The sequence below is a fragment of the Gorilla gorilla genome, chromosome 7, assembly GCF_029281585.2.
Source record: "Gorilla gorilla gorilla isolate KB3781 chromosome 7, NHGRI_mGorGor1-v2.1_pri, whole genome shotgun sequence".
In the NCBI taxonomy this organism is placed as follows: Eukaryota; Metazoa; Chordata; class Mammalia; order Primates; family Hominidae; genus Gorilla; species Gorilla gorilla.
In genome coordinates this window covers 15,984,254-16,115,858 of record NC_073231.2, presented here as the reverse complement: position 1 = coordinate 16,115,858, position 131,605 = coordinate 15,984,254, and the positions used below count along the sequence as shown (strand labels likewise).

The following is a 131,605-nucleotide window of genomic DNA, read 5'->3' as shown; positions in this document are numbered from 1 at the left end:
TGAATTCAGAGCTGAATAAGGATTCCAAAGAGGGGACACCGGCATGGGGGCCGTTAAGTGCTGGGAGAGTTCGGATACGATGTTCCCTCCCAAAGCCCATGTGACGGAGGAACTCTGAAAGGAAGGACTCAAGGTTCCAAGGGGCACGATGGTGAACCCGATGTCAACAACGCAGCCAAACGTGGCTACACAGGACTCTAAGTAGAAAGAGAGGTTGCCCCCAAGAGTTTCTCAAGGGACCTATCGGGCTGGGGAGAAGGTCCCAAGCCACGCCCACCTTGGATGGGAAAAGCAACCTGGGTGGTGGTGACAGAACTCTTTGGAATCCAACCCAGTCTCCGAGGACCGTGTGACACCCCCTCCCCCCGTCCCCACCCCCACCCCGATACCCAAGAGATCCAGGGCTAGACTTACCCTGGGATCTTCTTCATCGGGCGGGGGAGCCCTTGGCCCAACTGGGGCCCTCCGCTGCTTCTGGAGGGTCTGGGCTCTCACCAGTCTCTTGGCCCAAGATTTGGGGTCCCGACGTGCCATCATCTTCGTCTGCTGGGGGTTTTATGACCGCCTTTTTCAGGGGTTGACTGTTGGGTCACCTGAAACACACACAAACACACACATGTCGATGGTTAAGCACGTTGGATACTCACACACCCACAGGAAGCCACCTGCTAACGCCCTGCCTGTGTGGTCATGAGGAGACCTCACCACCAGTCTGTCAAATCTGTAGAACACAATGTGCTGTGTGCATCCTCGGATATTGTGTGTTCCTCTGCCATGACTACCTAGTCCAAGAGTAAACCTCACCTGCCACAGGGCCCGTGGCCTAGGTATGGGGAGTTGAGCTTTCAACCCCAAACAAACAACTGATTCTGGACACTGGACTTAGGTCTCTCACGATTCACTCCGGTAGAAGACACGGTGATTCTGTCTCCCTTGATGGACAGAATGATCGAAGACACAGGGCATGGCGTGTGCCACCCTTTGGCAGGTCTGTTTGAAGTCAGGGATAAGGGATGCTTCCTGTGACAAATTGAAACGCTACTCTTGCCATTTCATTAGGCCACTTCCAAACACAAATTCATAGAGAGAAGTTACCTTCCTCTCTACCACACTAGCAGGTGATGGTCTTTCCTGTTCTATCTTTTGGCTTTAGCTCCAGCCCCTCTTTATTTATTTTTTTGGTATTTTACGCATACCACACGAATTCATCTGAACTAACGGGGAAGAAGTGCCATATCGTATCGAGGTCTTACACGGCTGAAGGGCAAACCACCCTTTTTTCCAAAGTCCTTTTTCCATTTACCCAGCAATTCAGCATGCTGCAGTACATTTCTTTTCGCATTCCCATCTTGGTCTTATCCCACACGTGGAGACGGATATGTTTTGTCGTTTCCTGTTCCAAGAATTACTAGTAGCGAGAACACATCCTACCCCACCAGCAAGCCCCAGTGCGATCGGCATCTTTCGGCCTCCTTTGTCTCTTCCTCCCCCGCTCCACCATCCCTCAGGGATTGCGTGAAACAAACAATTGTTCAGTGAAACTAACCTGAAATTACACATCTACTTTCTTTCCCCGGCTGGCGCTGAGATGGGCAGGTGCTGGAGCAGCCCCGCTGGAAGCGATGCAGCATCCAGGACGACGGAGGAAGGGGCGGAGAGGGACCTCTGCTTTCCAGGCTGCCTTTTATACTGCCTCCGGTCACCTGACGTGGAACGCACCCTAACCTAATCAGTTACCTGTACCTTAATTGCAATTAACTTAATCCAATTACATGACCTGGAAAGGTCTATTTGCACAGCCCACTCTAAGATCATGTCCACTGCTGACAGACATTCTAAAACCTACTTGTACAGCTGCAAGCTTTGAAGAATAGATGTTCCTCATCAGACATGTAACACTGGTGCCTGTACCCCTGTCTTCTTTTCCATCTTTTTTGTTTTTTTGTTTTGTTTTGTTTTAAAAAAAATGTGGTAAAATAGACACCTTTTAATTGGACCACATTTTGTCTATCTCGACGTAGGCCTCAGTGTCATCAAGGAGACTCTCCTTGACATGCAGTCACGGCCATGATCCATCTTCAGAGCTTCTCTTTCTTCCCCAAGGTAAGTCTGTCAGCAGAGAACCGTGACCGCACCCTCATGTGTTTTCTCCCCCAGGAGGCGCTTGGAAACCACCGTGAATTGGACCGCACTGGGAAACACAGATGACGAAAGTCCACAACGCTTTGTCCTTCAGTGCCTGGCTCCTTTTTCAGCTCGTCTTGCGACTCCAGGCATTATGCCTGAAAAGTCTCCCGGACGCCTGTGAGGCTCTAACTCCCTGGGTCCCATTGCCATGTCTCTGGATTTGCGAAGATCCACCGCACCTTCTGTGGAACTCCCGTGTCGGTGAACTTTTGTGCCACGTCCCCTAATTCTGCCCATGGTCATCTGCACCTGCACGACTTAGGTTCCATGTTCCTTGGACGGGAAGAGACAGGCAGGAGTCGGAATGATGAACCAGCACACTGGGGCATTTTCTCATGTAGCCCAAGTGACCCCATGGTCTTCTCGAGCTTTGGAACCAGTCGCGTCCCCTTTGACACTGCACCCGGCTCCCAGTCTCTCAATCTTGCTGGCCCTCCGGCGATCTCCCGTTGGATGAATTGCTCCTGCTGAAACTCGAGTCCCCTTTGATTTGCGCTTCATTAATTATTCATGATTCAGGTTGGAAGGCCTGCTGACGACCCCCTGTGGCCGTTCTCTGAGCTTTCCTGTCACATCGTTTCCTTCCACGCTCTTTGGTTCCTTATGGTCCTGCTCCTTCTGCTGTCAGAGGAGCAGAGAGTTGATCTTATTGATTCTGGATACGGATACTTTCTAGGTGATCTGGATAATCAAGATAACGACCCTCAACAGCGGCGGAAAGGGAGCAGCTATTTGGTGTGTCTCAGAAAATCCCGCTCAGTTCCGAGGCCTCCTAGATGTGGAATCCTGCTCAGAGTTGTTCCCAGGTCAGAGAATGGAGAGAGCCTGTGCATGATGGGATATCCCTGCCTAGATCTTTTAGTGAGTCTCTACCTCAGCTACTCTTAGGATCAGGGGGAGAACCATGGTGTCAGACATCCGGAAAGAAGACGAGATGAATGTTTTACCTCTGAAGTACATCCCAAATGTGGGAGTTCACTTCAGCTGTGCTGGGGTCCATTTGGCCAGTGAAACTCTGCCTGGTTCATTCGCACATCCGGAAGCCACTTCACGGGGCGCCGTCGCAACTGGAACCACACACTTGGCATCGGCGGTTGAGCCAAATGGGGACTCGTGGTGCAAGCAACGCTCCCCACGTGTTAGCGTGCGTGAGATTCGGTTGGCGGAATTTTACTAGGTGCGTGTTGGTAGAGTGGGGCTGAGGTTTTCTTGCTCCTGTGGATGTATACGAAGTCAAAGGTCCTGCCCAGCACTGCGGTCCCCTCAGTCAACTCTGTTTCGGAGACGTAACGATTTGGATTGCCAACAAGTCAAGAAATGTTCAAGCCCTTGGATGTAGGGTAAAGAAAGAGAGATCAGACTCTCACTGTGTCTATGTAGAAGGGGAAGACATAAGAGACTCCATTTTGAAAAAGACCTGTATTTTAAACAATTGCTTTGCTGAGATGTTGATCATTTGTAGCTTTGCCGCAGCCCCTTTGACCCAACTTGGAGCTCACAAAAACCTGTGTTGTATAAAATCGAGGTTTAAGGGATCTAGGGCTGTGCAGGACGTGCCTTGTTAACCAAATGTTTACAAGCAGTGTACTTGGTAAAAGTCATTGCCATTCTCTAGTCTCAATAAACCAGGGGCGCAATGCACCGTGGAAAGCCACGGGGACCTCTGCCCTTAAAAGCAGGGTATTGTCCAAGGTTTCTCCCCATGTGACAGTCTGAAATATGGCCTCGTGGGATGGGAAAGACCTGACTGTCCCCCAGCCTGACACCCGTAATGGGTCTGTGCTGAGGTGGATTAGTCAAAGAGGAAAGCCTCTTGCAGTTCAGATGGAGGAAGGCCACTGTCTCATGCTTGCCCCTGGGAACTGAATGTCTCGGTGTAAAGCCCGATCTTACATTTGTTCAACTCTGAGCTCGGAGAAAAGCTGCCCTGTGGCGGGAGGCGAGACATGTTGGCAGTAATGCTGCCTTGTTATTCTTTACTCCGCTGAGATGTTTGGGTGGAGAGAAACATAAATCTGGCCTACGTGCACGTCCAGGCATAGTACCTTCCCTTGAACTTAATAATGATATAGATTCTTTTGCTCACGTGTTTTTTTTTGTTGTTGTTGTTGACCTTCTCCTTATTATCACCCTGCTTTCCTACTACATTCCTTTTGCTGAAATAATAAAAATCATAATCAATAAAAACTGAGGGAACTCAGAGGCCGGTGCCGGTGCAGGTCCTTGGTGTGCTGAGTGCCAGTCCCCTGGACCCACTGTTGTCTCCCTATACTTTGTCTCTGTGTCTTATTCCTTTTCTCCGTCTCTCATCCCACCCGACTAGAAACACCCACAGGGGTGGAGGGCCAGGCCACCCCTTCACTTGGAAAATCAGTTAAACACAGACACGGAATGAGAGTCAAAAGACAATATGTCATCTTTTTGAGAATTTTATTCACTTCAAAACAAATTAAACACACATATGTACAAAGGCATTCCAGAGCCCAGTTTTCGAGGCTGAGGAAAGACCCCGAGAGCGCTTTGCACAGCACGCTTCCCAGCGTCCGAAACACTGCTCTCAGGGCGGGGCACAGCGGAAGGGCTGCACCTCTCGGGGTTCCCTAACTTTTCCCTTATTCAGTCATCTAGAGAGCAAATACACAGTAATTCCCCAGTTTCCTGTTGACGTCCCAGCGGAAGTCTGTCTCTTGTGCGTCACGCAGTTTCTGAGGCAACGAATCTCTGGCACGGAAGCTTTCCCTGGCGCGTTTCCGGAGAACCACGCGAACTACAACGTCCCTCACCAGAATTCAATGAGGCAGAGTCCCTGCACCTGCTCCCTGCACCTGCTCCTTGCCTGGCCCGGGCTCCCACATCCACAGAAGCGCCACAGCCGGGGAGCATCGGAGTCACCGCACAGAGTCTGCTCTCTGCTCCGCACTCCTCAGTCCCACAGTCCCCTCCAAGTCACGGGAGCTGGAGGCCAAGGAGCCCCTGCCACCTGCAGTCTCACTCCAGGTCAGAATCGCTGTCCTCTGAGGAGGAGGAAACCTGAAGGTCCTCATAGAGGACGCTCGGTGGGACACGAACACAGGGACCCTCAGACTTCTCTGACACATGAGGGCTCTGAGCGAGGAAGCCTCCCGGCTTCTCAGGAGAGGGAAATGAGGGGGCCGCCAGGAGGCTGGAGCTCCAGCGTCCGTTTTCCAGTCTCTGGAAGAGAACTCTGAGAGGCTGGGCCCCATCATGGCTGGCCGCTGGGTGATGGGACATGGTGCAGGCCTGGGTAGTAGGCAGGCAAGGTCTGCTGTGCGGAGGCTGCCGGTCGACGCTGGGCACCTGGGCCGGTGTCCTCCTGTCCATCTGGGGCGACGTACTTGGTCCAAGTTCGGTTGCGGCTGGCGGAGGTTGGAGATTCTCCGGGGCCCCCAGCTCACCTCCCTGGATGGCGCTTTCGGGGATCTGGAAGGGACCCAGTCTTGGTTTCTTGGGGAAGTTCAGGCAAGCCTGAATCGGAGCCTGGGCAGGTCTCTTGGCTCCTGGCCCGAAGCTGAGATTGGAGCCTAGGCCCAAGCTGTGTGTGGCGGCTGGCGGGCAGGGCTGTGAGGTCACCGCAGGACGTTTGTCTTGCGCCTGGGGTCTGATGGCCTGGAGCGGGCCGTGGGTTCTGGAGGCAGCCTGGGGAACTTCTCGGCAGCCACCCTCAGGGCTGCAGTGTGTCGGCTTCACCACGAGGAGAGGCTCGGGGCCCTGGTGCCTGACGGCAGGCTGAGGGATGTCGGCCGCAGCCCCTGTCTGTCTTTCCTTTGGTCCGAGACTTGAGGAGGAGCTCAGACTGGCTTTTCTGAGGGGAGACAGTGAAGCCAAGACGGAGCCCCTGCCAGACATTTCGGTAGCTGAGCGATCAGCGGGGACAGGGTCCACGCGCGGCCTTTTACTGGTTGTGTGGACCGGCATTGGCCCGCTTGCAACCTGAAAGAGAGGAAACAACACAGGTTAGAAGTAGTTCCTCAGCATGGAGCCAACGTGAAAATCAAGCACATCTAAAGACAAGGTGCACACGCCATGAAATTCTTAGTACAGTATCGACAGGCGGTCCTTGGAAGTAGGACTCCAGCTGAGTGCTGATCAGGACAAGACACATGAAAGATGCGCTCTCGAGCTATGTGTAGCTGATCTAAGCACACCATTGTTCAAAAGATCGCGTCTTGGGCATTAACTGGATCCAAGCGCCTCCACTCAGCCTTCCATGAAGTGGAACGGACTAATGCCCTTCCGAAGGCAGGTTGGTGGCTCAAGGGTACTCGGGACGTCTTCTCTGAACACGTGCATGTTCCTGGGTTTAGCCTTCTCCACGTTTGGGGCCTCTGAGGGACTAATTTCCTCATGCCGCTAGGAACATGTTGTTGGCAGGCTTGCCATAATTGGACAGAAAGGAAGCAACAGGAAATACGGCATCTTCAGATGCCTTCGCCTGCAATCAAATCGACCTGGAAGGATCGTGGAGTCCCTGACCCCAAGAAGGCAAGAAAGAGGGGTTCCCCGATTTCCTCCCGCAGACGGGAAGCTGAAAGGAAATCAAGCAGGGTGACCTAGAGGAGAAAAGGACCAGGGGCCCGGGGTGACACTCACCCTCAGATAATCAGAAGATTCCGTGGATCCTTTTCGATTCGGCAGCGGCTTCTCTGGAGGTTTCCCGGAAAATATGTGGAGGAGAGCCTTCCTCTGCGGGTCTTGTTGCCTGCAGAACGGAAAAAGGTCAGGCCGTGCCCCCTGGTTTTCCGCAGGAGACAGGGAGAACCCCGTCTGGGGCCCAGTCCCACTCCGTGTTTTGTGATACAGAAATGGACATCTGGTGCCCTTTCCGCCTCTGCACCTTCCCTCACGTGCCAACCTTCCCATCCTCCAGGTGGCCCTCTAGGCTTCCCAACTAAGGACTGTGATTTGGATTCCATCGCTTTTCCCTCTGTCGCGGGGAACCTGCACGAAGCGCCCCCGCCTCTCCCCGTCCCTGAATCTCCCAGAGCCAAAGGAGCTCCTGGGTGCGGAACCCCGGAGGACACGGAGCTGCGGCCTATTTCTCTGCAGCGTTCCTTCCCTGGCCCGGAGACGGAAAGGCACACGGTGTGCAGGTGCAGAGACACCATGTCCTTAGGAGGCAGTACCCTAAGGGTGGTGAAAACCCCTCCCACTGCTCACCTTGGTCTCTCTTCCTTCTCTCCCTTATCCTTGTTCAAGGGCCCCGGGTTGGCTTCAACCTGGGGCTTCCATGGTTTCAGGTTTTCCTTCCCTTCCTTTTTCCCCAAGGTCGCTGGAACCAGGGCTGCCTTCCAGCACTTCATGGGGCACCTGGTACTTCTGGCCGTGTGGCCAAAGGCCCCGCAGTTTTTGCACTTGAGCTGTGGGTGGAAAGGAAGTGATGTCAGTGAGGGAGCTGAAGCCACAGGCAGCGATCCCACGTCAACATTGGGACGGATTGTGAATTCAGAGCTGAATAAGGATTCCAAAGAGGGGACACCGGCATGGGGGCCGTTAAGTGCTGGGAGAGTTCGGATACGATGTTCCCTCCCAAAGCCCATGTGACGGAGGAACTCTGAAAGGAAGGACTCAAGGTTCCAAGGGGCACGATGGTGAACCCGATGTCAACAACGCAGCCAAACGTGGCTACACAGGACTCTAAGTAGAAAGAGAGGTTGCCCCCAAGAGTTTCTCAAGGGACCTATCGGGCTGGGGAGAAGGTCCCAAGCCACGCCCACCTTGGATGGGAAAAGCAACCTGGGTGGTGGTGACAGAACTCTTTGGAATCCAACCCAGTCTCCGAGGACCGTGTGACACCCCCTCCCCCCGTCCCCACCCCCACCCCGATACCCAAGAGATCCAGGGCTAGACTTACCCTGGGATCTTCTTCATCGGGCGGGGGAGCCCTTGGCCCAACTGGGGCCCTCCGCTGCTTCTGGAGGGTCTGGGCTCTCACCAGTCTCTTGGCCCAAGATTTGGGGTCCCGACGTGCCATCATCTTCGTCTGCTGGGGGTTTTATGACCGCCTTTTTCAGGGGTTGACTGTTGGGTCACCTGAAACACACACAAACACACACATGTCGATGGTTAAGCACGTTGGATACTCACACACCCACAGGAAGCCACCTGCTAACGCCCTGCCTGTGTGGTCATGAGGAGACCTCACCACCAGTCTGTCAAATCTGTAGAACACAATGTGCTGTGTGCATCCTCGGATATTGTGTGTTCCTCTGCCATGACTACCTAGTCCAAGAGTAAACCTCACCTGCCACAGGGCCCGTGGCCTAGGTATGGGGAGTTGAGCTTTCAACCCCAAACAAACAACTGATTCTGGACACTGGACTTAGGTCTCTCACGATTCACTCCGGTAGAAGACACGGTGATTCTGTCTCCCTTGACGGACAGAATGATCGAAGACACAGGGCATGGCGTGTGCCACCCTTTGGCAGGTCTGTTTGAAGTCAGGGATAAGGGATGCTTCCTGTGACAAATTGAAACGCTACTCTTGCCATTTCATTAGGCCACTTCCAAACACAAATTCATAGAGAGAAGTTACCTTCCTCTCTACCACACTAGCAGGTGATGGTCTTTCCTGTTCTATCTTTTGGCTTTAGCTCCAGCCCCTCTTTATTTATTTTTTTGGTATTTTACGCATACCACACGAATTCATCTGAACTAACGGGGAAGAAGTGCCATATCGTATCGAGGTCTTACACGGCTGAAGGGCAAACCACCCTTTTTTCCAAAGTCCTTTTTCCATTTACCCAGCAATTCAGCATGCTGCAGTACATTTCTTTTCGCATTCCCATCTTGGTCTTATCCCACACGTGGAGACGGATATGTTTTGTCGTTTCCTGTTCCAAGAATTACTAGTAGCGAGAACACATCCTACCCCACCAGCAAGCCCCAGTGCGATCGGCATCTTTCGGCCTCCTTTGTCTCTTCCTCCCCCGCTCCACCATCCCTCAGGGATTGCGTGAAACAAACAATTGTTCAGTGAAACTAACCTGAAATTACACATCTACTTTCTTTCCCCGGCTGGCGCTGAGATGGGCAGGTGCTGGAGCAGCCCCGCTGGAAGCGATGCAGCATCCAGGACGACGGAGGAAGGGGCGGAGAGGGACCTCTGCTTTCCAGGCTGCCTTTTATACTGCCTCCGGTCACCTGACGTGGAACGCACCCTAACCTAATCAGTTACCTGTACCTTAATTGCAATTAACTTAATCCAATTACATGACCTGGAAAGGTCTATTTGCACAGCCCACTCTAAGATCATGTCCACTGCTGACAGACATTCTAAAACCTACTTGTACAGCTGCAAGCTTTGAAGAATAGATGTTCCTCATCAGACATGTAACACTGGTGCCTGTACCCCTGTCTTCTTTTCCATCTTTTTTGTTTTTTTGTTTTGTTTTGTTTTAAAAAAAATGTGGTAAAATAGACACCTTTTAATTGGACCACATTTTGTCTATCTCGACGTAGGCCTCAGTGTCATCAAGGAGACTCTCCTTGACATGCAGTCACGGCCATGATCCATCTTCAGAGCTTCTCTTTCTTCCCCAAGGTAAGTCTGTCAGCAGAGAACCGTGACCGCACCCTCATGTGTTTTCTCCCCCAGGAGGCGCTTGGAAACCACCGTGAATTGGACCGCACTGGGAAACACAGATGACGAAAGTCCACAACGCTTTGTCCTTCAGTGCCTGGCTCCTTTTTCAGCTCGTCTTGCGACTCCAGGCATTATGCCTGAAAAGTCTCCCGGACGCCTGTGAGGCTCTAATTCCCTGGGTCCCATTGCCATGTCTCTGGATTTGCGAAGATCCACCGCACCTTCTGTGGAACTCCCGTGTCGGTGAACTTTTGTGCCACGTCCCCTAATTCTGCCCATGGTCATCTGCACCTGCACGACTTAGGTTCCATGTTCCTTGGACGGGAAGAGACAGGCAGGAGTCGGAATGATGAACCAGCACACTGGGGCATTTTCTCATGTAGCCCAAGTGACCCCATGGTCTTCTCGAGCTTTGGAACCAGTCGCGTCCCCTTTGACACTGCACCCGGCTCCCAGTCTCTCAATCTTGCTGGCCCTCCGGCGATCTCCCGTTGGATGAATTGCTCCTGCTGAAACTCGAGTCCCCTTTGATTTGCGCTTCATTAATTATTCATGATTCAGGTTGGAAGGCCTGCTGACGACCCCCTGTGGCCGTTCTCTGAGCTTTCCTGTCACATCGTTTCCTTCCACGCTCTTTGGTTCCTTATGGTCCTGCTCCTTCTGCTGTCAGAGGAGCAGAGAGTTGATCTTATTGATTCTGGATACGGATACTTTCTAGGTGATCTGGATAATCAAGATAACGACCCTCAACAGCGGCGGAAAGGGAGCAGCCATTTGGTGTGTCTCAGAAAATCCCGCTCAGTTCCGAGGCCTCCTAGATGTGGAATCCTGCTCAGAGTTGTTCCCAGGTCAGAGAATGGAGAGAGCCTGTGCATGATGGGATATCCCTGCCTAGATCTTTTAGTGAGTCTCTACCTCAGCTACTCTTAGGATCAGGGGGAGAACCATGGTGTCAGACATCCGGAAAGAAGACGAGATGAATGTTTTACCTCTGAAGTACATCCCAAATGTGGGAGTTCACTTCAGCTGTGCTGGGGTCCATTTGGCCAGTGAAACTCTGCCTGGTTCATTCGCACATCCGGAAGCCACTTCACGGGGCGCCGTCGCAACTGGAACCACACACTTGGCATCGGCGGTTGAGCCAAATGGGGACTCGTGGTGCAAGCAACGCTCCCCACGTGTTAGCGTGCGTGAGATTCGGTTGGCGGAATTTTACTAGGTGCGTGTTGGTAGAGTGGGGCTGAGGTTTTCTTGCTCCTGTGGATGTATACGAAGTCAAAGGTCCTGCCCAGCACTGCGGTCCCCTCAGTCAACTCTGTTTCGGAGACGTAACGATTTGGATTGCCAACAAGTCAAGAAATGTTCAAGCCCTTGGATGTAGGGTAAAGAAAGAGAGATCAGACTCTCACTGTGTCTATGTAGAAGGGGAAGACATAAGAGACTCCATTTTGAAAAAGACCTGTATTTTAAACAATTGCTTTGCTGAGATGTTGATCATTTGTAGCTTTGCCGCAGCCCCTTTGACCCAACTTGGAGCTCACAAAAACCTGTGTTGTATAAAATCGAGGTTTAAGGGATCTAGGGCTGTGCAGGACGTGCCTTGTTAACCAAATGTTTACAAGCAGTGTACTTGGTAAAAGTCATTGCCATTCTCTAGTCTCAATAAACCAGGGGCGCAATGCACCGTGGAAAGCCACGGGGACCTCTGCCCTTAAAAGCAGGGTATTGTCCAAGGTTTCTCCCCATGTGACAGTCTGAAATATGGCCTCGTGGGATGGGAAAGACCTGACTGTCCCCCAGCCTGACACCCGTAATGGGTCTGTGCTGAGGTGGATTAGTCAAAGAGGAAAGCCTCTTGCAGTTCAGATGGAGGAAGGCCACTGTCTCATGCTTGCCCCTGGGAACTGAATGTCTCGGTGTAAAGCCCGATCTTACATTTGTTCAACTCTGAGCTCGGAGAAAAGCTGCCCTGTGGCGGGAGGCGAGACATGTTGGCAGTAATGCTGCCTTGTTATTCTTTACTCCGCTGAGATGTTTGGGTGGAGAGAAACATAAATCTGGCCTACGTGCACGTCCAGGCATAGTACCTTCCCTTGAACTTAATAATGATATAGATTCTTTTGCTCACGTGTTTTTTTTTGTTGTTGTTGTTGACCTTCTCCTTATTATCACCCTGCTTTCCTACTACATTCCTTTTGCTGAAATAATAAAAATCATAATCAATAAAAACTGAGGGAACTCAGAGGCCGGTGCCGGTGCAGGTCCTTGGTGTGCTGAGTGCCAGTCCCCTGGACCCACTGTTGTCTCCCTATACTTTGTCTCTGTGTCTTATTCCTTTTCTCCGTCTCTCATCCCACCCGACTAGAAACACCCACAGGGGTGGAGGGCCAGGCCACCCCTTCACTTGGAAAATCAGTTAAACACAGACACGGAATGAGAGTCAAAAGACAATATGTCATCTTTTTGAGAATTTTATTCACTTCAAAACAAATTAAACACACATATGTACAAAGGCATTCCAGAGCCCAGTTTTCGAGGCTGAGGAAAGACCCCGAGAGCGCTTTGCACAGCACGCTTCCCAGCGTCCGAAACACTGCTCTCAGGGCGGGGCACAGCGGAAGGGCTGCACCTCTCGGGGTTCCCTAACTTTTCCCTTATTCAGTCATCTAGAGAGCAAATACACAGTAATTCCCCAGTTTCCTGTTGACGTCCCAGCGGAAGTCTGTCTCTTGTGCGTCACGCAGTTTCTGAGGCAACGAATCTCTGGCACGGAAGCTTTCCCTGGCGCGTTTCCGGAGAACCACGCGAACTACAACGTCCCTCACCAGAATTCAATGAGGCAGAGTCCCTGCACCTGCTCCCTGCACCTGCTCCCTGCCTGGCCCGGGCTCCCACATCCACAGAAGCGCCACAGCCGGGGAGCATCGGAGTCACCGCACAGAGTCTGCTCTCTGCTCCGCACTCCTCAGTCCCACAGTCCCCTCCAAGTCACGGGAGCTGGAGGCCAAGGAGCCCCTGCCACCTGCAGTCTCACTCCAGGTCAGAATCGCTGTCCTCTGAGGAGGAGGAAACCTGAAGGTCCTCATAGAGGACGCTCGGTGGGACACGAACACAGGGACCCTCAGACTTCTCTGACACATGAGGGCTCTGAGCGAGGAAGCCTCCCGGCTTCTCAGGAGAGGGAAATGAGGGGGCCGCCAGGAGGCTGGAGCTCCAGCGTCCGTTTTCCAGTCTCTGGAAGAGCACTCTGAGAGGCTGGGCCCCATCATGGCTGGCCGCTGGGTGATGGGACATGGTGCAGGCCTGGGCAGTAGGCAGGCAAGGTCTGCTGTGCGGAGGCTGCCGGTCGACGCTGGGCACCTGGGCCGGTGTCCTCCTGCCCATCTGGGACGACGTACTTGGTCCAAGTTCGGTTGCGGCTGGCGGAGGTTGGAGATTCTCCGGGGCCCCCAGCTCACCTCCCTGGATGGCGCTTTCGGGGATCTGGAAGGGACCCAGTCTTGGTTTCTTGGGGAAGTTCAGGCAAGCCTGAATCGGAGCCTGGGCAGGTCTCTTGGCTCCTGGCCCGAAGCTGAGATTGGAGCCTAGGCCCAAGCTGTGTGTGGCGGCTGGCGGGCAGGGCTGTGAGGTCACCGCAGGACGTTTGTCTTGTGCCTGGGGTCTGATGGCCTGGAGCGGGCCGTGGGTTCTGGAGGCAGCCTGGGGAACTTCTCGGCAGCCACCCTCAGGGCTGCAGTGTGTCGGCTTCACCACGAGGAGAGGCTCGGGGCCCTGGTGCCTGACGGCAGGCTGAGGGATGTCGGCCGCAGCCCCTGTCTGTCTTTCCTTTGGTCCGAGACTTGAGGAGGAGCTCAGACTGGCTTTTCTGAGGGGAGACAGTGAAGCCAAGACGGAGCCCCTGCCAGACATTTCGGTAGCTGAGCGATCAGCGGGGACAGGGTCCACGCGCGGCCTTTTACTGGTTGTGTGGACCGGCATTGGCCCGCTTGCAACCTGAAAGAGAGGAAACAACACAGGTTAGAAGTAGTTCCTCAGCATGGAGCCAACGTGAAAATCAAGCACATCTAAAGACAAGGTGCACACGCCATGAAATTCTTAGTACAGTATCGACAGGCGGTCCTTGGAAGTAGGACTCCAGCTGAGTGCTGATCAGGACAAGACACATGAAAGATGCGCTCTCGAGCTATGTGTAGCTGATCTAAGCACACCATTGTTCAAAAGATCGCGTCTTGGGCATTAACTGGATCCAAGCGCCTCCACTCAGCCTTCCATGAAGTGGAACGGACTAATGCCCTTCCGAAGGCAGGTTGGTGGCTCAAGGGTACTCGGGACGTCTTCTCTGAACACGTGCATGTTCCTGGGTTTAGCCTTCTCCACGTTTGGGGCCTCTGAGGGACTAATTTCCTCATGCCGCTAGGAACATGTTGTTGGCAGGCTTGCCATAATTGGACAGAAAGGAAGCAACAGGAAATACGGCATCTTCAGATGCCTTCGCCTGCAATCAAATCGACCTGGAAGGATCGTGGAGTCCCTGACCCCAAGAAGGCAAGAAAGAGGGGTTCCCCGATTTCCTCCCGCAGACGGGAAGCTGAAAGGAAATCAAGCAGGGTGACCTAGAGGAGAAAAGGACCAGGGGCCCGGGGTGACACTCACCCTCAGATAATCAGAAGATTCCGTGGATCCTTTTCGATTCGGCAGCGGCTTCTCTGGAGCTTTCCCGGAAAATATGTGGAGGAGAGCCTTCCTCTGCGGGTCTTGTTGCCTGCAGAACGGAAAAAGGTCAGGCCGTGCCCCCTGGTTTTCCGCAGGAGACAGGGAGAACCCCGTCTGGGGCCCAGTCCCACTCCGTGTTTTGTGATACAGAAATGGACATCTGGTGCCCTTTCCGCCTCTGCACCTTCCCTCACGTGCCAACCTTCCCATCCTCCAGGTGGCCCTCTAGGCTTCCCAACTAAGGACTGTGATTTGGATTCCATCGCTTTTCCCTCTGTCGCGGGGAACCTGCACGAAGCGCCCCCGCCTCTCCCCGTCCCTGAATCTCCCAGAGCCAAAGGAGCTCCTGGGTGCGGAACCCCGGAGGACACGGAGCTGCGGCCTATTTCTCTGCAGCGTTCCTTCCCTGGCCCGGAGACGGAAAGGCACACGGTGTGCAGGTGCAGAGACACCATGTCCTTAGGAGGCAGTACCCTAAGGGTGGTGAAAACCCCTCCCACTGCTCACCTTGGTCTCTCTTCCTTCTCTCCCTTATCCTTGTTCAAGGGCCCCGGGTTGGCTTCAACCTGGGGCTTCCATGGTTTCAGGTTTTCCTTCCCTTCCTTTTTCCCCAAGGTCGCTGGAACCAGGGCTGCCTTCCAGCACTTCATGGGGCACCTGGTACTTCTGGCCGTGTGGCCAAAGGCCCCGCAGTTTTTGCACTTGAGCTGTGGGTGGAAAGGAAGTGATGTCAGTGAGGGAGCTGAAGCCACAGGCAGCGATCCCACGTCAACATTGGGACGGATTGTGAATTCAGAGCTGAATAAGGATTCCAAAGAGGGGACACCGGCATGGGGGCCGTTAAGTGCTGGGAGAGTTCGGATACGATGTTCCCTCCCAAAGCCCATGTGACGGAGGAACTCTGAAAGGAAGGACTCAAGGTTCCAAGGGGCACGATGGTGAACCCGATGTCAACAACGCAGCCAAACGTGGCTACACAGGACTCTAAGTAGAAAGAGAGGTTGCCCCCAAGAGTTTCTCAAGGGACCTATCGGGCTGGGGAGAAGGTCCCAAGCCACGCCCACCTTGGATGGGAAAAGCAACCTGGGTGGTGGTGACAGAACTCTTTGGAATCCAACCCAGTCTCCGAGGACCGTGTGACACCCCCTCCCCCCGTCCCCACCCCCACCCCGATACCCAAGAGATCCAGGGCTAGACTTACCCTGGGATCTTCTTCATCGGGCGGGGGAGCCCTTGGCCCAACTGGGGCCCTCCGCTGCTTCTGGAGGGTCTGGGCTCTCACCAGTCTCTTGGCCCAAGATTTGGGGTCCCGACGTGCCATCATCTTCGTCTGCTGGGGGTTTTATGACCGCCTTTTTCAGGGGTTGACTGTTGGGTCACCTGAAACACACACAAACACACACATGTCGATGGTTAAGCACGTTGGATACTCACACACCCACAGGAAGCCACCTGCTAACGCCCTGCCTGTGTGGTCATGAGGAGACCTCACCACCAGTCTGTCAAATCTGTAGAACACAATGTGCTGTGTGCATCCTCGGATATTGTGTGTTCCTCTGCCATGACTACCTAGTCCAAGAGTAAACCTCACCTGCCACAGGGCCCGTGGCCTAGGTATGGGGAGTTGAGCTTTCAACCCCAAACAAACAACTGATTCTGGACACTGGACTTAGGTCTCTCACGATTCACTCCGGTAGAAGACACGGTGATTCTGTCTCCCTTGACGGACAGAATGATCGAAGACACAGGGCATGGCGTGTGCCACCCTTTGGCAGGTCTGTTTGAAGTCAGGGATAAGGGATGCTTCCTGTGACAACTTGAAACGCTACTCTTGCCATTTCATTAGGCCACTTCCAAACACAAATTCATAGAGAGAAGTTACCTTCCTCTCTACCACACTAGCAGGTGATGGTCTTTCCTGTTCTATCTTTTGGCTTTAGCTCCAGCCCCTCTTTATTTATTTTTTTGGTATTTTACGCATACCACACGAATTCATCTGAACTAACGGGGAAGAAGTGCCATATCGTATCGAGGTCTTACACGGCTGAAGGGCAAACCACCCTTTTTTCCAAAGTCCTTTTTCCATTTACCCACCAATTCAGCATGCTGCAGTACATTTCTTTTCGCATTCCCATCTTGGTCTTATCCCACACGTGGAGACGGATATGTTTTGTCGTTTCCTGTTCCAAGAATTACTAGTAGCGAGAACACATCCTACCCCACCAGCAAGCCCCAGTGCGATCGGCATCTTTCGGCCTCCTTTGCCTCTTCCTCCCCCGCTCCACCATCCCTCAGGGATTGCGTGAAACAAACAATTGTTCAGTGAAACTAACCTGAAATTACACGTCTACTTTCTTTCCCCGGCTGGCGCTGAGATGGGCAGGTGCTGGAGCAGCCCCGCTGGAAGCGATGCAGCATCCAGGACGACGGAGGAAGGGGCGGAGAGGGACCTCTGCTTTCCAGGCTGCCTTTTATACTGCCTCCGGTCACCTGACGTGGAACGCACCCTAACCTAATCAGTTACCTGTACCTTAATTGCAATTAACTTAATCCAATTACATGACCTGGAAAGGTCTATTTGCACAGCCCACTCTAAGATCATGTCCACTGCTGACAGACATTCTAAAACCTACTTGTACAGCTGCAAGCTTTGAAGAATAGATGTTCCTCATCAGACATGTAACACTGGTGCCTGTACCCCTGTCTTCTTTTCCATCTTTTTTGTTTTTTTGTTTTGTTTTGTTTTAAAAAAAATGTGGTAAAATAGACACCTTTTAATTGGACCACATTTTGTCTATCTCGACGTAGGCCTCAGTGTCATCAAGGAGACTCTCCTTGACATGCAGTCACGGCCATGATCCATCTTCAGAGCTTCTCTTTCTTCCCCAAGGTAAGTCTGTCAGCAGAGAACCGTGACCGCACCCTCATGTGTTTTCTCCCCCAGGAGGCGCTTGGAAACCACCGTGAATTGGACCGCACTGGGAAACACAGATGACGAAAGTCCACAACGCTTTGTCCTTCAGTGCCTGGCTCCTTTTTCAGCTCGTCTTGCGACTCCAGGCATTATGCCTGAAAAGTCTCCCGGACGCCTGTGAGGCTCTAATTCCCTGGGTCCCATTGCCATGTCTCTGGATTTGCGAAGATCCACCGCACCTTCTGTGGAACTCCCGTGTCGGTGAACTTTTGTGCCACGTCCCCTAATTCTGCCCATGGTCATCTGCACCTGCACGACTTAGGTTCCATGTTCCTTGGACGGGAAGAGACAGGCAGGAGTCGGAATGATGAACCAGCACACTGGGGCATTTTCTCATGTAGCCCAAGTGACCCCATGGTCTTCTCGAGCTTTGGAACCAGTCGCGTCCCCTTTGACACTGCACCCGGCTCCCAGTCTCTCAATCTTGCTGGCCCTCCGGCGATCTCCCGTTGGATGAATTGCTCCTGCTGAAACTCGAGTCCCCTTTGATTTGCGCTTCATTAATTATTCATGATTCAGGTTGGAAGGCCTGCTGACGACCCCCTGTGGCCGTTCTCTGAGCTTTCCTGTCACATCGTTTCCTTCCACGCTCTTTGGTTCCTTATGGTCCTGCTCCTTCTGCTGTCAGAGGAGCAGAGAGTTGATCTTATTGATTCTGGATACGGATACTTTCTAGGTGATCTGGATAATCAAGATAACGACCCTCAACAGCGGCGGAAAGGGAGCAGCCATTTGGTGTGTCTCAGAAAATCCCGCTCAGTTCCGAGGCCTCCTAGATGTGGAATCCTGCTCAGAGTTGTTCCCAGGTCAGAGAATGGAGAGAGCCTGTGCATGATGGGATATCCCTGCCTAGATCTTTTAGTGAGTCTCTACCTCAGCTACTCTTAGGATCAGGGGGAGAACCATGGTGTCAGACATCCGGAAAGAAGACGAGATGAATGTTTTACCTCTGAAGTACATCCCAAATGTGGGAGTTCACTTCAGCTGTGCTGGGGTCCATTTGGCCAGTGAAACTCTGCCTGGTTCATTCGCACATCCGGAAGCCACTTCACGGGGCGCCGTCGCAACTGGAACCACACACTTGGCATCGGCGGTTGAGCCAAATGGGGACTCGTGGTGCAAGCAACGCTCCCCACGTGTTAGCGTGCGTGAGATTCGGTTGGCGGAATTTTACTAGGTGCGTGTTGGTAGAGTGGGGCTGAGGTTTTCTTGCTCCTGTGGATGTATACGAAGTCAAAGGTCCTGCCCAGCACTGCGGTCCCCTCAGTCAACTCTGTTTCGGAGACGTAACGATTTGGATTGCCAACAAGTCAAGAAATGTTCAAGCCCTTGGATGTAGGGTAAAGAAAGAGAGATCAGACTCTCACTGTGTCTATGTAGAAGGGGAAGACATAAGAGACTCCATTTTGAAAAAGACCTGTATTTTAAACAATTGCTTTGCTGAGATGTTGATCATTTGTAGCTTTGCCGCAGCCCCTTTGACCCAACTTGGAGCTCACAAAAACCTGTGTTGTATAAAATCGAGGTTTAAGGGATCTAGGGCTGTGCAGGACGTGCCTTGTTAACCAAATGTTTACAAGCAGTGTACTTGGTAAAAGTCATTGCCATTCTCTAGTCTCAATAAACCAGGGGCGCAATGCACCGTGGAAAGCCACGGGGACCTCTGCCCTTAAAAGCAGGGTATTGTCCAAGGTTTCTCCCCATGTGACAGTCTGAAATATGGCCTCGTGGGATGGGAAAGACCTGACTGTCCCCCAGCCTGACACCCGTAATGGGTCTGTGCTGAGGTGGATTAGTCAAAGAGGAAAGCCTCTTGCAGTTCAGATGGAGGAAGGCCACTGTCTCCTGCTTGCCCCTGGGAACTGAATGTCTCGGTGTAAAGCCCGATCTTACATTTGTTCAACTCTGAGCTCGGAGAAAAGCTGCCCTGTGGCGGGAGGCGAGACATGTTGGCAGTAATGCTGCCTTGTTATTCTTTACTCCGCTGAGATGTTTGGGTGGAGAGAAACATAAATCTGGCCTACGTGCACGTCCAGGCATAGTACCTTCCCTTGAACTTAATAATGATATAGATTCTTTTGCTCACGTGTTTTTTTTGTTGTTGTTGTTGACCTTCTCCTTATTATCACCCTGCTCTCCTACTACATTCCTTTTTGCTGAAATAATAAAAATCATAATCAATAAAAACTGAGGGAACTCAGAGGCCGGTGCCGGTGCAGGTCCTTGGTGTGCTGAGTGCCAGTCCCCTGGACCCACTGTTGTCTCCCTATACTTTGTCTCTGTGTCTTATTCCTTTTCTCCGTCTCTCATCCCACCCGACTAGAAACACCCACAGGGGTGGAGGGCCAGGCCACCCCTTCACTTGGAAAATCAGTTAAACACAGACACGGAATGAGAGTCAAAAGACAATATGTCATCTTTTTGAGAATTTTATTCACTTCAAAACAAATTAAACACACATATGTACAAAGGCATTCCAGAGCCCAGTTTTCGAGGCTGAGGAAAGACCCCGAGAGCGCTTTGCACAGCACGCTTCCCAGCGTCCGAAACACTGCTCTCAGGGCGGGGCACAGCGGAAGGGCTGCACCTCTCGGGGTTCCCTAACTTTTCCCTTATTCAGTCATCTAGAGAGCAAATACACAGTAATTCCCCAGTTTCCTGTTGACGTCCCAGCGGAAGTCTGTCTCTTGTGCGTCACGCAGTTTCTGAGGCAACGAATCTCTGGCACGGAAGCTTTCCCTGGCGCGTTTCCGGAGAACCACGCGAACTACAACGTCCCTCACCAGAATTCAATGAGGCAGAGTCCCTGCACCTGCTCCCTGCACCTGCTCCTTGCCTGGCCCGGGCTCCCACATCCACAGAAGCGCCACAGCCGGGGAGCATCGGAGTCACCGCACAGAGTCTGCTCTCTGCTCCGCACTCCTCAGTCCCACAGTCCCCTCCAAGTCACGGGAGCTGGAGGCCAAGGAGCCCCTGCCACCTGCAGTCTCACTCCAGGTCAGAATCGCTGTCCTCTGAGGAGGAGGAAACCTGAAGGTCCTCATAGAGGACGCTCGGTGGGACACGAACACAGGGACCCTCAGACTTCTCTGACACATGAGGGCTCTGAGCGAGGAAGCCTCCCGGCTTCTCAGGAGAGGGAAATGAGGGGGCCGCCAGGAGGCTGGAGCTCCAGCGTCCGTTTTCCAGTCTCTGGAAGAGAACTCTGAGAGGCTGGGCCCCATCATGGCTGGCCGCTGGGTGATGGGACATGGTGCAGGCCTGGGTAGTAGGCAGGCAAGGTCTGCTGTGCGGAGGCTGCCGGTCGACGCTGGGCACCTGGGCCGGTGTCCTCCTGTCCATCTGGGGCGACGTACTTGGTCCAAGTTCGGTTGCGGCTGGCGGAGGTTGGAGATTCTCCGGGGCCCCCAGCTCACCTCCCTGGATGGCGCTTTCGGGGATCTGGAAGGGACCCAGTCTTGGTTTCTTGGGGAAGTTCAGGCAAGCCTGAATCGGAGCCTGGGCAGGTCTCTTGGCTCCTGGCCCGAAGCTGAGATTGGAGCCTAGGCCCAAGCTGTGTGTGGCGGCTGGCGGGCAGGGCTGTGAGGTCACCGCAGGACGTTTGTCTTGCGCCTGGGGTCTGATGGCCTGGAGCGGGCCGTGGGTTCTGGAGGCAGCCTGGGGAACTTCTCGGCAGCCACCCTCAGGGCTGCAGTGTGTCGGCTTCACCACGAGGAGAGGCTCGGGGCCCTGGTGCCTGACGGCAGGCTGAGGGATGTCGGCCGCAGCCCCTGTCTGTCTTTCCTTTGGTCCGAGACTTGAGGAGGAGCTCAGACTGGCTTTTCTGAGGGGAGACAGTGAAGCCAAGACGGAGCCCCTGCCAGACATTTCGGTAGCTGAGCGATCAGCGGGGACAGGGTCCACGCGCGGCCTTTTACTGGTTGTGTGGACCGGCATTGGCCCGCTTGCAACCTGAAAGAGAGGAAACAACACAGGTTAGAAGTAGTTCCTCAGCATGGAGCCAACGTGAAAATCAAGCACATCTAAAGACAAGGTGCACACGCCATGAAATTCTTAGTACAGTATCGACAGGCGGTCCTTGGAAGTAGGACTCCAGCTGAGTGCTGATCAGGACAAGACACATGAAAGATGCGCTCTCGAGCTATGTGTAGCTGATCTAAGCACACCATTGTTCAAAAGATCGCGTCTTGGGCATTAACTGGATCCAAGCGCCTCCACTCAGCCTTCCATGAAGTGGAACGGACTAATGCCCTTCCGAAGGCAGGTTGGTGGCTCAAGGGTACTCGGGACGTCTTCTCTGAACACGTGCATGTTCCTGGGTTTAGCCTTCTCCACGTTTGGGGCCTCTGAGGGACTAATTTCCTCATGCCGCTAGGAACATGTTGTTGGCAGGCTTGCCATAATTGGACAGAAAGGAAGCAACAGGAAATACGGCATCTTCAGATGCCTTCGCCTGCAATCAAATCGACCTGGAAGGATCGTGGAGTCCCTGACCCCAAGAAGGCAAGAAAGAGGGGTTCCCCGATTTCCTCCCGCAGACGGGAAGCTGAAAGGAAATCAAGCAGGGTGACCTAGAGGAGAAAAGGACCAGGGGCCCGGGGTGACACTCACCCTCAGATAATCAGAAGATTCCGTGGATCCTTTTCGATTCGGCAGCGGCTTCTCTGGAGGTTTCCCGGAAAATATGTGGAGGAGAGCCTTCCTCTGCGGGTCTTGTTGCCTGCAGAACGGAAAAAGGTCAGGCCGTGCCCCCTGGTTTTCCGCAGGAGACAGGGAGAACCCCGTCTGGGGCCCAGTCCCACTCCGTGTTTTGTGATACAGAAATGGACATCTGGTGCCCTTTCCGCCTCTGCACCTTCCCTCACGTGCCAACCTTCCCATCCTCCAGGTGGCCCTCTAGGCTTCCCAACTAAGGACTGTGATTTGGATTCCATCGCTTTTCCCTCTGTCGCGGGGAACCTGCACGAAGCGCCCCCGCCTCTCCCCGTCCCTGAATCTCCCAGAGCCAAAGGAGCTCCTGGGTGCGGAACCCCGGAGGACACGGAGCTGCGGCCTATTTCTCTGCAGCGTTCCTTCCCTGGCCCGGAGACGGAAAGGCACACGGTGTGCAGGTGCAGAGACACCATGTCCTTAGGAGGCAGTACCCTAAGGGTGGTGAAAACCCCTCCCACTGCTCACCTTGGTCTCTCTTCCTTCTCTCCCTTATCCTTGTTCAAGGGCCCCGGGTTGGCTTCAACCTGGGGCTTCCATGGTTTCAGGTTTTCCTTCCCTTCCTTTTTCCCCAAGGTCGCTGGAACCAGGGCTGCCTTCCAGCACTTCATGGGGCACCTGGTACTTCTGGCCGTGTGGCCAAAGGCCCCGCAGTTTTTGCACTTGAGCTGTGGGTGGAAAGGAAGTGATGTCAGTGAGGGAGCTGAAGCCACAGGCAGCGATCCCACGTCAACATTGGGACGGATTGTGAATTCAGAGCTGAATAAGGATTCCAAAGAGGGGACACCGGCATGGGGGCCGTTAAGTGCTGGGAGAGTTCGGATACGATGTTCCCTCCCAAAGCCCATGTGACGGAGGAACTCTGAAAGGAAGGACTCAAGGTTCCAAGGGGCACGATGGTGAACCCGATGTCAACAACGCAGCCAAACGTGGCTACACAGGACTCTAAGTAGAAAGAGAGGTTGCCCCCAAGAGTTTCTCAAGGGACCTATCGGGCTGGGGAGAAGGTCCCAAGCCACGCCCACCTTGGATGGGAAAAGCAACCTGGGTGGTGGTGACAGAACTCTTTGGAATCCAACCCAGTCTCCGAGGACCGTGTGACACCCCCTCCCCCCGTCCCCACCCCCACCCCGATACCCAAGAGATCCAGGGCTAGACTTACCCTGGGATCTTCTTCATCGGGCGGGGGAGCCCTTGGCCCAACTGGGGCCCTCCGCTGCTTCTGGAGGGTCTGGGCTCTCACCAGTCTCTTGGCCCAAGATTTGGGGTCCCGACGTGCCATCATCTTCGTCTGCTGGGGGTTTTATGACCGCCTTTTTCAGGGGTTGACTGTTGGGTCACCTGAAACACACACAAACACACACATGTCGATGGTTAAGCACGTTGGATACTCACACACCCACAGGAAGCCACCTGCTAACGCCCTGCCTGTGTGGTCATGAGGAGACCTCACCACCAGTCTGTCAAATCTGTAGAACACAATGTGCTGTGTGCATCCTCGGATATTGTGTGTTCCTCTGCCATGACTACCTAGTCCAAGAGTAAACCTCACCTGCCACAGGGCCCGTGGCCTAGGTATGGGGAGTTGAGCTTTCAACCCCAAACAAACAACTGATTCTGGACACTGGACTTAGGTCTCTCACGATTCACTCCGGTAGAAGACACGGTGATTCTGTCTCCCTTGACGGACAGAATGATCGAAGACACAGGGCATGGCGTGTGCCACCCTTTGGCAGGTCTGTTTGAAGTCAGGGATAAGGGATGCTTCCTGTGACAACTTGAAACGCTACTCTTGCCATTTCATTAGGCCACTTCCAAACACAAATTCATAGAGAGAAGTTACCTTCCTCTCTACCACACTAGCAGGTGATGGTCTTTCCTGTTCTATCTTTTGGCTTTAGCTCCAGCCCCTCTTTATTTATTTTTTTGGTATTTTACGCATACCACACGAATTCATCTGAACTAACGGGGAAGAAGTGCCATATCGTATCGAGGTCTTACACGGCTGAAGGGCAAACCACCCTTTTTTCCAAAGTCCTTTTTCCATTTACCCACCAATTCAGCATGCTGCAGTACATTTCTTTTCGCATTCCCATCTTGGTCTTATCCCACACGTGGAGACGGATATGTTTTGTCGTTTCCTGTTCCAAGAATTACTAGTAGCGAGAACACATCCTACCCCACCAGCAAGCCCCAGTGCGATCGGCATCTTTCGGCCTCCTTTGCCTCTTCCTCCCCCGCTCCACCATCCCTCAGGGATTGCGTGAAACAAACAATTGTTCAGTGAAATTAACCTGAAATTACACGTCTACTTTCTTTCCCCGGCTGGCGCTGAGATGGGCAGGTGCTGGAGCAGCCCCGCTGGAAGCGATGCAGCATCCAGGACGACGGAGGAAGGGGCGGAGAGGGACCTCTGCTTTCCAGGCTGCCTTTTATACTGCCTCCGGTCACCTGACGTGGAACGCACCCTAACCTAATCAGTTACCTGTACCTTAATTGCAATTAACTTAATCCAATTACATGACCTGGAAAGGTCTATTTGCACAGCCCACTCTAAGATCATGTCCACTGCTGACAGACATTCTAAAACCTACTTGTACAGCTGCAAGCTTTGAAGAATAGATGTTCCTCATCAGACATGTAACACTGGTGCCTGTACCCCTGTCTTCTTTTCCATCTTTTTTGTTTTTTTGTTTTGTTTTGTTTTAAAAAAAATGTGGTAAAATAGACACCTTTTAATTGGACCACATTTTGTCTATCTCGACGTAGGCCTCAGTGTCATCAAGGAGACTCTCCTTGACATGCAGTCACGGCCATGATCCATCTTCAGAGCTTCTCTTTCTTCCCCAAGGTAAGTCTGTCAGCAGAGAACCGTGACCGCACCCTCATGTGTTTTCTCCCCCAGGAGGCGCTTGGAAACCACCGTGAATTGGACCGCACTGGGAAACACAGATGACGAAAGTCCACAACGCTTTGTCCTTCAGTGCCTGGCTCCTTTTTCAGCTCGTCTTGCGACTCCAGGCATTATGCCTGAAAAGTCTCCCGGACGCCTGTGAGGCTCTAATTCCCTGGGTCCCATTGCCATGTCTCTGGATTTGCGAAGATCCACCGCACCTTCTGTGGAACTCCCGTGTCGGTGAACTTTTGTGCCACGTCCCCTAATTCTGCCCATGGTCATCTGCACCTGCACGACTTAGGTTCCATGTTCCTTGGACGGGAAGAGACAGGCAGGAGTCGGAATGATGAACCAGCACACTGGGGCATTTTCTCATGTAGCCCAAGTGACCCCATGGTCTTCTCGAGCTTTGGAACCAGTCGCGTCCCCTTTGACACTGCACCCGGCTCCCAGTCTCTCAATCTTGCTGGCCCTCCGGCGATCTCCCGTTGGATGAATTGCTCCTGCTGAAACTCGAGTCCCCTTTGATTTGCGCTTCATTAATTATTCATGATTCAGGTTGGAAGGCCTGCTGACGACCCCCTGTGGCCGTTCTCTGAGCTTTCCTGTCACATCGTTTCCTTCCACGCTCTTTGGTTCCTTATGGTCCTGCTCCTTCTGCTGTCAGAGGAGCAGAGAGTTGATCTTATTGATTCTGGATACGGATACTTTCTAGGTGATCTGGATAATCAAGATAACGACCCTCAACAGCGGCGGAAAGGGAGCAGCCATTTGGTGTGTCTCAGAAAATCCCGCTCAGTTCCGAGGCCTCCTAGATGTGGAATCCTGCTCAGAGTTGTTCCCAGGTCAGAGAATGGAGAGAGCCTGTGCATGATGGGATATCCCTGCCTAGATCTTTTAGTGAGTCTCTACCTCAGCTACTCTTAGGATCAGGGGGAGAACCATGGTGTCAGACATCCGGAAAGAAGACGAGATGAATGTTTTACCTCTGAAGTACATCCCAAATGTGGGAGTTCACTTCAGCTGTGCTGGGGTCCATTTGGCCAGTGAAACTCTGCCTGGTTCATTCGCACATCCGGAAGCCACTTCACGGGGCGCCGTCGCAACTGGAACCACACACTTGGCATCGGCGGTTGAGCCAAATGGGGACTCGTGGTGCAAGCAACGCTCCCCACGTGTTAGCGTGCGTGAGATTCGGTTGGCGGAATTTTACTAGGTGCGTGTTGGTAGAGTGGGGCTGAGGTTTTCTTGCTCCTGTGGATGTATACGAAGTCAAAGGTCCTGCCCAGCACTGCGGTCCCCTCAGTCAACTCTGTTTCGGAGACGTAACGATTTGGATTGCCAACAAGTCAAGAAATGTTCAAGCCCTTGGATGTAGGGTAAAGAAAGAGAGATCAGACTCTCACTGTGTCTATGTAGAAGGGGAAGACATAAGAGACTCCATTTTGAAAAAGACCTGTATTTTAAACAATTGCTTTGCTGAGATGTTGATCATTTGTAGCTTTGCCGCAGCCCCTTTGACCCAACTTGGAGCTCACAAAAACCTGTGTTGTATAAAATCGAGGTTTAAGGGATCTAGGGCTGTGCAGGACGTGCCTTGTTAACCAAATGTTTACAAGCAGTGTACTTGGTAAAAGTCATTGCCATTCTCTAGTCTCAATAAACCAGGGGCGCAATGCACCGTGGAAAGCCACGGGGACCTCTGCCCTTAAAAGCAGGGTATTGTCCAAGGTTTCTCCCCATGTGACAGTCTGAAATATGGCCTCGTGGGATGGGAAAGACCTGACTGTCCCCCAGCCTGACACCCGTAATGGGTCTGTGCTGAGGTGGATTAGTCAAAGAGGAAAGCCTCTTGCAGTTCAGATGGAGGAAGGCCACTGTCTCCTGCTTGCCCCTGGGAACTGAATGTCTCGGTGTAAAGCCCGATCTTACATTTGTTCAACTCTGAGCTCGGAGAAAAGCTGCCCTGTGGCGGGAGGCGAGACATGTTGGCAGTAATGCTGCCTTGTTATTCTTTACTCCGCTGAGATGTTTGGGTGGAGAGAAACATAAATCTGGCCTACGTGCACGTCCAGGCATAGTACCTTCCCTTGAACTTAATAATGATATAGATTCTTTTGCTCACGTGTTTTTTTTTGTTGTTGTTGTTGACCTTCTCCTTATTATCACCCTGCTCTCCTACTACATTCCTTTTTGCTGAAATAATAAAAATCATAATCAATAAAAACTGAGGGAACTCAGAGGCCGGTGCCGGTGCAGGTCCTTGGTGTGCTGAGTGCCAGTCCCCTGGACCCACTGTTGTCTCCCTATACTTTGTCTCTGTGTCTTATTCCTTTTCTCCGTCTCTCATCCCACCCGACTAGAAACACCCACAGGGGTGGAGGGCCAGGCCACCCCTTCACTTGGAAAATCAGTTAAACACAGACACGGAATGAGAGTCAAAAGACAATATGTCATCTTTTTGAGAATTTTATTCACTTCAAAACAAATTAAACACACATATGTACAAAGGCATTCCAGAGCCCAGTTTTCGAGGCTGAGGAAAGACCCCGAGAGCGCTTTGCACAGCACGCTTCCCAGCGTCCGAAACACTGCTCTCAGGGCGGGGCACAGCGGAAGGGCTGCACCTCTCGGGGTTCCCTAACTTTTCCCTTATTCAGTCATCTAGAGAGCAAATACACAGTAATTCCCCAGTTTCCTGTTGACGTCCCAGCGGAAGTCTGTCTCTTGTGCGTCACGCAGTTTCTGAGGCAACGAATCTCTGGCACGGAAGCTTTCCCTGGCGCGTTTCCGGAGAACCACGCGAACTACAACGTCCCTCACCAGAATTCAATGAGGCAGAGTCCCTGCACCTGCTCCCTGCACCTGCTCCTTGCCTGGCCCGGGCTCCCACATCCACAGAAGCGCCACAGCCGGGGAGCATCGGAGTCACCGCACAGAGTCTGCTCTCTGCTCCGCACTCCTCAGTCCCACAGTCCCCTCCAAGTCACGGGAGCTGGAGGCCAAGGAGCCCCTGCCACCTGCAGTCTCACTCCAGGTCAGAATCGCTGTCCTCTGAGGAGGAGGAAACCTGAAGGTCCTCATAGAGGACGCTCGGTGGGACACGAACACAGGGACCCTCAGACTTCTCTGACACATGAGGGCTCTGAGCGAGGAAGCCTCCCGGCTTCTCAGGAGAGGGAAATGAGGGGGCCGCCAGGAGGCTGGAGCTCCAGCGTCCGTTTTCCAGTCTCTGGAAGAGAACTCTGAGAGGCTGGGCCCCATCATGGCTGGCCGCTGGGTGATGGGACATGGTGCAGGCCTGGGTAGTAGGCAGGCAAGGTCTGCTGTGCGGAGGCTGCCTGTCGACGCTGGGCACCTGGGCCGGTGTCCTCCTGTCCATCTGGGGCGACGTACTTGGTCCAAGTTCGGTTGCGGCTGGCGGAGGTTGGAGATTCTCCGGGGCCCCCAGCTCACCTCCCTGGATGGCGCTTTCGGGGATCTGGAAGGGACCCAGTCTTGGTTTCTTGGGGAAGTTCAGGCAAGCCTGAATCGGAGCCTGGGCAGGTCTCTTGGCTCCTGGCCCGAAGCTGAGATTGGAGCCTAGGCCCAAGCTGTGTGTGGCGGCTGGCGGGCAGGGCTGTGAGGTCACCGCAGGACGTTTGTCTTGCGCCTGGGGTCTGATGGCCTGGAGCGGGCCGTGGGTTCTGGAGGCAGCCTGGGGAACTTCTCGGCAGCCACCCTCAGGGCTGCAGTGTGTCGGCTTCACCACGAGGAGAGGCTCGGGGCCCTGGTGCCTGACGGCAGGCTGAGGGATGTCGGCCGCAGCCCCTGTCTGTCTTTCCTTTGGTCCGAGACTTGAGGAGGAGCTCAGACTGGCTTTTCTGAGGGGAGACAGTGAAGCCAAGACGGAGCCCCTGCCAGACATTTCGGTAGCTGAGCGATCAGCGGGGACAGGGTCCACGCGCGGCCTTTTACTGGTTGTGTGGACCGGCATTGGCCCGCTTGCAACCTGAAAGAGAGGAAACAACACAGGTTAGAAGTAGTTCCTCAGCATGGAGCCAACGTGAAAATCAAGCACATCTAAAGACAAGGTGCACACGCCATGAAATTCTTAGTACAGTATCGACAGGCGGTCCTTGGAAGTAGGACTCCAGCTGAGTGCTGATCAGGACAAGACACATGAAAGATGCGCTCTCGAGCTATGTGTAGCTGATCTAAGCACACCATTGTTCAAAAGATCGCGTCTTGGGCATTAACTGGATCCAAGCGCCTCCACTCAGCCTTCCATGAAGTGGAACGGACTAATGCCCTTCCGAAGGCAGGTTGGTGGCTCAAGGGTACTCGGGACGTCTTCTCTGAACACGTGCATGTTCCTGGGTTTAGCCTTCTCCACGTTTGGGGCCTCTGAGGGACTAATTTCCTCATGCCGCTAGGAACATGTTGTTGGCAGGCTTGCCATAATTGGACAGAAAGGAAGCAACAGGAAATACGGCATCTTCAGATGCCTTCGCCTGCAATCAAATCGACCTGGAAGGATCGTGGAGTCCCTGACCCCAAGAAGGCAAGAAAGAGGGGTTCCCCGATTTCCTCCCGCAGACGGGAAGCTGAAAGGAAATCAAGCAGGGTGACCTAGAGGAGAAAAGGACCAGGGGCCCGGGGTGACACTCACCCTCAGATAATCAGAAGATTCCGTGGATCCTTTTCGATTCGGCAGCGGCTTCTCTGGAGCTTTCCCGGAAAATATGTGGAGGAGAGCCTTCCTCTGCGGGTCTTGTTGCCTGCAGAACGGAAAAAGGTCAGGCCGTGCCCCCTGGTTTTCCGCAGGAGACAGGGAGAACCCCGTCTGGGGCCCAGTCCCACTCCGTGTTTTGTGATACAGAAATGGACATCTGGTGCCCTTTCCGCCTCTGCACCTTCCCTCACGTGCCAACCTTCCCATCCTCCAGGTGGCCCTCTAGGCTTCCCAACTAAGGACTGTGATTTGGATTCCATCGCTTTTCCCTCTGTCGCGGGGAACCTGCACGAAGCGCCCCCGCCTCTCCCCGTCCCTGAATCTCCCAGAGCCAAAGGAGCTCCTGGGTGCGGAACCCCGGAGGACACGGAGCTGCGGCCTATTTCTCTGCAGCGTTCCTTCCCTGGCCCGGAGACGGAAAGGCACACGGTGTGCAGGTGCAGAGACACCATGTCCTTAGGAGGCAGTACCCTAAGGGTGGTGAAAACCCCTCCCACTGCTCACCTTGGTCTCTCTTCCTTCTCTCCCTTATCCTTGTTCAAGGGCCCCGGGTTGGCTTCAACCTGGGGCTTCCATGGTTTCAGGTTTTCCTTCCCTTCCTTTTTCCCCAAGGTCGCTGGAACCAGGGCTGCCTTCCAGCACTTCATGGGGCACCTGGTACTTCTGGCCGTGTGGCCAAAGGCCCCGCAGTTTTTGCACTTGAGCTGTGGGTGGAAAGGAAGTGATGTCAGTGAGGGAGCTGAAGCCACAGGCAGCGATCCCACGTCAACATTGGGACGGATTGTGAATTCAGAGCTGAATAAGGATTCCAAAGAGGGGACACCGGCATGGGGGCCGTTAAGTGCTGGGAGAGTTCGGATACGATGTTCCCTCCCAAAGCCCATGTGACGGAGGAACTCTGAAAGGAAGGACTCAAGGTTCCAAGGGGCACGATGGTGAACCCGATGTCAACAACGCAGCCAAACGTGGCTACACAGGACTCTAAGTAGAAAGAGAGGTTGCCCCCAAGAGTTTCTCAAGGGACCTATCGGGCTGGGGAGAAGGTCCCAAGCCACGCCCACCTTGGATGGGAAAAGCAACCTGGGTGGTGGTGACAGAACTCTTTGGAATCCAACCCAGTCTCCGAGGACCGTGTGACACCCCCTCCCCCCGTCCCCACCCCCACCCCGATACCCAAGAGATCCAGGGCTAGACTTACCCTGGGATCTTCTTCATCGGGCGGGGGAGCCCTTGGCCCAACTGGGGCCCTCCGCTGCTTCTGGAGGGTCTGGGCTCTCACCAGTCTCTTGGCCCAAGATTTGGGGTCCCGACGTGCCATCATCTTCGTCTGCTGGGGGTTTTATGACCGCCTTTTTCAGGGGTTGACTGTTGGGTCACCTGAAACACACACAAACACACACATGTCGATGGTTAAGCACGTTGGATATTCACACACCCACAGGAAGCCACCTGCTAACGCCCTGCCTGTGTGGTCATGAGGAGACCTCACCACCAGTCTGTCAAATCTGTAGAACACAATGTGCTGTGTGCATCCTCGGATATTGTGTGTTCCTCTGCCATGACTACCTAGTCCAAGAGTAAACCTCACCTGCCACAGGGCCCGTGGCCTAGGTATGGGGAGTTGAGCTTTCAACCCCAAACAAACAACTGATTCTGGACACTGGACTTAGGTCTCTCACGATTCACTCCGGTAGAAGACACGGTGATTCTGTCTCCCTTGACGGACAGAATGATCGAAGACACAGGGCATGGCGTGTGCCACCCTTTGGCAGGTCTGTTTGAAGTCAGGGATAAGGGATGCTTCCTGTGACAACTTGAAACGCTACTCTTGCCATTTCATTAGGCCACTTCCAAACACAAATTCATAGAGAGAAGTTACCTTCCTCTCTACCACACTAGCAGGTGATGGTCTTTCCTGTTCTATCTTTTGGCTTTAGCTCCAGCCCCTCTTTATTTATTTTTTTGGTATTTTACGCATACCACACGAATTCATCTGAACTAACGGGGAAGAAGTGCCATATCGTATCGAGGTCTTACACGGCTGAAGGGCAAACCACCCTTTTTTCCAAAGTCCTTTTTCCATTTACCCACCAATTCAGCATGCTGCAGTACATTTCTTTTCGCATTCCCATCTTGGTCTTATCCCACACGTGGAGACGGATATGTTTTGTCGTTTCCTGTTCCAAGAATTACTAGTAGCGAGAACACATCCTACCCCACCAGCAAGCCCCAGTGCGATCGGCATCTTTCGGCCTCCTTTGCCTCTTCCTCCCCCGCTCCACCATCCCTCAGGGATTGCGTGAAACAAACAATTGTTCAGTGAAACTAACCTGAAATTACACGTCTACTTTCTTTCCCCGGCTGGCGCTGAGATGGGCAGGTGCTGGAGCAGCCCCGCTGGAAGCGATGCAGCATCCAGGACGACGGAGGAAGGGGCGGAGAGGGACCTCTGCTTTCCAGGCTGCCTTTTATACTGCCTCCGGTCACCTGACGTGGAACGCACCCTAACCTAATCAGTTACCTGTACCTTAATTGCAATTAACTTAATCCAATTACATGACCTGGAAAGGTCTATTTGCACAGCCCACTCTAAGATCATGTCCACTGCTGACAGACATTCTAAAACCTACTTGTACAGCTGCAAGCTTTGAAGAATAGATGTTCCTCATCAGACATGTAACACTGGTGCCTGTACCCCTGTCTTCTTTTCCATCTTTTTTGTTTTTTTGTTTTGTTTTGTTTTAAAAAAAATGTGGTAAAATAGACACCTTTTAATTGGACCACATTTTGTCTATCTCGACGTAGGCCTCAGTGTCATCAAGGAGACTCTCCTTGACATGCAGTCACGGCCATGATCCATCTTCAGAGCTTCTCTTTCTTCCCCAAGGTAAGTCTGTCAGCAGAGAACCGTGACCGCACCCTCATGTGTTTTCTCCCCCAGGAGGCGCTTGGAAACCACCGTGAATTGGACCGCACTGGGAAACACAGATGACGAAAGTCCACAACGCTTTGTCCTTCAGTGCCTGGCTCCTTTTTCAGCTCGTCTTGCGACTCCAGGCATTATGCCTGAAAAGTCTCCCGGACGCCTGTGAGGCTCTAATTCCCTGGGTCCCATTGCCATGTCTCTGGATTTGCGAAGATCCACCGCACCTTCTGTGGAACTCCCGTGTCGGTGAACTTTTGTGCCACGTCCCCTAATTCTGCCCATGGTCATCTGCACCTGCACGACTTAGGTTCCATGTTCCTTGGACGGGAAGAGACAGGCAGGAGTCGGAATGATGAACCAGCACACTGGGGCATTTTCTCATGTAGCCCAAGTGACCCCATGGTCTTCTCGAGCTTTGGAACCAGTCGCGTCCCCTTTGACACTGCACCCGGCTCCCAGTCTCTCAATCTTGCTGGCCCTCCGGCGATCTCCCGTTGGATGAATTGCTCCTGCTGAAACTCGAGTCCCCTTTGATTTGCGCTTCATTAATTATTCATGATTCAGGTTGGAAGGCCTGCTGACGACCCCCTGTGGCCGTTCTCTGAGCTTTCCTGTCACATCGTTTCCTTCCACGCTCTTTGGTTCCTTATGGTCCTGCTCCTTCTGCTGTCAGAGGAGCAGAGAGTTGATCTTATTGATTCTGGATACGGATACTTTCTAGGTGATCTGGATAATCAAGATAACGACCCTCAACAGCGGCGGAAAGGGAGCAGCCATTTGGTGTGTCTCAGAAAATCCCGCTCAGTTCCGAGGCCTCCTAGATGTGGAATCCTGCTCAGAGTTGTTCCCAGGTCAGAGAATGGAGAGAGCCTGTGCATGATGGGATATCCCTGCCTAGATCTTTTAGTGAGTCTCTACCTCAGCTACTCTTAGGATCAGGGGGAGAACCATGGTGTCAGACATCCGGAAAGAAGACGGGATGAATGTTTTACCTCTGAAGTACATCCCAAATGTGGGAGTTCACTTCAGCTGTGCTGGGGTCCATTTGGCCAGTGAAACTCTGCCTGGTTCATTCGCACATCCGGAAGCCACTTCACGGGGCGCCGTCGCAACTGGAACCACACACTTGGCATCGGCGGTTGAGCCAAATGGGGACTCGTGGTGCAAGCAACGCTCCCCACGTGTTAGCGTGCGTGAGATTCGGTTGGCGGAATTTTACTAGGTGCGTGTTGGTAGAGTGGGGCTGAGGTTTTCTTGCTCCTGTGGATGTATACGAAGTCAAAGGTCCTGCCCAGCACTGCGGTCCCCTCAGTCAACTCTGTTTCGGAGACGTAACGATTTGGATTGCCAACAAGTCAAGAAATGTTCAAGCCCTTGGATGTAGGGTAAAGAAAGAGAGATCAGACTCTCACTGTGTCTATGTAGAAGGGGAAGACATAAGAGACTCCATTTTGAAAAAGACCTGTATTTTAAACAATTGCTTTGCTGAGATGTTGATCATTTGTAGCTTTGCCGCAGCCCCTTTGACCCAACTTGGAGCTCACAAAAACCTGTGTTGTATAAAATCGAGGTTTAAGGGATCTAGGGCTGTGCAGGACGTGCCTTGTTAACCAAATGTTTACAAGCAGTGTACTTGGTAAAAGTCATTGCCATTCTCTAGTCTCAATAAACCAGGGGCGCAATGCACCGTGGAAAGCCACGGGGACCTCTGCCCTTAAAAGCAGGGTATTGTCCAAGGTTTCTCCCCATGTGACAGTCTGAAATATGGCCTCGTGGGATGGGAAAGACCTGACTGTCCCCCAGCCTGACACCCGTAATGGGTCTGTGCTGAGGTGGATTAGTCAAAGAGGAAAGCCTCTTGCAGTTCAGATGGAGGAAGGCCACTGTCTCCTGCTTGCCCCTGGGAACTGAATGTCTCGGTGTAAAGCCCGATCTTACATTTGTTCAACTCTGAGCTCGGAGAAAAGCTGCCCTGTGGCGGGAGGCGAGACATGTTGGCAGTAATGCTGCCTTGTTATTCTTTACTCCGCTGAGATGTTTGGGTGGAGAGAAACATAAATCTGGCCTACGTGCACGTCCAGGCATAGTACCTTCCCTTGAACTTAATAATGATATAGATTCTTTTGCTCACGTGTTTTTTTTTGTTGTTGTTGTTGACCTTCTCCTTATTATCACCCTGCTCTCCTACTACATTCCTTTTTGCTGAAATAATAAAAATCATAATCAATAAAAACTGAGGGAACTCAGAGGCCGGTGCCGGTGCAGGTCCTTGGTGTGCTGAGTGCCAGTCCCCTGGACCCACTGTTGTCTCCCTATACTTTGTCTCTGTGTCTTATTCCTTTTCTCCGTCTCTCATCCCACCCGACTAGAAACACCCACAGGGGTGGAGGGCCAGGCCACCCCTTCACTTGGAAAATCAGTTAAACACAGACACGGAATGAGAGTCAAAAGACAATATGTCATCTTTTTGAGAATTTTATTCACTTCAAAACAAATTAAACACACATATGTACAAAGGCATTCCAGAGCCCAGTTTTCGAGGCTGAGGAAAGACCCCGAGAGCGCTTTGCACAGCACGCTTCCCAGCGTCCGAAACACTGCTCTCAGGGCGGGGCACAGCGGAAGGGCTGCATCTCTCGGGGTTCCCTAACTTTTCCCTTATTCAGTCATCTAGAGAGCAAATACACAGTAATTCCCCAGTTTCCTGTTGACGTCCCAGCGGAAGTCTGTCTCTTGTGCGTCACGCAGTTTCTGAGGCAACGAATCTCTGGCACGGAAGCTTTCCCTGGCGCGTTTCCGGAGAACCACGCGAACTACAACGTCCCTCACCAGAATTCAATGAGGCAGAGTCCCTGCACCTGCTCCCTGCACCTGCTCCTTGCCTGGCCTGGGCTCCCACATCCACAGAAGCGCCACAGCCGGGGAGCATCGGAGTCACCGCACAGAGTCTGCTCTCTGCTCCGCACTCCTCAGTCCCACAGTCCCCTCCAAGTCACGGGAGCTGGAGGACAAGGAGCCCCTGCCACCTGCAGTCTCACTCCAGGTCAGAATCGCTGTCCTCTGAGGAGGAGGAAACCTGAAGGTCCTCATAGAGGACGCTCGGTGGGACACGAACACAGGGACCCTCAGACTTCTCTGACACATGAGGGCTCTGAGCGAGGAAGCCTCCCGGCTTCTCAGGAGAGGGAAATGAGGGGGCCGCCAGGAGGCTGGAGCTCCAGCGTCCGTTTTCCAGTCTCTGGAAGAGAACTCTGAGAGGCTGGGCCCCATCATGGCTGGCCGCTGGGTGATGGGACATGGTGCAGGCCTGGGTAGTAGGCAGGCAAGGTCTGCTGTGCGGAGGCTGCCGGTCGACGCTGGGCACCTGGGCCGGTGTCCTCCTGTCCATCTGGGGCGACGTACTTGGTCCAAGTTCGGTTGCGGCTGGCGGAGGTTGGAGATTCTCCGGGGCCCCCAGCTCACCTCCCTGGATGGCGCTTTCGGGGATCTGGAAGGGACCCAGTCTTGGTTTCTTGGGGAAGTTCAGGCAAGCCTGAATCGGAGCCTGGGCAGGTCTCTTGGCTCCTGGCCCGAAGCTGAGATTGGAGCCTAGGCCCAAGCTGTGTGTGGCGGCTGGCGGGCAGGGCTGTGAGGTCACCGCAGGACGTTTGTCTTGCGCCTGGGGTCTGATGGCCTGGAGCGGGCCGTGGGTTCTGGAGGCAGCCTGGGGAACTTCTCGGCAGCCACCCTCAGGGCTGCAGTGTGTCGGCTTCACCACGAGGAGAGGCTCGGGGCCCTGGTGCCTGACGGCAGTCTGAGGGATGTCGGCCGCAGCCCCTGTCTGTCTTTCCTTTGGTCCGAGACTTGAGGAGGAGCTCAGACTGGCTTTTCTGAGGGGAGACAGTGAAGCCAAGACGGAGCCCCTGCCAGACATTTCGGTAGCTGAGCGATCAGCGGGGACAGGGTCCACGCGCGGCCTTTTACTGGTTGTGTGGACCGGCATTGGCCCGCTTGCAACCTGAAAGAGAGGAAACAACACAGGTTAGAAGTAGTTCCTCAGCATGGAGCCAACGTGAAAATCAAGCACATCTAAAGACAAGGTGCACACGCCATGAAATTCTTAGTACAGTATCGACAGGCGGTCCTTGGAAGTAGGACTCCAGCTGAGTGCTGATCAGGACAAGACACATGAAAGATGCGCTCTCGAGCTATGTGTAGCTGATCTAAGCACACCATTGTTCAAAAGATCGCGTCTTGGGCATTAACTGGATCCAAGCGCCTCCACTCAGCCTTCCATGAAGTGGAACGGACTAATGCCCTTCCGAAGGCAGGTTGGTGGCTCAAGGGTACTCGGGACGTCTTCTCTGAACACGTGCATGTTCCTGGGTTTAGCCTTCTCCACGTTTGGGGCCTCTGAGGGACTAATTTCCTCATGCCGCTAGGAACATGTTGTTGGCAGGCTTGCCATAATTGGACAGAAAGGAAGCAACAGGAAATACGGCATCTTCAGATGCCTTCGCCTGCAATCAAATCGACCTGGAAGGATCGTGGAGTCCCTGACCCCAAGAAGGCAAGAAAGAGGGGTTCCCCGATTTCCTCCCGCAGACGGGAAGCTGAAAGGAAATCAAGCAGGGTGACCTAGAGGAGAAAAGGACCAGGGGCCCGGGGTGACACTCACCCTCAGATAATCAGAAGATTCCGTGGATCCTTTTCGATTCGGCAGCGGCTTCTCTGGAGCTTTCCCGGAAAATATGTGGAGGAGAGCCTTCCTCTGCGGGTCTTGTTGCCTGCAGAACGGAAAAAGGTCAGGCCGTGCCCCCTGGTTTTCCGCAGGAGACAGGGAGAACCCCGTCTGGGGCCCAGTCCCACTCCGTGTTTTGTGATACAGAAATGGACATCTGGTGCCCTTTCCGCCTCTGCACCTTCCCTCACGTGCCAACCTTCCCATCCTCCAGGTGGCCCTCTAGGCTTCCCAACTAAGGACTGTGATTTGGATTCCATCGCTTTTCCCTCTGTCGCGGGGAACCTGCACGAAGCGCCCCCGCCTCTCCCCGTCCCTGAATCTCCCAGAGCCAAAGGAGCTCCTGGGTGCGGAACCCCGGAGGACACGGAGCTGCGGCCTATTTCTCTGCAGCGTTCCTTCCCTGGCCCGGAGACGGAAAGGCACACGGTGTGCAGGTGCAGAGACACCATGTCCTTAGGAGGCAGTACCCTAAGGGTGGTGAAAACCCCTCCCACTGCTCACCTTGGTCTCTCTTCCTTCTCTCCCTTATCCTTGTTCAAGGGCCCCGGGTTGGCTTCAACCTGGGGCTTCCATGGTTTCAGGTTTTCCTTCCCTTCCTTTTTCCCCAAGGTCGCTGGAACCAGGGCTGCCTTCCAGCACTTCATGGGGCACCTGGTACTTCTGGCCGTGTGGCCAAAGGCCCCGCAGTTTTTGCACTTGAGCTGTGGGTGGAAAGGAAGTGATGTCAGTGAGGGAGCTGAAGCCACAGGCAGCGATCCCACGTCAACATTGGGACGGATTGTGAATTCAGAGCTGAATAAGGATTCCAAAGAGGGGACACCGGCATGGGGGCCGTTAAGTGCTGGGAGAGTTCGGATACGATGTTCCCTCCCAAAGCCCATGTGACGGAGGAACTCTGAAAGGAAGGACTCAAGGTTCCAAGGGGCACGATGGTGAACCCGATGTCAACAACGCAGCCAAACGTGGCTACACAGGACTCTAAGTAGAAAGAGAGGTTGCCCCCAAGAGTTTCTCAAGGGACCTATCGGGCTGGGGAGAAGGTCCCAAGCCACGCCCACCTTGGATGGGAAAAGCAACCTGGGTGGTGGTGACAGAACTCTTTGGAATCCAACCCAGTCTCCGAGGACCGTGTGACACCCCCTCCCCCCGTCCCCACCCCCACCCCGATACCCAAGAGATCCAGGGCTAGACTTACCCTGGGATCTTCTTCATCGGGCGGGGGAGCCCTTGGCCCAACTGGGGCCCTCCGCTGCTTCTGGAGGGTCTGGGCTCTCACCAGTCTCTTGGCCCAAGATTTGGGGTCCCGACGTGCCATCATCTTCGTCTGCTGGGGGTTTTATGACCGCCTTTTTCAGGGGTTGACTGTTGGGTCACCTGAAACACACACAAACACACACATGTCGATGGTTAAGCACGTTGGATACTCACACACCCACAGGAAGCCACCTGCTAACGCCCTGCCTGTGTGGTCATGAGGAGACCTCACCACCAGTCTGTCAAATCTGTAGAACACAATGTGCTGTGTGCATCCTCGGATATTGTGTGTTCCTCTGCCATGACTACCTAGTCCAAGAGTAAACCTCACCTGCCACAGGGCCCGTGGCCTAGGTATGGGGAGTTGAGCTTTCAACCCCAAACAAACAACTGATTCTGGACACTGGACTTAGGTCTCTCACGATTCACTCCGGTAGAAGACACGGTGATTCTGTCTCCCTTGACGGACAGAATGATCGAAGACACAGGGCATGGCGTGTGCCACCCTTTGGCAGGTCTGTTTGAAGTCAGGGATAAGGGATGCTTCCTGTGACAACTTGAAACGCTACTCTTGCCATTTCATTAGGCCACTTCCAAACACAAATTCATAGAGAGAAGTTACCTTCCTCTCTACCACACTAGCAGGTGATGGTCTTTCCTGTTCTATCTTTTGGCTTTAGCTCCAGCCCCTCTTTATTTATTTTTTTGGTATTTTACGCATACCACACGAATTCATCTGAACTAACGGGGAAGAAGTGCCATATCGTATCGAGGTCTTACACGGCTGAAGGGCAAACCACCCTTTTTTCCAAAGTCCTTTTTCCATTTACCCACCAATTCAGCATGCTGCAGTACATTTCTTTTCGCATTCCCATCTTGGTCTTATCCCACACGTGGAGACGGATATGTTTTCTCGTTTCCTGTTCCAAGAATTACTAGTAGCGAGAACACATCCTACCCCACCAGCAAGCCCCAGTGCGATCGGCATCTTTCGGCCTCCTTTGTCTCTTCCTCTCCCCCTCCACCATCCCTCAGGGATTGCGTGAAACAAACAATTGTTCAGTGAAACTAACCTGAAATTACACATCTACTTTCTTTCCCCGGCTGGCGCTGAGATGGGCAGGTGCTGGAGCAGCCCCGCTGGAAGCGATGCAGCATCCAGGACGACGGAGGAAGGGGCGGAGAGGGACCTCTGCTTTCCAGGCTGCCTTTTATACTGCCTCCGGTCACCTGACGTGGAACGCACCCTAACCTAATCAGTTACCTGTACCTTAATTGCAATTAACTTAATCCAATTACATGACCTGGAAAGGTCTATTTGCACAGCCCACTCTAAGATCATGTCCACTGCTGACAGACATTCTAAAACCTACTTGTACAGCTGCAAGCTTTGAAGAATAGATGTTCCTCATCAGACATGTAACACTGGTGCCTGTACCCCTGTCTTCTTTTCCATCTTTTTTGTTTTTTTGTTTTGTTTTGTTTTAAAAAAAATGTGGTAAAATAGACACCTTTTAATTGGACCACATTTTGTCTATCTCGACGTAGGCCTCAGTGTCATCAAGGAGACTCTCCTTGACATGCAGTCACGGCCATGATCCATCTTCAGAGCTTCTCTTTCTTCCCCAAGGTAAGTCTGTCAGCAGAGAACCGTGACCGCACCCTCATGTGTTTTCTCCCCCAGGAGGCGCTTGGAAACCACCGTGAATTGGACCGCACTGGGAAACACAGATGACGAAAGTCCACAACGCTTTGTCCTTCAGTGCCTGGCTCCTTTTTCAGCTCGTCTTGCGACTCCAGGCATTATGCCTGAAAAGTCTCCCGGACGCCTGTGAGGCTCTAATTCCCTGGGTCCCATTGCCATGTCTCTGGATTTGCGAAGATCCACCGCACCTTCTGTGGAACTCCCGTGTCGGTGAACTTTTGTGCCACGTCCCCTAATTCTGCCCATGGTCATCTGCACCTGCACGACTTAGGTTCCATGTTCCTTGGACGGGAAGAGACAGGCAGGAGTCGGAATGATGAACCAGCACACTGGGGCATTTTCTCATGTAGCCCAAGTGACCCCATGGTCTTCTCGAGCTTTGGAACCAGTCGCGTCCCCTTTGACACTGCACCCGGCTCCCAGTCTCTCAATCTTGCTGGCCCTCCGGCGATCTCCCGTTGGATGAATTGCTCCTGCTGAAACTCGAGTCCCCTTTGATTTGCGCTTCATTAATTATTCATGATTCAGGTTGGAAGGCCTGCTGACGACCCCCTGTGGCCGTTCTCTGAGCTTTCCTGTCACATCGTTTCCTTCCACGCTCTTTGGTTCCTTATGGTCCTGCTCCTTCTGCTGTCAGAGGAGCAGAGAGTTGATCTTATTGATTCTGGATACGGATACTTTCTAGGTGATCTGGATAATCAAGATAACGACCCTCAACAGCGGCGGAAAGGGAGCAGCCATTTGGTGTGTCTCAGAAAATCCCGCTCAGTTCCGAGGCCTCCTAGATGTGGAATCCTGCTCAGAGTTGTTCCCAGGTCAGAGAATGGAGAGAGCCTGTGCATGATGGGATATCCCTGCCTAGATCTTTTAGTGAGTCTCTACCTCAGCTACTCTTAGGATCAGGGGGAGAACCATGGTGTCAGACATCCGGAAAGAAGACGAGATGAATGTTTTACCTCTGAAGTACATCCCAAATGTGGGAGTTCACTTCAGCTGTGCTGGGGTCCATTTGGCCAGTGAAACTCTGCCTGGTTCATTCGCACATCCGGAAGCCACTTCACGGGGCGCCGTCGCAACTGGAACCACACACTTGGCATCGGCGGTTGAGCCAAATGGGGACTCGTGGTGCAAGCAACGCTCCCCACGTGTTAGCGTGCGTGAGATTCGGTTGGCGGAATTTTACTAGGTGCGTGTTGGTAGAGTGGGGCTGAGGTTTTCTTGCTCCTGTGGATGTATACGAAGTCAAAGGTCCTGCCCAGCACTGCGGTCCCCTCAGTCAACTCTGTTTCGGAGACGTAACGATTTGGATTGCCAACAAGTCAAGAAATGTTCAAGCCCTTGGATGTAGGGTAAAGAAAGAGAGATCAGACTCTCACTGTGTCTATGTAGAAGGGGAAGACATAAGAGACTCCATTTTGAAAAAGACCTGTATTTTAAACAATTGCTTTGCTGAGATGTTGATCATTTGTAGCTTTGCCGCAGCCCCTTTGACCCAACTTGGAGCTCACAAAAACCTGTGTTGTATAAAATCGAGGTTTAAGGGATCTAGGGCTGTGCAGGACGTGCCTTGTTAACCAAATGTTTACAAGCAGTGTACTTGGTAAAAGTCATTGCCATTCTCTAGTCTCAATAAACCAGGGGCGCAATGCACCGTGGAAAGCCACGGGGACCTCTGCCCTTAAAAGCAGGGTATTGTCCAAGGTTTCTCCCCATGTGACAGTCTGAAATATGGCCTCGTGGGATGGGAAAGACCTGACTGTCCCCCAGCCTGACACCCGTAATGGGTCTGTGCTGAGGTGGATTAGTCAAAGAGGAAAGCCTCTTGCAGTTCAGATGGAGGAAGGCCACTGTCTCCTGCTTGCCCCTGGGAACTGAATGTCTCGGTGTAAAGCCCGATCTTACATTTGTTCAACTCTGAGCTCGGAGAAAAGCTGCCCTGTGGCGGGAGGCGAGACATGTTGGCAGTAATGCTGCCTTGTTATTCTTTACTCCGCTGAGATGTTTGGGTGGAGAGAAACATAAATCTGGCCTACGTGCACGTCCAGGCATAGTACCTTCCCTTGAACTTAATAATGATATAGATTCTTTTGCTCACGTGTTTTTTTTTGTTGTTGTTGTTGACCTTCTCCTTATTATCACCCTGCTCTCCTACTACATTCCTTTTTGCTGAAATAATAAAAATCATAATCAATAAAAACTGAGGGAACTCAGAGGCCGGTGCCGGTGCAGGTCCTTGGTGTGCTGAGTGCCAGTCCCCTGGACCCACTGTTGTCTCCCTATACTTTGTCTCTGTGTCTTATTCCTTTTCTCCGTCTCTCATCCCACCCGACTAGAAACACCCACAGGGGTGGAGGGCCAGGCCACCCCTTCACTTGGAAAATCAGTTAAACACAGACACGGAATGAGAGTCAAAAGACAATATGTCATCTTTTTGAGAATTTTATTCACTTCAAAACAAATTAAACACACATATGTACAAAGGCATTCCAGAGCCCAGTTTTCGAGGCTGAGGAAAGACCCCGAGAGCGCTTTGCACAGCACGCTTCCCAGCGTCCGAAACACTGCTCTCAGGGCGGGGCACAGCGGAAGGGCTGCACCTCTCGGGGTTCCCTAACTTTTCCCTTATTCAGTCATCTAGAGAGCAAATACACAGTAATTCCCCAGTTTCCTGTTGACGTCCCAGCGGAAGTCTGTCTCTTGTGCGTCACGCAGTTTCTGAGGCAACGAATCTCTGGCACGGAAGCTTTCCCTGGCGCGTTTCCGGAGAACCACGCGAACTACAACGTCCCTCACCAGAATTCAATGAGGCAGAGTCCCTGCACCTGCTCCCTGCACCTGCTCCTTGCCTGGCCCGGGCTCCCACATCCACAGAAGCGCCACAGCCGGGGAGCATCGGAGTCACCGCACAGAGTCTGCTCTCTGCTCCGCACTCCTCAGTCCCACAGTCCCCTCCAAGTCACGGGAGCTGGAGGCCAAGGAGCCCCTGCCACCTGCAGTCTCACTCCAGGTCAGAATCGCTGTCCTCTGAGGAGGAGGAAACCTGAAGGTCCTCATAGAGGACGCTCGGTGGGACACGAACACAGGGACCCTCAGACTTCTCTGACACATGAGGGCTCTGAGCGAGGAAGCCTCCCGGCTTCTCAGGAGAGGGAAATGAGGGGGCCGCCAGGAGGCTGGAGCTCCAGCGTCCGTTTTCCAGTCTCTGGAAGAGAACTCTGAGAGGCTGGGCCCCATCATGGCTGGCCGCTGGGTGATGGGACATGGTGCAGGCCTGGGTAGTAGGCAGGCAAGGTCTGCTGTGCGGAGGCTGCCTGTCGACGCTGGGCACCTGGGCCGGTGTCCTCCTGTCCATCTGGGGCGACGTACTTGGTCCAAGTTCGGTTGCGGCTGGCGGAGGTTGGAGATTCTCCGGGGCCCCCAGCTCACCTCCCTGGATGGCGCTTTCGGGGATCTGGAAGGGACCCAGTCTTGGTTTCTTGGGGAAGTTCAGGCAAGCCTGAATCGGAGCCTGGGCAGGTCTCTTGGCTCCTGGCCCGAAGCTGAGATTGGAGCCTAGGCCCAAGCTGTGTGTGGCGGCTGGCGGGCAGGGCTGTGAGGTCACCGCAGGACGTTTGTCTTGCGCCTGGGGTCTGATGGCCTGGAGCGGGCCGTGGGTTCTGGAGGCAGCCTGGGGAACTTCTCGGCAGCCACCCTCAGGGCTGCAGTGTGTCGGCTTCACCACGAGGAGAGGCTCGGGGCCCTGGTGCCTGACGGCAGGCTGAGGGATGTCGGCCGCAGCCCCTGTCTGTCTTTCCTTTGGTCCGAGACTTGAGGAGGAGCTCAGACTGGCTTTTCTGAGGGGAGACAGTGAAGCCAAGACGGAGCCCCTGCCAGACATTTCGGTAGCTGAGCGATCAGCGGGGACAGGGTCCACGCGCGGCCTTTTACTGGTTGTGTGGACCGGCATTGGCCCGCTTGCAACCTGAAAGAGAGGAAACAACACAGGTTAGAAGTAGTTCCTCAGCATGGAGCCAACGTGAAAATCAAGCACATCTAAAGACAAGGTGCACACGCCATGAAATTCTTAGTACAGTATCGACAGGCGGTCCTTGGAAGTAGGACTCCAGCTGAGTGCTGATCAGGACAAGACACATGAAAGATGCGCTCTCGAGCTATGTGTAGCTGATCTAAGCACACCATTGTTCAAAAGATCGCGTCTTGGGCATTAACTGGATCCAAGCGCCTCCACTCAGCCTTCCATGAAGTGGAACGGACTAATGCCCTTCCGAAGGCAGGTTGGTGGCTCAAGGGTACTCGGGACGTCTTCTCTGAACACGTGCATGTTCCTGGGTTTAGCCTTCTCCACGTTTGGGGCCTCTGAGGGACTAATTTCCTCATGCCGCTAGGAACATGTTGTTGGCAGGCTTGCCATAATTGGACAGAAAGGAAGCAACAGGAAATACGGCATCTTCAGATGCCTTCGCCTGCAATCAAATCGACCTGGAAGGATCGTGGAGTCCCTGACCCCAAGAAGGCAAGAAAGAGGGGTTCCCCGATTTCCTCCCGCAGACGGGAAGCTGAAAGGAAATCAAGCAGGGTGACCTAGAGGAGAAAAGGACCAGGGGCCCGGGGTGACACTCACCCTCAGATAATCAGAAGATTCCGTGGATCCTTTTCGATTCGGCAGCGGCTTCTCTGGAGCTTTCCCGGAAAATATGTGGAGGAGAGCCTTCCTCTGCGGGTCTTGTTGCCTGCAGAACGGAAAAAGGTCAGGCCGTGCCCCCTGGTTTTCCGCAGGAGACAGGGAGAACCCCGTCTGGGGCCCAGTCCCACTCCGTGTTTTGTGATACAGAAATGGACATCTGGTGCCCTTTCCGCCTCTGCACCTTCCCTCACGTGCCAACCTTCCCATCCTCCAGGTGGCCCTCTAGGCTTCCCAACTAAGGACTGTGATTTGGATTCCATCGCTTTTCCCTCTGTCGCGGGGAACCTGCACGAAGCGCCCCCGCCTCTCCCCGTCCCTGAATCTCCCAGAGCCAAAGGAGCTCCTGGGTGCGGAACCCCGGAGGACACGGAGCTGCGGCCTATTTCTCTGCAGCGTTCCTTCCCTGGCCCGGAGACGGAAAGGCACACGGTGTGCAGGTGCAGAGACACCATGTCCTTAGGAGGCAGTACCTTAAGGGTGGTGAAAACCCCTCCCACTGCTCACCTTGGTCTCTCTTCCTTCTCTCCCTTATCCTTGTTCAAGGGCCCCGGGTTGGCTTCAACCTGGGGCTTCCATGGTTTCAGGTTTTCCTTCCCTTCCTTTTTCCCCAAGGTCGCTGGAACCAGGGCTGCCTTCCAGCACTTCATGGGGCACCTGGTACTTCTGGCCGTGTGGCCAAAGGCCCCGCAGTTTTTGCACTTGAGCTGTGGGTGGAAAGGAAGTGATGTCAGTGAGGGAGCTGAAGCCACAGGCAGCGATCCCACGTCAACATTGGGACGGATTGTGAATTCAGAGCTGAATAAGGATTCCAAAGAGGGGACACCGGCATGGGGGCCGTTAAGTGCTGGGAGAGTTCGGATACGATGTTCCCTCCCAAAGCCCATGTGACGGAGGAACTCTGAAAGGAAGGACTCAAGGTTCCAAGGGGCACGATGGTGAACCCGATGTCAACAACGCAGCCAAACGTGGCTACACAGGACTCTAAGTAGAAAGAGAGGTTGCCCCCAAGAGTTTCTCAAGGGACCTATCGGGCTGGGGAGAAGGTCCCAAGCCACGCCCACCTTGGATGGGAAAAGCAACCTGGGTGGTGGTGACAGAACTCTTTGGAATCCAACCCAGTCTCCGAGGACCGTGTGACACCCCCTCCCCCCGTCCCCACCCCCACCCCGATACCCAAGAGATCCAGGGCTAGACTTACCCTGGGATCTTCTTCATCGGGCGGGGGAGCCCTTGGCCCAACTGGGGCCCTCCGCTGCTTCTGGAGGGTCTGGGCTCTCACCAGTCTCTTGGCCCAAGATTTGGGGTCCCGACGTGCCATCATCTTCGTCTGCTGGGGGTTTTATGACCGCCTTTTTCAGGGGTTGACTGTTGGGTCACCTGAAACACACACAAACACACACATGTCGATGGTTAAGCACGTTGGATACTCACACACCCACAGGAAGCCACCTGCTAACGCCCTGCCTGTGTGGTCATGAGGAGACCTCACCACCAGTCTGTCAAATCTGTAGAACACAATGTGCTGTGTGCATCCTCGGATATTGTGTGTTCCTCTGCCATGACTACCTAGTCCAAGAGTAAACCTCACCTGCCACAGGGCCCGTGGCCTAGGTATGGGGAGTTGAGCTTTCAACCCCAAACAAACAACTGATTCTGGACACTGGACTTAGGTCTCTCACGATTCACTCCGGTAGAAGACACGGTGATTCTGTCTCCCTTGACGGACAGAATGATCGAAGACACAGGGCATGGCGTGTGCCACCCTTTGGCAGGTCTGTTTGAAGTCAGGGATAAGGGATGCTTCCTGTGACAACTTGAAACGCTACTCTTGCCATTTCATTAGGCCACTTCCAAACACAAATTCATAGAGAGAAGTTACCTTCCTCTCTACCACACTAGCAGGTGATGGTCTTTCCTGTTCTATCTTTTGGCTTTAGCTCCAGCCCTTCTTTATTTATTTTTTTGGTATTTTACGCATACCACACGAATTCATCTGAACTAACGGGGAAGAAGTGCCATATCGTATCGAGGTCTTACACGGCTGAAGGGCAAACCACCCTTTTTTCCAAAGTCCTTTTTCCATTTACCCAGCAATTCAGCATGCTGCAGTACATTTCTTTTCGCATTCCCATCTTGGTCTTATCCCACACGTGGAGACGGATATGTTTTCTCGTTTCCTGTTCCAAGAATTACTAGTAGCGAGAACACATCCTACCCCACCAGCAAGCCCCAGTGCGATCGGCATCTTTCGGCCTCCTTTGTCTCTTCCTCTCCCCCTCCACCATCCCTCAGGGATTGCGTGAAACAAACAATTGTTCAGTGAAACTAACCTGAAATTACACGTCTACTTTCTTTCCCCGGCTGGCGCTGAGATGGGCAGGTGCTGGAGCAGCCCCGCTGGAAGCGATGCAGCATCCAGGACGACGGAGGAAGGGGCGGAGAGGGACCTCTGCTTTCCAGGCTGCCTTTTATACTGCCTCCGGTCACCTGACGTGGAACGCACCCTAACCTAATCAGTTACCTGTACCTTAATTGCAATTAACTTAATCCAATTACATGACCTGGAAAGGTCTATTTGCACAGCCCACTCTAAGATCATGTCCACTGCTGACAGACATTCTAAAACCTACTTGTACAGCTGCAAGCTTTGAAGAATAGATGTTCCTCATCAGACATGTAACACTGGTGCCTGTACCCCTGTCTTCTTTTCCATCTTTTTTGTTTTTTTGTTTTGTTTTGTTTTAAAAAAAATGTGGTAAAATAGACACCTTTTAATTGGACCACATTTTGTCTATCTCGACGTAGGCCTCAGTGTCATCAAGGAGACTCTCCTTGACATGCAGTCACGGCCATGATCCATCTTCAGAGCTTCTCTTTCTTCCCCAAGGTAAGTCTGTCAGCAGAGAACCGTGACCGCACCCTCATGTGTTTTCTCCCCCAGGAGGCGCTTGGAAACCACCGTGAATTGGACCGCACTGGGAAACACAGATGACGAAAGTCCACAACGCTTTGTCCTTCAGTGCCTGGCTCCTTTTTCAGCTCGTCTTGCGACTCCAGGCATTATGCCTGAAAAGTCTCCCGGACGCCTGTGAGGCTCTAATTCCCTGGGTCCCATTGCCATGTCTCTGGATTTGCGAAGATCCACCGCACCTTCTGTGGAACTCCCGTGTCGGTGAACTTTTGTGCCACGTCCCCTAATTCTGCCCATGGTCGTCTGCACCTGCACGACTTAGGTTCCATGTTCCTTGGACGGGAAGAGACAGGCAGGAGTCGGAATGATGAACCAGCACACTGGGGCATTTTCTCATGTAGCCCAAGTGACCCCATGGTCTTCTCGAGCTTTGGAACCAGTCGCGTCCCCTTTGACACTGCACCCGGCTCCCAGTCTCTCAATCTTGCTGGCCCTCCGGCGATCTCCCGTTGGATGAATTGCTCCTGCTGAAACTCGAGTCCCCTTTGATTTGCGCTTCATTAATTATTCATGATTCAGGTTGGAAGGCCTGCTGACGACCCCCTGTGGCCGTTCTCTGAGCTTTCCTGTCACATCGTTTCCTTCCACGCTCTTTGGTTCCTTATGGTCCTGCTCCTTCTGCTGTCAGAGGAGCAGAGAGTTGATCTTATTGATTCTGGATACGGATACTTTCTAGGTGATCTGGATAATCAAGATAACGACCCTCAACAGCGGCGGAAAGGGAGCAGCCATTTGGTGTGTCTCAGAAAATCCCGCTCAGTTCCGAGGCCTCCTAGATGTGGAATCCTGCTCAGAGTTGTTCCCAGGTCAGAGAATGGAGAGAGCCTGTGCATGATGGGATATCCCTGCCTAGATCTTTTAGTGAGTCTCTACCTCAGCTACTCTTAGGATCAGGGGGAGAACCATGGTGTCAGACATCCGGAAAGAAGACGAGATGAATGTTTTACCTCTGAAGTACATCCCAAATGTGGGAGTTCACTTCAGCTGTGCTGGGGTCCATTTGGCCAGTGAAACTCTGCCTGGTTCATTCGCACATCCGGAAGCCACTTCACGGGGCGCCGTCGCAACTGGAACCACACACTTGGCATCGGCGGTTGAGCCAAATGGGGACTCGTGGTGCAAGCAACGCTCCCCACGTGTTAGCGTGCGTGAGATTCGGTTGGCGGAATTTTACTAGGTGCGTGTTGGTAGAGTGGGGCTGAGGTTTTCTTGCTCCTGTGGATGTATACGAAGTCAAAGGTCCTGCCCAGCACTGCGGTCCCCTCAGTCAACTCTGTTTCGGAGACGTAACGATTTGGATTGCCAACAAGTCAAGAAATGTTCAAGCCCTTGGATGTAGGGTAAAGAAAGAGAGATCAGACTCTCACTGTGTCTATGTAGAAGGGGAAGACATAAGAGACTCCATTTTGAAAAAGACCTGTATTTTAAACAATTGCTTTGCTGAGATGTTGATCATTTGTAGCTTTGCCGCAGCCCCTTTGACCCAACTTGGAGCTCACAAAAACCTGTGTTGTATAAAATCGAGGTTTAAGGGATCTAGGGCTGTGCAGGACGTGCCTTGTTAACCAAATGTTTACAAGCAGTGTACTTGGTAAAAGTCATTGCCATTCTCTAGTCTCAATAAACCAGGGGCGCAATGCACCGTGGAAAGCCACGGGGACCTCTGCCCTTAAAAGCAGGGTATTGTCCAAGGTTTCTCCCCATGTGACAGTCTGAAATATGGCCTCGTGGGATGGGAAAGACCTGACTGTCCCCCAGCCTGACACCCGTAATGGGTCTGTGCTGAGGTGGATTAGTCAAAGAGGAAAGCCTCTTGCAGTTCAGATGGAGGAAGGCCACTGTCTCCTGCTTGCCCCTGGGAACTGAATGTCTCGGTGTAAAGCCCGATCTTACATTTGTTCAACTCTGAGCTCGGAGAAAAGCTGCCCTGTGGCGGGAGGCGAGACATGTTGGCAGTAATGCTGCCTTGTTATTCTTTACTCCGCTGAGATGTTTGGGTGGAGAGAAACATAAATCTGGCCTACGTGCACGTCCAGGCATAGTACCTTCCCTTGAACTTAATAATGATATAGATTCTTTTGCTCACGTGTTTTTTTTTTGTTGTTGTTGTTGACCTTCTCCTTATTATCACCCTGCTCTCCTACTACATTCCTTTTTGCTGAAATAATAAAAATCATAATCAATAAAAACTGAGGGAACTCAGAGGCCGGTGCCGGTGCAGGTCCTTGGTGTGCTGAGTGCCAGTCCCCTGGACCCACTGTTGTCTCCCTATACTTTGTCTCTGTGTCTTATTCCTTTTCTCCGTCTCTCATCCCACCCGACTAGAAACACCCACAGGGGTGGAGGGCCAGGCCACCCCTTCACTTGGAAAATCAGTTAAACACAGACACGGAATGAGAGTCAAAAGACAATATGTCATCTTTTTGAGAATTTTATTCACTTCAAAACAAATTAAACACACATATGTACAAAGGCATTCCAGAGCCCAGTTTTCGAGGCTGAGGAAAGACCCCGAGAGCGCTTTGCACAGCACGCTTCCCAGCGTCCGAAACACTGCTCTCAGGGCGGGGCACAGCGGAAGGGCTGCACCTCTCGGGGTTCCCTAACTTTTCCCTTATTCAGTCATCTAGAGAGCAAATACACAGTAATTCCCCAGTTTCCTGTTGACGTCCCAGCGGAAGTCTGTCTCTTGTGCGTCACGCAGTTTCTGAGGCAACGAATCTCTGGCACGGAAGCTTTCCCTGGCGCGTTTCCGGAGAACCACGCGAACTACAACGTCCCTCACCAGAATTCAATGAGGCAGAGTCCCTGCACCTGCTCCCTGCACCTGCTCCTTGCCTGGCCTGGGCTCCCACATCCACAGAAGCGCCACAGCCGGGGAGCATCGGAGTCACCGCACAGAGTCTGCTCTCTGCTCCGCACTCCTCAGTCCCACAGTCCCCTCCAAGTCACGGGAGCTGGAGGCCAAGGAGCCCCTGCCACCTGCAGTCTCACTCCAGGTCAGAATCGCTGTCCTCTGAGGAGGAGGAAACCTGAAGGTCCTCATAGAGGACGCTCGGTGGGACACGAACACAGGGACCCTCAGACTTCTCTGACACATGAGGGCTCTGAGCGAGGAAGCCTCCCGGCTTCTCAGGAGAGGGAAATGAGGGGGCCGCCAGGAGGCTGGAGCTCCAGCGTCCGTTTTCCAGTCTCTGGAAGAGAACTCTGAGAGGCTGGGCCCCATCATGGCTGGCCGCTGGGTGATGGGACATGGTGCAGGCCTGGGTAGTAGGCAGGCAAGGTCTGCTGTGCGGAGGCTGCCGGTCGACGCTGGGCACCTGGGCCGGTGTCCTCCTGTCCATCTGGGGCGACGTACTTGGTCCAAGTTCGGTTGCGGCTGGCGGAGGTTGGAGATTCTCCGGGGCCCCCAGCTCACCTCCCTGGATGGCGCTTTCGGGGATCTGGAAGGGACCCAGTCTTGGTTTCTTGGGGAAGTTCAGGCAAGCCTGAATCGGAGCCTGGGCAGGTCTCTTGGCTCCTGGCCCGAAGCTGAGATTGGAGCCTAGGCCCAAGCTGTGTGTGGCGGCTGGCGGGCAGGGCTGTGAGGTCACCGCAGGACGTTTGTCTTGCGCCTGGGGTCTGATGGCCTGGAGCGGGCCGTGGGTTCTGGAGGCAGCCTGGGGAACTTCTCGGCAGCCACCCTCAGGGCTGCAGTGTGTCGGCTTCACCACGAGGAGAGGCTCGGGGCCCTGGTGCCTGACGGCAGGCTGAGGGATGTCGGCCGCAGCCCCTGTCTGTCTTTCCTTTGGTCCGAGACTTGAGGAGGAGCTCAGACTGGCTTTTCTGAGGGGAGACAGTGAAGCCAAGACGGAGCCCCTGCCAGACATTTCGGTAGCTGAGCGATCAGCGGGGACAGGGTCCACGCGCGGCCTTTTACTGGTTGTGTGGACCGGCATTGGCCCGCTTGCAACCTGAAAGAGAGGAAACAACACAGGTTAGAAGTAGTTCCTCAGCATGGAGCCAACGTGAAAATCAAGCACATCTAAAGACAAGGTGCACACGCCATGAAATTCTTAGTACAGTATCGACAGGCGGTCCTTGGAAGTAGGACTCCAGCTGAGTGCTGATCAGGACAAGACACATGAAAGATGCGCTCTCGAGCTATGTGTAGCTGATCTAAGCACACCATTGTTCAAAAGATCGCGTCTTGGGCATTAACTGGATCCAAGCGCCTCCACTCAGCCTTCCATGAAGTGGAACGGACTAATGCCCTTCCGAAGGCAGGTTGGTGGCTCAAGGGTACTCGGGACGTCTTCTCTGAACACGTGCATGTTCCTGGGTTTAGCCTTCTCCACGTTTGGGGCCTCTGAGGGACTAATTTCCTCATGCCGCTAGGAACATGTTGTTGGCAGGCTTGCCATAATTGGACAGAAAGGAAGCAACAGGAAATACGGCATCTTCAGATGCCTTCGCCTGCAATCAAATCGACCTGGAAGGATCGTGGAGTCCCTGACCCCAAGAAGGCAAGAAAGAGGGGTTCCCCGATTTCCTCCCGCAGACGGGAAGCTGAAAGGAAATCAAGCAGGGTGACCTAGAGGAGAAAAGGACCAGGGGCCCGGGGTGACACTCACCCTCAGATAATCAGAAGATTCCGTGGATCCTTTTCGATTCGGCAGCGGCTTCTCTGGAGCTTTCCCGGAAAATATGTGGAGGAGAGCCTTCCTCTGCGGGTCTTGTTGCCTGCAGAACGGAAAAAGGTCAGGCCGTGCCCCCTGGTTTTCCGCAGGAGACAGGGAGAACCCCGTCTGGGGCCCAGTCCCACTCCGTGTTTTGTGATACAGAAATGGACATCTGGTGCCCTTTCCGCCTCTGCACCTTCCCTCACGTGCCAACCTTCCCATCCTCCAGGTGGCCCTCTAGGCTTCCCAACTAAGGACTGTGATTTGGATTCCATCGCTTTTCCCTCTGTCGCGGGGAACCTGCACGAAGCGCCCCCGCCTCTCCCCGTCCCTGAATCTCCCAGAGCCAAAGGAGCTCCTGGGTGCGGAACCCCGGAGGACACGGAGCTGCGGCCTATTTCTCTGCAGCGTTCCTTCCCTGGCCCGGAGACGGAAAGGCACACGGTGTGCAGGTGCAGAGACACCATGTCCTTAGGAGGCAGTACCTTAAGGGTGGTGAAAACCCCTCCCACTGCTCACCTTGGTCTCTCTTCCTTCTCTCCCTTATCCTTGTTCAAGGGCCCCGGGTTGGCTTCAACCTGGGGCTTCCATGGTTTCAGGTTTTCCTTCCCTTCCTTTTTCCCCAAGGTCGCTGGAACCAGGGCTGCCTTCCAGCACTTCATGGGGCACCTGGTACTTCTGGCCGTGTGGCCAAAGGCCCCGCAGTTTTTGCACTTGAGCTGTGGGTGGAAAGGAAGTGATGTCAGTGAGGGAGCTGAAGCCACAGGCAGCGATCCCACGTCAACATTGGGACGGATTGTGAATTCAGAGCTGAATAAGGATTCCAAAGAGGGGACACCGGCATGGGGGCCGTTAAGTGCTGGGAGAGTTCGGATACGATGTTCCCTCCCAAAGCCCATGTGACGGAGGAACTCTGAAAGGAAGGACTCAAGGTTCCAAGGGGCACGATGGTGAACCCGATGTCAACAACGCAGCCAAACGTGGCTACACAGGACTCTAAGTAGAAAGAGAGGTTGCCCCCAAGAGTTTCTCAAGGGACCTATCGGGCTGGGGAGAAGGTCCCAAGCCACGCCCACCTTGGATGGGAAAAGCAACCTGGGTGGTGGTGACAGAACTCTTTGGAATCCAACCCAGTCTCCGAGGACCGTGTGACACCCCCTCCCCCCGTCCCCACCCCCACCCCGATACCCAAGAGATCCAGGGCTAGACTTACCCTGGGATCTTCTTCATCGGGCGGGGGAGCCCTTGGCCCAACTGGGGCCCTCCGCTGCTTCTGGAGGGTCTGGGCTCTCACCAGTCTCTTGGCCCAAGATTTGGGGTCCCGACGTGCCATCATCTTCGTCTGCTGGGGGTTTTATGACCGCCTTTTTCAGGGGTTGACTGTTGGGTCACCTGAAACACACACAAACACACACATGTCGATGGTTAAGCACGTTGGATACTCACACACCCACAGGAAGCCACCTGCTAACGCCCTGCCTGTGTGGTCATGAGGAGACCTCACCACCAGTCTGTCAAATCTGTAGAACACAATGTGCTGTGTGCATCCTCGGATATTGTGTGTTCCTCTGCCATGACTACCTAGTCCAAGAGTAAACCTCACCTGCCACAGGGCCCGTGGCCTAGGTATGGGGAGTTGAGCTTTCAACCCCAAACAAACAACTGATTCTGGACACTGGACTTAGGTCTCTCACGATTCACTCCGGTAGAAGACACGGTGATTCTGTCTCCCTTGACGGACAGAATGATCGAAGACACAGGGCATGGCGTGTGCCACCCTTTGGCAGGTCTGTTTGAAGTCAGGGATAAGGGATGCTTCCTGTGACAACTTGAAACGCTACTCTTGCCATTTCATTAGGCCACTTCCAAACACAAATTCATAGAGAGAAGTTACCTTCCTCTCTACCACACTAGCAGGTGATGGTCTTTCCTGTTCTATCTTTTGGCTTTAGCTCCAGCCCTTCTTTATTTATTTTTTTGGTATTTTACGCATACCACACGAATTCATCTGAACTAACGGGGAAGAAGTGCCATATCGTATCGAGGTCTTACACGGCTGAAGGGCAAACCACCCTTTTTTCCAAAGTCCTTTTTCCATTTACCCAGCAATTCAGCATGCTGCAGTACATTTCTTTTCGCATTCCCATCTTGGTCTTATCCCACACGTGGAGACGGATATGTTTTCTCGTTTCCTGTTCCAAGAATTACTAGTAGCGAGAACACATCCTACCCCACCAGCAAGCCCCAGTGCGATCGGCATCTTTCGGCCTCCTTTGTCTCTTCCTCTCCCCCTCCACCATCCCTCAGGGATTGCGTGAAACAAACAATTGTTCAGTGAAACTAACCTGAAATTACACGTCTACTTTCTTTCCCCGGCTGGCGCTGAGATGGGCAGGTGCTGGAGCAGCCCCGCTGGAAGCGATGCAGCATCCAGGACGACGGAGGAAGGGGCGGAGAGGGACCTCTGCTTTCCAGGCTGCCTTTTATACTGCCTCCGGTCACCTGACGTGGAACGCACCCTAACCTAATCAGTTACCTGTACCTTAATTGCAATTAACTTAATCCAATTACATGACCTGGAAAGGTCTATTTGCACAGCCCACTCTAAGATCATGTCCACTGCTGACAGACATTCTAAAACCTACTTGTACAGCTGCAAGCTTTGAAGAATAGATGTTCCTCATCAGACATGTAACACTGGTGCCTGTACCCCTGTCTTCTTTTCCATCTTTTTTGTTTTTTTGTTTTGTTTTGTTTTAAAAAAAATGTGGTAAAATAGACACCTTTTAATTGGACCACATTTTGTCTATCTCGACGTAGGCCTCAGTGTCATCAAGGAGACTCTCCTTGACATGCAGTCACGGCCATGATCCATCTTCAGAGCTTCTCTTTCTTCCCCAAGGTAAGTCTGTCAGCAGAGAACCGTGACCGCACCCTCATGTGTTTTCTCCCCCAGGAGGCGCTTGGAAACCACCGTGAATTGGACCGCACTGGGAAACACAGATGACGAAAGTCCACAACGCTTTGTCCTTCAGTGCCTGGCTCCTTTTTCAGCTCGTCTTGCGACTCCAGGCATTATGCCTGAAAAGTCTCCCGGACGCCTGTGAGGCTCTAATTCCCTGGGTCCCATTGCCATGTCTCTGGATTTGCGAAGATCCACCGCACCTTCTGTGGAACTCCCGTGTCGGTGAACTTTTGTGCCACGTCCCCTAATTCTGCCCATGGTCATCTGCACCTGCACGACTTAGGTTCCATGTTCCTTGGACGGGAAGAGACAGGCAGGAGTCGGAATGATGAACCAGCACACTGGGGCATTTTCTCATGTAGCCCAAGTGACCCCATGGTCTTCTCGAGCTTTGGAACCAGTCGCGTCCCCTTTGACACTGCACCCGGCTCCCAGTCTCTCAATCTTGCTGGCCCTCCGGCGATCTCCCGTTGGATGAATTGCTCCTGCTGAAACTCGAGTCCCCTTTGATTTGCGCTTCATTAATTATTCATGATTCAGGTTGGAAGGCCTGCTGACGACCCCCTGTGGCCGTTCTCTGAGCTTTCCTGTCACATCGTTTCCTTCCACGCTCTTTGGTTCCTTATGGTCCTGCTCCTTCTGCTGTCAGAGGAGCAGAGAGTTGATCTTATTGATTCTGGATACGGATACTTTCTAGGTGATCTGGATAATCAAGATAACGACCCTCAACAGCGGCGGAAAGGGAGCAGCCATTTGGTGTGTCTCAGAAAATCCCGCTCAGTTCCGAGGCCTCCTAGATGTGGAATCCTGCTCAGAGTTGTTCCCAGGTCAGAGAATGGAGAGAGCCTGTGCATGATGGGATATCCCTGCCTAGATCTTTTAGTGAGTCTCTACCTCAGCTACTCTTAGGATCAGGGGGAGAACCATGGTGTCAGACATCCGGAAAGAAGACGAGATGAATGTTTTACCTCTGAAGTACATCCCAAATGTGGGAGTTCACTTCAGCTGTGCTGGGGTCCATTTGGCCAGTGAAACTCTGCCTGGTTCATTCGCACATCCGGAAGCCACTTCACGGGGCGCCGTCGCAACTGGAACCACACACTTGGCATCGGCGGTTGAGCCAAATGGGGACTCGTGGTGCAAGCAACGCTCCCCACGTGTTAGCGTGCGTGAGATTCGGTTGGCGGAATTTTACTAGGTGCGTGTTGGTAGAGTGGGGCTGAGGTTTTCTTGCTCCTGTGGATGTATACGAAGTCAAAGGTCCTGCCCAGCACTGCGGTCCCCTCAGTCAACTCTGTTTCGGAGACGTAACGATTTGGATTGCCAACAAGTCAAGAAATGTTCAAGCCCTTGGATGTAGGGTAAAGAAAGAGAGATCAGACTCTCACTGTGTCTATGTAGAAGGGGAAGACATAAGAGACTCCATTTTGAAAAAGACCTGTATTTTAAACAATTGCTTTGCTGAGATGTTGATCATTTGTAGCTTTGCCGCAGCCCCTTTGACCCAACTTGGAGCTCACAAAAACCTGTGTTGTATAAAATCGAGGTTTAAGGGATCTAGGGCTGTGCAGGACGTGCCTTGTTAACCAAATGTTTACAAGCAGTGTACTTGGTAAAAGTCATTGCCATTCTCTAGTCTCAATAAACCAGGGGCGCAATGCACCGTGGAAAGCCACGGGGACCTCTGCCCTTAAAAGCAGGGTATTGTCCAAGGTTTCTCCCCATGTGACAGTCTGAAATATGGCCTCGTGGGATGGGAAAGACCTGACTGTCCCCCAGCCTGACACCCGTAATGGGTCTGTGCTGAGGTGGATTAGTCAAAGAGGAAAGCCTCTTGCAGTTCAGATGGAGGAAGGCCACTGTCTCCTGCTTGCCCCTGGGAACTGAATGTCTCGGTGTAAAGCCCGATCTTACATTTGTTCAACTCTGAGCTCGGAGAAAAGCTGCCCTGTGGCGGGAGGCGAGACATGTTGGCAGTAATGCTGCCTTGTTATTCTTTACTCCGCTGAGATGTTTGGGTGGAGAGAAACATAAATCTGGCCTACGTGCACGTCCAGGCATAGTACCTTCCCTTGAACTTAATAATGATATAGATTCTTTTGCTCACGTGTTTTTTTTTTGTTGTTGTTGTTGACCTTCTCCTTATTATCACCCTGCTCTCCTACTACATTCCTTTTTGCTGAAATAATAAAAATCATAATCAATAAAAACTGAGGGAACTCAGAGGCCGGTGCCGGTGCAGGTCCTTGGTGTGCTGAGTGCCAGTCCCCTGGACCCACTGTTGTCTCCCTATACTTTGTCTCTGTGTCTTATTCCTTTTCTCCGTCTCTCATCCCACCCGACTAGAAACACCCACAGGGGTGGAGGGCCAGGCCACCCCTTCACTTGGAAAATCAGTTAAACACAGACACGGAATGAGAGTCAAAAGACAATATGTCATCTTTTTGAGAATTTTATTCACTTCAAAACAAATTAAACACACATATGTACAAAGGCATTCCAGAGCCCAGTTTTCGAGGCTGAGGAAAGACCCCGAGAGCGCTTTGCACAGCACGCTTCCCAGCGTCCGAAACACTGCTCTCAGGGCGGGGCACAGCGGAAGGGCTGCACCTCTCGGGGTTCCCTAACTTTTCCCTTATTCAGTCATCTAGAGAGCAAATACACAGTAATTCCCCAGTTTCCTGTTGACGTCCCAGCGGAAGTCTGTCTCTTGTGCGTCACGCAGTTTCTGAGGCAACGAATCTCTGGCACGGAAGCTTTCCCTGGCGCGTTTCCGGAGAACCACGCGAACTACAACGTCCCTCACCAGAATTCAATGAGGCAGAGTCCCTGCACCTGCTCCCTGCACCTGCTCCTTGCCTGGCCTGGGCTCCCACATCCACAGAAGCGCCACAGCCGGGGAGCATCGGAGTCACCGCACAGAGTCTGCTCTCTGCTCCGCACTCCTCAGTCCCACAGTCCCCTCCAAGTCACGGGAGCTGGAGGCCAAGGAGCCCCTGCCACCTGCAGTCTCACTCCAGGTCAGAATCGCTGTCCTCTGAGGAGGAGGAAACCTGAAGGTCCTCATAGAGGACGCTCGGTGGGACACGAACACAGGGACCCTCAGACTTCTCTGACACATGAGGGCTCTGAGCGAGGAAGCCTCCCGGCTTCTCAGGAGAGGGAAATGAGGGGGCCGCCAGGAGGCTGGAGCTCCAGCGTCCGTTTTCCAGTCTCTGGAAGAGAACTCTGAGAGGCTGGGCCCCATCATGGCTGGCCGCTGGGTGATGGGACATGGTGCAGGCCTGGGTAGTAGGCAGGCAAGGTCTGCTGTGCGGAGGCTGCCGGTCGACGCTGGGCACCTGGGCCGGTGTCCTCCTGTCCATCTGGGGCGACGTACTTGGTCCAAGTTCGGTTGCGGCTGGCGGAGGTTGGAGATTCTCCGGGGCCCCCAGCTCACCTCCCTGGATGGCGCTTTCGGGGATCTGGAAGGGACCCAGTCTTGGTTTCTTGGGGAAGTTCAGGCAAGCCTGAATCGGAGCCTGGGCAGGTCTCTTGGCTCCTGGCCCGAAGCTGAGATTGGAGCCTAGGCCCAAGCTGTGTGTGGCGGCTGGCGGGCAGGGCTGTGAGGTCACCGCAGGACGTTTGTCTTGCGCCTGGGGTCTGATGGCCTGGAGCGGGCCGTGGGTTCTGGAGGCAGCCTGGGGAACTTCTCGGCAGCCACCCTCAGGGCTGCAGTGTGTCGGCTTCACCACGAGGAGAGGCTCGGGGCCCTGGTGCCTGACGGCAGGCTGAGGGATGTCGGCCGCAGCCCCTGTCTGTCTTTCCTTTGGTCCGAGACTTGAGGAGGAGCTCAGACTGGCTTTTCTGAGGGGAGACAGTGAAGCCAAGACGGAGCCCCTGCCAGACATTTCGGTAGCTGAGCGATCAGCGGGGACAGGGTCCACGCGCGGCCTTTTACTGGTTGTGTGGACCGGCATTGGCCCGCTTGCAACCTGAAAGAGAGGAAACAACACAGGTTAGAAGTAGTTCCTCAGCATGGAGCCAACGTGAAAATCAAGCACATCTAAAGACAAGGTGCACACGCCATGAAATTCTTAGTACAGTATCGACAGGCGGTCCTTGGAAGTAGGACTCCAGCTGAGTGCTGATCAGGACAAGACACATGAAAGATGCGCTCTCGAGCTATGTGTAGCTGATCTAAGCACACCATTGTTCAAAAGATCGCGTCTTGGGCATTAACTGGATCCAAGCGCCTCCACTCAGCCTTCCATGAAGTGGAACGGACTAATGCCCTTCCGAAGGCAGGTTGGTGGCTCAAGGGTACTCGGGACGTCTTCTCTGAACACGTGCATGTTCCTGGGTTTAGCCTTCTCCACGTTTGGGGCCTCTGAGGGACTAATTTCCTCATGCCGCTAGGAACATGTTGTTGGCAGGCTTGCCATAATTGGACAGAAAGGAAGCAACAGGAAATACGGCATCTTCAGATGCCTTCGCCTGCAATCAAATCGACCAGGAAGGATCGTGGAGTCCCTGACCCCAAGAAGGCAAGAAAGAGGGGTTCCCCGATTTCCTCCCGCAGACGGGAAGCTGAAAGGAAATCAAGCAGGGTGACCTAGAGGAGAAAAGGACCAGGGGCCCGGGGTGACACTCACCCTCAGATAATCAGAAGATTCCGTGGATCCTTTTCGATTCGGCAGCGGCTTCTCTGGAGGTTTCCCGGAAAATATGTGGAGGAGAGCCTTCCTCTGCGGGTCTTGTTGCCTGCAGAACGGAAAAAGGTCAGGCCGTGCCCCCTGGTTTTCCGCAGGAGACAGGGAGAACCCCGTCTGGGGCCCAGTCCCACTCCGTGTTTTGTGATACAGAAATGGACATCTGGTGCCCTTTCCGCCTCTGCACCTTCCCTCACGTGCCAACCTTCCCATCCTCCAGGTGGCCCTCTAGGCTTCCCAACTAAGGACTGTGATTTGGATTCCATCGCTTTTCCCTCTGTCGCGGGGAACCTGCACGAAGCGCCCCCGCCTCTCCCCGTCCCTGAATCTCCCAGAGCCAAAGGAGCTCCTGGGTGCGGAACCCCGGAGGACACGGAGCTGCGGCCTATTTCTCTGCAGCGTTCCTTCCCTGGCCCGGAGACGGAAAGGCACACGGTGTGCAGGTGCAGAGACACCATGTCCTTAGGAGGCAGTACCCTAAGGGTGGTGAAAACCCCTCCCACTGCTCACCTTGGTCTCTCTTCCTTCTCTCCCTTATCCTTGTTCAAGGGCCCCGGGTTGGCTTCAACCTGGGGCTTCCATGGTTTCAGGTTTTCCTTCCCTTCCTTTTTCCCCAAGGTCGCTGGAACCAGGGCTGCCTTCCAGCACTTCATGGGGCACCTGGTACTTCTGGCCGTGTGGCCAAAGGCCCCGCAGTTTTTGCACTTGAGCTGTGGGTGGAAAGGAAGTGATGTCAGTGAGGGAGCTGAAGCCACAGGCAGCGATCCCACGTCAACATTGGGACGGATTGTGAATTCAGAGCTGAATAAGGATTCCAAAGAGGGGACACCGGCATGGGGGCCGTTAAGTGCTGGGAGAGTTCGGATACGATGTTCCCTCCCAAAGCCCATGTGACGGAGGAACTCTGAAAGGAAGGACTCAAGGTTCCAAGGGGCACGATGGTGAACCCGATGTCAACAACGCAGCCAAACGTGGCTACACAGGACTCTAAGTAGAAAGAGAGGTTGCCCCCAAGAGTTTCTCAAGGGACCTATCGGGCTGGGGAGAAGGTCCCAAGCCACGCCCACCTTGGATGGGAAAAGCAACCTGGGTGGTGGTGACAGAACTCTTTGGAATCCAACCCAGTCTCCGAGGACCGTGTGACACCCCCTCCCCCCGTCCCCACCCCCACCCCGATACCCAAGAGATCCAGGGCTAGACTTACCCTGGGATCTTCTTCATCGGGCGGGGGAGCCCTTGGCCCAACTGGGGCCCTCCGCTGCTTCTGGAGGGTCTGGGCTCTCACCAGTCTCTTGGCCCAAGATTTGGGGTCCCGACGTGCCATCATCTTCGTCTGCTGGGGGTTTTATGACCGCCTTTTTCAGGGGTTGACTGTTGGGTCACCTGAAACACACACAAACACACACATGTCGATGGTTAAGCACGTTGGATACTCACACACCCACAGGAAGCCACCTGCTAACGCCCTGCCTGTGTGGTCATGAGGAGACCTCACCACCAGTCTGTCAAATCTGTAGAACACAATGTGCTGTGTGCATCCTCGGATATTGTGTGTTCCTCTGCCATGACTACCTAGTCCAAGAGTAAACCTCACCTGCCACAGGGCCCGTGGCCTAGGTATGGGGAGTTGAGCTTTCAACCCCAAACAAACAACTGATTCTGGACACTGGACTTAGGTCTCTCACGATTCACTCCGGTAGAAGACACGGTGATTCTGTCTCCCTTGACGGACAGAATGATCGAAGACACAGGGCATGGCGTGTGCCACCCTTTGGCAGGTCTGTTTGAAGTCAGGGATAAGGGATGCTTCCTGTGACAACTTGAAACGCTACTCTTGCCATTTCATTAGGCCACTTCCAAACACAAATTCATAGAGAGAAGTTACCTTCCTCTCTACCACACTAGCAGGTGATGGTCTTTCCTGTTCTATCTTTTGGCTTTAGCTCCAGCCCCTCTTTATTTATTTTTTTGGTATTTTACGCATACCACACGAATTCATCTGAACTAACGGGGAAGAAGTGCCATATCGTATCGAGGTCTTACACGGCTGAAGGGCAAACCACCCTTTTTTCCAAAGTCCTTTTTCCATTTACCCAGCAATTCAGCATGCTGCAGTACATTTCTTTTCGCATTCCCATCTTGGTCTTATCCCACACGTGGAGACGGATATGTTTTCTCGTTTCCTGTTCCAAGAATTACTAGTAGCGAGAACACATCCTACCCCACCAGCAAGCCCCAGTGCGATCGGCATCTTTCGGCCTCCTTTGTCTCTTCCTCCCCCGCTCCACCATCCCTCAGGGATTGCGTGAAACAAACAATTGTTCAGTGAAACTAACCTGAAATTACACGTCTACTTTCTTTCCCCGGCTGGCGCTGAGATGGGTAGGTGCTGGAGCAGCCCCGCTGGAAGCGATGCAGCATCCAGGACGACGGAGGAAGGGGCGGAGAGGGACCTCTGCTTTCCAGGCTGCCTTTTATACTGCCTCCGGTCACCTGACGTGGAACGCACCCTAACCTAATCAGTTACCTGTACCTTAATTGCAATTAACTTAATCCAATTACATGACCTGGAAAGGTCTATTTGCACAGCCCACTCTAAGATCATGTCCACTGCTGACAGACATTCTAAAACCTACTTGTACAGCTGCAAGCTTTGAAGAATAGATGTTCCTCATCAGACATGTAACACTGGTGCCTGTACCCCTGTCTTCTTTTCCATCTTTTTTGTTTTTTTGTTTTGTTTTGTTTTAAAAAAAATGTGGTAAAATAGACACCTTTTAATTGGACCACATTTTGTCTATCTCGACGTAGGCCTCAGTGTCATCAAGGAGACTCTCCTTGACATGCAGTCACGGCCATGATCCATCTTCAGAGCTTCTCTTTCTTCCCCAAGGTAAGTCTGTCAGCAGAGAACCGTGACCGCACCCTCATGTGTTTTCTCCCCCAGGAGGCGCTTGGAAACCACCGTGAATTGGACCGCACTGGGAAACACAGATGACGAAAGTCCACAACGCTTTGTCCTTCAGTGCCTGGCTCCTTTTTCAGCTCGTCTTGCGACTCCAGGCATTATTCCTGAAAAGTCTCCCGGACGCCTGTGAGGCTCTAATTCCCTGGGTCCCATTGCCATGTCTCTGGATTTGCGAAGATCCACCGCACCTTCTGTGGAACTCCCGTGTCGGTGAACTTTTGTGCCACGTCCCCTAATTCTGCCCATGGTCATCTGCACCTGCACGACTTAGGTTCCATGTTCCTTGGACGGGAAGAGACAGGCAGGAGTCGGAATGATGAACCAGCACACTGGGGCATTTTCTCATGTAGCCCAAGTGACCCCATGGTCTTCTCGAGCTTTGGAACCAGTCGCGTCCCCTTTGACACTGCACCCGGCTCCCAGTCTCTCAATCTTGCTGGCCCTCCGGCGATCTCCCGTTGGATGAATTGCTCCTGCTGAAACTCGAGTCCCCTTTGATTTGCGCTTCATTAATTATTCATGATTCAGGTTGGAAGGCCTGCTGACGACCCCCTGTGGCCGTTCTCTGAGCTTTCCTGTCACATCGTTTCCTTCCACGCTCTTTGGTTCCTTATGGTCCTGCTCCTTCTGCTGTCAGAGGAGCAGAGAGTTGATCTTATTGATTCTGGATACGGATACTTTCTAGGTGATCTGGATAATCAAGATAACGACCCTCAACAGCGGCGGAAAGGGAGCAGCCATTTGGTGTGTCTCAGAAAATCCCGCTCAGTTCCGAGGCCTCCTAGATGTGGAATCCTGCTCAGAGTTGTTCCCAGGTCAGAGAATGGAGAGAGCCTGTGCATGATGGGATATCCCTGCCTAGATCTTTTAGTGAGTCTCTACCTCAGCTACTCTTAGGATCAGGGGGAGAACCATGGTGTCAGACATCCGGAAAGAAGACGAGATGAATGTTTTACCTCTGAAGTACATCCCAAATGTGGGAGTTCACTTCAGCTGTGCTGGGGTCCATTTGGCCAGTGAAACTCTGCCTGGTTCATTCGCACATCCGGAAGCCACTTCACGGGGCGCCGTCGCAACTGGAACCACACACTTGGCATCGGCGGTTGAGCCAAATGGGGACTCGTGGTGCAAGCAACGCTCCCCACGTGTTAGCGTGCGTGAGATTCGGTTGGCGGAATTTTACTAGGTGCGTGTTGGTAGAGTGGGGCTGAGGTTTTCTTGCTCCTGTGGATGTATACGAAGTCAAAGGTCCTGCCCAGCACTGCGGTCCCCTCAGTCAACTCTGTTTCAGAGACGTAACGATTTGGATTGCCAACAAGTCAAGAAATGTTCAAGCCCTTGGATGTAGGGTAAAGAAAGAGAGATCAGACTCTCACTGTGTCTATGTAGAAGGGGAAGACATAAGAGACTCCATTTTGAAAAAGACCTGTATTTTAAACAATTGCTTTGCTGAGATGTTGATCATTTGTAGCTTTGCCGCAGCCCCTTTGACCCAACTTGGAGCTCACAAAAACCTGTGTTGTATAAAATCGAGGTTTAAGGGATCTAGGGCTGTGCAGGACGTGCCTTGTTAACCAAATGTTTACAAGCAGTGTACTTGGTAAAAGTCATTGCCATTCTCTAGTCTCAATAAACCAGGGGCGCAATGCACCGTGGAAAGCCACGGGGACCTCTGCCCTTAAAAGCAGGGTATTGTCCAAGGTTTCTCCCCATGTGACAGTCTGAAATATGGCTTCGTGGGATGGGAAAGACCTGACTGTCCCCCAGCCTGACACCCGTAATGGGTCTGTGCTGAGGTGGATTAGTCAAAGAGGAAAGCCTCTTGCAGTTCAGATGGAGGAAGGCCACTGTCTCCTGCTTGCCCCTGGGAACTGAATGTCTCGGTGTAAAGCCCGATCTTACATTTGTTCAACTCTGAGCTCGGAGAAAAGCTGCCCTGTGGCGGGAGGCGAGACATGTTGGCAGTAATGCTGCCTTGTTATTCTTTACTCCGCTGAGATGTTTGGGTGGAGAGAAACATAAATCTGGCCTACGTGCACGTCCAGGCATAGTACCTTCCCTTGAACTTAATAATGATATAGATTCTTTTGCTCACGTGTTTTTTTTTTTTTGTTGTTGTTGACCTTCTCCTTATTATCACCCTGCTCTCCTACTACATTCCTTTTTGCTGAAATAATAAAAATCATAATCAATAAAAACTGAGGGAACTCAGAGGCCGGTGCCGGTGCAGGTCCTTGGTGTGCTGAGTGCCAGTCCCCTGGACCCACTGTTGTCTCCCTATACTTTGTCTCTGTGTCTTATTCCTTTTCTCCGTCTCTCATCCCACCCGACTAGAAACACCCACAGGGGTGGAGGGCCAGGCCACCCCTTCACTTGGAAAATCAGTTAAACACAGACACGGAATGAGAGTCAAAAGACAATATGTCATCTTTTTGAGAATTTTATTCACTTCAAAACAAATTAAACACACATATGTACAAAGGCATTCCAGAGCCCAGTTTTCGAGGCTGAGGAAAGACCCCGAGAGCGCTTTGCACAGCACGCTTCCCAGCGTCCGAAACACTGCTCTCAGGGCGGGGCACAGCGGAAGGGCTGCACCTCTCGGGGTTCCCTAACTTTTCCCTTATTCAGTCATCTAGAGAGCAAATACACAGTAATTCCCCAGTTTCCTGTTGACGTCCCAGCGGAAGTCTGTCTCTTGTGCGTCACGCAGTTTCTGAGGCAACGAATCTCTGGCACGGAAGCTTTCCCTGGCGCGTTTCCGGAGAACCACGCGAACTACAACGTCCCTCACCAGAATTCAATGAGGCAGAGTCCCTGCACCTGCTCCCTGCACCTGCTCCTTGCCTGGCCCGGGCTCCCACATCCACAGAAGCGCCACAGCCGGGGAGCATCGGAGTCACCGCACAGAGTCTGCTCTCTGCTCCGCACTCCTCAGTCCCACAGTCCCCTCCAAGTCACGGGAGCTGGAGGCCAAGGAGCCCCTGCCACCTGCAGTCTCACTCCAGGTCAGAATCGCTGTCCTCTGAGGAGGAGGAAACCTGAAGGTCCTCATAGAGGACGCTCGGTGGGACACGAACACAGGGACCCTCAGACTTCTCTGACACATGAGGGCTCTGAGCGAGGAAGCCTCCCGGCTTCTCAGGAGAGGGAAATGAGGGGGCCGCCAGGAGGCTGGAGCTCCAGCGTCCGTTTTCCAGTCTCTGGAAGAGAACTCTGAGAGGCTGGGCCCCATCATGGCTGGCCGCTGGGTGATGGGACATGGTGCAGGCCTGGGTAGTAGGCAGGCAAGGTCTGCTGTGCGGAGGCTGCCGGTCGACGCTGGGCACCTGGGCCGGTGTCCTCCTGTCCATCTGGGGCGACGTACTTGGTCCAAGTTCGGTTGCGGCTGGCGGAGGTTGGAGATTCTCCGGGGCCCCCAGCTCACCTCCCTGGATGGCGCTTTCGGGGATCTGGAAGGGACCCAGTCTTGGTTTCTTGGGGAAGTTCAGGCAAGCCTGAATCGGAGCCTGGGCAGGTCTCTTGGCTCCTGGCCCGAAGCTGAGATTGGAGCCTAGGCCCAAGCTGTGTGTGGCGGCTGGCGGGCAGGGCTGTGAGGTCACCGCAGGACGTTTGTCTTGCGCCTGGGGTCTGATGGCCTGGAGCGGGCCGTGGGTTCTGGAGGCAGCCTGGGGAACTTCTCGGCAGCCACCCTCAGGGCTGCAGTGTGTCGGCTTCACCACGAGGAGAGGCTCGGGGCCCTGGTGCCTGACGGCAGGCTGAGGGATGTCGGCCGCAGCCCCTGTCTGTCTTTCCTTTGGTCCGAGACTTGAGGAGGAGCTCAGACTGGCTTTTCTGAGGGGAGACAGTGAAGCCAAGACGGAGCCCCTGCCAGACATTTCGGTAGCTGAGCGATCAGCGGGGACAGGGTCCACGCGCGGCCTTTTACTGGTTGTGTGGACCGGCATTGGCCCGCTTGCAACCTGAAAGAGAGGAAACAACACAGGTTAGAAGTAGTTCCTCAGCATGGAGCCAACGTGAAAATCAAGCACATCTAAAGACAAGGTGCACACGCCATGAAATTCTTAGTACAGTATCGACAGGCGGTCCTTGGAAGTAGGACTCCAGCTGAGTGCTGATCAGGACAAGACACATGAAAGATGCGCTCTCGAGCTATGTGTAGCTGATCTAAGCACACCATTGTTCAAAAGATCGCGTCTTGGGCATTAACTGGATCCAAGCGCCTCCACTCAGCCTTCCATGAAGTGGAACGGACTAATGCCCTTCCGAAGGCAGGTTGGTGGCTCAAGGGTACTCGGGACGTCTTCTCTGAACACGTGCATGTTCCTGGGTTTAGCCTTCTCCACGTTTGGGGCCTCTGAGGGACTAATTTCCTCATGCCGCTAGGAACATGTTGTTGGCAGGCTTGCCATAATTGGACAGAAAGGAAGCAACAGGAAATACGGCATCTTCAGATGCCTTCGCCTGCAATCAAATCGACCTGGAAGGATCGTGGAGTCCCTGACCCCAAGAAGGCAAGAAAGAGGGGTTCCCCGATTTCCTCCCGCAGACGGGAAGCTGAAAGGAAATCAAGCAGGGTGACCTAGAGGAGAAAAGGACCAGGGGCCCGGGGTGACACTCACCCTCAGATAATCAGAAGATTCCGTGGATCCTTTTCGATTCGGCAGCGGCTTCTCTGGAGCTTTCCCGGAAAATATGTGGAGGAGAGCCTTCCTCTGCGGGTCTTGTTGCCTGCAGAACGGAAAAAGGTCAGGCCGTGCCCCCTGGTTTTCCGCAGGAGACAGGGAGAACCCCGTCTGGGGCCCAGTCCCACTCCGTGTTTTGTGATACAGAAATGGACATCTGGTGCCCTTTCCGCCTCTGCACCTTCCCTCACGTGCCAACCTTCCCATCCTCCAGGTGGCCCTCTAGGCTTCCCAACTAAGGACTGTGATTTGGATTCCATCGCTTTTCCCTCTGTCGCGGGGAACCTGCACGAAGCGCCCCCGCCTCTCCCCGTCCCTGAATCTCCCAGAGCCAAAGGAGCTCCTGGGTGCGGAACCCCGGAGGACACGGAGCTGCGGCCTATTTCTCTGCAGCGTTCCTTCCCTGGCCCGGAGACGGAAAGGCACACGGTGTGCAGGTGCAGAGACACCATGTCCTTAGGAGGCAGTACCCTAAGGGTGGTGAAAACCCCTCCCACTGCTCACCTTGGTCTCTCTTCCTTCTCTCCCTTATCCTTGTTCAAGGGCCCCGGGTTGGCTTCAACCTGGGGCTTCCATGGTTTCAGGTTTTCCTTCCCTTCCTTTTTCCCCAAGGTCGCTGGAACCAGGGCTGCCTTCCAGCACTTCATGGGGCACCTGGTACTTCTGGCCGTGTGGCCAAAGGCCCCGCAGTTTTTGCACTTGAGCTGTGGGTGGAAAGGAAGTGATGTCAGTGAGGGAGCTGAAGCCACAGGCAGCGATCCCACGTCAACATTGGGACGGATTGTGAATTCAGAGCTGAATAAGGATTCCAAAGAGGGGACACCGGCATGGGGGCCGTTAAGTGCTGGGAGAGTTCGGATACGATGTTCCCTCCCAAAGCCCATGTGACGGAGGAACTCTGAAAGGAAGGACTCAAGGTTCCAAGGGGCACGATGGTGAACCCGATGTCAACAACGCAGCCAAACGTGGCTACACAGGACTCTAAGTAGAAAGAGAGGTTGCCCCCAAGAGTTTCTCAAGGGACCTATCGGGCTGGGGAGAAGGTCCCAAGCCACGCCCACCTTGGATGGGAAAAGCAACCTGGGTGGTGGTGACAGAACTCTTTGGAATCCAACCCAGTCTCCGAGGACCGTGTGACACCCCCTCCCCCCGTCCCCACCCCCACCCCGATACCCAAGAGATCCAGGGCTAGACTTACCCTGGGATCTTCTTCATCGGGCGGGGGAGCCCTTGGCCCAACTGGGGCCCTCCGCTGCTTCTGGAGGGTCTGGGCTCTCACCAGTCTCTTGGCCCAAGATTTGGGGTCCCGACGTGCCATCATCTTCGTCTGCTGGGGGTTTTATGACCGCCTTTTTCAGGGGTTGACTGTTGGGTCACCTGAAACACACACAAACACACACATGTCGATGGTTAAGCACGTTGGATACTCACACACCCACAGGAAGCCACCTGCTAACGCCCTGCCTGTGTGGTCATGAGGAGACCTCACCACCAGTCTGTCAAATCTGTAGAACACAATGTGCTGTGTGCATCCTCGGATATTGTGTGTTCCTCTGCCATGACTACCTAGTCCAAGAGTAAACCTCACCTGCCACAGGGCCCGTGGCCTAGGTATGGGGAGTTGAGCTTTCAACCCCAAACAAACAACTGATTCTGGACACTGGACTTAGGTCTCTCACGATTCACTCCGGTAGAAGACACGGTGATTCTGTCTCCCTTGACGGACAGAATGATCGAAGACACAGGGCATGGCGTGTGCCACCCTTTGGCAGGTCTGTTTGAAGTCAGGGATAAGGGATGCTTCCTGTGAGAACTTGAAACGCTACTCTTGCCATTTCATTAGGCCACTTCCAAACACAAATTCATAGAGAGAAGTTACCTTCCTCTCTACCACACTAGCAGGTGATGGTCTTTCCTGTTCTATCTTTTGGCTTTAGCTCCAGCCCTTCTTTATTTATTTTTTTGGTATTTTACGCATACCACACGAATTCATCTGAACTAACGGGGAAGAAGTGCCATATCGTATCGAGGTCTTACACGGCTGAAGGGCAAACCACCCTTTTTTCCAAAGTCCTTTTTCCATTTACCCAGCAATTCAGCATGCTGCAGTACATTTCTTTTCGCATTCCCATCTTGGTCTTATCCCACACGTGGAGACGGATATGTTTTCTCGTTTCCTGTTCCAAGAATTACTAGTAGCGAGAACACATCCTACCCCACCAGCAAGCCCCAGTGCGATCGGCATCTTTCGGCCTCCTTTGTCTCTTCCTCCCCCGCTCCACCATCCCTCAGGGATTGCGTGAAACAAACAATTGTTCAGTGAAACTAACCTGAAATTACACATCTACTTTCTTTCCCCGGCTGGCGCTGAGATGGGCAGGTGCTGGAGCAGCCCCGCTGGAAGCGATGCAGCATCCAGGACGACGGAGGAAGGGGCGGAGAGGGACCTCTGCTTTCCAGGCTGCCTTTTATACTGCCTCCGGTCACCTGACGTGGAACGCACCCTAACCTAATCAGTTACCTGTACCTTAATTGCAATTAACTTAATCCAATTACATGACCTGGAAAGGTCTATTTGCACAGCCCACTCTAAGATCATGTCCACTGCTGACAGACATTCTAAAACCTACTTGTACAGCTGCAAGCTTTGAAGAATAGATGTTCCTCATCAGACATGTAACACTGGTGCCTGTACCCCTGTCTTCTTTTCCATCTTTTTTGTTTTTTTGTTTTGTTTTGTTTTAAAAAAAATGTGGTAAAATAGACACCTTTTAATTGGACCACATTTTGTCTATCTCGACGTAGGCCTCAGTGTCATCAAGGAGACTCTCCTTGACATGCAGTCACGGCCATGATCCATCTTCAGAGCTTCTCTTTCTTCCCCAAGGTAAGTCTGTCAGCAGAGAACCGTGACCGCACCCTCATGTGTTTTCTCCCCCAGGAGGCGCTTGGAAACCACCGTGAATTGGACCGCACTGGGAAACACAGATGACGAAAGTCCACAACGCTTTGTCCTTCAGTGCCTGGCTCCTTTTTCAGCTCGTCTTGCGACTCCAGGCATTATGCCTGAAAAGTCTCCCGGACGCCTGTGAGGCTCTAATTCCCTGGGTCCCATTGCCATGTCTCTGGATTTGCGAAGATCCACCGCACCTTCTGTGGAACTCCCGTGTCGGTGAACTTTTGTGCCACGTCCCCTAATTCTGCCCATGGTCATCTGCACCTGCACGACTTAGGTTCCATGTTCCTTGGACGGGAAGAGACAGGCAGGAGTCGGAATGATGAACCAGCACACTGGGGCATTTTCTCATGTAGCCCAAGTGACCCCATGGTCTTCTCGAGCTTTGGAACCAGTCGCGTCCCCTTTGACACTGCACCCGGCTCCCAGTCTCTCAATCTTGCTGGCCCTCCGGCGATCTCCCGTTGGATGAATTGCTCCTGCTGAAACTCGAGTCCCCTTTGATTTGCGCTTCATTAATTATTCATGATTCAGGTTGGAAGGCCTGCTGACGACCCCCTGTGGCCGTTCTCTGAGCTTTCCTGTCACATCGTTTCCTTCCACGCTCTTTGGTTCCTTATGGTCCTGCTCCTTCTGCTGTCAGAGGAGCAGAGAGTTGATCTTATTGATTCTGGATACGGATACTTTCTAGGTGATCTGGATAATCAAGATAACGACCCTCAACAGCGGCGGAAAGGGAGCAGCCATTTGGTGTGTCTCAGAAAATCCCGCTCAGTTCCGAGGCCTCCTAGATGTGGAATCCTGCTCAGAGTTGTTCCCAGGTCAGAGAATGGAGAGAGCCTGTGCATGATGGGATATCCCTGCCTAGATCTTTTAGTGAGTCTCTACCTCAGCTACTCTTAGGATCAGGGGGAGAACCATGGTGTCAGACATCCGGAAAGAAGAGGGGATGAATGTTTTACCTCTGAAGTACATCCCAAATGTGGGAGTTCACTTCAGCTGTGCTGGGGTCCATTTGGCCAGTGAAACTCTGCCTGGTTCATTCGCACATCCGGAAGCCACTTCACGGGGCGCCGTCGCAACTGGAACCACACACTTGGCATCGGCGGTTGAGCCAAATGGGGACTCGTGGTGCAAGCAACGCTCCCCACGTGTTAGCGTGCGTGAGATTCGGTTGGCGGAATTTTACTAGGTGCGTGTTGGTAGAGTGGGGCTGAGGTTTTCTTGCTCCTGTGGATGTATACGAAGTCAAAGGTCCTGCCCAGCACTGCGGTCCCCTCAGTCAACTCTGTTTCGGAGACGTAACGATTTGGATTGCCAACAAGTCAAGAAATGTTCAAGCCCTTGGATGTAGGGTAAAGAAAGAGAGATCAGACTCTCACTGTGTCTATGTAGAAGGGGAAGACATAAGAGACTCCATTTTGAAAAAGACCTGTATTTTAAACAATTGCTTTGCTGAGATGTTGATCATTTGTAGCTTTGCCGCAGCCCCTTTGACCCAACTTGGAGCTCACAAAAACCTGTGTTGTATAAAATCGAGGTTTAAGGGATCTAGGGCTGTGCAGGACGTGCCTTGTTAACCAAATGTTTACAAGCAGTGTACTTGGTAAAAGTCATTGCCATTCTCTAGTCTCAATAAACCAGGGGCGCAATGCACCGTGGAAAGCCACGGGGACCTCTGCCCTTAAAAGCAGGGTATTGTCCAAGGTTTCTCCCCATGTGACAGTCTGAAATATGGCCTCGTGGGATGGGAAAGACCTGACTGTCCCCCAGCCTGACACCCGTAATGGGTCTGTGCTGAGGTGGATTAGTCAAAGAGGAAAGCCTCTTGCAGTTCAGATGGAGGAAGGCCACTGTCTCATGCTTGCCCCTGGGAACTGAATGTCTCGGTGTAAAGCCCGATCTTACATTTGTTCAACTCTGAGCTCGGAGAAAAGCTGCCCTGTGGCGGGAGGCGAGACATGTTGGCAGTAATGCTGCCTTGTTATTCTTTACTCCGCTGAGATGTTTGGGTGGAGAGAAACATAAATCTGGCCTACGTGCACGTCCAGGCATAGTACCTTCCCTTGAACTTAATAATGATATAGATTCTTTTGCTCACGTGTTTTTTTTTGTTGTTGTTGTTGACCTTCTCCTTATTATCACCCTGCTCTCCTACTACATTCCTTTTTGCTGAAATAATAAAAATCATAATCAATAAAAACTGAGGGAACTCAGAGGCCGGTGCCGGTGCAGGTCCTTGGTGTGCTGAGTGCCAGTCCCCTGGACCCACTGTTGTCTCCCTATACTTTGTCTCTGTGTCTTATTCCTTTTCTCCGTCTCTCATCCCACCCGACTAGAAACACCCACAGGGGTGGAGGGCCAGGCCACCCCTTCACTTGGAAAATCAGTTAAACACAGACACGGAATGAGAGTCAAAAGACAATATGTCATCTTTTTGAGAATTTTATTCACTTCAAAACAAATTAAACACACATATGTACAAAGGCATTCCAGAGCCCAGTTTTCGAGGCTGAGGAAAGACCCCGAGAGCGCTTTGCACAGCACGCTTCCCAGCGTCCGAAACACTGCTCTCAGGGCGGGGCACAGCGGAAGGGCTGCACCTCTCGGGGTTCCCTAACTTTTCCCTTATTCAGTCATCTAGAGAGCAAATACACAGTAATTCCCCAGTTTCCTGTTGACGTCCCAGCGGAAGTCTGTCTCTTGTGCGTCACGCAGTTTCTGAGGCAACGAATCTCTGGCACGGAAGCTTTCCCTGGCGCGTTTCCGGAGAACCACGCGAACTACAACGTCCCTCACCAGAATTCAATGAGGCAGAGTCCCTGCACCTGCTCCCTGCACCTGCTCCTTGCCTGGCCCGGGCTCCCACATCCACAGAAGCGCCACAGCCGGGGAGCATCGGAGTCACCGCACAGAGTCTGCTCTCTGCTCCGCACTCCTCAGTCCCACAGTCCCCTCCAAGTCACGGGAGCTGGAGGCCAAGGAGCCCCTGCCACCTGCAGTCTCACTCCAGGTCAGAATCGCTGTCCTCTGAGGAGGAGGAAACCTGAAGGTCCTCATAGAGGACGCTCGGTGGGACACGAACACAGGGACCCTCAGACTTCTCTGACACATGAGGGCTCTGAGCGAGGAAGCCTCCCGGCTTCTCAGGAGAGGGAAATGAGGGGGCCGCCAGGAGGCTGGAGCTCCAGCGTCCGTTTTCCAGTCTCTGGAAGAGAACTCTGAGAGGCTGGGCCCCATCATGGCTGGCCGCTGGGTGATGGGACATGGTGCAGGCCTGGGTAGTAGGCAGGCAAGGTCTGCTGTGCGGAGGCTGCCGGTCGACGCTGGGCACCTGGGCCGGTGTCCTCCTGTCCATCTGGGGCGACGTACTTGGTCCAAGTTCGGTTGCGGCTGGCGGAGGTTGGAGATTCTCCGGGGCCCCCAGCTCACCTCCCTGGATGGCGCTTTCGGGGATCTGGAAGGGACCCAGTCTTGGTTTCTTGGGGAAGTTCAGGCAAGCCTGAATCGGAGCCTGGGCAGGTCTCTTGGCTCCTGGCCCGAAGCTGAGATTGGAGCCTAGGCCCAAGCTGTGTGTGGCGGCTGGCGGGCAGGGCTGTGAGGTCACCGCAGGACGTTTGTCTTGCGCCTGGGGTCTGATGGCCTGGAGCGGGCCGTGGGTTCTGGAGGCAGCCTGGGGAACTTCTCGGCAGCCACCCTCAGGGCTGCAGTGTGTCGGCTTCACCACGAGGAGAGGCTCGGGGCCCTGGTGCCTGACGGCAGGCTGAGGGATGTCGGCCGCAGCCCCTGTCTGTCTTTCCTTTGGTCCGAGACTTGAGGAGGAGCTCAGACTGGCTTTTCTGAGGGGAGACAGTGAAGCCAAGACGGAGCCCCTGCCAGACATTTCGGTAGCTGAGCGATCAGCGGGGACAGGGTCCACGCGCGGCCTTTTACTGGTTGTGTGGACCGGCATTGGCCCGCTTGCAACCTGAAAGAGAGGAAACAACACAGGTTAGAAGTAGTTCCTCAGCATGGAGCCAACGTGAAAATCAAGCACATCTAAAGACAAGGTGCACACGCCATGAAATTCTTAGTACAGTATCGACAGGCGGTCCTTGGAAGTAGGACTCCAGCTGAGTGCTGATCAGGACAAGACACATGAAAGATGCGCTCTCGAGCTATGTGTAGCTGATCTAAGCACACCATTGTTCAAAAGATCGCGTCTTGGGCATTAACTGGATCCAAGCGCCTCCACTCAGCCTTCCATGAAGTGGAACGGACTAATGCCCTTCCGAAGGCAGGTTGGTGGCTCAAGGGTACTCGGGACGTCTTCTCTGAACACGTGCATGTTCCTGGGTTTAGCCTTCTCCACGTTTGGGGCCTCTGAGGGACTAATTTCCTCATGCCGCTAGGAACATGTTGTTGGCAGGCTTGCCATAATTGGACAGAAAGGAAGCAACAGGAAATACGGCATCTTCAGATGCCTTCGCCTGCAATCAAATCGACCTGGAAGGATCGTGGAGTCCCTGACCCCAAGAAGGCAAGAAAGAGGGGTTCCCCGATTTCCTCCCGCAGACGGGAAGCTGAAAGGAAATCAAGCAGGGTGACCTAGAGGAGAAAAGGACCAGGGGCCCGGGGTGACACTCACCCTCAGATAATCAGAAGATTCCGTGGATCCTTTTCGATTCGGCAGCGGCTTCTCTGGAACTTTCCCGGAAAATATGTGGAGGAGAGCCTTCCTCTGCGGGTCTTGTTGCCTGCAGAACGGAAAAAGGTCAGGCCGTGCCCCCTGGTTTTCCGCAGGAGACAGGGAGAACCCCGTCTGGGGCCCAGTCCCACTCCGTGTTTTGTGATACAGAAATGGACATCTGGTGCCCTTTCCGCCTCTGCACCTTCCCTCACGTGCCAACCTTCCCATCCTCCAGGTGGCCCTCTAGGCTTCCCAACTAAGGACTGTGATTTGGATTCCATCGCTTTTCCCTCTGTCGCGGGGAACCTGCACGAAGCGCCCCCGCCTCTCCCCGTCCCTGAATCTCCCAGAGCCAAAGGAGCTCCTGGGTGCGGAACCCCGGAGGACACGGAGCTGCGGCCTATTTCTCTGCAGCGTTCCTTCCCTGGCCCGGAGACGGAAAGGCACACGGTGTGCAGGTGCAGAGACACCATGTCCTTAGGAGGCAGTACCCTAAGGGTGGTGAAAACCCCTCCCACTGCTCACCTTGGTCTCTCTTCCTTCTCTCCCTTATCCTTGTTCAAGGGCCCCGGGTTGGCTTCAACCTGGGGCTTCCATGGTTTCAGGTTTTCCTTCCCTTCCTTTTTCCCCAAGGTCGCTGGAACCAGGGCTGCCTTCCAGCACTTCATGGGGCACCTGGTACTTCTGGCCGTGTGGCCAAAGGCCCCGCAGTTTTTGCACTTGAGCTGTGGGTGGAAAGGAAGTGATGTCAGTGAGTGAGCTGAAGCCACAGGCAGCGATCCCACGTCAACATTGGGACGGATTGTGAATTCAGAGCTGAATAAGGATTCCAAAGAGGGGACACCGGCATGGGGGCCGTTAAGTGCTGGGAGAGTTCGGATACGATGTTCCCTCCCAAAGCCCATGTGACGGAGGAACTCTGAAAGGAAGGACTCAAGGTTCCAAGGGGCACGATGGTGAACCCGATGTCAACAACGCAGCCAAACGTGGCTACACAGGACTCTAAGTAGAAAGAGAGGTTGCCCCCAAGAGTTTCTCAAGGGACCTATCGGGCTGGGGAGAAGGTCCCAAGCCACGCCCACCTTGGATGGGAAAAGCAACCTGGGTGGTGGTGACAGAACTCTTTGGAATCCAACCCAGTCTCCGAGGACCGTGTGACACCCCCTCCCCCCGTCCCCACCCCCACCCCGATACCCAAGAGATCCAGGGCTAGACTTACCCTGGGATCTTCTTCATCGGGCGGGGGAGCCCTTGGCCCAACTGGGGCCCTCCGCTGCTTCTGGAGGGTCTGGGCTCTCACCAGTCTCTTGGCCCAAGATTTGGGGTCCCGACGTGCCATCATCTTCGTCTGCTGGGGGTTTTATGACCGCCTTTTTCAGGGGTTGACTGTTGGGTCACCTGAAACACACACAAACACACACATGTCGATGGTTAAGCACGTTGGATACTCACACACCCACAGGAAGCCACCTGCTAACGCCCTGCCTGTGTGGTCATGAGGAGACCTCACCACCAGTCTGTCAAATCTGTAGAACACAATGTGCTGTGTGCATCCTCGGATATTGTGTGTTCCTCTGCCATGACTACCTAGTCCAAGAGTAAACCTCACCTGCCACAGGGCCCGTGGCCTAGGTATGGGGAGTTGAGCTTTCAACCCCAAACAAACAACTGATTCTGGACACTGGACTTAGGTCTCTCACGATTCACTCCGGTAGAAGACACGGTGATTCTGTCTCCCTTGACGGACAGAATGATCGAAGACACAGGGCATGGCGTGTGCCACCCTTTGGCAGGTCTGTTTGAAGTCAGGGATAAGGGATGCTTCCTGTGACAACTTGAAACGCTACTCTTGCCATTTCATTAGGCCACTTCCAAACACAAATTCATAGAGAGAAGTTACCTTCCTCTCTACCACACTAGCAGGTGATGGTCTTTCCTGTTCTATCTTTTGGCTTTAGCTCCAGCCCCTCTTTATTTATTTTTTTGGTATTTTACGCATACCACACGAATTCATCTGAACTAACGGGGAAGAAGTGCCATATCGTATCGAGGTCTTACACGGCTGAAGGGCAAACCACCCTTTTTTCCAAAGTCCTTTTTCCATTTACCCAGCAATTCAGCATGCTGCAGTACATTTCTTTTCGCATTCCCATCTTGGTCTTATCCCACACGTGGAGACGGATATGTTTTCTCGTTTCCTGTTCCAAGAATTACTAGTAGCGAGAACACATCCTACCCCACCACCAAGCCCCAGTGCGATCGGCATCTTTCGGCCTCCTTTGTCTCTTCCTCCCCCGCTCCACCATCCCTCAGGGATTGCGTGAAACAAACAATTGTTCAGTGAAACTAACCTGAAATTACACGTCTACTTTCTTTCCCCGGCTGGCGCTGAGATGGGCAGGTGCTGGAGCAGCCCCGCTGGAAGCGATGCAGCATCCAGGACGACGGAGGAAGGGGCGGAGAGGGACCTCTGCTTTCCAGGCTGCCTTTTATACTGCCTCCGGTCACCTGACGTGGAACGCACCCTAACCTAATCAGTTACCTGTACCTTAATTGCAATTAACTTAATCCAATTACATGACCTGGAAAGGTCTATTTGCACAGCCCACTCTAAGATCATGTCCACTGCTGACAGACATTCTAAAACCTACTTGTACAGCTGCAAGCTTTGAAGAATAGATGTTCCTCATCAGACATGTAACACTGGTGCCTGTACCCCTGTCTTCTTTTCCATCTTTTTTGTTTTTTTGTTTTGTTTTGTTTTAAAAAAAATGTGGTAAAATAGACACCTTTTAATTGGACCACATTTTGTCTATCTCGACGTAGGCCTCAGTGTCATCAAGGAGACTCTCCTTGACATGCAGTCACGGCCATGATCCATCTTCAGAGCTTCTCTTTCTTCCCCAAGGTAAGTCTGTCAGCAGAGAACCGTGACCGCACCCTCATGTGTTTTCTCCCCCAGGAGGCGCTTGGAAACCACCGTGAATTGGACCGCACTGGGAAACACAGATGACGAAAGTCCACAACGCTTTGTCCTTCAGTGCCTGGCTCCTTTTTCAGCTCGTCTTGCGACTCCAGGCATTATGCCTGAAAAGTCTCCCGGACGCCTGTGAGGCTCTAACTCCCTGGGTCCCATTGCCATGTCTCTGGATTTGCGAAGATCCACCGCACCTTCTGTGGAACTCCCGTGTCGGTGAACTTTTGTGCCACGTCCCCTAATTCTGCCCATGGTCATCTGCACCTGCACGACTTAGGTTCCATGTTCCTTGGACGGGAAGAGACAGGCAGGAGTCGGAATGATGAACCAGCACACTGGGGCATTTTCTCATGTAGCCCAAGTGACCCCATGGTCTTCTCGAGCTTTGGAACCAGTCGCGTCCCCTTTGACACTGCACCCGGCTCCCAGTCTCTCAATCTTGCTGGCCCTCCGGCGATCTCCCGTTGGATGAATTGCTCCTGCTGAAACTCGAGTCCCCTTTGATTTGCGCTTCATTAATTATTCATGATTCAGGTTGGAAGGCCTGCTGACGACCCCCTGTGGCCGTTCTCTGAGCTTTCCTGTCACATCGTTTCCTTCCACGCTCTTTGGTTCCTTATGGTCCTGCTCCTTCTGCTGTCAGAGGAGCAGAGAGTTGATCTTATTGATTCTGGATACGGATACTTTCTAGGTGATCTGGATAATCAAGATAACGACCCTCAACAGCGGCGGAAAGGGAGCAGCCATTTGGTGTGTCTCAGAAAATCCCGCTCAGTTCCGAGGCCTCCTAGATGTGGAATCCTGCTCAGAGTTGTTCCCAGGTCAGAGAATGGAGAGAGCCTGTGCATGATGGGATATCCCTGCCTAGATCTTTTAGTGAGTCTCTACCTCAGCTACTCTTAGGATCAGGGGGAGAACCATGGTGTCAGACATCCGGAAAGAAGACGAGATGAATGTTTTACCTCTGAAGTACATCCCAAATGTGGGAGTTCACTTCAGCTGTGCTGGGGTCCATTTGGCCAGTGAAACTCTGCCTGGTTCATTCGCACATCCGGAAGCCACTTCACGGGGCGCCGTCGCAACTGGAACCACACACTTGGCATCGGCGGTTGAGCCAAATGGGGACTCGTGGTGCAAGCAACGCTCCCCACGTGTTAGCGTGCGTGAGATTCGGTTGGCGGAATTTTACTAGGTGCGTGTTGGTAGAGTGGGGCTGAGGTTTTCTTGCTCCTGTGGATGTATACGAAGTCAAAGGTCCTGCCCAGCACTGCGGTCCCCTCAGTCAACTCTGTTTCGGAGACGTAACGATTTGGATTGCCAACAAGTCAAGAAATGTTCAAGCCCTTGGATGTAGGGTAAAGAAAGAGAGATCAGACTCTCACTGTGTCTATGTAGAAGGGGAAGACATAAGAGACTCCATTTTGAAAAAGACCTGTATTTTAAACAATTGCTTTGCTGAGATGTTGATCATTTGTAGCTTTGCCGCAGCCCCTTTGACCCAACTTGGAGCTCACAAAAACCTGTGTTGTATAAAATCGAGGTTTAAGGGATCTAGGGCTGTGCAGGACGTGCCTTGTTAACCAAATGTTTACAAGCAGTGTACTTGGTAAAAGTCATTGCCATTCTCTAGTCTCAATAAACCAGGGGCGCAATGCACCGTGGAAAGCCACGGGGACCTCTGCCCTTAAAAGCAGGGTATTGTCCAAGGTTTCTCCCCATGTGACAGTCTGAAATATGGCCTCGTGGGATGGGAAAGACCTGACTGTCCCCCAGCCTGACACCCGTAATGGGTCTGTGCTGAGGTGGATTAGTCAAAGAGGAAAGCCTCTTGCAGTTCAGATGGAGGAAGGCCACTGTCTCCTGCTTGCCCCTGGGAACTGAATGTCTCGGTGTAAAGCCCGATCTTACATTTGTTCAACTCTGAGCTCGGAGAAAAGCTGCCCTGTGGCGGGAGGCGAGACATGTTGGCAGTAATGCTGCCTTGTTATTCTTTACTCCGCTGAGATGTTTGGGTGGAGAGAAACATAAATCTGGCCTACGTGCACGTCCAGGCATAGTACCTTCCCTTGAACTTAATAATGATATAGATTCTTTTGCTCACGTGTTTTTTTTTGTTGTTGTTGTTGACCTTCTCCTTATTATCACCCTGCTCTCCTACTACATTCCTTTTTGCTGAAATAATAAAAATCATAATCAATAAAAACTGAGGGAACTCAGAGGCCGGTGCCGGTGCAGGTCCTTGGTGTGCTGAGTGCCAGTCCCCTGGACCCACTGTTGTCTCCCTATACTTTGTCTCTGTGTCTTATTCCTTTTCTCCGTCTCTCATCCCACCCGACTAGAAACACCCACAGGGGTGGAGGGCCAGGCCACCCCTTCACTTGGAAAATCAGTTAAACACAGACACGGAATGAGAGTCAAAAGACAATATGTCATCTTTTTGAGAATTTTATTCACTTCAAAACAAATTAAACACACATATGTACAAAGGCATTCCAGAGCCCAGTTTTCGAGGCTGAGGAAAGACCCCGAGAGCGCTTTGCACAGCACGCTTCCCAGCGTCCGAAACACTGCTCTCAGGGCGGGGCACAGCGGAAGGGCTGCACCTCTCGGGGTTCCCTAACTTTTCCCTTATTCAGTCATCTAGAGAGCAAATACACAGTAATTCCCCAGTTTCCTGTTGACGTCCCAGCGGAAGTCTGTCTCTTGTGCGTCACGCAGTTTCTGAGGCAACGAATCTCTGGCACGGAAGCTTTTCCTGGCGCGTTTCCGGAGAACCACGCGAACTACAACGTCCCTCACCAGAATTCAATGAGGCAGAGTCCCTGCACCTGCTCCCTGCACCTGCTCCTTGCCTGGCCCGGGCTCCCACATCCACAGAAGCGCCACAGCCGGGGAGCATCGGAGTCACCGCACAGAGTCTGCTCTCTGCTCCGCACTCCTCAGTCCCACAGTCCCCTCCAAGTCACGGGAGCTGGAGGCCAAGGAGCCCCTGCCACCTGCAGTCTCACTCCAGGTCAGAATCGCTGTCCTCTGAGGAGGAGGAAACCTGAAGGTCCTCATAGAGGACGCTCGGTGGGACACGAACACAGGGACCCTCAGACTTCTCTGACACATGAGGGCTCTGAGCGAGGAAGCCTCCCGGCTTCTCAGGAGAGGGAAATGAGGGGGCCGCCAGGAGGCTGGAGCTCCAGCGTCCGTTTTCCAGTCTCTGGAAGAGAACTCTGAGAGGCTGGGCCCCATCATGGCTGGCCGCTGGGTGATGGGACATGGTGCAGGCCTGGGTAGTAGGCAGGCAAGGTCTGCTGTGCGGAGGCTGCCGGTCGACGCTGGGCACCTGGGCCGGTGTCCTCCTGTCCATCTGGGGCGACGTACTTGGTCCAAGTTCGGTTGCGGCTGGCGGAGGTTGGAGATTCTCCGGGGCCCCCAGCTCACCTCCCTGGATGGCGCTTTCGGGGATCTGGAAGGGACCCAGTCTTGGTTTCTTGGGGAAGTTCAGGCAAGCCTGAATCGGAGCCTGGGCAGGTCTCTTGGCTCCTGGCCCGAAGCTGAGATTGGAGCCTAGGCCCAAGCTGTGTGTGGCGGCTGGCGGGCAGGGCTGTGAGGTCACCGCAGGACGTTTGTCTTGCGCCTGGGGTCTGATGGCCTGGAGCGGGCCGTGGGTTCTGGAGGCAGCCTGGGGAACTTCTCGGCAGCCACCCTCAGGGCTGCAGTGTGTCGGCTTCACCACGAGGAGAGGCTCGGGGCCCTGGTGCCTGACGGCAGGCTGAGGGATGTCGGCCGCAGCCCCTGTCTGTCTTTCCTTTGGTCCGAGACTTGAGGAGGAGCTCAGACTGGCTTTTCTGAGGGGAGACAGTGAAGCCAAGACGGAGCCCCTGCCAGACATTTCGGTAGCTGAGCGATCAGCGGGGACAGGGTCCACGCGCGGCCTTTTACTGGTTGTGTGGACCGGCATTGGCCCGCTTGCAACCTGAAAGAGAGGAAACAACACAGGTTAGAAGTAGTTCCTCAGCATGGAGCCAACGTGAAAATCAAGCACATCTAAAGACAAGGTGCACACGCCATGAAATTCTTAGTACAGTATCGACAGGCGGTCCTTGGAAGTAGGACTCCAGCTGAGTGCTGATCAGGACAAGACACATGAAAGATGCGCTCTCGAGCTATGTGTAGCTGATCTAAGCACACCATTGTTCAAAAGATCGCGTCTTGGGCATTAACTGGATCCAAGCGCCTCCACTCAGCCTTCCATGAAGTGGAACGGACTAATGCCCTTCCGAAGGCAGGTTGGTGGCTCAAGGGTACTCGGGACGTCTTCTCTGAACACGTGCATGTTCCTGGGTTTAGCCTTCTCCACGTTTGGGGCCTCTGAGGGACTAATTTCCTCATGCCGCTAGGAACATGTTGTTGGCAGGCTTGCCATAATTGGACAGAAAGGAAGCAACAGGAAATACGGCATCTTCAGATGCCTTCGCCTGCAATCAAATCGACCTGGAAGGATCGTGGAGTCCCTGACCCCAAGAAGGCAAGAAAGAGGGGTTCCCCGATTTCCTCCCGCAGACGGGAAGCTGAAAGGAAATCAAGCAGGGTGACCTAGAGGAGAAAAGGACCAGGGGCCCGGGGTGACACTCACCCTCAGATAATCAGAAGATTCCGTGGATCCTTTTCGATTCGGCAGCGGCTTCTCTGGAGCTTTCCCGGAAAATATGTGGAGGAGAGCCTTCCTCTGCGGGTCTTGTTGCCTGCAGAACGGAAAAAGGTCAGGCCGTGCCCCCTGGTTTTCCGCAGGAGACAGGGAGAACCCCGTCTGGGGCCCAGTCCCACTCCATGTTTTGTGATACAGAAATGGACATCTGGTGCCCTTTCCGCCTCTGCACCTTCCCTCACGTGCCAACCTTCCCATCCTCCAGGTGGCCCTCTAGGCTTCCCAACTAAGGACTGTGATTTGGATTCCATCGCTTTTCCCTCTGTCGCGGGGAACCTGCACGAAGCGCCCCCGCCTCTCCCCGTCCCTGAATCTCCCAGAGCCAAAGGAGCTCCTGGGTGCGGAACCCCGGAGGACACGGAGCTGCGGCCTATTTCTCTGCAGCGTTCCTTCCCTGGCCCGGAGACGGAAAGGCACACGGTGTGCAGGTGCAGAGACACCATGTCCTTAGGAGGCAGTACCCTAAGGGTGGTGAAAACCCCTCCCACTGCTCACCTTGGTCTCTCTTCCTTCTCTCCCTTATCCTTGTTCAAGGGCCCCGGGTTGGCTTCAACCTGGGGCTTCCATGGTTTCAGGTTTTCCTTCCCTTCCTTTTTCCCCAAGGTCGCTGGAACCAGGGCTGCCTTCCAGCACTTCATGGGGCACCTGGTACTTCTGGCCGTGTGGCCAAAGGCCCCGCAGTTTTTGCACTTGAGCTGTGGGTGGAAAGGAAGTGATGTCAGTGAGGGAGCTGAAGCCACAGGCAGCGATCCCACGTCAACATTGGGACGGATTGTGAATTCAGAGCTGAATAAGGATTCCAAAGAGGGGACACCGGCATGGGGGCCGTTAAGTGCTGGGAGAGTTCGGATACGATGTTCCCTCCCAAAGCCCATGTGACGGAGGAACTCTGAAAGGAAGGACTCAAGGTTCCAAGGGGCACGATGGTGAACCCGATGTCAACAACGCAGCCAAACGTGGCTACACAGGACTCTAAGTAGAAAGAGAGGTTGCCCCCAAGAGTTTCTCAAGGGACCTATCGGGCTGGGGAGAAGGTCCCAAGCCACGCCCACCTTGGATGGGAAAAGCAACCTGGGTGGTGGTGACAGAACTCTTTGGAATCCAACCCAGTCTCCGAGGACCGTGTGACACCCCCTCCCCCCGTCCCCACCCCCACCCCGATACCCAAGAGATCCAGGGCTAGACTTACCCTGGGATCTTCTTCATCGGGCGGGGGAGCCCTTGGCCCAACTGGGGCCCTCCGCTGCTTCTGGAGGGTCTGGGCTCTCACCAGTCTCTTGGCCCAAGATTTGGGGTCCCGACGTGCCATCATCTTCGTCTGCTGGGGGTTTTATGACCGCCTTTTTCAGGGGTTGACTGTTGGGTCACCTGAAACACACACAAACACACACATGTCGATGGTTAAGCACGTTGGATACTCACACACCCACAGGAAGCCACCTGCTAACGCCCTGCCTGTGTGGTCATGAGGAGACCTCACCACCAGTCTGTCAAATCTGTAGAACACAATGTGCTGTGTGCATCCTCGGATATTGTGTGTTCCTCTGCCATGACTACCTAGTCCAAGAGTAAACCTCACCTGCCACAGGGCCCGTGGCCTAGGTATGGGGAGTTGAGCTTTCAACCCCAAACAAACAACTGATTCTGGACACTGGACTTAGGTCTCTCACGATTCACTCCGGTAGAAGACACGGTGATTCTGTCTCCCTTGACGGACAGAATGATCGAAGACACAGGGCATGGCGTGTGCCACCCTTTGGCAGGTCTGTTTGAAGTCAGGGATAAGGGATGCTTCCTGTGAGAACTTGAAACGCTACTCTTGCCATTTCATTAGGCCACTTCCAAACACAAATTCATAGAGAGAAGTTACCTTCCTCTCTACCACACTAGCAGGTGATGGTCTTTCCTGTTCTATCTTTTGGCTTTAGCTCCAGCCCCTCTTTATTTATTTTTTTGGTATTTTACGCATACCACACGAATTCATCTGAACTAACGGGGAAGAAGTGCCATATCGTATCGAGGTCTTACACGGCTGAAGGGCAAACCACCCTTTTTTCCAAAGTCCTTTTTCCATTTACCCACCAATTCAGCATGCTGCAGTACATTTCTTTTCGCATTCCCATCTTGGTCTTATCCCACACGTGGAGACGGATATGTTTTCTCGTTTCCTGTTCCAAGAATTACTAGTAGCGAGAACACATCCTACCCCACCAGCAAGCCCCAGTGCGATCGGCATCTTTCGGCCTCCTTTGTCTCTTCCTCCCCCGCTCCACCATCCCTCAGGGATTGCGTGAAACAAACAATTGTTCAGTGAAACTAACCTGAAATTACACGTCTACTTTCTTTCCCCGGCTGGCGCTGAGATGGGCAGGTGCTGGAGCAGCCCCGCTGGAAACGATGCAGCATCCAGGACGACGGAGGAAGGGGCGGAGAGGGACCTCTGCTTTCCAGGCTGCCTTTTATACTGCCTCCGGTCACCTGACGTGGAACGCACCCTAACCTAATCAGTTACCTGTACCTTAATTGCAATTAACTTAATCCAATTACATGACCTGGAAAGGTCTATTTGCACAGCCCACTCTAAGATCATGTCCACTGCTGACAGACATTCTAAAACCTACTTGTACAGCTGCAAGCTTTGAAGAATAGATGTTCCTCATCAGACATGTAACACTGGTGCCTGTACCCCTGTCTTCTTTTCCATCTTTTTTGTTTTTTTGTTTTGTTTTGTTTTAAAAAAAATGTGGTAAAATAGACACCTTTTAATTGGACCACATTTTGTCTATCTCGACGTAGGCCTCAGTGTCATCAAGGAGACTCTCCTTGACATGCAGTCACGGCCATGATCCATCTTCAGAGCTTCTCTTTCTTCCCCAAGGTAAGTCTGTCAGCAGAGAACCGTGACCGCACCCTCATGTGTTTTCTCCCCCAGGAGGCGCTTGGAAACCACCGTGAATTGGACCGCACTGGGAAACACAGATGACGAAAGTCCACAACGCTTTGTCCTTCAGTGCCTGGCTCCTTTTTCAGCTCGTCTTGCGACTCCAGGCATTATGCCTGAAAAGTCTCCCGGACGCCTGTGAGGCTCTAATTCCCTGGGTCCCATTGCCATGTCTCTGGATTTGCGAAGATCCACCGCACCTTCTGTGGAACTCCCGTGTCGGTGAACTTTTGTGCCACGTCCCCTAATTCTGCCCATGGTCATCTGCACCTGCACGACTTAGGTTCCATGTTCCTTGGACGGGAAGAGACAGGCAGGAGTCGGAATGATGAACCAGCACACTGGGGCATTTTCTCATGTAGCCCAAGTGACCCCATGGTCTTCTCGAGCTTTGGAACCAGTCGCGTCCCCTTTGACACTGCACCCGGCTCCCAGTCTCTCAATCTTGCTGGCCCTCCGGCGATCTCCCGTTGGATGAATTGCTCCTGCTGAAACTCGAGTCCCCTTTGATTTGCGCTTCATTAATTATTCATGATTCAGGTTGGAAGGCCTGCTGACGACCCCCTGTGGCCGTTCTCTGAGCTTTCCTGTCACATCGTTTCCTTCCACGCTCTTTGGTTCCTTATGGTCCTGCTCCTTCTGCTGTCAGAGGAGCAGAGAGTTGATCTTATTGATTCTGGATACGGATACTTTCTAGGTGATCTGGATAATCAAGATAACGACCCTCAACAGCGGCGGAAAGGGAGCAGCCATTTGGTGTGTCTCAGAAAATCCCGCTCAGTTCCGAGGCCTCCTAGATGTGGAATCCTGCTCAGAGTTGTTCCCAGGTCAGAGAATGGAGAGAGCCTGTGCATGATGGGATATCCCTGCCTAGATCTTTTAGTGAGTCTCTACCTCAGCTACTCTTAGGATCAGGGGGAGAACCATGGTGTCAGACATCCGGAAAGAAGACGAGATGAATGTTTTACCTCTGAAGTACATCCCAAATGTGGGAGTTCACTTCAGCTGTGCTGGGGTCCATTTGGCCAGTGAAACTCTGCCTGGTTCATTCGCACATCCGGAAGCCACTTCACGGGGCGCCGTCGCAACTGGAACCACACACTTGGCATCGGCGGTTGAGCCAAATGGGGACTCGTGGTGCAAGCAACGCTCCCCACGTGTTAGCGTGCGTGAGATTCGGTTGGCGGAATTTTACTAGGTGCGTGTTGGTAGAGTGGGGCTGAGGTTTTCTTGCTCCTGTGGATGTATACGAAGTCAAAGGTCCTGCCCAGCACTGCGGTCCCCTCAGTCAACTCTGTTTCGGAGACGTAACGATTTGGATTGCCAACAAGTCAAGAAATGTTCAAGCCCTTGGATGTAGGGTAAAGAAAGAGAGATCAGACTCTCACTGTGTCTATGTAGAAGGGGAAGACATAAGAGACTCCATTTTGAAAAAGACCTGTATTTTAAACAATTGCTTTGCTGAGATGTTGATCATTTGTAGCTTTGCCGCAGCCCCTTTGACCCAACTTGGAGCTCACAAAAACCTGTGTTGTATAAAATCGAGGTTTAAGGGATCTAGGGCTGTGCAGGACGTGCCTTGTTAACCAAATGTTTACAAGCAGTGTACTTGGTAAAAGTCATTGCCATTCTCTAGTCTCAATAAACCAGGGGCGCAATGCACCGTGGAAAGCCACGGGGACCTCTGCCCTTAAAAGCAGGGTATTGTCCAAGGTTTCTCCCCATGTGACAGTCTGAAATATGGCCTCGTGGGATGGGAAAGACCTGACTGTCCCCCAGCCTGACACCCGTAATGGGTCTGTGCTGAGGTGGATTAGTCAAAGAGGAAAGCCTCTTGCAGTTCAGATGGAGGAAGGCCACTGTCTCATGCTTGCCCCTGGGAACTGAATGTCTCGGTGTAAAGCCCGATCTTACATTTGTTCAACTCTGAGCTCGGAGAAAAGCTGCCCTGTGGCGGGAGGCGAGACATGTTGGCAGTAATGCTGCCTTGTTATTCTTTACTCCGCTGAGATGTTTGGGTGGAGAGAAACATAAATCTGGCCTACGTGCACGTCCAGGCATAGTACCTTCCCTTGAACTTAATAATGATATAGATTCTTTTGCTCACGTGTTTTTTTTTGTTGTTGTTGTTGACCTTCTCCTTATTATCACCCTGCTCTCCTACTACATTCCTTTTTGCTGAAATAATAAAAATCATAATCAATAAAAACTGAGGGAACTCAGAGGCCGGTGCCGGTGCAGGTCCTTGGTGTGCTGAGTGCCAGTCCCCTGGACCCACTGTTGTCTCCCTATACTTTGTCTCTGTGTCTTATTCCTTTTCTCCGTCTCTCATCCCACCCGACTAGAAACACCCACAGGGGTGGAGGGCCAGGCCACCCCTTCACTTGGAAAATCAGTTAAACACAGACACGGAATGAGAGTCAAAAGACAATATGTCATCTTTTTGAGAATTTTATTCACTTCAAAACAAATTAAACACACATATGTACAAAGGCATTCCAGAGCCCAGTTTTCGAGGCTGAGGAAAGACCCCGAGAGCGCTTTGCACAGCACGCTTCCCAGCGTCCGAAACACTGCTCTCAGGGCGGGGCACAGCGGAAGGGCTGCACCTCTCGGGGTTCCCTAACTTTTCCCTTATTCAGTCATCTAGAGAGCAAATACACAGTAATTCCCCAGTTTCCTGTTGACGTCCCAGCGGAAGTCTGTCTCTTGTGCGTCACGCAGTTTCTGAGGCAACGAATCTCTGGCACGGAAGCTTTCCCTGGCGCGTTTCCGGAGAACCACGCGAACTACAACGTCCCTCACCAGAATTCAATGAGGCAGAGTCCCTGCACCTGCTCCCTGCACCTGCTCCCTGCCTGGCCCGGGCTCCCACATCCACAGAAGCGCCACAGCCGGGGAGCATCGGAGTCACCGCACAGAGTCTGCTCTCTGCTCCGCACTCCTCAGTCCCACAGTCCCCTCCAAGTCACGGGAGCTGGAGGCCAAGGAGCCCCTGCCACCTGCAGTCTCACTCCAGGTCAGAATCGCTGTCCTCTGAGGAGGAGGAAACCTGAAGGTCCTCATAGAGGACGCTCGGTGGGACACGAACACAGGGACCCTCAGACTTCTCTGACACATGAGGGCTCTGAGCGAGGAAGCCTCCCGGCTTCTCAGGAGAGGGAAATGAGGGGGCCGCCAGGAGGCTGGAGCTCCAGCGTCCGTTTTCCAGTCTCTGGAAGAGCACTCTGAGAGGCTGGGCCCCATCATGGCTGGCCGCTGGGTGATGGGACATGGTGCAGGCCTGGGTAGTAGGCAGGCAAGGTCTGCTGTGCGGAGGCTGCCGGTCGACGCTGGGCACCTGGGCCGGTGTCCTCCTGTCCATCTGGGGCGACGTACTTGGTCCAAGTTCGGTTGCGGCTGGCGGAGGTTGGAGATTCTCCGGGGCCCCCAGCTCACCTCCCTGGATGGCGCTTTCGGGGATCTGGAAGGGACCCAGTCTTGGTTTCTTGGGGAAGTTCAGGCAAGCCTGAATCGGAGCCTGGGCAGGTCTCTTGGCTCCTGGCCCGAAGCTGAGATTGGAGCCTAGGCCCAAGCTGTGTGTGGCGGCTGGCGGGCAGGGCTGTGAGGTCACCGCAGGACGTTTGTCTTGCGCCTGGGGTCTGATGGCCTGGAGCGGGCCGTGGGTTCTGGAGGCAGCCTGGGGAACTTCTCGGCAGCCACCCTCAGGGCTGCAGTGTGTCGGCTTCACCACGAGGAGAGGCTCGGGGCCCTGGTGCCTGACGGCAGGCTGAGGGATGTCGGCCGCAGCCCCTGTCTGTCTTTCCTTTGGTCCGAGACTTGAGGAGGAGCTCAGACTGGCTTTTCTGAGGGGAGACAGTGAAGCCAAGACGGAGCCCCTGCCAGACATTTCGGTAGCTGAGCGATCAGCGGGGACAGGGTCCACGCGCGGCCTTTTACTGGTTGTGTGGACCGGCATTGGCCCGCTTGCAACCTGAAAGAGAGGAAACAACACAGGTTAGAAGTAGTTCCTCAGCATGGAGCCAACGTGAAAATCAAGCACATCTAAAGACAAGGTGCACACGCCATGAAATTCTTAGTACAGTATCGACAGGCGGTCCTTGGAAGTAGGACTCCAGCTGAGTGCTGATCAGGACAAGACACATGAAAGATGCGCTCTCGAGCTATGTGTAGCTGATCTAAGCACACCATTGTTCAAAAGATCGCGTCTTGGGCATTAACTGGATCCAAGCGCCTCCACTCAGCCTTCCATGAAGTGGAACGGACTAATGCCCTTCCGAAGGCAGGTTGGTGGCTCAAGGGTACTCGGGACGTCTTCTCTGAACACGTGCATGTTCCTGGGTTTAGCCTTCTCCACGTTTGGGGCCTCTGAGGGACTAATTTCCTCATGCCGCTAGGAACATGTTGTTGGCAGGCTTGCCATAATTGGACAGAAAGGAAGCAACAGGAAATACGGCATCTTCAGATGCCTTCGCCTGCAATCAAATCGACCTGGAAGGATCGTGGAGTCCCTGACCCCAAGAAGGCAAGAAAGAGGGGTTCCCCGATTTCCTCCCGCAGACGGGAAGCTGAAAGGAAATCAAGCAGGGTGACCTAGAGGAGAAAAGGACCAGGGGCCCGGGGTGACACTCACCCTCAGATAATCAGAAGATTCCGTGGATCCTTTTCGATTCGGCAGCGGCTTCTCTGGAGCTTTCCCGGAAAATATGTGGAGGAGAGCCTTCCTCTGCGGGTCTTGTTGCCTGCAGAACGGAAAAAGGTCAGGCCGTGCCCCCTGGTTTTCCGCAGGAGACAGGGAGAACCCCGTCTGGGGCCCAGTCCCACTCCGTGTTTTGTGATACAGAAATGGACATCTGGTGCCCTTTCCGCCTCTGCACCTTCCCTCACGTGCCAACCTTCCCATCCTCCAGGTGGCCCTCTAGGCTTCCTAACTAAGGACTGTGATTTGGATTCCATCGCTTTTCCCTCTGTCGCGGGGAACCTGCACGAAGCGCCCCCGCCTCTCCCCGTCCCTGAATCTCCCAGAGCCAAAGGAGCTCCTGGGTGCGGAACCCCGGAGGACACGGAGCTGCGGCCTATTTCTCTGCAGCGTTCCTTCCCTGGCCCGGAGACGGAAAGGCACACGGTGTGCAGGTGCAGAGACACCATGTCCTTAGGAGGCAGTACCCTAAGGGTGGTGAAAACCCCTCCCACTGCTCACCTTGGTCTCTCTTCCTTCTCTCCCTTATCCTTGTTCAAGGGCCCCGGGTTGGCTTCAACCTGGGGCTTCCATGGTTTCAGGTTTTCCTTCCCTTCCTTTTTCCCCAAGGTCGCTGGAACCAGGGCTGCCTTCCAGCACTTCATGGGGCACCTGGTACTTCTGGCCGTGTGGCCAAAGGCCCCGCAGTTTTTGCACTTGAGCTGTGGGTGGAAAGGAAGTGATGTCAGTGAGGGAGCTGAAGCCACAGGCAGCGATCCCACGTCAACATTGGGACGGATTGTGAATTCAGAGCTGAATAAGGATTCCAAAGAGGGGACACCGGCATGGGGGCCGTTAAGTGCTGGGAGAGTTCGGATACGATGTTCCCTCCCAAAGCCCATGTGACGGAGGAACTCTGAAAGGAAGGACTCAAGGTTCCAAGGGGCACGATGGTGAACCCGATGTCAACAACGCAGCCAAACGTGGCTACACAGGACTCTAAGTAGAAAGAGAGGTTGCCCCCAAGAGTTTCTCAAGGGACCTATCGGGCTGGGGAGAAGGTCCCAAGCCACGCCCACCTTGGATGGGAAAAGCAACCTGGGTGGTGGTGACAGAACTCTTTGGAATCCAACCCAGTCTCCGAGGACCGTGTGACACCCCCTCCCCCCGTCCCCACCCCCACCCCGATACCCAAGAGATCCAGGGCTAGACTTACCCTGGGATCTTCTTCATCGGGCGGGGGAGCCCTTGGCCCAACTGGGGCCCTCCGCTGCTTCTGGAGGGTCTGGGCTCTCACCAGTCTCTTGGCCCAAGATTTGGGGTCCCGACGTGCCATCATCTTCGTCTGCTGGGGGTTTTATGACCGCCTTTTTCAGGGGTTGACTGTTGGGTCACCTGAAACACACACAAACACACACATGTCGATGGTTAAGCACGTTGGATATTCACACACCCACAGGAAGCCACCTGCTAACGCCCTGCCTGTGTGGTCATGAGGAGACCTCACCACCAGTCTGTCAAATCTGTAGAACACAATGTGCTGTGTGCATCCTCGGATATTGTGTGTTCCTCTGCCATGACTACCTAGTCCAAGAGTAAACCTCACCTGCCACAGGGCCCGTGGCCTAGGTATGGGGAGTTGAGCTTTCAACCCCAAACAAACAACTGATTCTGGACACTGGACTTAGGTCTCTCACGATTCACTCCGGTAGAAGACACGGTGATTCTGTCTCCCTTGACGGACAGAATGATCGAAGACACAGGGCATGGCGTGTGCCACCCTTTGGCAGGTCTGTTTGAAGTCAGGGATAAGGGATGCTTCCTGTGAGAACTTGAAACGCTACTCTTGCCATTTCATTAGGCCACTTCCAAACACAAATTCATAGAGAGAAGTTACCTTCCTCTCTACCACACTAGCAGGTGATGGTCTTTCCTGTTCTATCTTTTGGCTTTAGCTCCAGCCCCTCTTTATTTATTTTTTTGGTATTTTACGCATACCACACGAATTCATCTGAACTAACGGGGAAGAAGTGCCATATCGTATCGAGGTCTTACACGGCTGAAGGGCAAACCACCCTTTTTTCCAAAGTCCTTTTTCCATTTACCCACCAATTCAGCATGCTGCAGTACATTTCTTTTCGCATTCCCATCTTGGTCTTATCCCACACGTGGAGACGGATATGTTTTGTCGTTTCCTGTTCCAAGAATTACTAGTAGCGAGAACACATCCTACCCCACCAGCAAGCCCCAGTGCGATCGGCATCTTTCGGCCTCCTTTGTCTCTTCCTCCCCCCCTCCACCATCCCTCAGGTATTGCGTGAAACAAACAATTGTTCAGTGAAACTAACCTGAAATTACACGTCTACTTTCTTTCCCCGGCTGGCGCTGAGATGGGCAGGTGCTGGAGCAGCCCCGCTGGAAGCGATGCAGCATCCAGGACGACGGAGGAAGGGGCGGAGAGGGACCTCTGCTTTCCAGGCTGCCTTTTATACTGCCTCCGGTCACCTGACGTGGAACGCACCCTAACCTAATCAGTTACCTGTACCTTAATTGCAATTAACTTAATCCAATTACATGACCTGGAAAGGTCTATTTGCACAGCCCACTCTAAGATCATGTCCACTGCTGACAGACATTCTAAAACCTACTTGTACAGCTGCAAGCTTTGAAGAATAGATGTTCCTCATCAGACATGTAACACTGGTGCCTGTACCCCTGTCTTCTTTTCCATCTTTTTTGTTTTTTTGTTTTGTTTTGTTTTAAAAAAAATGTGGTAAAATAGACAGCTTTTAATTGGACCACATTTTGTCTATCTCGACGTAGGCCTCAGTGTCATCAAGGAGACTCTCCTTGACATGCAGTCACGGCCATGATCCATCTTCAGAGCTTCTCTTTCTTCCCCAAGGTAAGTCTGTCAGCAGAGAACCGTGACCGCACCCTCATGTGTTTCCTCCCCCAGGAGGCGCTTGGAAACCACCGTGAATTGGACCGCACTGGGAAACACAGATGACGAAAGTCCACAACGCTTTGTCCTTCAGTGCCTGGCTCCTTTTTCAGCTCGTCTTGCGACTCCAGGCATTATGCCTGAAAAGTCTCCCGGACGCCTGTGAGGCTCTAACTCCCTGGGTCCCATTGCCATGTCTCTGGATTTGCGAAGATCCACCGCACCTTCTGTGGAACTCCCGTGTCGGTGAACTTTTGTGCCACGTCCCCTAATTCTGCCCATGGTCATCTGCACCTGCACGACTTAGGTTCCATGTTCCTTGGACGGGAAGAGACAGGCAGGAGTCGGAATGATGAACCAGCACACTGGGGCATTTTCTCATGTAGCCCAAGTGACCCCATGGTCTTCTCGAGCTTTGGAACCAGTCGCGTCCCCTTTGACACTGCACCCGGCTCCCAGTCTCTCAATCTTGCTGGCCCTCCGGCGATCTCCCGTTGGATGAATTGCTCCTGCTGAAACTCGAGTCCCCTTTGATTTGCGCTTCATTAATTATTCATGATTCAGGTTGGAAGGCCTGCTGACGACCCCCTGTGGCCGTTCTCTGAGCTTTCCTGTCACATCGTTTCCTTCCACGCTCTTTGGTTCCTTATGGTCCTGCTCCTTCTGCTGTCAGAGGAGCAGAGAGTTGATCTTATTGATTCTGGATACGGATACTTTCTAGGTGATCTGGATAATCAAGATAACGACCCTCAACAGCGGCGGAAAGGGAGCAGCCATTTGGTGTGTCTCAGAAAATCCCGCTCAGTTCCGAGGCCTCCTAGATGTGGAATCCTGCTCAGAGTTGTTCCCAGGTCAGAGAATGGAGAGAGCCTGTGCATGATGGGATATCCCTGCCTAGATCTTTTAGTGAGTCTCTACCTCAGCTACTCTTAGGATCAGGGGGAGAACCATGGTGTCAGACATCCGGAAAGAAGAGGGGATGAATGTTTTACCTCTGAAGTACATCCCAAATGTGGGAGTTCACTTCAGCTGTGCTGGGGTCTATTTGGCCAGTGAAACTCTGCCTGGTTCATACGCACATCCGGAAGCCACTTCACGGGGCGCCGTCGCAACTGGAACCACACACTTGGCATCGGCGGTTGAGCCAAATGGGGACTCGTGGTGCAAGCAACGCTCCCCACGTGTTAGCGTGCGTTGGACTCGGTTGGCGGAATTTTACTGGGTGCGTGTTGGTAGAGTGGGGCTGAGGTTTTCTTGCTCCTGTGGATGTATACGAAGTCAAAGGTCCTGCCCAGCACTGCGGTCCCCTCAGTCAACTCTGTTTCAGAGACGTAACGATTTGGATTGCCAACAAGTCAAGAAATGTTCAAGCCCTTGGATGTAGGGTAAAGAAAGAGAGATCAGACTCTCACTGTGTCTATGTAGAAGGGGAAGACATAAGAGACTCCATTTTGAAAAAGACCTGTATTTTAAACAATTGCTTTGCTGAGATGTTGATCATTTGTAGCTTTGCCGCAGCCCCTTTGACCCAACTTGGAGCTCACAAAAACCTGTGTTGTATAAAATCGAGGTTTAAGGGATCTAGGGCTGTGCAGGACGTGCCTTGTTAACCAAATGTTTACAAGCAGTGTACTTGGTAAAAGTCATTGCCATTCTCTAGTCTCAATAAACCAGGGGCGCAATGCACCGTGGAAAGCCACGGGGACCTCTGCCCTTAAAAGCAGGGTATTGTCCAAGGTTTCTCCCCATGTGACAGTCTGAAATATGGCCTCGTGGGATGGGAAAGACCTGACTGTCCCCCAGCCTGACACCCGTAATGGGTCTGTGCTGAGGTGGATTAGTCAAAGAGGAAAGCCTCTTGCAGTTCAGATGGAGGAAGGCCACTGTCTCATGCTTGCCCCTGGGAACTGAATGTCTCGGTGTAAAGCCCGATCTTACATTTGTTCAACTCTGAGCTCGGAGAAAAGCTGCCCTGTGGCGGGAGGCGAGACATGTTGGCAGTAATGCTGCCTTGTTATTCTTTACTCCGCTGAGATGTTTGGGTGGAGAGAAACATAAATCTGGCCTACGTGCACGTCCAGGCATAGTACCTTCCCTTGAACTTAATAATGATATAGATTCTTTTGCTCACGTGTTTTTTTTTGTTGTTGTTGTTGACCTTCTCCTTATTATCACCCTGCTCTCCTACTACATTCCTTTTTGCTGAAATAATAAAAATCATAATCAATAAAAACTGAGGGAACTCAGAGGCCGGTGCCGGTGCAGGTCCTTGGTGTGCTGAGTGCCAGTCCCCTGGACCCACTGTTGTCTCCCTATACTTTGTCTCTGTGTCTTATTCCTTTTCTCCGTCTCTCATCCCACCCGACTAGAAACACCCACAGGGGTGGAGGGCCAGGCCACCCCTTCACTTGGAAAATCAGTTAAACACAGACACGGAATGAGAGTCAAAAGACAATATGTCATCTTTTTGAGAATTTTATTCACTTCAAAACAAATTAAACACACATATGTACAAAGGCATTCCAGAGCCCAGTTTTCGAGGCTGAGGAAAGACCCCGAGAGCGCTTTGCACAGCACGCTTCCCAGCGTCCGAAACACTGCTCTCAGGGCGGGGCACAGCGGAAGGGCTGCACCTCTCGGGGTTCCCTAACTTTTCCCTTATTCAGTCATCTAGAGAGCAAATACACAGTAATTCCCCAGTTTCCTGTTGACGTCCCAGCGGAAGTCTGTCTCTTGTGCGTCACGCAGTTTCTGAGGCAACGAATCTCTGGCACGGAAGCTTTCCCTGGCGCGTTTCCGGAGAACCACGCGAACTACAACGTCCCTCACCAGAATTCAATGAGGCAGAGTCCCTGCACCTGCTCCCTGCACCTGCTCCTTGCCTGGCCCGGGCTCCCACATCCACAGAAGCGCCACAGCCGGGGAGCATCGGAGTCACCGCACAGAGTCTGCTCTCTGCTCCGCACTCCTCAGTCCCACAGTCCCCTCCAAGTCACGGGAGCTGGAGGCCAAGGAGCCCCTGCCACCTGCAGTCTCACTCCAGGTCAGAATCGCTGTCCTCTGAGGAGGAGGAAACCTGAAGGTCCTCATAGAGGACGCTCGGTGGGACACGAACACAGGGACCCTCAGACTTCTCTGACACATGAGGGCTCTGAGCGAGGAAGCCTCCCGGCTTCTCAGGAGAGGGAAATGAGGGGGCCGCCAGGAGGCTGGAGCTCCAGCGTCCGTTTTCCAGTCTCTGGAAGAGAACTCTGAGAGGCTGGGCCCCATCATGGCTGGCCGCTGGGTGATGGGACATGGTGCAGGCCTGGGTAGTAGGCAGGCAAGGTCTGCTGTGCGGAGGCTGCCGGTCGACGCTGGGCACCTGGGCCGGTGTCCTCCTGTCCATCTGGGGCGACGTACTTGGTCCAAGTTCGGTTGCGGCTGGCGGAGGTTGGAGATTCTCCGGGGCCCCCAGCTCACCTCCCTGGATGGCGCTTTCGGGGATCTGGAAGGGACCCAGTCTTGGTTTCTTGGGGAAGTTCAGGCAAGCCTGAATCGGAGCCTGGGCAGGTCTCTTGGCTCCTGGCCCGAAGCTGAGATTGGAGCCTAGGCCCAAGCTGTGTGTGGCGGCTGGCGGGCAGGGCTGTGAGGTCACCGCAGGACGTTTGTCTTGTGCCTGGGGTCTGATGGCCTGGAGCGGGCCGTGGGTTCTGGAGGCAGCCTGGGGAACTTCTCGGCAGCCACCCTCAGGGCTGCAGTGTGTCGGCTTCACCACGAGGAGAGGCTCGGGGCCCTGGTGCCTGACGGCAGGCTGAGGGATGTCGGCCGCAGCCCCTGTCTGTCTTTCCTTTGGTCCGAGACTTGAGGAGGAGCTCAGACTGGCTTTTCTGAGGGGAGACAGTGAAGCCAAGACGGAGCCCCTGCCAGACATTTCGGTAGCTGAGCGATCAGCGGGGACAGGGTCCACGCGCGGCCTTTTACTGGTTGTGTGGACCGGCATTGGCCCGCTTGCAACCTGAAAGAGAGGAAACAACACAGGTTAGAAGTAGTTCCTCAGCATGGAGCCAACGTGAAAATCAAGCACATCTAAAGACAAGGTGCACACGCCATGAAATTCTTAGTACAGTATCGACAGGCGGTCCTTGGAAGTAGGACTCCAGCTGAGTGCTGATCAGGACAAGACACATGAAAGATGCGCTCTCGAGCTATGTGTAGCTGATCTAAGCACACCATTGTTCAAAAGATCGCGTCTTGGGCATTAACTGGATCCAAGCGCCTCCACTCAGCCTTCCATGAAGTGGAACGGACTAATGCCCTTCCGAAGGCAGGTTGGTGGCTCAAGGGTACTCGGGACGTCTTCTCTGAACACGTGCATGTTCCTGGGTTTAGCCTTCTCCACGTTTGGGGCCTCTGAGGGACTAATTTCCTCATGCCGCTAGGAACATGTTGTTGGCAGGCTTGCCATAATTGGACAGAAAGGAAGCAACAGGAAATACGGCATCTTCAGATGCCTTCGCCTGCAATCAAATCGACCTGGAAGGATCGTGGAGTCCCTGACCCCAAGAAGGCAAGAAAGAGGGGTTCCCCGATTTCCTCCCGCAGACGGGAAGCTGAAAGGAAATCAAGCAGGGTGACCTAGAGGAGAAAAGGACCAGGGGCCCGGGGTGACACTCACCCTCAGATAATCAGAAGATTCCGTGGATCCTTTTCGATTCGGCAGCGGCTTCTCTGGAGCTTTCCCGGAAAATATGTGGAGGAGAGCCTTCCTCTGCGGGTCTTGTTGCCTGCAGAACGGAAAAAGGTCAGGCCGTGCCCCCTGGTTTTCCGCAGGAGACAGGGAGAACCCCGTCTGGGGCCCAGTCCCACTCCGTGTTTTGTGATACAGAAATGGACATCTGGTGCCCTTTCCGCCTCTGCACCTTCCCTCACGTGCCAACCTTCCCATCCTCCAGGTGGCCCTCTAGGCTTCCCAACTAAGGACTGTGATTTGGATTCCATCGCTTTTCCCTCTGTCGCGGGGAACCTGCACGAAGCGCCCCCGCCTCTCCCCGTCCCTGAATCTCCCAGAGCCAAAGGAGCTCCTGGGTGCGGAACCCCGGAGGACACGGAGCTGCGGCCTATTTCTCTGCAGCGTTCCTTCCCTGGCCCGGAGACGGAAAGGCACACGGTGTGCAGGTGCAGAGACACCATGTCCTTAGGAGGCAGTACCCTAAGGGTGGTGAAAACCCCTCCCACTGCTCACCTTGGTCTCTCTTCCTTCTCTCCCTTATCCTTGTTCAAGGGCCCCGGGTTGGCTTCAACCTGGGGCTTCCATGGTTTCAGGTTTTCCTTCCCTTCCTTTTTCCCCAAGGTCGCTGGAACCAGGGCTGCCTTCCAGCACTTCATGGGGCACCTGGTACTTCTGGCCGTGTGGCCAAAGGCCCCGCAGTTTTTGCACTTGAGCTGTGGGTGGAAAGGAAGTGATGTCAGTGAGGGAGCTGAAGCCACAGGCAGCGATCCCACGTCAACATTGGGACGGATTGTGAATTCAGAGCTGAATAAGGATTCCAAAGAGGGGACACCGGCATGGGGGCCGTTAAGTGCTGGGAGAGTTCGGATACGATGTTCCCTCCCAAAGCCCATGTGACGGAGGAACTCTGAAAGGAAGGACTCAAGGTTCCAAGGGGCACGATGGTGAACCCGATGTCAACAACGCAGCCAAACGTGGCTACACAGGACTCTAAGTAGAAAGAGAGGTTGCCCCCAAGAGTTTCTCAAGGGACCTATCGGGCTGGGGAGAAGGTCCCAAGCCACGCCCACCTTGGATGGGAAAAGCAACCTGGGTGGTGGTGACAGAACTCTTTGGAATCCAACCCAGTCTCCGAGGACCGTGTGACACCCCCTCCCCCCGTCCCCACCCCCACCCCGATACCCAAGAGATCCAGGGCTAGACTTACCCTGGGATCTTCTTCATCGGGCGGGGGAGCCCTTGGCCCAACTGGGGCCCTCCGCTGCTTCTGGAGGGTCTGGGCTCTCACCAGTCTCTTGGCCCAAGATTTGGGGTCCCGACGTGCCATCATCTTCGTCTGCTGGGGGTTTTATGACCGCCTTTTTCAGGGGTTGACTGTTGGGTCACCTGAAACACACACAAACACACACATGTCGATGGTTAAGCACGTTGGATACTCACACACCCACAGGAAGCCACCTGCTAACGCCCTGCCTGTGTGGTCATGAGGAGACCTCACCACCAGTCTGTCAAATCTGTAGAACACAATGTGCTGTGTGCATCCTCGGATATTGTGTGTTCCTCTGCCATGACTACCTAGTCCAAGAGTAAACCTCACCTGCCACAGGGCCCGTGGCCTAGGTATGGGGAGTTGAGCTTTCAACCCCAAACAAACAACTGATTCTGGACACTGGACTTAGGTCTCTCACGATTCACTCCGGTAGAAGACACGGTGATTCTGTCTCCCTTGACGGACAGAATGATCGAAGACACAGGGCATGGCGTGTGCCACCCTTTGGCAGGTCTGTTTGAAGTCAGGGATAAGGGATGCTTCCTGTGACAACTTGAAACGCTACTCTTGCCATTTCATTAGGCCACTTCCAAACACAAATTCATAGAGAGAAGTTACCTTCCTCTCTACCACACTAGCAGGTGATGGTCTTTCCTGTTCTATCTTTTGGCTTTAGCTCCAGCCCCTCTTTATTTATTTTTTTGGTATTTTACGCATACCACACGAATTCATCTGAACTAACGGGGAAGAAGTGCCATATCGTATCGAGGTCTTACACGGCTGAAGGGCAAACCACCCTTTTTTCCAAAGTCCTTTTTCCATTTACCCACCAATTCAGCATGCTGCAGTACATTTCTTTTCGCATTCCCATCTTGGTCTTATCCCACACGTGGAGACGGATATGTTTTCTCGTTTCCTGTTCCAAGAATTACTAGTAGCGAGAACACATCCTACCCCACCACCAAGCCCCAGTGCGATCGGCATCTTTCGGCCTCCTTTGTCTCTTCCTCCCCCGCTCCACCATCCCTCAGGGATTGCGTGAAACAAACAATTGTTCAGTGAAACTAACCTGAAATTACACGTCTACTTTCTTTCCCCGGCTGGCGCTGAGATGGGCAGGTGCTGGAGCAGCCCCGCTGGAAGCGATGCAGCATCCAGGACGACGGAGGAAGGGGCGGAGAGGGACCTCTGCTTTCCAGGCTGCCTTTTATACTGCCTCCGGTCACCTGACGTGGAACGCACCCTAACCTAATCAGTTACCTGTACCTTAATTGCAATTAACTTAATCCAATTACATGACCTGGAAAGGTCTATTTGCACAGCCCACTCTAAGATCATGTCCACTGCTGACAGACATTCTAAAACCTACTTGTACAGCTGCAAGCTTTGAAGAATAGATGTTCCTCATCAGACATGTAACACTGGTGCCTGTACCCCTGTCTTCTTTTCCATCTTTTTTGTTTTTTTGTTTTGTTTTGTTTTAAAAAAAATGTGGTAAAATAGACACCTTTTAATTGGACCACATTTTGTCTATCTCGACGTAGGCCTCAGTGTCATCAAGGAGACTCTCCTTGACATGCAGTCACGGCCATGATCCATCTTCAGAGCTTCTCTTTCTTCCCCAAGGTAAGTCTGTCAGCAGAGAACCGTGACCGCACCCTCATGTGTTTTCTCCCCCAGGAGGCGCTTGGAAACCACCGTGAATTGGACCGCACTGGGAAACACAGATGACGAAAGTCCACAACGCTTTGTCCTTCAGTGCCTGGCTCCTTTTTCAGCTCGTCTTGCGACTCCAGGCATTATGCCTGAAAAGTCTCCCGGACGCCTGTGAGGCTCTAATTCCCTGGGTCCCATTGCCATGTCTCTGGATTTGCGAAGATCCACCGCACCTTCTGTGGAACTCCCGTGTCGGTGAACTTTTGTGCCACGTCCCCTAATTCTGCCCATGGTCATCTGCACCTGCACGACTTAGGTTCCATGTTCCTTGGACGGGAAGAGACAGGCAGGAGTCGGAATGATGAACCAGCACACTGGGGCATTTTCTCATGTAGCCCAAGTGACCCCATGGTCTTCTCGAGCTTTGGAACCAGTCGCGTCCCCTTTGACACTGCACCCGGCTCCCAGTCTCTCAATCTTGCTGGCCCTCCGGCGATCTCCCGTTGGATGAATTGCTCCTGCTGAAACTCGAGTCCCCTTTGATTTGCGCTTCATTAATTATTCATGATTCAGGTTGGAAGGCCTGCTGACGACCCCCTGTGGCCGTTCTCTGAGCTTTCCTGTCACATCGTTTCCTTCCACGCTCTTTGGTTCCTTATGGTCCTGCTCCTTCTGCTGTCAGAGGAGCAGAGAGTTGATCTTATTGATTCTGGATACGGATACTTTCTAGGTGATCTGGATAATCAAGATAACGACCCTCAACAGCGGCGGAAAGGGAGCAGCCATTTGGTGTGTCTCAGAAAATCCCGCTCAGTTCCGAGGCCTCCTAGATGTGGAATCCTGCTCAGAGTTGTTCCCAGGTCAGAGAATGGAGAGAGCCTGTGCATGATGGGATATCCCTGCCTAGATCTTTTAGTGAGTCTCTACCTCAGCTACTCTTAGGATCAGGGGGAGAACCATGGTGTCAGACATCCGGAAAGAAGACGAGATGAATGTTTTACCTCTGAAGTACATCCCAAATGTGGGAGTTCACTTCAGCTGTGCTGGGGTCCATTTGGCCAGTGAAACTCTGCCTGGTTCATTCGCACATCCGGAAGCCACTTCACGGGGCGCCGTCGCAACTGGAACCACACACTTGGCATCGGCGGTTGAGCCAAATGGGGACTCGTGGTGCAAGCAACGCTCCCCACGTGTTAGCGTGCGTGAGATTCGGTTGGCGGAATTTTACTAGGTGCGTGTTGGTAGAGTGGGGCTGAGGTTTTCTTGCTCCTGTGGATGTATACGAAGTCAAAGGTCCTGCCCAGCACTGCGGTCCCCTCAGTCAACTCTGTTTCGGAGACGTAACGATTTGGATTGCCAACAAGTCAAGAAATGTTCAAGCCCTTGGATGTAGGGTAAAGAAAGAGAGATCAGACTCTCACTGTGTCTATGTAGAAGGGGAAGACATAAGAGACTCCATTTTGAAAAAGACCTGTATTTTAAACAATTGCTTTGCTGAGATGTTGATCATTTGTAGCTTTGCCGCAGCCCCTTTGACCCAACTTGGAGCTCACAAAAACCTGTGTTGTATAAAATCGAGGTTTAAGGGATCTAGGGCTGTGCAGGACGTGCCTTGTTAACCAAATGTTTACAAGCAGTGTACTTGGTAAAAGTCATTGCCATTCTCTAGTCTCAATAAACCAGGGGCGCAATGCACCGTGGAAAGCCACGGGGACCTCTGCCCTTAAAAGCAGGGTATTGTCCAAGGTTTCTCCCCATGTGACAGTCTGAAATATGGCCTCGTGGGATGGGAAAGACCTGACTGTCCCCCAGCCTGACACCCGTAATGGGTCTGTGCTGAGGTGGATTAGTCAAAGAGGAAAGCCTCTTGCAGTTCAGATGGAGGAAGGCCACTGTCTCATGCTTGCCCCTGGGAACTGAATGTCTCGGTGTAAAGCCCGATCTTACATTTGTTCAACTCTGAGCTCGGAGAAAAGCTGCCCTGTGGCGGGAGGCGAGACATGTTGGCAGTAATGCTGCCTTGTTATTCTTTACTCCGCTGAGATGTTTGGGTGGAGAGAAACATAAATCTGGCCTACGTGCACGTCCAGGCATAGTACCTTCCCTTGAACTTAATAATGATATAGATTCTTTTGCTCACGTGTTTTTTTTTGTTGTTGTTGTTGACCTTCTCCTTATTATCACCCTGCTCTCCTACTACATTCCTTTTTGCTGAAATAATAAAAATCATAATCAATAAAAACTGAGGGAACTCAGAGGCCGGTGCCGGTGCAGGTCCTTGGTGTGCTGAGTGCCAGTCCCCTGGACCCACTGTTGTCTCCCTATACTTTGTCTCTGTGTCTTATTCCTTTTCTCCGTCTCTCATCCCACCCGACTAGAAACACCCACAGGGGTGGAGGGCCAGGCCACCCCTTCACTTGGAAAATCAGTTAAACACAGACACGGAATGAGAGTCAAAAGACAATATGTCATCTTTTTGAGAATTTTATTCACTTCAAAACAAATTAAACACACATATGTACAAAGGCATTCCAGAGCCCAGTTTTCGAGGCTGAGGAAAGACCCCGAGAGCGCTTTGCACAGCACGCTTCCCAGCGTCCGAAACACTGCTCTCAGGGCGGGGCACAGCGGAAGGGCTGCACCTCTCGGGGTTCCCTAACTTTTCCCTTATTCAGTCATCTAGAGAGCAAATACACAGTAATTCCCCAGTTTCCTGTTGACGTCCCAGCGGAAGTCTGTCTCTTGTGCGTCACGCAGTTTCTGAGGCAACGAATCTCTGGCACGGAAGCTTTCCCTGGCGCGTTTCCGGAGAACCACGCGAACTACAACGTCCCTCACCAGAATTCAATGAGGCAGAGTCCCTGCACCTGCTCCCTGCACCTGCTCCTTGCCTGGCCCGGGCTCCCACATCCACAGAAGCGCCACAGCCGGGGAGCATCGGAGTCACCGCACAGAGTCTGCTCTCTGCTCCGCACTCCTCAGTCCCACAGTCCCCTCCAAGTCACGGGAGCTGGAGGCCAAGGAGCCCCTGCCACCTGCAGTCTCACTCCAGGTCAGAATCGCTGTCCTCTGAGGAGGAGGAAACCTGAAGGTCCTCATAGAGGACGCTCGGTGGGACACGAACACAGGGACCCTCAGACTTCTCTGACACATGAGGGCTCTGAGCGAGGAAGCCTCCCGGCTTCTCAGGAGAGGGAAATGAGGGGGCCGCCAGGAGGCTGGAGCTCCAGCGTCCGTTTTCCAGTCTCTGGAAGAGAACTCTGAGAGGCTGGGCCCCATCATGGCTGGCCGCTGGGTGATGGGACATGGTGCAGGCCTGGGTAGTAGGCAGGCAAGGTCTGCTGTGCGGAGGCTGCCGGTCGACGCTGGGCACCTGGGCCGGTGTCCTCCTGTCCATCTGGGGCGACGTACTTGGTCCAAGTTCGGTTGCGGCTGGCGGAGGTTGGAGATTCTCCGGGGCCCCCAGCTCACCTCCCTGGATGGCGCTTTCGGGGATCTGGAAGGGACCCAGTCTTGGTTTCTTGGGGAAGTTCAGGCAAGCCTGAATCGGAGCCTGGGCAGGTCTCTTGGCTCCTGGCCCGAAGCTGAGATTGGAGCCTAGGCCCAAGCTGTGTGTGGCGGCTGGCGGGCAGGGCTGTGAGGTCACCGCAGGACGTTTGTCTTGTGCCTGGGGTCTGATGGCCTGGAGCGGGCCGTGGGTTCTGGAGGCAGCCTGGGGAACTTCTCGGCAGCCACCCTCAGGGCTGCAGTGTGTCGGCTTCACCACGAGGAGAGGCTCGGGGCCCTGGTGCCTGACGGCAGGCTGAGGGATGTCGGCCGCAGCCCCTGTCTGTCTTTCCTTTGGTCCGAGACTTGAGGAGGAGCTCAGACTGGCTTTTCTGAGGGGAGACAGTGAAGCCAAGACGGAGCCCCTGCCAGACATTTCGGTAGCTGAGCGATCAGCGGGGACAGGGTCCACGCGCGGCCTTTTACTGGTTGTGTGGACCGGCATTGGCCCGCTTGCAACCTGAAAGAGAGGAAACAACACAGGTTAGAAGTAGTTCCTCAGCATGGAGCCAACGTGAAAATCAAGCACATCTAAAGACAAGGTGCACACGCCATGAAATTCTTAGTACAGTATCGACAGGCGGTCCTTGGAAGTAGGACTCCAGCTGAGTGCTGATCAGGACAAGACACATGAAAGATGCGCTCTCGAGCTATGTGTAGCTGATCTAAGCACACCATTGTTCAAAAGATCGCGTCTTGGGCATTAACTGGATCCAAGCGCCTCCACTCAGCCTTCCATGAAGTGGAACGGACTAATGCCCTTCCGAAGGCAGGTTGGTGGCTCAAGGGTACTCGGGACGTCTTCTCTGAACACGTGCATGTTCCTGGGTTTAGCCTTCTCCACGTTTGGGGCCTCTGAGGGACTAATTTCCTCATGCCGCTAGGAACATGTTGTTGGCAGGCTTGCCATAATTGGACAGAAAGGAAGCAACAGGAAATACGGCATCTTCAGATGCCTTCGCCTGCAATCAAATCGACCTGGAAGGATCGTGGAGTCCCTGACCCCAAGAAGGCAAGAAAGAGGGGTTCCCCGATTTCCTCCCGCAGACGGGAAGCTGAAAGGAAATCAAGCAGGGTGACCTAGAGGAGAAAAGGACCAGGGGCCCGGGGTGACACTCACCCTCAGATAATCAGAAGATTCCGTGGATCCTTTTCGATTCGGCAGCGGCTTCTCTGGAGCTTTCCCGGAAAATATGTGGAGGAGAGCCTTCCTCTGCGGGTCTTGTTGCCTGCAGAACGGAAAAAGGTCAGGCCGTGCCCCCTGGTTTTCCGCAGGAGACAGGGAGAACCCCGTCTGGGGCCCAGTCCCACTCCGTGTTTTGTGATACAGAAATGGACATCTGGTGCCCTTTCCGCCTCTGCACCTTCCCTCACGTGCCAACCTTCCCATCCTCCAGGTGGCCCTCTAGGCTTCCCAACTAAGGACTGTGATTTGGATTCCATCGCTTTTCCCTCTGTCGCGGGGAACCTGCACGAAGCGCCCCCGCCTCTCCCCGTCCCTGAATCTCCCAGAGCCAAAGGAGCTCCTGGGTGCGGAACCCCGGAGGACACGGAGCTGCGGCCTATTTCTCTGCAGCGTTCCTTCCCTGGCCCGGAGACGGAAAGGCACACGGTGTGCAGGTGCAGAGACACCATGTCCTTAGGAGGCAGTACCCTAAGGGTGGTGAAAACCCCTCCCACTGCTCACCTTGGTCTCTCTTCCTTCTCTCCCTTATCCTTGTTCAAGGGCCCCGGGTTGGCTTCAACCTGGGGCTTCCATGGTTTCAGGTTTTCCTTCCCTTCCTTTTTCCCCAAGGTCGCTGGAACCAGGGCTGCCTTCCAGCACTTCATGGGGCACCTGGTACTTCTGGCCGTGTGGCCAAAGGCCCCGCAGTTTTTGCACTTGAGCTGTGGGTGGAAAGGAAGTGATGTCAGTGAGTGAGCTGAAGCCACAGGCAGCGATCCCACGTCAACATTGGGACGGATTGTGAATTCAGAGCTGAATAAGGATTCCAAAGAGGGGACACCGGCATGGGGGCCGTTAAGTGCTGGGAGAGTTCGGATACGATGTTCCCTCCCAAAGCCCATGTGACGGAGGAACTCTGAAAGGAAGGACTCAAGGTTCCAAGGGGCACGATGGTGAACCCGATGTCAACAACGCAGCCAAACGTGGCTACACAGGACTCTAAGTAGAAAGAGAGGTTGCCCCCAAGAGTTTCTCAAGGGACCTATCGGGCTGGGGAGAAGGTCCCAAGCCACGCCCACCTTGGATGGGAAAAGCAACCTGGGTGGTGGTGACAGAACTCTTTGGAATCCAACCCAGTCTCCGAGGACCGTGTGACACCCCCTCCCCCCGTCCCCACCCCCACCCCGATACCCAAGAGATCCAGGGCTAGACTTACCCTGGGATCTTCTTCATCGGGCGGGGGAGCCCTTGGCCCAACTGGGGCCCTCCGCTGCTTCTGGAGGGTCTGGGCTCTCACCAGTCTCTTGGCCCAAGATTTGGGGTCCCGACGTGCCATCATCTTCGTCTGCTGGGGGTTTTATGACCGCCTTTTTCAGGGGTTGACTGTTGGGTCACCTGAAACACACACAAACACACACATGTCGATGGTTAAGCACGTTGGATACTCACACACCCACAGGAAGCCACCTGCTAACGCCCTGCCTGTGTGGTCATGAGGAGACCTCACCACCAGTCTGTCAAATCTGTAGAACACAATGTGCTGTGTGCATCCTCGGATATTGTGTGTTCCTCTGCCATGACTACCTAGTCCAAGAGTAAACCTCACCTGCCACAGGGCCCGTGGCCTAGGTATGGGGAGTTGAGCTTTCAACCCCAAACAAACAACTGATTCTGGACACTGGACTTAGGTCTCTCACGATTCACTCCGGTAGAAGACACGGTGATTCTGTCTCCCTTGACGGACAGAATGATCGAAGACACAGGGCATGGCGTGTGCCACCCTTTGGCAGGTCTGTTTGAAGTCAGGGATAAGGGATGCTTCCTGTGACAACTTGAAACGCTACTCTTGCCATTTCATTAGGCCACTTCCAAACACAAATTCATAGAGAGAAGTTACCTTCCTCTCTACCACACTAGCAGGTGATGGTCTTTCCTGTTCTATCTTTTGGCTTTAGCTCCAGCCCCTCTTTATTTATTTTTTTGGTATTTTACGCATACCACACGAATTCATCTGAACTAACGGGGAAGAAGTGCCATATCGTATCGAGGTCTTACACGGCTGAAGGGCAAACCACCCTTTTTTCCAAAGTCCTTTTTCCATTTACCCACCAATTCAGCATGCTGCAGTACATTTCTTTTCGCATTCCCATCTTGGTCTTATCCCACACGTGGAGACGGATATGTTTTCTCGTTTCCTGTTCCAAGAATTACTAGTAGCGAGAACACATCCTACCCCACCACCAAGCCCCAGTGCGATCGGCATCTTTCGGCCTCCTTTGTCTCTTCCTCCCCCGCTCCACCATCCCTCAGGGATTGCGTGAAACAAACAATTGTTCAGTGAAACTAACCTGAAATTACACGTCTACTTTCTTTCCCCGGCTGGCGCTGAGATGGGCAGGTGCTGGAGCAGCCCCGCTGGAAGCGATGCAGCATCCAGGACGACGGAGGAAGGGGCGGAGAGGGACCTCTGCTTTCCAGGCTGCCTTTTATACTGCCTCCGGTCACCTGACGTGGAACGCACCCTAACCTAATCAGTTACCTGTACCTTAATTGCAATTAACTTAATCCAATTACATGACCTGGAAAGGTCTATTTGCACAGCCCACTCTAAGATCATGTCCACTGCTGACAGACATTCTAAAACCTACTTGTACAGCTGCAAGCTTTGAAGAATAGATGTTCCTCATCAGACATGTAACACTGGTGCCTGTACCCCTGTCTTCTTTTCCATCTTTTTTGTTTTTTTGTTTTGTTTTGTTTTAAAAAAAATGTGGTAAAATAGACACCTTTTAATTGGACCACATTTTGTCTATCTCGACGTAGGCCTCAGTGTCATCAAGGAGACTCTCCTTGACATGCAGTCACGGCCATGATCCATCTTCAGAGCTTCTCTTTCTTCCCCAAGGTAAGTCTGTCAGCAGAGAACCGTGACCGCACCCTCATGTGTTTTCTCCCCCAGGAGGCGCTTGGAAACCACCGTGAATTGGACCGCACTGGGAAACACAGATGACGAAAGTCCACAACGCTTTGTCCTTCAGTGCCTGGCTCCTTTTTCAGCTCGTCTTGCGACTCCAGGCATTATGCCTGAAAAGTCTCCCGGACGCCTGTGAGGCTCTAATTCCCTGGGTCCCATTGCCATGTCTCTGGATTTGCGAAGATCCACCGCACCTTCTGTGGAACTCCCGTGTCGGTGAACTTTTGTGCCACGTCCCCTAATTCTGCCCATGGTCGTCTGCACCTGCACGACTTAGGTTCCATGTTCCTTGGACGGGAAGAGACAGGCAGGAGTCGGAATGATGAACCAGCACACTGGGGCATTTTCTCATGTAGCCCAAGTGACCCCATGGTCTTCTCGAGCTTTGGAACCAGTCGCGTCCCCTTTGACACTGCACCCGGCTCCCAGTCTCTCAATCTTGCTGGCCCTCCGGCGATCTCCCGTTGGATGAATTGCTCCTGCTGAAACTCGAGTCCCCTTTGATTTGCGCTTCATTAATTATTCATGATTCAGGTTGGAAGGCCTGCTGACGACCCCCTGTGGCCGTTCTCTGAGCTTTCCTGTCACATCGTTTCCTTCCACGCTCTTTGGTTCCTTATGGTCCTGCTCCTTCTGCTGTCAGAGGAGCAGAGAGTTGATCTTATTGATTCTGGATACGGATACTTTCTAGGTGATCTGGATAATCAAGATAACGACCCTCAACAGCGGCGGAAAGGGAGCAGCCATTTGGTGTGTCTCAGAAAATCCCGCTCAGTTCCGAGGCCTCCTAGATGTGGAATCCTGCTCAGAGTTGTTCCCAGGTCAGAGAATGGAGAGAGCCTGTGCATGATGGGATATCCCTGCCTAGATCTTTTAGTGAGTCTCTACCTCAGCTACTCTTAGGATCAGGGGGAGAACCATGGTGTCAGACATCCGGAAAGAAGACGAGATGAATGTTTTACCTCTGAAGTACATCCCAAATGTGGGAGTTCACTTCAGCTGTGCTGGGGTCCATTTGGCCAGTGAAACTCTGCCTGGTTCATTCGCACATCCGGAAGCCACTTCACGGGGCGCCGTCGCAACTGGAACCACACACTTGGCATCGGCGGTTGAGCCAAATGGGGACTCGTGGTGCAAGCAACGCTCCCCACGTGTTAGCGTGCGTGAGATTCGGTTGGCGGAATTTTACTAGGTGCGTGTTGGTAGAGTGGGGCTGAGGTTTTCTTGCTCCTGTGGATGTATACGAAGTCAAAGGTCCTGCCCAGCACTGCGGTCCCCTCAGTCAACTCTGTTTCGGAGACGTAACGATTTGGATTGCCAACAAGTCAAGAAATGTTCAAGCCCTTGGATGTAGGGTAAAGAAAGAGAGATCAGACTCTCACTGTGTCTATGTAGAAGGGGAAGACATAAGAGACTCCATTTTGAAAAAGACCTGTATTTTAAACAATTGCTTTGCTGAGATGTTGATCATTTGTAGCTTTGCCGCAGCCCCTTTGACCCAACTTGGAGCTCACAAAAACCTGTGTTGTATAAAATCGAGGTTTAAGGGATCTAGGGCTGTGCAGGACGTGCCTTGTTAACCAAATGTTTACAAGCAGTGTACTTGGTAAAAGTCATTGCCATTCTCTAGTCTCAATAAACCAGGGGCGCAATGCACCGTGGAAAGCCACGGGGACCTCTGCCCTTAAAAGCAGGGTATTGTCCAAGGTTTCTCCCCATGTGACAGTCTGAAATATGGCCTCGTGGGATGGGAAAGACCTGACTGTCCCCCAGCCTGACACCCGTAATGGGTCTGTGCTGAGGTGGATTAGTCAAAGAGGAAAGCCTCTTGCAGTTCAGATGGAGGAAGGCCACTGTCTCATGCTTGCCCCTGGGAACTGAATGTCTCGGTGTAAAGCCCGATCTTACATTTGTTCAACTCTGAGCTCGGAGAAAAGCTGCCCTGTGGCGGGAGGCGAGACATGTTGGCAGTAATGCTGCCTTGTTATTCTTTACTCCGCTGAGATGTTTGGGTGGAGAGAAACATAAATCTGGCCTACGTGCACGTCCAGGCATAGTACCTTCCCTTGAACTTAATAATGATATAGATTCTTTTGCTCACGTGTTTTTTTTTGTTGTTGTTGTTGACCTTCTCCTTATTATCACCCTGCTCTCCTACTACATTCCTTTTTGCTGAAATAATAAAAATCATAATCAATAAAAACTGAGGGAACTCAGAGGCCGGTGCCGGTGCAGGTCCTTGGTGTGCTGAGTGCCAGTCCCCTGGACCCACTGTTGTCTCCCTATACTTTGTCTCTGTGTCTTATTCCTTTTCTCCGTCTCTCATCCCACCCGACTAGAAACACCCACAGGGGTGGAGGGCCAGGCCACCCCTTCACTTGGAAAATCAGTTAAACACAGACACGGAATGAGAGTCAAAAGACAATATGTCATCTTTTTGAGAATTTTATTCACTTCAAAACAAATTAAACACACATATGTACAAAGGCATTCCAGAGCCCAGTTTTCGAGGCTGAGGAAAGACCCCGAGAGCGCTTTGCACAGCACGCTTCCCAGCGTCCGAAACACTGCTCTCAGGGCGGGGCACAGCGGAAGGGCTGCACCTCTCAGGGTTCCCTAACTTTTCCCTTATTCAGTCATCTAGAGAGCAAATACACAGTAATTCCCCAGTTTCCTGTTGACGTCCCAGCGGAAGTCTGTCTCTTGTGCGTCACGCAGTTTCTGAGGCAACGAATCTCTGGCACGGAAGCTTTTCCTGGCGCGTTTCCGGAGAACCACGCGAACTACAACGTCCCTCACCAGAATTCAATGAGGCAGAGTCCCTGCACCTGCTCCCTGCACCTGCTCCTTGCCTGGCCCGGGCTCCCACATCCACAGAAGCGCCACAGCCGGGGAGCATCGGAGTCACCGCACAGAGTCTGCTCTCTGCTCCGCACTCCTCAGTCCCACAGTCCCCTCCAAGTCACGGGAGCTGGAGGCCAAGGAGCCCCTGCCACCTGCAGTCTCACTCCAGGTCAGAATCGCTGTCCTCTGAGGAGGAGGAAACCTGAAGGTCCTCATAGAGGACGCTCGGTGGGACACGAACACAGGGACCCTCAGACTTCTCTGACACATGAGGGCTCTGAGCGAGGAAGCCTCCCGGCTTCTCAGGAGAGGGAAATGAGGGGGCCGCCAGGAGGCTGGAGCTCCAGCGTCCGTTTTCCAGTCTCTGGAAGAGCACTCTGAGAGGCTGGGCCCCATCATGGCTGGCCGCTGGGTGATGGGACATGGTGCAGGCCTGGGTAGTAGGCAGGCAAGGTCTGCTGTGCGGAGGCTGCCGGTCGACGCTGGGCACCTGGGCCGGTGTCCTCCTGTCCATCTGGGGCGACGTACTTGGTCCAAGTTCGGTTGCGGCTGGCGGAGGTTGGAGATTCTCCGGGGCCCCCAGCTCACCTCCCTGGATGGCGCTTTCGGGGATCTGGAAGGGACCCAGTCTTGGTTTCTTGGGGAAGTTCAGGCAAGCCTGAATCGGAGCCTGGGCAGGTCTCTTGGCTCCTGGCCCGAAGCTGAGATTGGAGCCTAGGCCCAAGCTGTGTGTGGCGGCTGGCGGGCAGGGCTGTGAGGTCACCGCAGGACGTTTGTCTTGCGCCTGGGGTCTGATGGCCTGGAGCGGGCCGTGGGTTCTGGAGGCAGCCTGGGGAACTTCTCGGCAGCCACCCTCAGGGCTGCAGTGTGTCGGCTTCACCACGAGGAGAGGCTCGGGGCCCTGGTGCCTGACGGCAGGCTGAGGGATGTCGGCCGCAGCCCCTGTCTGTCTTTCCTTTGGTCCGAGACTTGAGGAGGAGCTCAGACTGGCTTTTCTGAGGGGAGACAGTGAAGCCAAGACGGAGCCCCTGCCAGACATTTCGGTAGCTGAGCGATCAGCGGGGACAGGGTCCACGCGCGGCCTTTTACTGGTTGTGTGGACCGGCATTGGCCCGCTTGCAACCTGAAAGAGAGGAAACAACACAGGTTAGAAGTAGTTCCTCAGCATGGAGCCAACGTGAAAATCAAGCACATCTAAAGACAAGGTGCACACGCCATGAAATTCTTAGTACAGTATCGACAGGCGGTCCTTGGAAGTAGGACTCCAGCTGAGTGCTGATCAGGACAAGACACATGAAAGATGCGCTCTCGAGCTATGTGTAGCTGATCTAAGCACACCATTGTTCAAAAGATCGCGTCTTGGGCATTAACTGGATCCAAGCGCCTCCACTCAGCCTTCCATGAAGTGGAACGGACTAATGCCCTTCCGAAGGCAGGTTGGTGGCTCAAGGGTACTCGGGACGTCTTCTCTGAACACGTGCATGTTCCTGGGTTTAGCCTTCTCCACGTTTGGGGCCTCTGAGGGACTAATTTCCTCATGCCGCTAGGAACATGTTGTTGGCAGGCTTGCCATAATTGGACAGAAAGGAAGCAACAGGAAATACGGCATCTTCAGATGCCTTCGCCTGCAATCAAATCGACCTGGAAGGATCGTGGAGTCCCTGACCCCAAGAAGGCAAGAAAGAGGGGTTCCCCGATTTCCTCCCGCAGACGGGAAGCTGAAAGGAAATCAAGCAGGGTGACCTAGAGGAGAAAAGGACCAGGGGCCCGGGGTGACACTCACCCTCAGATAATCAGAAGATTCCGTGGATCCTTTTCGATTCGGCAGCGGCTTCTCTGGAGCTTTCCCGGAAAATATGTGGAGGAGAGCCTTCCTCTGCGGGTCTTGTTGCCTGCAGAACGGAAAAAGGTCAGGCCGTGCCCCCTGGTTTTCCGCAGGAGACAGGGAGAACCCCGTCTGGGGCCCAGTCCCACTCCGTGTTTTGTGATACAGAAATGGACATCTGGTGCCCTTTCCGCCTCTGCACCTTCCCTCACGTGCCAACCTTCCCATCCTCCAGGTGGCCCTCTAGGCTTCCCAACTAAGGACTGTGATTTGGATTCCATCGCTTTTCCCTCTGTCGCGGGGAACCTGCACGAAGCGCCCCCGCCTCTCCCCGTCCCTGAATCTCCCAGAGCCAAAGGAGCTCCTGGGTGCGGAACCCCGGAGGACACGGAGCTGCGGCCTATTTCTCTGCAGCGTTCCTTCCCTGGCCCGGAGACGGAAAGGCACACGGTGTGCAGGTGCAGAGACACCATGTCCTTAGGAGGCAGTACCCTAAGAGTGGTGAAAACCCCTCCCACTGCTCACCTTGGTCTCTCTTCCTTCTCTCCCTTATCCTTGTTCAAGGGCCCCGGGTTGGCTTCAACCTGGGGCTTCCATGGTTTCAGGTTTTCCTTCCCTTCCTTTTTCCCCAAGGTCGCTGGAACCAGGGCTGCCTTCCAGCACTTCATGGGGCACCTGGTACTTCTGGCCGTGTGGCCAAAGGCCCCGCAGTTTTTGCACTTGAGCTGTGGGTGGAAAGGAAGTGATGTCAGTGAGGGAGCTGAAGCCACAGGCAGCGATCCCACGTCAACATTGGGACGGATTGTGAATTCAGAGCTGAATAAGGATTCCAAAGAGGGGACACCGGCATGGGGGCCGTTAAGTGCTGGGAGAGTTCGGATACGATGTTCCCTCCCAAAGCCCATGTGACGGAGGAACTCTGAAAGGAAGGACTCAAGGTTCCAAGGGGCACGATGGTGAACCCGATGTCAACAACGCAGCCAAACGTGGCTACACAGGACTCTAAGTAGAAAGAGAGGTTGCCCCCAAGAGTTTCTCAAGGGACCTATCGGGCTGGGGAGAAGGTCCCAAGCCACGCCCACCTTGGATGGGAAAAGCAACCTGGGTGGTGGTGACAGAACTCTTTGGAATCCAACCCAGTCTCCGAGGACCGTGTGACACCCCCTCCCCCCGTCCCCACCCCCACCCCGATACCCAAGAGATCCAGGGCTAGACTTACCCTGGGATCTTCTTCATCGGGCGGGGGAGCCCTTGGCCCAACTGGGGCCCTCCGCTGCTTCTGGAGGGTCCGGGCTCTCACCAGTCTCTTGGCCCAAGATTTGGGGTCCCGACGTGCCATCATCTTCGTCTGCTGGGGGTTTTATGACCGCCTTTTTCAGGGGTTGACTGTTGGGTCACCTGAAACACACACAAACACACACATGTCGATGGTTAAGCACGTTGGATACTCACACACCCACAGGAAGCCACCTGCTAACGCCCTGCCTGTGTGGTCATGAGGAGACCTCACCACCAGTCTGTCAAATCTGTAGAACACAATGTGCTGTGTGCATCCTCGGATATTGTGTGTTCCTCTGCCATGACTACCTAGTCCAAGAGTAAACCTCACCTGCCACAGGGCCCGTGGCCTAGGTATGGGGAGTTGAGCTTTCAACCCCAAACAAACAACTGATTCTGGACACTGGACTTAGGTCTCTCACGATTCACTCCGGTAGAAGACACGGTGATTCTGTCTCCCTTGACGGACAGAATGATCGAAGACACAGGGCATGGCGTGTGCCACCCTTTGGCAGGTCTGTTTGAAGTCAGGGATAAGGGATGCTTCCTGTGACAACTTGAAACGCTACTCTTGCCATTTCATTAGGCCACTTCCAAACACAAATTCATAGAGAGAAGTTACCTTCCTCTCTACCACACTAGCAGGTGATGGTCTTTCCTGTTCTATCTTTTGGCTTTAGCTCCAGCCCCTCTTTATTTATTTTTTTGGTATTTTACGCATACCACACGAATTCATCTGAACTAACGGGGAAGAAGTGCCATATCGTATCGAGGTCTTACACGGCTGAAGGGCAAACCACCCTTTTTTCCAAAGTCCTTTTTCCATTTACCCACCAATTCAGCATGCTGCAGTACATTTCTTTTCGCATTCCCATCTTGGTCTTATCCCACACGTGGAGACGGATATGTTTTCTCGTTTCCTGTTCCAAGAATTACTAGTAGCGAGAACACATCCTACCCCACCACCAAGCCCCAGTGCGATCGGCATCTTTCGGCCTCCTTTGTCTCTTCCTCCCCCGCTCCACCATCCCTCAGGGATTGCGTGAAACAAACAATTGTTCAGTGAAACTAACCTGAAATTACACGTCTACTTTCTTTCCCCGGCTGGCGCTGAGATGGGCAGGTGCTGGAGCAGCCCCGCTGGAAGCGATGCAGCATCCAGGACGACGGAGGAAGGGGCGGAGAGGGACCTCTGCTTTCCAGGCTGCCTTTTATACTGCCTCCGGTCACCTGACGTGGAACGCACCCTAACCTAATCAGTTACCTGTACCTTAATTGCAATTAACTTAATCCAATTACATGACCTGGAAAGGTCTATTTGCACAGCCCACTCTAAGATCATGTCCACTGCTGACAGACATTCTAAAACCTACTTGTACAGCTGCAAGCTTTGAAGAATAGATGTTCCTCATCAGACATGTAACACTGGTGCCTGTACCCCTGTCTTCTTTTCCATCTTTTTTGTTTTTTTGTTTTGTTTTGTTTTAAAAAAAATGTGGTAAAATAGACACCTTTTAATTGGACCACATTTTGTCTATCTCGACGTAGGCCTCAGTGTCATCAAGGAGACTCTCCTTGACATGCAGTCACGGCCATGATCCATCTTCAGAGCTTCTCTTTCTTCCCCAAGGTAAGTCTGTCAGCAGAGAACCGTGACCGCACCCTCATGTGTTTTCTCCCCCAGGAGGCGCTTGGAAACCACCGTGAATTGGACCGCACTGGGAAACACAGATGACGAAAGTCCACAACGCTTTGTCCTTCAGTGCCTGGCTCCTTTTTCAGCTCGTCTTGCGACTCCAGGCATTATGCCTGAAAAGTCTCCCGGACGCCTGTGAGGCTCTAATTCCCTGGGTCCCATTGCCATGTCTCTGGATTTGCGAAGATCCACCGCACCTTCTGTGGAACTCCCGTGTCGGTGAACTTTTGTGCCACGTCCCCTAATTCTGCCCATGGTCATCTGCACCTGCACGACTTAGGTTCCATGTTCCTTGGACGGGAAGAGACAGGCAGGAGTCGGAATGATGAACCAGCACACTGGGGCATTTTCTCATGTAGCCCAAGTGACCCCATGGTCTTCTCGAGCTTTGGAACCAGTCGCGTCCCCTTTGACACTGCACCCGGCTCCCAGTCTCTCAATCTTGCTGGCCCTCCGGCGATCTCCCGTTGGATGAATTGCTCCTGCTGAAACTCGAGTCCCCTTTGATTTGCGCTTCATTAATTATTCATGATTCAGGTTGGAAGGCCTGCTGACGACCCCCTGTGGCCGTTCTCTGAGCTTTCCTGTCACATCGTTTCCTTCCACGCTCTTTGGTTCCTTATGGTCCTGCTCCTTCTGCTGTCAGAGGAGCAGAGAGTTGATCTTATTGATTCTGGATACGGATACTTTCTAGGTGATCTGGATAATCAAGATAACGACCCTCAACAGCGGCGGAAAGGGAGCAGCCATTTGGTGTGTCTCAGAAAATCCCGCTCAGTTCCGAGGCCTCCTAGATGTGGAATCCTGCTCAGAGTTGTTCCCAGGTCAGAGAATGGAGAGAGCCTGTGCATGATGGGATATCCCTGCCTAGATCTTTTAGTGAGTCTCTACCTCAGCTACTCTTAGGATCAGGGGGAGAACCATGGTGTCAGACATCCGGAAAGAAGACGAGATGAATGTTTTACCTCTGAAGTACATCCCAAATGTGGGAGTTCACTTCAGCTGTGCTGGGGTCCATTTGGCCAGTGAAACTCTGCCTGGTTCATTCGCACATCCGGAAGCCACTTCACGGGGCGCCGTCGCAACTGGAACCACACACTTGGCATCGGCGGTTGAGCCAAATGGGGACTCGTGGTGCAAGCAACGCTCCCCACGTGTTAGCGTGCGTGAGATTCGGTTGGCGGAATTTTACTAGGTGCGTGTTGGTAGAGTGGGGCTGAGGTTTTCTTGCTCCTGTGGATGTATACGAAGTCAAAGGTCCTGCCCAGCACTGCGGTCCCCTCAGTCAACTCTGTTTCGGAGACGTAACGATTTGGATTGCCAACAAGTCAAGAAATGTTCAAGCCCTTGGATGTAGGGTAAAGAAAGAGAGATCAGACTCTCACTGTGTCTATGTAGAAGGGGAAGACATAAGAGACTCCATTTTGAAAAAGACCTGTATTTTAAACAATTGCTTTGCTGAGATGTTGATCATTTGTAGCTTTGCCGCAGCCCCTTTGACCCAACTTGGAGCTCACAAAAACCTGTGTTGTATAAAATCGAGGTTTAAGGGATCTAGGGCTGTGCAGGACGTGCCTTGTTAACCAAATGTTTACAAGCAGTGTACTTGGTAAAAGTCATTGCCATTCTCTAGTCTCAATAAACCAGGGGCGCAATGCACCGTGGAAAGCCACGGGGACCTCTGCCCTTAAAAGCAGGGTATTGTCCAAGGTTTCTCCCCATGTGACAGTCTGAAATATGGCCTCGTGGGATGGGAAAGACCTGACTGTCCCCCAGCCTGACACCCGTAATGGGTCTGTGCTGAGGTGGATTAGTCAAAGAGGAAAGCCTCTTGCAGTTCAGATGGAGGAAGGCCACTGTCTCATGCTTGCCCCTGGGAACTGAATGTCTCGGTGTAAAGCCCGATCTTACATTTGTTCAACTCTGAGCTCGGAGAAAAGCTGCCCTGTGGCGGGAGGCGAGACATGTTGGCAGTAATGCTGCCTTGTTATTCTTTACTCCGCTGAGATGTTTGGGTGGAGAGAAACATAAATCTGGCCTACGTGCACGTCCAGGCATAGTACCTTCCCTTGAACTTAATAATGATATAGATTCTTTTGCTCACGTGTTTTTTTTTGTTGTTGTTGTTGACCTTCTCCTTATTATCACCCTGCTCTCCTACTACATTCCTTTTTGCTGAAATAATAAAAATCATAATCAATAAAAACTGAGGGAACTCAGAGGCCGGTGCCGGTGCAGGTCCTTGGTGTGCTGAGTGCCAGTCCCCTGGACCCACTGTTGTCTCCCTATACTTTGTCTCTGTGTCTTATTCCTTTTCTCCGTCTCTCATCCCACCCGACTAGAAACACCCACAGGGGTGGAGGGCCAGGCCACCCCTTCACTTGGAAAATCAGTTAAACACAGACACGGAATGAGAGTCAAAAGACAATATGTCATCTTTTTGAGAATTTTATTCACTTCAAAACAAATTAAACACACATATGTACAAAGGCATTCCAGAGCCCAGTTTTCGAGGCTGAGGAAAGACCCCGAGAGCGCTTTGCACAGCACGCTTCCCAGCGTCCGAAACACTGCTCTCAGGGCGGGGCACAGCGGAAGGGCTGCACCTCTCAGGGTTCCCTAACTTTTCCCTTATTCAGTCATCTAGAGAGCAAATACACAGTAATTCCCCAGTTTCCTGTTGACGTCCCAGCGGAAGTCTGTCTCTTGTGCGTCACGCAGTTTCTGAGGCAACGAATCTCTGGCACGGAAGCTTTTCCTGGCGCGTTTCCGGAGAACCACGCGAACTACAACGTCCCTCACCAGAATTCAATGAGGCAGAGTCCCTGCACCTGCTCCCTGCACCTGCTCCTTGCCTGGCCCGGGCTCCCACATCCACAGAAGCGCCACAGCCGGGGAGCATCGGAGTCACCGCACAGAGTCTGCTCTCTGCTCCGCACTCCTCAGTCCCACAGTCCCCTCCAAGTCACGGGAGCTGGAGGCCAAGGAGCCCCTGCCACCTGCAGTCTCACTCCAGGTCAGAATCGCTGTCCTCTGAGGAGGAGGAAACCTGAAGGTCCTCATAGAGGACGCTCGGTGGGACACGAACACAGGGACCCTCAGACTTCTCTGACACATGAGGGCTCTGAGCGAGGAAGCCTCCCGGCTTCTCAGGAGAGGGAAATGAGGGGGCCGCCAGGAGGCTGGAGCTCCAGCGTCCGTTTTCCAGTCTCTGGAAGAGCACTCTGAGAGGCTGGGCCCCATCATGGCTGGCCGCTGGGTGATGGGACATGGTGCAGGCCTGGGTAGTAGGCAGGCAAGGTCTGCTGTGCGGAGGCTGCCGGTCGACGCTGGGCACCTGGGCCGGTGTCCTCCTGTCCATCTGGGGCGACGTACTTGGTCCAAGTTCGGTTGCGGCTGGCGGAGGTTGGAGATTCTCCGGGGCCCCCAGCTCACCTCCCTGGATGGCGCTTTCGGGGATCTGGAAGGGACCCAGTCTCGGTTTCTTGGGGAAGTTCAGGCAAGCCTGAATCGGAGCCTGGGCAGGTCTCTTGGCTCCTGGCCCGAAGCTGAGATTGGAGCCTAGGCCCAAGCTGTGTGTGGCGGCTGGCGGGCAGGGCTGTGAGGTCACCGCAGGACGTTTGTCTTGCGCCTGGGGTCTGATGGCCTGGAGCGGGCCGTGGGTTCTGGAGGCAGCCTGGGGAACTTCTCGGCAGCCACCCTCAGGGCTGCAGTGTGTCGGCTTCACCACGAGGAGAGGCTCGGGGCCCTGGTGCCTGACGGCAGGCTGAGGGATGTCGGCCGCAGCCCCTGTCTGTCTTTCCTTTGGTCCGAGACTTGAGGAGGAGCTCAGACTGGCTTTTCTGAGGGGAGACAGTGAAGCCAAGACGGAGCCCCTGCCAGACATTTCGGTAGCTGAGCGATCAGCGGGGACAGGGTCCACGCGCGGCCTTTTACTGGTTGTGTGGACCGGCATTGGCCCGCTTGCAACCTGAAAGAGAGGAAACAACACAGGTTAGAAGTAGTTCCTCAGCATGGAGCCAACGTGAAAATCAAGCACATCTAAAGACAAGGTGCACACGCCATGAAATTCTTAGTACAGTATCGACAGGCGGTCCTTGGAAGTAGGACTCCAGCTGAGTGCTGATCAGGACAAGACACATGAAAGATGCGCTCTCGAGCTATGTGTAGCTGATCTAAGCACACCATTGTTCAAAAGATCGCGTCTTGGGCATTAACTGGATCCAAGCGCCTCCACTCAGCCTTCCATGAAGTGGAACGGACTAATGCCCTTCCGAAGGCAGGTTGGTGGCTCAAGGGTACTCGGGACGTCTTCTCTGAACACGTGCATGTTCCTGGGTTTAGCCTTCTCCACGTTTGGGGCCTCTGAGGGACTAATTTCCTCATGCCGCTAGGAACATGTTGTTGGCAGGCTTGCCATAATTGGACAGAAAGGAAGCAACAGGAAATACGGCATCTTCAGATGCCTTCGCCTGCAATCAAATCGACCTGGAAGGATCGTGGAGTCCCTGACCCCAAGAAGGCAAGAAAGAGGGGTTCCCCGATTTCCTCCCGCAGACGGGAAGCTGAAAGGAAATCAAGCAGGGTGACCTAGAGGAGAAAAGGACCAGGGGCCCGGGGTGACACTCACCCTCAGATAATCAGAAGATTCCGTGGATCCTTTTCGATTCGGCAGCGGCTTCTCTGGAGCTTTCCCGGAAAATATGTGGAGGAGAGCCTTCCTCTGCGGGTCTTGTTGCCTGCAGAACGGAAAAAGGTCAGGCCGTGCCCCCTGGTTTTCCGCAGGAGACAGGGAGAACCCCGTCTGGGGCCCAGTCCCACTCCGTGTTTTGTGATACAGAAATGGACATCTGGTGCCCTTTCCGCCTCTGCACCTTCCCTCACGTGCCAACCTTCCCATCCTCCAGGTGGCCCTCTAGGCTTCCCAACTAAGGACTGTGATTTGGATTCCATCGCTTTTCCCTCTGTCGCGGGGAACCTGCACGAAGCGCCCCCGCCTCTCCCCGTCCCTGAATCTCCCAGAGCCAAAGGAGCTCCTGGGTGCGGAACCCCGGAGGACACGGAGCTGCGGCCTATTTCTCTGCAGCGTTCCTTCCCTGGCCCGGAGACGGAAAGGCACACGGTGTGCAGGTGCAGAGACACCATGTCCTTAGGAGGCAGTACCCTAAGAGTGGTGAAAACCCCTCCCACTGCTCACCTTGGTCTCTCTTCCTTCTCTCCCTTATCCTTGTTCAAGGGCCCCGGGTTGGCTTCAACCTGGGGCTTCCATGGTTTCAGGTTTTCCTTCCCTTCCTTTTTCCCCAAGGTCGCTGGAACCAGGGCTGCCTTCCAGCACTTCATGGGGCACCTGGTACTTCTGGCCGTGTGGCCAAAGGCCCCGCAGTTTTTGCACTTGAGCTGTGGGTGGAAAGGAAGTGATGTCAGTGAGGGAGCTGAAGCCACAGGCAGCGATCCCACGTCAACATTGGGACGGATTGTGAATTCAGAGCTGAATAAGGATTCCAAAGAGGGGACACCGGCATGGGGGCCGTTAAGTGCTGGGAGAGTTCGGATACGATGTTCCCTCCCAAAGCCCATGTGACGGAGGAACTCTGAAAGGAAGGACTCAAGGTTCCAAGGGGCACGATGGTGAACCCGATGTCAACAACGCAGCCAAACGTGGCTACACAGGACTCTAAGTAGAAAGAGAGGTTGCCCCCAAGAGTTTCTCAAGGGACCTATCGGGCTGGGGAGAAGGTCCCAAGCCACGCCCACCTTGGATGCGAAAAGCAACCTGGGTGGTGGTGACAGAACTCTTTGGAATCCAACCCAGTCTCCGAGGACCGTGTGACACCCCCTCCCCCCATCCCCACCCCCACCCCGATACCCAAGAGATCCAGGGCTAGACTTACCCTGGGATCTTCTTCATCGGGCGGGGGAGCCTTGGCCCAACTGGGGCCCTCCGCTGCTTCTGGAGGGTCTGGGCTCTCACCAGTCTCTTGGCCCAAGATTTGGGGTCCCGACGTGCCATCATCTTCGTCTGCTGGGGGTTTTATGACCGCCTTTTTCAGGGGTTGACTGTTGGGTCACCTGAAACACACACAAACACACACATGTCGATGGTTAAGCACGTTGGATATTCACACACCCACAGGAAGCCACCTGCTAACGCCCTGCCTGTGTGGTCATGAGGAGACCTCACCACCAGTCTGTCAAATCTGTAGAACACAATGTGCTGTGTGCATCCTCGGATATTGTGTGTTCCTCTGCCATGACTACCTAGTCCAAGAGTAAACCTCACCTGCCACAGGGCCCGTGGCCTAGGTATGGGGAGTTGAGCTTTCAACCCCAAACAAACAACTGATTCTGGACACTGGACTTAGGTCTCTCACGATTCACTCCGGTAGAAGACACGGTGATTCTGTCTCCCTTGACGGACAGAATGATCGAAGACACAGGGCATGGCGTGTGCCACCCTTTGGCAGGTCTGTTTGAAGTCAGGGATAAGGGATGCTTCCTGTGACAACTTGAAACGCTACTCTTGCCATTTCATTAGGCCACTTCCAAACACAAATTCATAGAGAGAAGTTACCTTCCTCTCTACCACACTAGCAGGTGATGGTCTTTCCTGTTCTATCTTTTGGCTTTAGCTCCAGCCCCTCTTTATTTATTTTTTTGGTATTTTACGCATACCACACGAATTCATCTGAACTAACGGGGAAGAAGTGCCATATCGTATCGAGGTCTTACACGGCTGAAGGGCAAACCACCCTTTTTTCCAAAGTCCTTTTTCCATTTACCCAGCAATTCAGCATGCTGCAGTACATTTCTTTTCGCATTCCCATCTTGGTCTTATCCCACACGTGGAGACGGATATGTTTTCTCGTTTCCTGTTCCAAGAATTACTAGTAGCGAGAACACATCCTACCCCACCAGCAAGCCCCAGTGCGATCGGCATCTTTCGGCCTCCTTTGTCTCTTCCTCTCCCCCTCCACCATCCCTCAGGGATTGCGTGAAACAAACAATTGTTCAGTGAAACTAACCTGAAATTACACGTCTACTTTCTTTCCCCGGCTGGCGCTGAGATGGGCAGGTGCTGGAGCAGCCCCGCTGGAAGCGATGCAGCATCCAGGACGACGGAGGAAGGGGCGGAGAGGGACCTCTGCTTTCCAGGCTGCCTTTTATACTGCCTCCGGTCACCTGACGTGGAACGCACCCTAACCTAATCAGTTACCTGTACCTTAATTGCAATTAACTTAATCCAATTACATGACCTGGAAAGGTCTATTTGCACAGCCCACTCTAAGATCATGTCCACTGCTGACAGACATTCTAAAACCTACTTGTACAGCTGCAAGCTTTGAAGAATAGATGTTCCTCATCAGACATGTAACACTGGTGCCTGTACCCCTGTCTTCTTTTCCATCTTTTTTGTTTTTTTGTTTTGTTTTGTTTTAAAAAAAATGTGGTAAAATAGACAGCTTTTAATTGGACCACATTTTGTCTATCTCGACGTAGGCCTCAGTGTCATCAAGGAGACTCTCCTTGACATGCAGTCACGGCCATGATCCATCTTCAGAGCTTCTCTTTCTTCCCCAAGGTAAGTCTGTCAGCAGAGAACCGTGACCGCACCCTCATGTGTTTCCTCCCCCAGGAGGCGCTTGGAAACCACCGTGAATTGGACCGCACTGGGAAACACAGATGACGAAAGTCCACAACGCTTTGTCCTTCAGTGCCTGGCTCCTTTTTCAGCTCGTCTTGCGACTCCAGGCATTATGCCTGAAAAGTCTCCCGGACGCCTGTGAGGCTCTAACTCCCTGGGTCCCATTGCCATGTCTCTGGATTTGCGAAGATCCACCGCACCTTCTGTGGAACTCCCGTGTCGGTGAACTTTTGTGCCACGTCCCCTAATTCTGCCCATGGTCATCTGCACCTGCACGACTTAGGTTCCATGTTCCTTGGACGGGAAGAGACAGGCAGGAGTCGGAATGATGAACCAGCACACTGGGGCATTTTCTCATGTAGCCCAAGTGACCCCATGGTCTTCTCGAGCTTTGGAACCAGTCGCGTCCCCTTTGACACTGCACCCGGCTCCCAGTCTCTCAATCTTGCTGGCCCTCCGGCGATCTCCCGTTGGATGAATTGCTCCTGCTGAAACTCGAGTCCCCTTTGATTTGCGCTTCATTAATTATTCATGATTCAGGTTGGAAGGCCTGCTGACGACCCCCTGTGGCCGTTCTCTGAGCTTTCCTGTCACATCGTTTCCTTCCACGCTCTTTGGTTCCTTATGGTCCTGCTCCTTCTGCTGTCAGAGGAGCAGAGAGTTGATCTTATTGATTCTGGATACGGATACTTTCTAGGTGATCTGGATAATCAAGATAACGACCCTCAACAGCGGCGGAAAGGGAGCAGCCATTTGGTGTGTCTCAGAAAATCCCGCTCAGTTCCGAGGCCTCCTAGATGTGGAATCCTGCTCAGAGTTGTTCCCAGGTCAGAGAATGGAGAGAGCCTGTGCATGATGGGATATCCCTGCCTAGATCTTTTAGTGAGTCTCTACCTCAGCTACTCTTAGGATCAGGGGGAGAACCATGGTGTCAGACATCCGGAAAGAAGAGGGGATGAATGTTTTACCTCTGAAGTACATCCCAAATGTGGGAGTTCACTTCAGCTGTGCTGGGGTCTATTTGGCCAGTGAAACTCTGCCTGGTTCATACGCACATCCGGAAGCCACTTCACGGGGCGCCGTCGCAACTGGAACCACACACTTGGCATCGGCGGTTGAGCCAAATGGGGACTCGTGGTGCAAGCAACGCTCCCCACGTGTTAGCGTGCGTTGGACTCGGTTGGCGGAATTTTACTGGGTGCGTGTTGGTAGAGTGGGGCTGAGGTTTTCTTGCTCCTGTGGATGTATACGAAGTCAAAGGTCCTGCCCAGCACTGCGGTCCCCTCAGTCAACTCTGTTTCAGAGACGTAACGATTTGGATTGCCAACAAGTCAAGAAATGTTCAAGCCCTTGGATGTAGGGTAAAGAAAGAGAGATCAGACTCTCACTGTGTCTATGTAGAAGGGGAAGACATAAGAGACTCCATTTTGAAAAAGACCTGTATTTTAAACAATTGCTTTGCTGAGATGTTGATCATTTGTAGCTTTGCCGCAGCCCCTTTGACCCAACTTGGAGCTCACAAAAACCTGTGTTGTATAAAATCGAGGTTTAAGGGATCTAGGGCTGTGCAGGACGTGCCTTGTTAACCAAATGTTTACAAGCAGTGTACTTGGTAAAAGTCATTGCCATTCTCTAGTCTCAATAAACCAGGGGCGCAATGCACCGTGGAAAGCCACGGGGACCTCTGCCCTTAAAAGCAGGGTATTGTCCAAGGTTTCTCCCCATGTGACAGTCTGAAATATGGCCTCGTGGGATGGGAAAGACCTGACTGTCCCCCAGCCTGACACCCGTAATGGGTCTGTGCTGAGGTGGATTAGTCAAAGAGGAAAGCCTCTTGCAGTTCAGATAGAGGAAGGCCACTGTCTCATGCTTGCCCCTGGGAACGGAATGTCTCGGTGTAAAGCCCGATCGTACATTTGTTCAACTCTGAGCTCGGAGAAAAGCTGCCGTGTGGCGGGAGGCGAGACATGTTGGCAGTAATGCTGCCTTGTTATTCTTTACTCCGCTGAGATGTTTGGGTGGAGAGAAACATAAATCTGGCCGACGTGCACGTCCAGGCATAGTACCTTCCCTTGAACTTAATAATGATATAGATTCTTTTGCTCACGTGTTCTTTTTTGTTGTTCTTGTTGACCTTCTCCTTATTATCACCCTGCTCTCCTACTACATTCCTTTTTGCTGAAATAATAAAAATCATAATCAATAAAAACTGAGGGAACTCAGAGGCCGGTGCCGGTGCAGGTCCTTGGTGTGCTGAGTGCCAGTCCCCTGGACCCACTGTTGTCTCCCTATACTTTGTCTCTGTGTCTTATTTCTTTTCTCCGTCTCTCATCCCACCCGACTAGAAACACCCACAGGGGTGGAGGGCCAGGCCACCCCTTCACTTGGAAAATCAGTTAAACACAGACACGGAATGAGAGTCAAAAGACAATATGTCATCTTTTTGAGAATTTTATTCACTTCAAAACAAATTAAACACACATATGTACAAAGGCATTCCAGAGCCCAGTTTTCGAGGCTGAGGAAAGACCCCGAGAGCGCTTTGCACAGCACGCTTCCCAGCGTCCGAAACACTGCTCTCAGGGCGGGGCACAGCGGAAGGGCTGCACCTCTCAGGGTTCCCTAACTTTTCCCTTATTCAGTCATCTAGAGAGCAAATACACAGTAATTCCCCAGTTTCCTGTTGACGTCCCAGCGGAAGTCTGTCTCTTGTGCGTCACGCAGTTTCTGAGGCAACGAATCTCTGGCACGGAAGCTTTCCCTGGCGCGTTTCCGGAGAACCACGCGAACTACAACGTCCCTCACCAGAATTCAATGAGACAGAGTCCCTGCACCTGCTCCCTGCACCTGCTCCTTGCCTGGCCCGGGCTCCCACATCCACAGAAGCGCCACAGCCGGGGAGCATCGGAGTCACCGCACAGAGTCTGCTCTCTGCTCCGCACTCCTCAGTCCCACAGTCCCCTCCAAGTCACGGGAGCTGGAGGCCAAGGAGCCCCTGCCACCTGCAGTCTCACTCCAGGTCAGAATCGCTGTCCTCTGAGGAGGAGGAAACCTGAAGGTCCTCATAGAGGACGCTCGGTGGGACACGAACACAGGGACCCTCAGACTTCTCTGACACATGAGGGCTCTGAGCGAGGAAGCCTCCCGGCTTCTCAGGAGAGGGAAATGAGGGGGCCGCCAGGAGGCTGGAGCTCCAGCGTCCGTTTTCCAGTCTCTGGAAGAGCACTCTGAGAGGCTGGGCCCCATCATGGCTGGCCGCTGGGTGATGGGACATGGTGCAGGCCTGGGTAGTAGGCAGGCAAGGTCTGCTGTGCGGAGGCTGCCGGTCGACGCTGGGCACCTGGGCCGGTGTCCTCCTGTCCATCTGGGGCGACGTACTTGGTCCAAGTTCGGTTGCGGCTGGCGGAGGTTGGAGATTCTCCGGGGCCCCCAGCTCACCTCCCTGGATGGCGCTTTCGGGGATCTGGAAGGGACCCAGTCTCGGTTTCTTGGGGAAGTTCAGGCAAGCCTGAATCGGAGCCTGGGCAGGTCTCTTGGCTCCTGGCCCGAAGCTGAGATTGGAGCCTAGGCCCAAGCTGTGTGTGGCGGCTGGCGGGCAGGGCTGTGAGGTCACCGCAGGACGTTTGTCTTGCGCCTGGGGTCTGATGGCCTGGAGCGGGCCGTGGGTTCTGGAGGCAGCCTGGGGAACTTCTCGGCAGCCACCCTCAGGGCTGCAGTGTGTCGGCTTCACCACGAGGAGAGGCTCGGGGCCCTGGTGCCTGACGGCAGGCTGAGGGATGTCGGCCGCAGCCCCTGTCTGTCTTTCCTTTGGTCCGAGACTTGAGGAGGAGCTCAGACTGGCTTTTCTGAGGGGAGACAGTGAAGCCAAGACGGAGCCCCTGCCAGACATTTCGGTAGCTGAGCGATCAGCGGGGACAGGGTCCACGCGCGGCCTTTTACTGGTTGTGTGGACCGGCATTGGCCCGCTTGCAACCTGAAAGAGAGGAAACAACACAGGTTAGAAGTAGTTCCTCAGCATGGAGCCAACGTGAAAATCAAGCACATCTAAAGACAAGGTGCACACGCCATGAAATTCTTAGTACAGTATCGACAGGCGGTCCTTGGAAGTAGGACTCCAGCTGAGTGCTGATCAGGACAAGACACATGAAAGATGCGCTCTCGAGCTATGTGTAGCTGATCTAAGCACACCATTGTTCAAAAGATCGCGTCTTGGGCATTAACTGGATCCAAGCGCCTCCACTCAGCCTTCCATGAAGTGGAACGGACTAATGCCCTTCCGAAGGCAGGTTGGTGGCTCAAGGGTACTCGGGACGTCTTCTCTGAACACGTGCATGTTCCTGGGTTTAGCCTTCTCCACGTTTGGGGCCTCTGAGGGACTAATTTCCTCATGCCGCTAGGAACATGTTGTTGGCAGGCTTGCCATAATTGGACAGAAAGGAAGCAACAGGAAATACGGCATCTTCAGATGCCTTCGCCTGCAATCAAATCGACCTGGAAGGATCGTGGAGTCCCTGACCCCAAGAAGGCAAGAAAGAGGGGTTCCCCGATTTCCTCCCGCAGACGGGAAGCTGAAAGGAAATCAAGCAGGGTGACCTAGAGGAGAAAAGGACCAGGGGCCCGGGGTGACACTCACCCTCAGATAATCAGAAGATTCCGTGGATCCTTTTCGATTCGGCAGCGGCTTCTCTGGAGCTTTCCCGGAAAATATGTGGAGGAGAGCCTTCCTCTGCGGGTCTTGTTGCCTGCAGAACGGAAAAAGGTCAGGCCGTGCCCCCTGGTTTTCCGCAGGAGACAGGGAGAACCCCGTCTGGGGCCCAGTCCCACTCCGTGTTTTGTGATACAGAAATGGACATCTGGTGCCCTTTCCGCCTCTGCACCTTCCCTCACGTGCCAACCTTCCCATCCTCCAGGTGGCCCTCTAGGCTTCCCAACTAAGGACTGTGATTTGGATTCCATCGCTTTTCCCTCTGTCGTGGGGAACCTGCACGAAGCGCCCCCGCCTCTCCCCGTCCCTGAATCTCCCAGAGCCAAAGGAGCTCCTGGGTGCGGAACCCCGGAGGACACGGAGCTGCGGCCTATTTCTCTGCAGCGTTCCTTCCCTGGCCCGGAGACGGAAAGGCACACGGTGTGCAGGTGCAGAGACACCATGTCCTTAGGAGGCAGTACCCTAAGAGTGGTGAAAACCCCTCCCACTGCTCACCTTGGTCTCTCTTCCTTCTCTCCCTTATCCTTGTTCAAGGGCCCCGGGTTGGCTTCAACCTGGGGCTTCCATGGTTTCAGGTTTTCCTTCCCTTCCTTTTTCCCCAAGGTCGCTGGAACCAGGGCTGCCTTCCAGCACTTCATGGGGCACCTGGTACTTCTGGCCGTGTGGCCAAAGGCCCCGCAGTTTTTGCACTTGAGCTGTGGGTGGAAAGGAAGTGATGTCAGTGAGGGAGCTGAAGCCACAGGCAGCGATCCCACGTCAACATTGGGACGGATTGTGAATTCAGAGCTGAATAAGGATTCCAAAGAGGGGACACCGGCATGGGGGCCGTTAAGTGCTGGGAGAGTTCGGATACGATGTTCCCTCCCAAAGCCCATGTGACGGAGGAACTCTGAAAGGAAGGACTCAAGGTTCCAAGGGGCACGATGGTGAACCCGATGTCAACAACGCAGCCAAACGTGGCTACACAGGACTCTAAGTAGAAAGAGAGGTTGCCCCCAAGAGTTTCTCAAGGGACCTATCGGGCTGGGGAGAAGGTCCCAAGCCACGCCCACCTTGGATGCGAAAAGCAACCTGGGTGGTGGTGACAGAACTCTTTGGAATCCAACCCAGTCTCCGAGGACCGTGTGACACCCCCTCCCCCCATCCCCACCCCCACCCCGATACCCAAGAGATCCAGGGCTAGACTTACCCTGGGATCTTCTTCATCGGGCGGGGGAGCCCTTGGCCCAACTGGGGCCCTCCGCTGCTTCTGGAGGGTCTGGGCTCTCACCAGTCTCTTGGCCCAAGATTTGGGGTCCCGACGTGCCATCATCTTCGTCTGCTGGGGGTTTTATGACCGCCTTTTTCAGGGGTTGACTGTTGGGTCACCTGAAACACACACAAACACACACATGTCGATGGTTAAGCACGTTGGATATTCACACACCCACAGGAAGCCACCTGCTAACGCCCTGCCTGTGTGGTCATGAGGAGACCTCACCACCAGTCTGTCAAATCTGTAGAACACAATGTGCTGTGTGCATCCTCGGATATTGTGTGTTCCTCTGCCATGACTACCTAGTCCAAGAGTAAACCTCACCTGCCACAGGGCCCGTGGCCTAGGTATGGGGAGTTGAGCTTTCAACCCCAAACAAACAACTGATTCTGGACACTGGACTTAGGTCTCTCACGATTCACTCCGGTAGAAGACACGGTGATTCTGTCTCCCTTGACGGACAGAATGATCGAAGACACAGGGCATGGCGTGTGCCACCCTTTGGCAGGTCTGTTTGAAGTCAGGGATAAGGGATGCTTCCTGTGACAACTTGAAACGCTACTCTTGCCATTTCATTAGGCCACTTCCAAACACAAATTCATAGAGAGAAGTTACCTTCCTCTCTACCACACTAGCAGGTGATGGTCTTTCCTGTTCTATCTTTTGGCTTTAGCTCCAGCCCCTCTTTATTTATTTTTTTGGTATTTTACGCATACCACACGAATTCATCTGAACTAACGGGGAAGAAGTGCCATATCGTATCGAGGTCTTACACGGCTGAAGGGCAAACCACCCTTTTTTCCAAAGTCCTTTTTCCATTTACCCACCAATTCAGCATGCTGCAGTACATTTCTTTTCGCATTCCCATCTTGGTCTTATCCCACACGTGGAGACGGATATGTTTTGTCGTTTCCTGTTCCAAGAATTACTAGTAGCGAGAACACATCCTACCCCACCACCAAGCCCCAGTGCGATCGGCATCTTTCGGCCTCCTTTGCCTCTTCCTCCCCCGCTCCACCATCCCTCAGGGATTGCGTGAAACAAACAATTGTTCAGTGAAACTAACCTGAAATTACACGTCTACTTTCTTTCCCCGGCTGGCGCTGAGATGGGCAGGTGCTGGAGCAGCCCCGCTGGAAGCGAT

The 131,605-nt window shown here is 53.3% G+C and overlaps 18 protein-coding genes across 18 annotated transcripts in view; all 18 read right to left on the bottom strand.

Annotated features, from left to right (window-relative positions):
• Positions 1–537, bottom strand: part of LOC129524373 (protein FAM90A15-like) — a 3,007-nt gene extending 2,470 nt beyond the window's left edge. Inside the window, exon 1 of the mRNA XM_055349759.2 lies at positions 415–537. Coding sequence (XP_055205734.2) covers positions 415–537 — 123 coding nt within the window. The remainder of the gene's footprint in view (positions 1–414) is intronic.
• Positions 538–5,175: 4,638 nt separating this feature from the next.
• On the bottom strand, positions 5,176–8,182 carry LOC129524376 (protein FAM90A15). The gene is made up of 4 exons (XM_055349769.2): positions 8,060–8,182; positions 7,366–7,565; positions 6,799–6,907; positions 5,176–6,138 (listed from the first exon to the last, which is right to left on the bottom strand). The coding sequence occupies exons 1-4, from the start codon at positions 8,180–8,182 to the stop codon at positions 5,176–5,178; spliced, it is 1,395 nt and encodes a 464-aa protein (XP_055205744.2).
• A 4,638-nt stretch (positions 8,183–12,820) lies between these two features.
• Positions 12,821–15,827, bottom strand: LOC129524359 (protein FAM90A15-like). Its single transcript, XM_055349743.2, has 4 exons — positions 15,705–15,827; positions 15,011–15,210; positions 14,444–14,552; positions 12,821–13,783 (listed from the first exon to the last, which is right to left on the bottom strand). The coding sequence occupies exons 1-4, from the start codon at positions 15,825–15,827 to the stop codon at positions 12,821–12,823; spliced, it is 1,395 nt and encodes a 464-aa protein (XP_055205718.2).
• A 4,638-nt stretch (positions 15,828–20,465) lies between these two features.
• On the bottom strand, positions 20,466–23,472 carry LOC129524361 (protein FAM90A15). The gene is made up of 4 exons (XM_055349746.2): positions 23,350–23,472; positions 22,656–22,855; positions 22,089–22,197; positions 20,466–21,428 (listed from the first exon to the last, which is right to left on the bottom strand). The coding sequence occupies exons 1-4, from the start codon at positions 23,470–23,472 to the stop codon at positions 20,466–20,468; spliced, it is 1,395 nt and encodes a 464-aa protein (XP_055205721.2).
• Positions 23,473–28,111: 4,639 nt separating this feature from the next.
• LOC129524367 (protein FAM90A15-like) lies at positions 28,112–31,118 on the bottom strand. Its single transcript, XM_055349753.2, has 4 exons — positions 30,996–31,118; positions 30,302–30,501; positions 29,735–29,843; positions 28,112–29,074 (listed from the first exon to the last, which is right to left on the bottom strand). Exons 1-4 carry the CDS (start codon positions 31,116–31,118, stop codon positions 28,112–28,114), a joined length of 1,395 nt encoding a protein of 464 aa, XP_055205728.2.
• Positions 31,119–35,757: 4,639 nt separating this feature from the next.
• LOC129524366 (protein FAM90A15-like) lies at positions 35,758–38,764 on the bottom strand. The gene is made up of 4 exons (XM_055349751.2): positions 38,642–38,764; positions 37,948–38,147; positions 37,381–37,489; positions 35,758–36,720 (listed from the first exon to the last, which is right to left on the bottom strand). Exons 1-4 carry the CDS (start codon positions 38,762–38,764, stop codon positions 35,758–35,760), a joined length of 1,395 nt encoding a protein of 464 aa, XP_055205726.2.
• Positions 38,765–43,403: 4,639 nt separating this feature from the next.
• Positions 43,404–46,410, bottom strand: LOC129524368 (protein FAM90A15-like). Its single transcript, XM_055349754.2, has 4 exons — positions 46,288–46,410; positions 45,594–45,793; positions 45,027–45,135; positions 43,404–44,366 (listed from the first exon to the last, which is right to left on the bottom strand). Exons 1-4 carry the CDS (start codon positions 46,408–46,410, stop codon positions 43,404–43,406), a joined length of 1,395 nt encoding a protein of 464 aa, XP_055205729.2.
• A 4,640-nt stretch (positions 46,411–51,050) lies between these two features.
• Positions 51,051–54,057, bottom strand: LOC129524365 (protein FAM90A15-like). The gene is made up of 4 exons (XM_055349750.2): positions 53,935–54,057; positions 53,241–53,440; positions 52,674–52,782; positions 51,051–52,013 (listed from the first exon to the last, which is right to left on the bottom strand). The coding sequence occupies exons 1-4, from the start codon at positions 54,055–54,057 to the stop codon at positions 51,051–51,053; spliced, it is 1,395 nt and encodes a 464-aa protein (XP_055205725.2).
• A 4,640-nt stretch (positions 54,058–58,697) lies between these two features.
• LOC129524364 (protein FAM90A15-like) lies at positions 58,698–61,704 on the bottom strand. Its single transcript, XM_055349749.2, has 4 exons — positions 61,582–61,704; positions 60,888–61,087; positions 60,321–60,429; positions 58,698–59,660 (listed from the first exon to the last, which is right to left on the bottom strand). Exons 1-4 carry the CDS (start codon positions 61,702–61,704, stop codon positions 58,698–58,700), a joined length of 1,395 nt encoding a protein of 464 aa, XP_055205724.1.
• Positions 61,705–66,344: 4,640 nt separating this feature from the next.
• LOC134759005 (protein FAM90A15-like) lies at positions 66,345–69,351 on the bottom strand. Its single transcript, XM_063708978.1, has 4 exons — positions 69,229–69,351; positions 68,535–68,734; positions 67,968–68,076; positions 66,345–67,307 (listed from the first exon to the last, which is right to left on the bottom strand). The coding sequence occupies exons 1-4, from the start codon at positions 69,349–69,351 to the stop codon at positions 66,345–66,347; spliced, it is 1,395 nt and encodes a 464-aa protein (XP_063565048.1).
• Positions 69,352–73,990: 4,639 nt separating this feature from the next.
• LOC129524363 (protein FAM90A15-like) lies at positions 73,991–76,997 on the bottom strand. Its single transcript, XM_055349748.2, has 4 exons — positions 76,875–76,997; positions 76,181–76,380; positions 75,614–75,722; positions 73,991–74,953 (listed from the first exon to the last, which is right to left on the bottom strand). The coding sequence occupies exons 1-4, from the start codon at positions 76,995–76,997 to the stop codon at positions 73,991–73,993; spliced, it is 1,395 nt and encodes a 464-aa protein (XP_055205723.2).
• Positions 76,998–81,636: 4,639 nt separating this feature from the next.
• On the bottom strand, positions 81,637–84,643 carry LOC134759004 (protein FAM90A15-like). The gene is made up of 4 exons (XM_063708977.1): positions 84,521–84,643; positions 83,827–84,026; positions 83,260–83,368; positions 81,637–82,599 (listed from the first exon to the last, which is right to left on the bottom strand). Exons 1-4 carry the CDS (start codon positions 84,641–84,643, stop codon positions 81,637–81,639), a joined length of 1,395 nt encoding a protein of 464 aa, XP_063565047.1.
• A 4,639-nt stretch (positions 84,644–89,282) lies between these two features.
• On the bottom strand, positions 89,283–92,289 carry LOC129524369 (protein FAM90A15-like). The gene is made up of 4 exons (XM_055349755.2): positions 92,167–92,289; positions 91,473–91,672; positions 90,906–91,014; positions 89,283–90,245 (listed from the first exon to the last, which is right to left on the bottom strand). The coding sequence occupies exons 1-4, from the start codon at positions 92,287–92,289 to the stop codon at positions 89,283–89,285; spliced, it is 1,395 nt and encodes a 464-aa protein (XP_055205730.2).
• A 4,639-nt stretch (positions 92,290–96,928) lies between these two features.
• On the bottom strand, positions 96,929–99,935 carry LOC129524370 (protein FAM90A15-like). Its single transcript, XM_055349756.2, has 4 exons — positions 99,813–99,935; positions 99,119–99,318; positions 98,552–98,660; positions 96,929–97,891 (listed from the first exon to the last, which is right to left on the bottom strand). Exons 1-4 carry the CDS (start codon positions 99,933–99,935, stop codon positions 96,929–96,931), a joined length of 1,395 nt encoding a protein of 464 aa, XP_055205731.2.
• Positions 99,936–104,574: 4,639 nt separating this feature from the next.
• Positions 104,575–107,581, bottom strand: LOC129524358 (protein FAM90A15-like). Its single transcript, XM_055349742.2, has 4 exons — positions 107,459–107,581; positions 106,765–106,964; positions 106,198–106,306; positions 104,575–105,537 (listed from the first exon to the last, which is right to left on the bottom strand). Exons 1-4 carry the CDS (start codon positions 107,579–107,581, stop codon positions 104,575–104,577), a joined length of 1,395 nt encoding a protein of 464 aa, XP_055205717.2.
• A 4,639-nt stretch (positions 107,582–112,220) lies between these two features.
• Positions 112,221–115,227, bottom strand: LOC129524362 (protein FAM90A15-like). Its single transcript, XM_055349747.2, has 4 exons — positions 115,105–115,227; positions 114,411–114,610; positions 113,844–113,952; positions 112,221–113,183 (listed from the first exon to the last, which is right to left on the bottom strand). Exons 1-4 carry the CDS (start codon positions 115,225–115,227, stop codon positions 112,221–112,223), a joined length of 1,395 nt encoding a protein of 464 aa, XP_055205722.2.
• A 4,639-nt stretch (positions 115,228–119,866) lies between these two features.
• LOC129524357 (protein FAM90A15-like) lies at positions 119,867–122,199 on the bottom strand. The gene is made up of 3 exons (XM_063708976.1): positions 122,057–122,199; positions 121,490–121,598; positions 119,867–120,829 (listed from the first exon to the last, which is right to left on the bottom strand). The coding sequence occupies exons 1-3, from the start codon at positions 122,197–122,199 to the stop codon at positions 119,867–119,869; spliced, it is 1,215 nt and encodes a 404-aa protein (XP_063565046.1).
• Positions 122,200–127,511: 5,312 nt separating this feature from the next.
• LOC134759003 (protein FAM90A15-like) lies at positions 127,512–130,518 on the bottom strand. Its single transcript, XM_063708975.1, has 4 exons — positions 130,396–130,518; positions 129,702–129,901; positions 129,135–129,243; positions 127,512–128,474 (listed from the first exon to the last, which is right to left on the bottom strand). The coding sequence occupies exons 1-4, from the start codon at positions 130,516–130,518 to the stop codon at positions 127,512–127,514; spliced, it is 1,395 nt and encodes a 464-aa protein (XP_063565045.1).
• Between the last annotated feature and the right edge of the window lie 1,087 nt (positions 130,519–131,605).

What these genes read in the sequence shown, in the direction of transcription:
- LOC129524376 (XM_055349769.2), bottom strand. Translation starts at nt 8,182, where the DNA reads ATGATGGCACGTCGGGACCCCAAATCTTGGGCCAAGAGACTGGTGAGA. An exon ending in CCGATGAAGAAGATCCCAGG is followed by an intron (nt 7,566 to 8,059) that starts GTAAGTCTAGCC and finishes TTCCACCCACAG; the next exon opens with CTCAAGTGCAAAAACTGCGG. An exon ending in AATCTTCTGATTATCTGAGG is followed by an intron (nt 6,139 to 6,798) that starts GTGAGTGTCACC and finishes CCTCTCTTTCAG; the next exon opens with GTTGCAAGCGGGCCAATGCC.
- LOC129524359 (XM_055349743.2), bottom strand. Translation starts at nt 15,827, where the DNA reads ATGATGGCACGTCGGGACCCCAAATCTTGGGCCAAGAGACTGGTGAGA. An exon ending in GAGAAGGAAGAGAGACCAAG is followed by an intron (nt 14,553 to 15,010) that starts GTGAGCAGTGGG and finishes TCCGTTCTGCAG; the next exon opens with GCAACAAGACCCGCAGAGGA. An exon ending in AATCTTCTGATTATCTGAGG is followed by an intron (nt 13,784 to 14,443) that starts GTGAGTGTCACC and finishes CCTCTCTTTCAG; the next exon opens with GTTGCAAGCGGGCCAATGCC.
- LOC129524361 (XM_055349746.2), bottom strand. Translation starts at nt 23,472, where the DNA reads ATGATGGCACGTCGGGACCCCAAATCTTGGGCCAAGAGACTGGTGAGA. An exon ending in CCGATGAAGAAGATCCCAGG is followed by an intron (nt 22,856 to 23,349) that starts GTAAGTCTAGCC and finishes TTCCACCCACAG; the next exon opens with CTCAAGTGCAAAAACTGCGG. An exon ending in AATCTTCTGATTATCTGAGG is followed by an intron (nt 21,429 to 22,088) that starts GTGAGTGTCACC and finishes CCTCTCTTTCAG; the next exon opens with GTTGCAAGCGGGCCAATGCC.
- LOC129524367 (XM_055349753.2), bottom strand. Translation starts at nt 31,118, where the DNA reads ATGATGGCACGTCGGGACCCCAAATCTTGGGCCAAGAGACTGGTGAGA. An exon ending in CCGATGAAGAAGATCCCAGG is followed by an intron (nt 30,502 to 30,995) that starts GTAAGTCTAGCC and finishes TTCCACCCACAG; the next exon opens with CTCAAGTGCAAAAACTGCGG. An exon ending in GAGAAGGAAGAGAGACCAAG is followed by an intron (nt 29,844 to 30,301) that starts GTGAGCAGTGGG and finishes TCCGTTCTGCAG; the next exon opens with GCAACAAGACCCGCAGAGGA.
- LOC129524366 (XM_055349751.2), bottom strand. Translation starts at nt 38,764, where the DNA reads ATGATGGCACGTCGGGACCCCAAATCTTGGGCCAAGAGACTGGTGAGA. An exon ending in CCGATGAAGAAGATCCCAGG is followed by an intron (nt 38,148 to 38,641) that starts GTAAGTCTAGCC and finishes TTCCACCCACAG; the next exon opens with CTCAAGTGCAAAAACTGCGG. An exon ending in AATCTTCTGATTATCTGAGG is followed by an intron (nt 36,721 to 37,380) that starts GTGAGTGTCACC and finishes CCTCTCTTTCAG; the next exon opens with GTTGCAAGCGGGCCAATGCC.
- LOC129524368 (XM_055349754.2), bottom strand. Translation starts at nt 46,410, where the DNA reads ATGATGGCACGTCGGGACCCCAAATCTTGGGCCAAGAGACTGGTGAGA. An exon ending in CCGATGAAGAAGATCCCAGG is followed by an intron (nt 45,794 to 46,287) that starts GTAAGTCTAGCC and finishes TTCCACCCACAG; the next exon opens with CTCAAGTGCAAAAACTGCGG. An exon ending in GAGAAGGAAGAGAGACCAAG is followed by an intron (nt 45,136 to 45,593) that starts GTGAGCAGTGGG and finishes TCCGTTCTGCAG; the next exon opens with GCAACAAGACCCGCAGAGGA.
- LOC129524365 (XM_055349750.2), bottom strand. Translation starts at nt 54,057, where the DNA reads ATGATGGCACGTCGGGACCCCAAATCTTGGGCCAAGAGACTGGTGAGA. An exon ending in GAGAAGGAAGAGAGACCAAG is followed by an intron (nt 52,783 to 53,240) that starts GTGAGCAGTGGG and finishes TCCGTTCTGCAG; the next exon opens with GCAACAAGACCCGCAGAGGA. An exon ending in AATCTTCTGATTATCTGAGG is followed by an intron (nt 52,014 to 52,673) that starts GTGAGTGTCACC and finishes CCTCTCTTTCAG; the next exon opens with GTTGCAAGCGGGCCAATGCC.
- LOC129524364 (XM_055349749.2), bottom strand. Translation starts at nt 61,704, where the DNA reads ATGATGGCACGTCGGGACCCCAAATCTTGGGCCAAGAGACTGGTGAGA. An exon ending in CCGATGAAGAAGATCCCAGG is followed by an intron (nt 61,088 to 61,581) that starts GTAAGTCTAGCC and finishes TTCCACCCACAG; the next exon opens with CTCAAGTGCAAAAACTGCGG. An exon ending in GAGAAGGAAGAGAGACCAAG is followed by an intron (nt 60,430 to 60,887) that starts GTGAGCAGTGGG and finishes TCCGTTCTGCAG; the next exon opens with GCAACAAGACCCGCAGAGGA.
- LOC134759005 (XM_063708978.1), bottom strand. Translation starts at nt 69,351, where the DNA reads ATGATGGCACGTCGGGACCCCAAATCTTGGGCCAAGAGACTGGTGAGA. An exon ending in CCGATGAAGAAGATCCCAGG is followed by an intron (nt 68,735 to 69,228) that starts GTAAGTCTAGCC and finishes TTCCACCCACAG; the next exon opens with CTCAAGTGCAAAAACTGCGG. An exon ending in GAGAAGGAAGAGAGACCAAG is followed by an intron (nt 68,077 to 68,534) that starts GTGAGCAGTGGG and finishes TCCGTTCTGCAG; the next exon opens with GCAACAAGACCCGCAGAGGA.
- LOC129524363 (XM_055349748.2), bottom strand. Translation starts at nt 76,997, where the DNA reads ATGATGGCACGTCGGGACCCCAAATCTTGGGCCAAGAGACTGGTGAGA. An exon ending in CCGATGAAGAAGATCCCAGG is followed by an intron (nt 76,381 to 76,874) that starts GTAAGTCTAGCC and finishes TTCCACCCACAG; the next exon opens with CTCAAGTGCAAAAACTGCGG. An exon ending in GAGAAGGAAGAGAGACCAAG is followed by an intron (nt 75,723 to 76,180) that starts GTGAGCAGTGGG and finishes TCCGTTCTGCAG; the next exon opens with GCAACAAGACCCGCAGAGGA.
- LOC134759004 (XM_063708977.1), bottom strand. Translation starts at nt 84,643, where the DNA reads ATGATGGCACGTCGGGACCCCAAATCTTGGGCCAAGAGACTGGTGAGA. An exon ending in GAGAAGGAAGAGAGACCAAG is followed by an intron (nt 83,369 to 83,826) that starts GTGAGCAGTGGG and finishes TCCGTTCTGCAG; the next exon opens with GCAACAAGACCCGCAGAGGA. An exon ending in AATCTTCTGATTATCTGAGG is followed by an intron (nt 82,600 to 83,259) that starts GTGAGTGTCACC and finishes CCTCTCTTTCAG; the next exon opens with GTTGCAAGCGGGCCAATGCC.
- LOC129524369 (XM_055349755.2), bottom strand. Translation starts at nt 92,289, where the DNA reads ATGATGGCACGTCGGGACCCCAAATCTTGGGCCAAGAGACTGGTGAGA. An exon ending in CCGATGAAGAAGATCCCAGG is followed by an intron (nt 91,673 to 92,166) that starts GTAAGTCTAGCC and finishes TTCCACCCACAG; the next exon opens with CTCAAGTGCAAAAACTGCGG. An exon ending in AATCTTCTGATTATCTGAGG is followed by an intron (nt 90,246 to 90,905) that starts GTGAGTGTCACC and finishes CCTCTCTTTCAG; the next exon opens with GTTGCAAGCGGGCCAATGCC.
- LOC129524370 (XM_055349756.2), bottom strand. Translation starts at nt 99,935, where the DNA reads ATGATGGCACGTCGGGACCCCAAATCTTGGGCCAAGAGACTGGTGAGA. An exon ending in CCGATGAAGAAGATCCCAGG is followed by an intron (nt 99,319 to 99,812) that starts GTAAGTCTAGCC and finishes TTCCACCCACAG; the next exon opens with CTCAAGTGCAAAAACTGCGG. An exon ending in AATCTTCTGATTATCTGAGG is followed by an intron (nt 97,892 to 98,551) that starts GTGAGTGTCACC and finishes CCTCTCTTTCAG; the next exon opens with GTTGCAAGCGGGCCAATGCC.
- LOC129524358 (XM_055349742.2), bottom strand. Translation starts at nt 107,581, where the DNA reads ATGATGGCACGTCGGGACCCCAAATCTTGGGCCAAGAGACTGGTGAGA. An exon ending in CCGATGAAGAAGATCCCAGG is followed by an intron (nt 106,965 to 107,458) that starts GTAAGTCTAGCC and finishes TTCCACCCACAG; the next exon opens with CTCAAGTGCAAAAACTGCGG. An exon ending in GAGAAGGAAGAGAGACCAAG is followed by an intron (nt 106,307 to 106,764) that starts GTGAGCAGTGGG and finishes TCCGTTCTGCAG; the next exon opens with GCAACAAGACCCGCAGAGGA.
- LOC129524362 (XM_055349747.2), bottom strand. Translation starts at nt 115,227, where the DNA reads ATGATGGCACGTCGGGACCCCAAATCTTGGGCCAAGAGACTGGTGAGA. An exon ending in CCGATGAAGAAGATCCCAGG is followed by an intron (nt 114,611 to 115,104) that starts GTAAGTCTAGCC and finishes TTCCACCCACAG; the next exon opens with CTCAAGTGCAAAAACTGCGG. An exon ending in GAGAAGGAAGAGAGACCAAG is followed by an intron (nt 113,953 to 114,410) that starts GTGAGCAGTGGG and finishes TCCGTTCTGCAG; the next exon opens with GCAACAAGACCCGCAGAGGA.
- LOC129524357 (XM_063708976.1), bottom strand. Translation starts at nt 122,199, where the DNA reads ATGAAGTGCTGGAAGGCAGCCCTGGTTCCAGCGACCTTGGGGAAAAAG. An exon ending in GAGAAGGAAGAGAGACCAAG is followed by an intron (nt 121,599 to 122,056) that starts GTGAGCAGTGGG and finishes TCCGTTCTGCAG; the next exon opens with GCAACAAGACCCGCAGAGGA. An exon ending in AATCTTCTGATTATCTGAGG is followed by an intron (nt 120,830 to 121,489) that starts GTGAGTGTCACC and finishes CCTCTCTTTCAG; the next exon opens with GTTGCAAGCGGGCCAATGCC.
- LOC134759003 (XM_063708975.1), bottom strand. Translation starts at nt 130,518, where the DNA reads ATGATGGCACGTCGGGACCCCAAATCTTGGGCCAAGAGACTGGTGAGA. An exon ending in GAGAAGGAAGAGAGACCAAG is followed by an intron (nt 129,244 to 129,701) that starts GTGAGCAGTGGG and finishes TCCGTTCTGCAG; the next exon opens with GCAACAAGACCCGCAGAGGA. An exon ending in AATCTTCTGATTATCTGAGG is followed by an intron (nt 128,475 to 129,134) that starts GTGAGTGTCACC and finishes CCTCTCTTTCAG; the next exon opens with GTTGCAAGCGGGCCAATGCC.